Source organism: Scomber scombrus, chromosome 16 (assembly GCF_963691925.1).
Source record: "Scomber scombrus chromosome 16, fScoSco1.1, whole genome shotgun sequence".
Classification (NCBI taxonomy): domain Eukaryota; kingdom Metazoa; phylum Chordata; class Actinopteri; order Scombriformes; family Scombridae; genus Scomber; species Scomber scombrus.
The window spans coordinates 19,172,077-19,316,255 of record NC_084985.1 but is presented as its reverse complement, the minus strand read 5'-3'; the positions used below and the strand labels follow the sequence as shown (position 1 = coordinate 19,316,255).

At 40.6% G+C, this 144,179-nt stretch overlaps 3 protein-coding genes and 1 long non-coding RNA gene across 4 annotated transcripts; 2 read left to right on the top strand and 2 right to left on the bottom strand.

Moving 5' to 3' along the window:
* Nucleotides 1-13,182: 13,182 nt before the first annotated feature.
* On the top strand, nucleotides 13,183-15,191 carry LOC133995937 (E3 SUMO-protein ligase ZBED1-like). Its single transcript, XM_062435448.1, has 2 exons — nucleotides 13,183-14,292; nucleotides 14,457-15,191. Exons 1-2 carry the CDS (start codon nucleotides 13,183-13,185, stop codon nucleotides 15,189-15,191), a joined length of 1,845 nt encoding a protein of 614 aa, XP_062291432.1.
* A 74,105-nt stretch (nucleotides 15,192-89,296) lies between these two features.
* LOC133996104 (uncharacterized) lies at nucleotides 89,297-91,756 on the top strand. The gene is made up of 2 exons (XR_009927193.1): nucleotides 89,297-91,153; nucleotides 91,237-91,756. It is a non-coding gene; the product is annotated as an uncharacterized LOC133996104 (long non-coding RNA).
* A 178-nt stretch (nucleotides 91,757-91,934) lies between these two features.
* Nucleotides 91,935-113,293, bottom strand: ptp4a2b (protein tyrosine phosphatase 4A2b). The gene is made up of 7 exons (XM_062435661.1): nucleotides 113,191-113,293; nucleotides 96,393-96,700; nucleotides 95,944-96,052; nucleotides 95,769-95,861; nucleotides 95,537-95,667; nucleotides 92,876-92,950; nucleotides 91,935-92,208 (listed from the first exon to the last, which is right to left on the bottom strand). The coding sequence occupies exons 2-7, from the start codon at nucleotides 96,395-96,397 to the stop codon at nucleotides 92,097-92,099; spliced, it is 525 nt and encodes a 174-aa protein (XP_062291645.1). The 5' UTR covers nucleotides 96,398-96,700; nucleotides 113,191-113,293; the 3' UTR covers nucleotides 91,935-92,096.
* Nucleotides 113,294-117,921: 4,628 nt separating this feature from the next.
* On the bottom strand, nucleotides 117,922-124,869 carry col8a2 (collagen, type VIII, alpha 2). Its single transcript, XM_062436024.1, has 2 exons — nucleotides 124,707-124,869; nucleotides 117,922-120,071 (listed from the first exon to the last, which is right to left on the bottom strand). Exons 1-2 carry the CDS (start codon nucleotides 124,867-124,869, stop codon nucleotides 118,168-118,170), a joined length of 2,067 nt encoding a protein of 688 aa, XP_062292008.1. The 3' UTR covers nucleotides 117,922-118,167.
* Between the last annotated feature and the right edge of the window lie 19,310 nt (nucleotides 124,870-144,179).

Sequence of the window (144,179 nt, the reverse complement as noted above, 5' to 3'; positions counted from 1 at the left end):
CTTCGCTTAATCTGCACCTCGTTCGTCGTTTGTCGTGTCACCTGATTCTCCGGGGGGCCTTTTCGCTGACAGCCAAGAACATGAATGTCACAATACACTAAAGTCACTCATTTCTCTCCCGAGCTGTCACTTAGCACCTCCCTGAGCTCTGCCTTTGTGCCTACCTGTCGGTTTTGCTGTCTGCTTGGATGTCTGTCTCTCTGTGTCGCTGTCGAAACTTTGTTTTCCAGCAGCCATCACAGCCTTTATCCTGCTCAGTGTCACGCCTGCCGCTGCTGGGGTGTGCTAATATGTGAAGTTGTGTGAGGTCTGAATAGGTGAGTTTACTGTGTAGGCTCACGCACACACGCACACACACACACACACACACACACACACGCATATATATTAATCAAGTCTGTTTGTTGGATACTGTATTTCGAGAGTTTTTCGAGGTCACCTCAGTGAATGAGATATGAGCTTCTTTTCAGCTCTTCTTGGTGGCATCGGTTGACACCCAGCTTCAGAGCACTATTATACAGTGGGGTGGAGGGGGAGAGGGGGAGAGTGGGAGAGGGTGGGGCTGAGCAAAACTCGGTAGAGACTCAGCAGCCAGACATTTCTTTGTTCTCTGTTTAGGAGCGGCTGACAATAAAGTGAGAATAGCTGGTCTACCTTGAAGGTCAGTCCAGCTTTAAATGAGCCCTGTCAGGTTAGGCTAACCTATCGTTGCTAACTTCTATGCTAACCACTTTTCCTTTGGGGAAACAACAGACAAGACTTTTCTTTGTCTTTGAGAAGCTGCAGCATTTATTAACTGACACACTGTAGTCTGTACTGTACATTTATTGCCAGACTGACAACTTAATGCAAACCTTCTCCTCTGCTCTGTTCGCATTCACCATCACTCACTCTCGCAGTCACTCAACCACACACTCACATTACACACTGCCCTATTCCTTAAAAAGGAGCTACACTACTCTTATAACCGTACCCTTTACATAGATGTTCTTTTCAGAATGAGGAGTGGCAGGATTTTGGGATTCGATGCACTCGCCGCCCATGACTCAAAATTCCACAACAATGTAGGCTGTTATTGTGCTTGTATGGTGTTTAAGTGAAAATCATTAGTATCCCATTGATGTTAATGATTGTGTCAAAAAGTGTACCTGTGCAGTTAATTGTGACGTTTCAAGCGTATGCTCTTCTTCTTTATCCCCTGTATTTCTTTTCATATTGGAGTCAACGTTTGAATTTGAGGGGTTGGATATGGTAAACTTCTATTTAGAAATAAGGGACATCTTTTTGGAATATAGAGGCGTCTCTATTTGAATCTAACCTTATTAAAAAGGTATGATGGCTTCTGGCTTGAAGTACTTCTATAGTGCTCTGAGGATCCTTTCTAGATGTCTGTATTCCTTTGTATTATATATGTCTATGTATTATATGAATATATTATTATCACGTTTTCTTAGACATGTTTGACACTTGTTACTGTATAAGACAATGTGTTGATATGAGTGATATAATGGGTTTTGCACATATATCATGTGACATGATCTATTTAAGTTGACGAGCATATGTATATATTTCTTACACAATGATAATATACAGATATAAGACTGCACAGGCAAACCATACTTTCTTTTATACTTATGTTCATTTTTTGATCATCCACTTCTATCATCAGCCCCGCCTATACCATAAAGAAAGTAACACCCTGACAGTAATTGGGACATGCGGTTTGATTCTTTCCATCAGATCTAAAAAGTTGTGTGTATTCATGGTCCTGTTTTATAAATCTCAATCATTGTGGAGCTGCAAGAGCACAATTTCCCCTCCGACAATTTGCCATAAATAGATGAAGACAAGCCCTCCTTATCCAATGATTAGTTTGTAGTGCTCATATTGAAACCAGTGTTACAGGGTGAGCCACCAGTAAAGATGAAAAAAGATTAACAGTGAGATGATGCCTCCTATGTATGTTAAATTAGCAGCATGGCAAAACTGATCAAATGCAATATTAAGCTCATAAATGTGTCTTGATTGGCAGAAAAAAATCACACAATCACTGCTATTGATCAAACTAAACAAACATTAACAAATACTGTAGGAGTATACTGACATTTATAATGATATTGATAATGTACTGTTGATGTTTGTTTGTTTGTTTGTTTTTCTGCTCTGTGTGGCATTTTTATAGCAATCCAGGAAACAATTAAGAAACTTAAATCTCCACCTTTAAAAACAGTTTAGTATAAAGCCTCTTTGAGACAGACAGCTTTACACAGGGACACCAACATTTCTGTCATCCAATCAAGCACAATCCTGTGGAAGTATATAAATGGCAAAAGATTAAAGTGAGTAGAAAACAGTCTGCAAGTCAATATTTTAGACTGGCCAGGAATAAATAAGTATAGTAATAGCAGAATTAGGGGCTAAAATAAGACACGCCCACATCTGAATGTTGAGAACGTGTCATTTTAGAAGTTAAAGCGCATGAAGGGTAAACGCTGCTCTTTTTCTCCATCTGATAGTTACAACAACAAAAAAAACACCTCTGCATTCGCTTTTATTTCAAAAGCAGCAGGAAGAAGGGGGTCTAATTGGATGTCCTCTTATTTCGCGGTCAAAATGAAGAGATTTTGCTCTGTTCTCGGTCTGCATTTGTGCTAACCCTAACCTTCTAGCTGTGACTCCCCTTCTTCTTATCTGGTTACATCTCACCCAATCCTCCCAAAACACCCACCCTCCCCCTTCTCCTTCGCCTCCTCTGTATGAGCTACCACCATCCTGTGTGGTGTAATATTTCAGTGACTGACATGAGGCGTAACACTTCAGTTAATGGCTGCTGACTGCTCCTCTGAGCTACGCTTTGGGGGGGAAAGCAAAATTACAGGGTGCTGAGAGTGACAGGCAGCCGAGGCACAGCAGATCCCTTTCCCCCCTGAGCCCATTTTTGGCTATGGAGCTCTTCTCTCAGGCGTATCAGTACTAACACCAAATGAGCAAAGTAAACACAGGTACACGTGTATTGTAAACACTGCCGGGTTGCAATTATGGATATCCATTCATGCGATAAAATGGCCCTATCCATGCATAAAAGCAAGGCGGCAGTTTCTTTCGAGTAAAAGGGTCTTTGCTCTGTTGGTAGGCTACTTAACAACAGTTGCCAAGAATCACAATTTCTGAGAGTTTATTCTAAGAAATGACACAAGAAAGATTAAAAAGCATCACAAAAGGTCCATGTTAAGAGAAGATATGAAATTGAAAGATATTGCCTAAAACTAGGAACGCTAAAGTGCTCACACACAGAGCTCACACTCGTCCTCAAAAGAGAAAACATTTTGTACATGGCAGGTCAGTCTCGCTTTGCTTTTTTTTTTTTCCTCTTGGATATCAAACAGTGAGAAGAAATTGAACAGGCGTGAAGACAAATGTTATTGAACAGTATGAGAGGGAAGGCGAAAAAAGCAAGAACAAGGACAGAGAGCTGTGAGAGAGAAAAGGAGGGCATTATGTGGGTTGTTATGAGCGGGAGGCACGCGGAGAAACGGATGGGAGACCGAGAGAGAGAACAACAGCCAGAGATGGAGAGAAACATGAGAGGACGTCCATCAAAGTGCTGTCTTTCTGCTGTGCACAGCAGCCCGACACGCTGCAAGTAGAGGAGAAGGAGTCAGGAAAGAACAGGCTGCCCATTAAAAAAAAAGGGTGGAGGGGGAGGGAGAAAAGAGATGGGGAGTAGAAGAGGGAAAAACCCACGCTGGCGCTCTCTCTCGGCCCGCCGAGAGGCAATGATCAGACTCTGAGATTTACATCAGCAGGTGATGGGCATCGTGGTCCCTCAACCCTCATCAGCCTTCTCTTCTGCTTCAACACTCTTCATCTCTCTCCACCTCTCCTCTGTTCTCCTGTTCTCCTCTCCCGCAGGCTGCTCCTGTAATTGGCTGTCCAACGGTGCCGGAACTGTGTGTGAGTGTGTGTTTGTGTGCGAGTGTATCGACTTGCACACATTTCTTCATTTGTTTGAGTAATTTTTTTAACTTGTACTTTTCTTTTTTTTTTAATGACTTTTGGATAATGATGAGAAGAGAGGATTTCTAAAATATATTCTGTATTTCTTTCTATTCCTTTTTACACACACACATACACACACAGGCACTCACTCGTTACTTGAAAGTATTATGTTACAGTTACCGACATATAAGGCCACATTCCAGCTAATATCAAAAACATTGGAAGTACTGGATTAAATAATTAAAGGCACACCGAGAAGATTTTTTTTAGTAGAGTTTTCATCCAGTTTTTTTCACCAAAATGCCTGCTGAGTGTCCTTGAGGCTCAGTAACTGCACTGAATGCATTTCCTCCCTCATAAAACATTTGCAGAAACCTGAATTGTGTACAAACATGTTTGCTTGGTAGCAGTCTCCTGCTTCTTCTTCTTCCCTTCCCTTTGTTGACACGTTGCTATATTTCCTGGCACGTTACCGTGGCCAACTGTGCGTGATGCGAGATACAAACTAAATAGAGACCTGCTCCTAAAAAACAATGATCCATAGCAGTGTGAGTGGTCTAAAACTGTCCATAGCACATATAGGAGGAAACAGACAGTTGGAGTAAATAATCAAAGTATAGTAGTAGTGTGCTGATCTGGAAAGTGAGTGTGATATAATTGCTGCATAGAGCATCAACATATGTCAAGGCTGGGAAATAGGACAGTGGTATACGCCGATGTGTTGACACAATGAGTCACAATGACAAAATAAAAATTGTTTCTGTTCAGGAAAAACGTGTACTGGTGTACTTGATGTAGTTTCCTTTGATTGAAAATATCCACGTGGAAACAGAAAGTAATTTAAGTTTTAACATATTTGATCTGGCTTTGACTCTACTGCGGAATTGATTTACAGCTGCAGTCTCACTCAAGTTATTTCACACAAGGAGTCAGATTTTCTGGAAGTGCATGAATTCAGGGTTGAGTAAATCCTGCTCAAGTACCATGTTCTGTTAATATATTAACATGTACTCTCCCACTCACATTTTCATAACCTGTTGAAATTACACTGAGTCAGATCAGTGATCTTTTGTTCATGCATGACAGATGCAAAGAGGTCAGAGCTGCCATACAGCACTTTTTTTTTTTTTTTTACATTTCTTTATTTATAGCTCTAAGCCCAAGGATAAAAAAAAAACTCCTCTGCCTCTCTGTCCGAGCTGTGTGCCTGCTGAAGCATCTGCCAGACTTCAGCATTGTAAACAGTCCGTTACTGAGGTGAGAAGAGTCCTAGGCAATATTCTCAGTCCTAGCCAGTACTGTCTGATGTGTATGTGCTGCAGAGTGGAGAGAGAGAGGGTCTTTGTGATACGCTATGCAGTGCCAACCACCCTGTGGAGGGCTTTGGAGGTCCTGAGAGGAGCAGCTGCTGTAACGGAGCAGAGATGCTCCCAGACATGAAGCTCTGGATGGCCACAGCATGAGAGGCTTTTAGAATGGCTGGAGATACTTTAAGTTTTCTAAGTTGTTACTATTGCCTGAGTGTGCTGGCTCAACATGAACTCCTCAGTGAGGTGAACACAGTGAGGTGTATTTATAGAAGCTCCATCTCTACACTGATAGTACTGTAATCCACCACCATCTCCATGCTCTTAGTAGTGTTGAGAGAGACCAGGCATACAGGTTTTCCACCTCATCCAGGTAAGGCCTTCTCAATATTATTTGACATAAGACCCAACACCACTGTGTCATCAGCCAGCTCTATAATGGTGGTGGGGCTATGAGTAGCTGGGCTGTCATGTGTCTGGAGAAAGTATAGCAAGGAGCTGTAGATGCAGCCTTTGGTATTGAGGGTCAGGCTGCCTGAGGTGATGTTGTCCATATTCACCACCTGGGAGCAGCCAGTCAGGAAGTCCAGGAAACCAGCTGCAGATGGGGGGAGTTTCCACTGCCAGAGTAAGTGTGTGAGGGTGGAGTGGATGACCTGGGTGATGGCATCATCTGTGCATCTATCGGTACGGTATGTGAATTGGAGGGGGTTGAGGGATGCAGGGAGAGAGGAGCAGATGAAGTCATTTATGGGTCTCTCAAGGTACTTGGGTAATGGGATAGGGCTAGATGACAGTAATTATTGAAGCAGGGACTTGGGACAGGAACTATGGTGGACTTCTTTAAGCATGAGGGGATCACAAATGAGGTGAAGGACATCTTAAATATGGTCAGTATGGGGATGAGCTGGTATACACAGAACTTCAGCAGGCATCCAGATATGCCATCTGGGCCAGCTTACTCCCTGTTGTTGGCTCGTCTCAAATAGTGTCTCCTGCAACTACATGATCCAGCTGGCTACTGCTAGCACCATTAGCCTCGAAGCACACGTGGACAGCTCTGGGATTTTTGGCTAGCGAGGAGTCAGCGCTCACCACAGCTGATGTTTTCTGGGGTCAAACAGCTGGAATTACAACTGCAAACAGTCCCTGTATCATGAGTTGAACATCAGGTGACCGCTAAGATATGTTTTATTTTAAGCCAGATACAAATTCTGTCCACTCTGATCAGTATTTGTTTGGTATTTGTGTCTAAAGTTACAGCTGCTGTATCTTCATTAGAACTTCTAACACGCCGCCATAAATCATACCAAATTAGCTAAATTTGCTCTGATAATTCATTAGCACAATTTGTATGTGCCAGAAAAAGAAATCCATAAAAATCCAAAATTATCCTCCTGAGCTTTAACTGAACTGTTGATGCTTGTTACCAAATAAAGTGAAAAATGCAGAGAGACCAGACATCTCAGGCAGAGTAATTCAGAGCTGATTACATAGCACCTCATACTTAGTCAGCGGCACTAATAAGAGGCTAAACCTCTCCAAAATGATGATGGAAATATGATGCTGAAGCTTTTTTGTGTGTTACTTGTCTTGCTGATTGTTATTCGGATGCAACAGCTGACAGGTGAGACAGAGACAGAAGCCTCTACTTACTGATTATAATGACCAACACAAGCAGTGCTCCAACCGTTTCCTAAATTTGTTTTGCCCGTCTATGTATTTTAGTGCCAGGCGCAGCACACACAGCGCACAGGTGGGAGGAGAGGAACACACAGGTGTGTGTGTGTGTGTGGGGTGGGGGGTGTTCAGATGAAGCAGTGCAAAGACAGTTGTTGGCGTTGGTGTGCTGAGTAGATGTCTCAGAACCACGTCTGTTTCAATATCACTCTGCCGCCACTTCACTGATTTTAATCAACAAGAGCGACAAGAGCTTAAACTATAAATAAAGTACATTTAATCAAACACTCCCCAGCCAATAAATGTGTTAAAATCGGCATAAAAATATTACATTTAATATGGTTAAAGCTGGGTTTCCCACAGGTTGAGAATTGACTTGTGGTGGTGGGTGGTGGGCTCGTTCAGGATAAACTAGCCAAACAAAGCCTTATGAATTATTCTATTTATTGCTTTCTGAGATGATCAGATTTTGTTTCCCCAACAGCCCACTGTCTGACATTTTCATTGTTAGAAGAGTTTGCATCCTGTCTGTGATGCTCTTTGGCTCTCCATCTTCTTAGTGCTTAGGGCTGGGAATCTTTGGGAATTTCGTTATTTAATTTGGATTCAGAATTGATTCTTGATTCAAAGCCAATTCTTGATTGAATAAAAGAGCGGGTACTATTTACAGTGTCATGCTCCAGTATACTAGGTGCCAAACCATTCACTGCTGTACTCAGTCTACTGAAATACAATATGACACATAGGTGGCAGAGAAGATAAACAGTCTGCAGCCTTTTTATTTTAAAACATTAACTGCATAAATTAATGAATTAATTCATGTGAAAGCATCTTGTGGTCTCTTGGCTTTATGAAAATAACTAAATGAGGGTGTGATGGGGTCAGGCGCAGACTTTACCACTAGGCCAGCAACTGCTATAGATTAATCATGATGTTTAGATATGGAAAACATTGAATTGTGTTACTATTTTAACTCACTGTAACTGAAAAATAACTTACAAAAGGCCATTAAAGCATGTTGTGTCCTTCACCACTACATTTACCTGACAGATAAATGTAACTGGTTACACTGCAGACTCAAGATTTTACTCACAAAAATGTAACTAATACAATATGATGGATTCTTATTCATTAAACTATCCAGCTTTATATAAGAATTAGCTCCACTTCGAACGCAAGTTAAGTACATGTAAGTAAACTGTGCTCATAATATCTCTGTTTTACTGTGTCGCATACTTTTACTTCAGTGACTGGGGCGGCTGGGGCTCAGGAGGTAGAGCGGTCATCCACCAATGGGAAGATTGGCGGTTCGATTCCGGGCTCCTCCAGTCCACATGTAGATGTGTCCTTGGGCAAGATACTTAACCCCAAATTGCTCTTGTTATTGCGCCAACTGTGTATGAATGTGTATGAATGGTTAGTTTCCTCCCGATGAGCAGGTTGGTACCCTGCGTGGTAGCCCCTGCCATCAGTGTATGAATGTGGGTTAAAGGAGACATGTAATGTAAAAGCACTTTGAGTGGTCATAACGACTGGAAAAGCGCGATATAAGTACAGTCCATTTACCATTTACTTCTTGCTCAGTTAGAGAGGGTGAAAATAAAGCGAGACAGAGTTTGCCCCCAAATCACTAAATCCGCCGCTGGGCAGAGTGCTGCGTGTCATTAACATCATGTCTCCAGCGGTGGAGAGCAGCCTCTTTGCTGCTACCGTTAGCTTCAGGGACAGACATCACTGTCCAACACGCTGAGAGGGCACAGGGTCATTGAGGTGAAACGGACCTCAGAGTTGGTTAAAGTTGTTAAATGCTGCAGTGTGTGTTGGTTCAGCCGGTCTCGTTCGTTAATGCTGATTACTGCTCTGCTCAGCTTATGTTAGTCTCTGATGATGGCAGAGAAAGTTCACAAGTAATCAAATCAAAATATGTTTGTTACTGCTGCTTTTTTGCAGATGAACTAAAAGATGCATGTATGTGACAAGATAACGCGTGTGCACTGTGGACTGTCTGGGTGCTGCACTGCCCACACAGTTGAGTCAATTGTTGACATTTGTAGGAGGTTAGAATCAAGATGCTAATGTGGGCTGATGGTCTTCTGTTCTGTGTGCATTATAAAATGACGGCCGTGCTATCATAAATGGGATTGTATGTACCTGGGCTGGCTGTCTATGTATGGGAAACACTGGTGAAAGCAGTATTCTGCATTGATTTATACATGAATAAGATGGATTCTGACAACATCTGTTGTCCACAGCTGTTTTATACTGTATCAGGTCATTAAATCCCTGCAGCCATATGAAGGCAGCAGAACATAATGTTAATTAACCAGCAGCCTCTTTACACTTCAGACTGGTCAGTTAGGACTCAGCATTCTGTCTGTTATGTGGGAGGTATCAGATTAAGCAAGCTCTTTAGTCCTGTGCATCATGAAAACTACTTCCAACTTTGTCTGCAGTTTACAATGCTAATACTGTTGTGCCACATTTACTGTTGCATCACATTTAGTGATATGATGTGACAATTTACAAGAGAGAGTAGAAAAAGCATTAGATCGATGCAATTATAAATGGCTTCATCAAGGCATTTTTTACATTATTTCTGTCTTTAATTATTATAATGTGTTGTGTGTGCTCACATGCTACCCCAACACCCTCTTCCCACCTCCCACTGCTGACCTTTAGTTTCTCCATGCATGCTGTTCTGGCACCGCCTGTGACCTCGACTATTCCCATCCTTACTGTGTCCCCATATTACCTCTGAAATGTTCTCAAGCATCACGACATTAATATCAGCTCTCTGTGAGCTCTCTGCTTAAGTGCTGCTTTCTTCTGCCACTTTAACTAAGATTAAAAGCACAAGTGAACAAAACCTCCCTGCTCTCCCGTCTCAGTTTGTGCAGTTTCCCCCTTTTACTCCTGCATCTGAACGTTCCCCCAACTCCACTTTGACGCCCATCATTGTGTAATGACTGTCCTCAGCTGGGGGGGGGGCCATGAGCATAAAAGAGAGGAGCGCCCTGTGTGTTTGCGCTCCCTCATGCATACACATATCCGCACCGTGAGCGCGGAGACTCCACATAGAGTAAAAAGTCTTATTGAGAGTGATGTCACATTCTCTCTCCCTCCCTGCGCCTGTGAACAACAAATCACCTTCTCCCCATCTATAATACATATCCCCATCCACCCCTGGAGGCTTTATCAGCTAAACACCCTTCAGTTGGAGATCCTAGGCATAAGCCCATGTGTAAATTTGCTCTGCAGCTCCGCAGACACGTTGCACCGGGAGACAGCCGATAAAAGCTACCATTAAAGCAGCATCTGGGGCCTTTACTTTGCAATGAAGTTGGGAGGAAAGTGCGGCGCTGACAGTGTCGGTAGATCAACAAACCTGTGCTCGTTATGAGCATGAAGCGGCAGGGATGTTGGTGTCAGGGAAGACCAAAGAAAATAAAACGTGTGCATGCATTTGTGCACATATAGTATGAGTCTATGCGTTGATGTAAAGCGAATTTCGCTTGGCGTCCTTGTTGTCAGCACGTGTATCCAACTGTACATGCAGCTGCAGCAGTTTCAGGTGGAAGCTGCCTTGCAGTGGAGAGGAATGTATATCTATTTCATTAATTCACAGTAGTGACCTCCTGGGCTGCTCGCTGGTGTTCATCAGGCCTGCTGCTGAATCCTAATATCACTCTCCACAGTTACCTTCGCTGCCAGCATGAGCGGTGGGGGAGAGAGAGCGAGGCTGTGAGGGAATATAGAGGTTGGAGGGTCATTTTAGGAATGCCTCTGCTTGTGTCTGTCGATGTGTTTGTGTTTGTTTGTGTGTGTGTGTGTGTGTGTGTGTGTGTGTGTGTGTGTGTGTGTGTGTGTGTGTGTGTGTGTGTGTGTGTGTGTGTGTGTGTGTGTGTGTGTGCAGTCACTTTTTTTTTACTCAGTGCATTGGGAACTAAAGCAAAGTGGCTCCCTGTTCCTTTGTCAGATGAGTTTCAGCTGAAGGAGACGGGTGGATGAGCCAACAGAGGTGATGGGTTATTAAGAGCCGAGGTGAAAAGGTGAGGTCGGGATCAAGACGCAGAGGAAGCCGAAAAGGGAATCGCGGGTCGCTTTATGCTGCCCGGAAGATTGCTTTGGAATGTATTGAAGCAGCTCTCAAGTTAATACACACAGGTGTGTGTGTGTGTGTGTGTGTGTGTGTGTGTGTGTGTGTGTGTGTGTGTGTGTGTGTGTGTGTGTGTGTGTGTGTGTGTGTGTGTGTGTGTGTGTGTGTGTGAGGGAGTCATTAGTATGGAATAAAAAGTGACAACTCCAACTTGCACTTTGGAAAACAGAATTTTCTTGTCAGCAGGCACTTGTCGCATAGCAGTAAAAAAAACAATGTGCCGGCAGTGAAGCGAGCACAGGAAAAAAGTGACATTATTTCATCTCCACTGTGGTTCACATCCTGGTTACAGTTGTTTTCACAAGCCCCTTTTAAGTGATTAGATATTTAAAGGCACTTCTGTTAACCTAACCTCAAGTGTCCCTGCATGCATGTACCCAAAAGCAGACCAAAATTTGTGCCTGTCGTGTGTGTGTTTTCCTGCCAGTGATTTAACATGCTGAGTAGGCCCGGCTACAACAGCTACAATACCTACAACACTGAGGTTGCACAGATTTGAAAACTCAAAAAACATGTTGACTTTACGTGTCACTGCAGATGAGCAACGTTACCCCAAGCTGATTTGTTCTTTTTTTTTTGTTGTTACTATAGGAGCAATAATTATAAAAGTGAGACCCCAGTAGTAAACAAAACAGATTGTTCCCATATATTAGTGTTTCCATAACAACACTGGGACTCTAAAAGACTAAAAAGGAAACATTACTGACAAACTAAGCGCTATTTAATAATGTGCACGCTTGCTCTAACATGAAAAACTACTACATTAATACAGATAAGGGGAACTATTGTTATTGCGCTGCAGTCTTTACTTATCTTTTCTTTGCCTTGTTGTCACATTTAAGGCTGCTTACGATGAGAAAAAATGCTGACTTTAGTGCATTAAAGTTTTCACCACTAATAAAATTTAAAAAACTAGTAGCGCTACAGCTCAGATGGGGGGGGGGGGGGGGGGGGGGTTTAACCTTGAATCTGTACGCAAACACTTTCCCATTTAAGGTTGGAAAATGGCTTTGGATGGTATTTCATGAGCAGTGGGCAGGTGCTATCACTGGGATGGATGGCCTAAAGGAGAGCTGCAGTGATAGAGAGATAGAGGAACAACTGTGAGCTGGTCTCAGCTATAACAGGGAGATGAAATCGGCGTGGAGCTTGACAGGGGTAGGATGGGATGTTAAAAAGTGGGAGTGGGAGAGGTCAGGGGGTTGAGGAGAACGGCAGCGGCAGGGGGGAGGCGGGGGTGTAGAGCGGGCAGAGTGCCCTGCTGGCCACTGATAAGAATGGGTACCTGTGGGTGGTGGCGCTGGTGGGTTGTTTACCTCATGAAACACTCTATCTCTCCACTAGAAAGATGAAATACAAGGGGAAAGAGTGGAAATTTTATTCTTTGTTCAATGATTATTTTTTTGTTTGTTTGTGGTAAATTGTGAAAATATGTGTCATCTATGGCACTTTCACAACTTAAAGACGATAATTTTTTGAGTTGCAAGGTCACCTGCCAGAGAAGAAAGCACTGTATCTTATGAAGCAGTGTTTTATTCAGCTGCTTCTGTTCTTCAATCACTTTGAAATCTCAATGTAGTGAGAGACCGAGCTGCTGCACTCAAGAGTTCACAGGCTAGAAGTTTGGCCGTCGATTCAGAAAACCTGCACACAGGTTAGATTGTTGGGTCAATTCAATTATATGCAGGCCTGGCATAGTTATCGATGATCATTATCATGGGCCAATGATGTCAAGCGTTCACAGTAGGGCTGTTGGAACGATTTTCGGGAGTCGAATATAATTCGACTATTAAAAAAATCAATACTCTTCGAATGCAGGAATTACTAGTCGAATTTTGTATTATTATTATTATTATTAATATTATTATTATTATTATTACACTACATAGCCTAATAACGAATCTTGCCCTTCTTGTATTAGCTTTTGTCACATCTTATGAATATAAAGTTTTCTTAGTCTGGCTGAATCAAAATCTCACGTTAAGTTGAGTTATCACGTCACTTCAATACGCTAGTACGGTAACCTACACAGTATCGGAGATGGCGGGTAAGGAGGATTCACCGGCAGGGATTACCACTCCTGGGCATTATAGAAGCTCGGTGTGGAAGTATTTTGGATTTCCATCAGAAAAGGGAAAAATTACAAACAGAGAGACAGTAATATGCAGACTGTGCAAGGCTCAAATGAAGTATCATACTACGATGAATAACATGCGGGCACACCTGGTGACACTACACCCTGGCAAGCTAGCCGAGCTAACTTCGGAGGCTGATGCACCACAGCCAAAGCAGGCACGAATCACCTCATTCCTGCCTGCCTCATCATCACGGGGCTTATCAGCTGAACGCCAAAGCAGGATAACAGATAAACTGACACGATTTATCTGCAAAGATATGAGGCCGATAAACATCTCGCAGGGGTCTGGGTTTAAAGATTTTGTCCACGAGCTAGAGCCAAGGTACGCTGTTCCTTGCCGTGCAACCATCAGTGACAGAGTTGTGAAACTTTATGATACAACAAAAGATGACATCAGGAAAATGATACGCGGAAAAAACCTTGCCCTGACCACAGATGGGTGGACCTCAATAGCCACCGAGGCATATGTGACAGTCACCGCACATTTTATAAATGAGGACTGGGAACTGAAGGATATTATTCTTAAAACAGCCGAAGCTCAGAAAACCCACACTGCTGAAAACGTTGCAGAGTGCATCACCAACATACTCGGAGAGTATAACGTGAGTCGCCAGTCAGTGCTCTCCATCACCACAGACAACGCGGCTAATTATGTTAACGCCGTCGAGAGGCACCTGCAGGTAGCCAATGTCCCATGCATGGCCCACACTATAAACTTAGCTGTGAGAAAAGGGCTGACAGTGCGAGCTATCGAAAATCCTATCAGCAGACTCAAGGCCACAGCGCTGCATTTCAACAAGTCAACTACTGACAGCTACCTCCTGGAATCTAAACAGAAGCTGCTCGGAGTGAAACCTGCGAAGCTGATCAATGACTGCGCTACCCGGTGGAACAGCACTTATGATATGGTGTGTCGGGCAGCCGAACAACAAGCTCCGGTGGCAGCGGTCATTATGGAGAAAAAACTCGGTCATCTTGAGTTGAGCACCAACGAGTGGACCCTTATGGAGCAGGTGAGTCACAGAAATTAAAATAACCCAGCAATTGTGACTTACATTCCTGCATTTAATAAACCAATAATTATTAATAGAGACGCGAGAAAGTTTCAGCGTGATCGAGGTGCGGAGTGTTAGGCCCATATAGTCATCAAGTATGCTTATTTATGTTTTTTCTGTAGGTGAGAGCAGTGCTAAAGCCTTTCAAAGTGGCCACTGAGGCGTTATCAACTGATCGATTCCCAACCGCATCAGCCGTTCTCCCCCTTAAGTATGTGCTTATGTCACATCTTCAGCCATCTACCGGCGATCTGCAAGCACTCAATGACATGAAAACAAAGATCTCCGCCGACCTCGAGAAGCGCTATAGTCCTATCAAAGATGCCTTCATGCTGCTCAATACTGCTAGCTACCTCGACCCGCGTTTCCATCGGCTGATTCATTTGGCCCGAGACCAACAGCAGGAGGTACGTGATAAAGTACACAGAGAGATGAGTTCGATTGCGGAGGATGAAGAACATGTGGAGGATGAAGAGGGAGCAGGCACAGCTACGGAGACACAGCACTCAGAGAAAACCGCTCTCAGTGCTATGGGGTCCCTTTTTGGGGATGTTTATCGCCAAAATGCTGGCCCAGTTGGTACTTTGGATATTGGAGCTGTGCTACTGCAAGAAATGCAGATGTACGAGACTGAGACCCCATTACCCACCGACAGCAACCCATTGAGGTGGTGGAAGATGTCAAGAGCCAAGTACCCCCACCTCGCCCAGCTGGCACGGCGCTACTTGAGCATCCCCGGCACCTCAGTTAGAGCAGAAAGGGTTTTTTCCACGGCTGGGATGATAGTAAATAAAAAACGCTCTGCACTAGACCCTGGAAATGTGGATCGCCTGGTGTTTTTGGCTAACAATCTTTAGAGATAAAAAACTTATTTGTGATGTTTGAAATGTTAAGGCCTATTATTATACTGTTATTTTTGTATACAATTATTTCACCCAAGTTTTAATGGGATTACTATTCTGAATAAAATATCTTTCAAGTGCGAAGGATAAGCCAGGGGATGTGTGGGGAAGTTTTTGTTTTTGGGCAAAGTTGCCAATAAAGAGCACTGTGAACAGATAAGCTGTGTAAATAATGTCTTTGCTTAATTCATTGTTAGAAGCTGGGAGAAAAAATGAGATGACTGTGTTGCTCAAAATGCTCATTCACATTGTTTAAAAACTCACAATTTAACTTTATTCATTTTGTGCATGAGCATAATTATTATTTACCTAGTAAGAAAAATGTCACCTGACTTTTGGTATAAAATGTTTACTGGTTACATCGCAACGCCCTCTACTGGCCAAAACGTATAACAACCACATGCTCTACACTGTATAGGTAACCTACATAGTAATACATAATAGGCTAAATATTAACATTAAAAATTCGAATATTATTCGAATTTTAAAAAAAAAATAAGGAATGAAATTCGAATGGGATTGAAGAGGAAGGTTGACAGCCCTAGTTCACAGGTTGAATAAGTCTCAAAAGGCAAAACAGCTTGATGTAAAAGTTGAAACAGTGATGGTGCTCAGCCGACCACGAGAGACTTTCTTAACTTCTATATTCATTAGACTTTTACCAAAAGTGCTTCAACACTAACAAAGTGAGCAAGTTGGAAAATGGTGTTTGACTCTATGTCCACAAGTATTCAACACAGGGCAAATGTCTGTCAGTGTTCCAGCATCCCCAGCACATTTAAAATTTGTATAGTGACATTGCAGTTAATATCTCCCAGAATATATCCTTTTAGTACTTACAAAATTATGGAGTTATTATTAAGGGAACCTACAAGTATAAGTACTGATAACAATAAACAGCCTAACTATAACAATAATTATATAAGTATTGGATCTTTTCCAACCAGCTAAAAACTACACAAATATAATCCTGATGCACTCTGCCCGATATCTGAGCTTCGGTTATCAGCCGATACTGAGTACCAATGTTGAATTGATAAACTGTATGCCTCACTGTGTGGAAGACTTTGTAAAACAAAATGTATCCAATAAATACATAGATGACATCTGATAGACCTGGTACTAGCTCCATGGTAATGGAACTTGAGTGCATTCTCATTCCTGTGCTATTTGAACTTGCTACTGTACAAATACACTGATAAAATAATGTTGTCACAGGCTGTTTGAACTAGTGATGAGGTTTATTGTGACATTATAAATACAAAAACCTATTTAAACTTACTCATATTTTTGAATTGTAAGCACACATGTAAATCAAATATAACTAGAAATACCTCCCTGCATTTGTATGCCTCCACCAACTGCAGTTATAATGTAGCTAGTTGGGGGATTTTCTTAAGTTTTATGTTGCACTGGATTTAATTAGTGGAAGTTTTTTACTGTTATATTTTAGATTAGCAACAGATTAACCGGTCATATTGAGGCTACACCAGCTGCTTGGGGCAGCTGATATTTACTGAAGATAACATACAAAATTATGCACATGAAATTCCCAGTGCTCAAACAACAGTAGTAACCCAGCTCCAGTGGGATAAAGGCAACACACTTCTGCCTTTCCAGGTAACAGATCGACCAAGATCCAGCTATTGATTCAGTATCGTTTCGATATCCAATACCAGTATCAAATCAGTGCATCCCTACTTTAAGGTCTTTATCATATGAGTAGAATCTGTATTCAGACGTGTTGACTTTAGTTCCTTTATCTCCCTTTTACCACAATGTCTGGCTCCGATCATTCAGACCTGCATTAACCTTTCTTCTTCCATGACATACACTTTATCTGTGCATGAAAGTGCAGAAAAAGCAGAAAGAGTTAAGATAGAGCACAGAGAGAAACAGTGCAGAGGACACTGAGGTGGTTGGGTGGGTGGGTGAGTGAACGAGCGAGCAGGCAAAAAGAGAGCCACTTTAACTGTTTGGGATTAGAAATAAAATATATTATCCTCAAAAAATGAAGCACATTATTGAACGGGCTCATGCATTCACAGATGAGAACTCCACAAGCCCACACAAGCACCATGAAATATGTATCAGTCTGTGATATGGTTTTCTCTCAGAATAATAATCAACGCTGTGGACAGCGTAGAGCAGTAAAGACAAAATCAAATTCCACAGCCACCCGCAGTCACAAAGTAAGCTCGTTGCATTGCAGCCAAGAGCAGCATCATCCCGGGGGGAATCTAAATTATGTTCCAGGGGCACGAAGTTCACGCAGGCTAGACAAAGTTGTCATTGTAACGCCAACTGTGCCTGTGAGTCTCCAGTGGCTTCATGCTAGTTTAGCTGTCAGAATATCTGTGTTTCTGCATAAAGAGCACTGTGACAAATGTTTCAGGGACGATTTGCTCGGAAATGTCAAAGGTTTTATTCTGTCTCTATCTGTGGGTGGCCCTGCACTGTGTATTTTACACATCAATATATGTGTCTGTGTGTGTGTGTGTGTGTGTGTGTGTGTGTGTGTGTGTGTGTGTGTGTGTGTGTGTGTGTGTGTGTGTGTGTGTGTGTGTGTGTGTTTACAAGACTTGAAAATATTGCCACCTTGTGATAGAATCCTCAACAGTGGTATTCTTGTCTTTTTTCAGGTATTTGCATATCCCCTGAAATACCAGCATTTTACACATTACTTTAAAAGGATGCTTTACCAGCCAACACTCTGTAGTGTTTACACCATCAGTTTTTCCACTGTTGGTATTTTGTCCAAAAGTCCCAATGGAAATGGTTTTCTTTCTATAGGACCAGCCCTATAACCCTGGATGTCTGTCACTGACTCACTGAGTGATGAAGTTCCCCATTGGTTAGACTTTCAAAGCTAATCAACACAAGCAGTTTCTATTAAGTCCTTGTTGTGTTTACAGCTTCTTCAGTAACTGACCTTCCAGTGAAGACACAGCATAATAACGCACTTGGAAAATAAACTAGAATGATAATAGGTGAAATAAAGCTCCACTGAGCAACATATTGAGACAAACAATGAGATGAATGAGTCTCTGTGATGTGATATGTTTTAGTAGAAATGTTGACCCTCACTGACAACCAGCCTCCCAGTCTGCAAGCTGCCTGAAGTTTTTAACTACTTTCAGATAATCAGTTTTGGTTTGACAGACTGGTTGAGTCCCGATGGTGAAATATCTTCACATCTACAAAGATGGACTGGCACAAATTTTGGTACAGACGTTCATGTTCCCAGAGGATGACCCATAATGACTTGGTGAAAATGTTTGGACAACTGTTGGATGAATTCCCATGCAATCTGGTGTGAGACAAGTGTGGTCTTTGTAGACTTTGGCAATTTCCTGACTTTTCACTTGGCGTCTGACAATATTTCATTTTTGTCCAATGTTGGATGGGTCCAACTTTTTTTTTTTTTTTTTCTTGCTGACGATCACACCAGCCACTTGTGTCTATCTGCACAGCATGAAATGGCAGAGGAAACGAGTGCTAAACAGAGTTGCATATCTTTTGGAGTTTGTTGATCACAAAACATCAGTGACTCTGCTTGGATGTAAAAGTAGGCCATTATTGGTACATAAATACCACAAGTCCCTCATAGACACTGCAGTATAATCATGGCTTGTTATTATTAAGTTGTTGTTAAGCTCATTTTGGAGTCTTACGTCCTCCTGGTGCTCACAGATCACTTTGTGCTGCTTTAATAAGGAGCAAAATCATCAAGAATACAGTTACATGCACTCAAAGGATGACAGTTACAGAAAATCTACAAAGATCTCATTAGCGTGGGATCAAAGCCCACCTGAGTGCAATCTCTGTAGTTTATGCCTCGTCTGTCCTGGAAAAACAGCAGTTTATGAGAAACACAAAGAAGTGAAACAACCCTCCATCTTAGGAATTCAATTGCTTTTGACATTTCAGCGGGCTGTAGCAGTCACAGATAAAGTTAATAGCATTGGGAACTGGGAATTGTGTCTTCTTTCACATCCTGACAATAGAGAAAGAAGAAGAATCAATGTCGAGGCATGTCTGTGCTACAGCAGTTATTTACATTTGATCTTTAAAGCTCTGTATTCCTGTTGACAGGAAAGAGATGTGGCTACATCGCTGTTGTCCTCAGTTCTTGGCATTTTGGCTCTCAGAAGACTGACAGCTCTCTTTGCACCAAGACGCGAAGTATCTGGATATATAAATCATGCCTAATGTCTTTCATAATATTCAGTGTTTCCCCTAGGTTGACTGGTTTGGGGTTGCTGTTCATGGGCTCTGCTCCGTGTGTGTGTGTGTGTGTGTGTGTGTGTGTGTGTGTGTGTGTGTGTGTGTGTGTGTGTGTGTGTGTGTGTGTGTGTGTGTGTGTGTGTGTGTGTGTGTGGTGGGCAGCTGATAAGTGAGACTAGTTAGATTAGGCTAACTCATTGTTGCCAACTGTTGCTAAACCCCTTCACTTTAATCAGCAGCAGGACAGAGGAGCTTGGCTTGGATCTTGAGGAGTTGTAGCATTTATTCACAACTGTACTGCACTGCTATGTTCAAAGCTATACTGCTAACGTCAGACTCTCTTACCATCACACACACCCAGTCTCTCCCTCTCCCTCTAAAATGACAGCAAAACACAGTAGAAATGAAATGAGTACACATTAATTAGGTAAACACCATAAACAAACAGATTTTGTTTGTTTTAAATGGGGCGGGCTGCCCATCAGAGGCGATAGGGGAAACACTGATATTCCTCTTAGTATTTCCTGACATGCTGAATGGTTCATGCTGCATGTTCACTGTCACTTCACATTCCCCCTTCAAAGACAGGGTGCTTGCTCAGGTTCGTTGACAGTGGCGCAGGCTAATTCACTGCAGTATTCACTGATGTGCAATCCTATTTGGACAGGGACACCTCTTTGATTATTTCATTCTTTGCCTTTATTATTTTGACTGTTTAATCACAATGGAGCTATGAGGTTAATGTACCGAAAGCTTCACCCCCATTTTCATAAGATGAATAGTTAAGAATATGACAACACCGCAATTGCAGTGTTCCTGATATCAGTTGTGACGGATTATTCACTTATAGTGTTTTATTAAAAACTCAACTTCCAATAACTTTTGCTAACAACCCAGAAACATCACTGGTGTTTTGACATTTTATTTTCAGATCCCTCTTCATTTTCTCACTATCCCTTTGAGAATTTTGATAACATTAAAGTCATGACAGCATGAAGCGAATAGGAAGGTAAATGGAAGCTTAATGAAAGCAAGTCCCAAACCGGCACGTCCCTTCCAGAGATATTTTTTATTAAATTAAGTCAAGACAATTATCAGGTAAATAAGGGTCTGAGAAGCCACAAATCTTTGTTTATAGGGAATTAGATTACCTCAAATTTGTTATTAGAAGTCTTAAAACAACTGTGCCAATTTAAAAAAAATTCATGCAACAAGGCAAGATGAGAGTTGATTTTTCAGCAAGGACTGAAAGAGGTTTTTAAATAACATGACTTTTTTCATACCTGCACTGCCCTTTCATTAAAAAGGTGCAATTATCTCACCCCCTGGATCTTTTGAAATTAGTCTTTATGAAATCACGGGATATTTTTAGTCAAATTTTCGACCTGTTATAAGCCATGCTGCTATGCAGACTTCTGAATGAGATCATTTACCGAATCATTTTCTCTACCATTAACCAGAACAATTTCTGGCCACATTTTAAAAAGGGGCTTATTCATCCTGAAAAAACAAGCAAATTAAAAAAATACAGCTTCTTATAAAGTCTCCTAACTTCTTTAAAAAAAAAAGACCATTCTTGACCCAACACAATGGCTTGTGCATTATCAGGAGCCTCATTTATAAAACAGTGGGTGCACACACACGAATTCATGCATTTTTCCCTTTACAAATCACAATCAACTTGAAACTGTCTGCATATAGATAACCCTCATATCCCACAATTAACCATAAATGGTCAGTGCAAAAGCCTGCATGAATATTGATGTTGTTCCTGTGAAGAACGGCAGCAATAACAGGAGAAAGTGGGAGAGGCTGATGGCTGCAGCAGCAGTTAATGCGAAACGGTCAGTGCAACAGACCAAATATACCCCGAAATTAAACAAAGTCACCATCATCATAGTCATTTTATTTATTTAACAACACTCAATTTCAATGGTGCAGAGGTAGAGAGAAACAATAACTGCAGACATAACTAAAATCATGATGCATACATGGCTAAAATCAAGATAAAATGTTAACATTTTTGGTACAGGGTGAACCTTGTCTCTGAGCGGGTAGAGTGGCAACCAGCATTCCAAGACAACAGGACTGAGAGATGGGGGGTGGGGTGCACTTTTGTTAAAATAGCTTTATAAATAAATAAAGACAAATGCTGAGCCCTCCTCACTAAAAGAGCACGCAGCCCAGTTTTTTTGATATAGCAGGAAATGGCGTGTCCTATAACTATCTCTGGTAATGAATCTTAATGCGGAGTGATATACTGCATCTAAAAGTTTGAGAGGTGAACCAGCTGCCCATAAATAACATCCCCAGAGTCCAATACAAAGGAAAACTGCTTCAACAATTATTTTACTCTTTAATAAAGGAAAACAAGATTTAGTTTGAAAAAGAAAGCCCAATTTCAATCTTAGCTTTGAAAAACATGTCAATATGGACTTTAAAGTTAAGTTTTTCATCGACCCAAATGCCTAGATATTTATGGTATTGCACTCTCTCTATAAGGGAATTCATTTGGAAACTAACATATTCAATATTTCTTCCATTCAAAAACAATGTTTGTACAGTTTTGGAACAGTCTAAACTCATGAAGATGTTGAAGGAGGTTAAATGATAGCTGTTGATATTGAATGGCAGAATCTGCACAGGAATACAGGACGGTGTCATCTGCATATAGATGAAGTTACACTTGTACAATGAAGAGGAAATACTGTTTAAATAAATAGTGAACAAACAAACTGGTCCAAGAACAGAACCTTGGAGAGCTCCCTTTATAATGGGCATAAAAAAGGACTGAATATTACCTAACTTGACACACTGAAACCTATCAGTGAGATAATTCTGAAACCACAGACAGCTGGCAATGACACGGACCCAAAGAGGACAGTTGTTGTAAAATCAGTGTGTCAAAAAGATAAAATAAAATTGCAAAAGAAAACAAGCAGTACAGTGTTTTTGTTATCTAATGCTGACATTATAGTGTTAATTACTAAAGAAGCAGCAGAAATAGTGCTATGCTAAGCCTGAAGCCAGGCTGAAATACAGTTAGTATGGAAATACATAAAAATGATTTCAACTGTTCATTAACAAGTGACTCAAGTGTTTTTGCTAGACAATATAGCTGTGAGATTGAATGATAATTATTTCATTCATATTTGCTAGAACCTTTATGGAGAGGAACATAGCCAGTCTTCTAAACCGTAGGAATGATGCCATAAGTAATGGTAAGATAGACAAAAATATGAGTTATATATTCAGAAATTAGCTGTGCTGAGGATTGCAAAGGAAATGGTTCCAGTTTGTCATCTCCCGTTGATTTTCATGCATCAATATTGCATAAGGCATCAGCTACCATCCTACTAGACACAGGAGGTAAGCTAAAGGAGTGGTTTACCTCAGCAGTGGTATTAAGTAAGGATGACCTATGTTCTTCCACACAACCAATGGGACCAACAAAATAACTGACAAATTGCAGCAAAACAATTGTTGAAAGCACTGCGTGGCTATCAGTTATCTACGTTAGGCCATTAACAACATAAGCAGGTAGAGGAGTGCTGGAATTGTCAGTTGTAAATTTGACATTTTCCATAATTTACTGAGGTTATAAGAATTTTTTTTAAAAGAGTGCAGATAATAGTCAGTTTTGGCTTTTCTAACAGGAACAGTGCATTTATTCCTCAAGGCAAGCTAGTGCCAAGGGTCTTTGGTGTCCATAGCCAGAGCCCATGCTTAGTCTCCCGAATAAAATAATGTAGAAAGGTCAGCAGTGAACAAAGGAGTGTGGCTACATTTTGTTCTTCGCTTTTTAAAAAGGTGTATGTCTCTAAAGAAGGTTAAAAACATTGGTAAGATAACTTAAAGCTAAGTCAAGATCGGGGATTTTGAGAGTACCAGCTATTGGTCTGGAGTAAAGGTCATGTAGAAAGGCCTGGTTAAAAAGTGAGTGTCCTCTGACAACTATGTATGAATTAGTTTTCCTCTGGTTCACATTTCCAATGCAACGGTCACTAACACCAAGGTAAAAAACACTACAGGCAGGATAATTCTATGGTATGTTGGTTTCTATTTAAGCTTGACTTGGAGGAATCCTTCAGGATGGGGCCAGTGGGATGTGAAGCAAGCTGTATAAAATTAAGCATGCAAAAAAAGTTCTTTAAGATTATTAGACGTCAAGTTAAGTCAGCCTAAATTGAGATCACCAAGGATAATCACCTCATGATCAATCAGTGGTGTAATTAACTAATTTTTTAAGGGCTTCTGAACAGGCAGAAGGAAGTGTGTAGACCCCAAATTACTATTAATTACTTTGCCTAAAATCAATTTTTAAGAAAATAAATATTTAGTAATTGAGACTGAAGTCAGCTCAAGTACAGAGAGAGATGATTTTACATATATTGCTACAAAACTAAAATACCAGCTCTATCTGCTCTGAAAATATTAAAACCAGTACAGGTAACAGTTTGATTGCTTCGGTGCTGGAGCTGAACAGTCAAGGGAGTGAGTCATGCGGGTAATGATTCACATAATACGCTCTATTTAAGGACAACTACAGAAGTCTGAAAGACGCTTATAAAACTGTCTCCTATTAAAAAATACAATTAAGTATACTATCTTTGTTGATGGGGTTTTTTTTTTAATTTTTTGTAGTAATATTACTAGTACTTCATATGACCCCTGTATCACAATACATTCTAGAAAAACTCCATTCCTGTGTCTTTCTATCACATGGTGTTAATTCAACGCTTTTCACCACACATGGGATTTATGTTGGATTGACTTGGTACATTTAGCACAGTAATTTCAAATGTCTGCGAAATAGAGTGGAAATGATGCATCTCCTGAAAAAAGACGTGTGCACGTTTGAGTCAGCGAGTGTGTATTGTACACACATCGCAATGCTTCTCCCTCTGCCGCAATCAATCCCTTTAATTACTCTGTCGTCGCTGCAACCAAAGCCTTCATCAAAGCCCAGAACATGGCAGTCCTAACACAGTAGGAGAAAGACAGGGAGAAAGACACAAGGCGAAAAAAGAGAAAGAACGGAGGCTGCTATTAAAGATATTTAAGCTATATCTCACCTGTCACAAGAGTGGCTACTATCATTTCCATTCCTGACAGTGTTGGATATATATAATATTTCAATGAGGAGATCTGACAACTTTTATAGCATTTGTCTGTCTGCAGTCTGCATCACTACACATCTATGAATCTGTCATTCATGTAAATTAGTTGACTGTATTAGCATGCATTAGCCATTAATAATTGAACACCATTTCCAAATTAGTGTGCATCAATTGTTAGGAGAGATAATACTTCCAAATTAGAAAGATCTGAGAAAAGTAAACTGATGTTATTGGAAGATAACTTTTCTGAGTTCTGCGTTAACGCCAGACTTCCCAGTTGTTCACATTGGGTGTGGTATTCTTGATGTGATTGTGCTTACTTCCACTGTGCGTGTTTGAGTAATTCACTACACCCTGGTACACCGGCAGTTGTCGACCTTTTATTGCTTGTGATCCTTTAGTACGAGGCAATGTCTCCTTATGACCCCTTGTTATAGGTTGCATGTCTATAATTAGCAAGCTGTTCAGTCACTTATTTTCTCTTTTTGGATTGCTTCATTTGAATAAGTGAAGTAAAACAATACTGACAAGAAAAAAGCAACAACAAAAAAGCAGAATTATACACAGCAGAATAATTGTGGGTGAGCATCTTATGACCTCTTGGATTCATCTTGTGACCACTTGTGTGAGTCCCAACCCCAACCTTTGCTCTAGAAAGCTACATACAGTACAAGCGGTGAATGTAATCCACGTAGTCTCTTTTCAACTGTTGGCTAGGCAATCCCAACTAAAACTGATCTGAAATAACATCATGTTTAGCTGTGGAGTTTATAGCTAAGCTGGTCCACCCATCACAGCTCATTATCTTTAACAAGCCTTCTGCACTGCCTAAATATTAACGCCTACAAACAAGCCCATAGTCTGCATTTGGAATTTGTTTCTTGTACTTGAGTAGTATTATGTTCAGTAAATCGATATCACTTCATTTCACGGCTGCGAATTTCTCATTGCAGCAAAACTCTTCAATCCTTCCCTGCTTTATATTTGGAGGCAGGAGGCCATAGAGTTCTGTACTCTGGTTGACTTGCTGAGAGTGCAGTACTCTGCTAGCCTCTAGGCAGTGTTCAGAGGCTCGCCCGGGGGTGTTACTTTGCTTTTCATCATTCTCAACCTTTAGAATGTGCCCATAGGAGGTGACAATGCTGTGGCTGGGAAATGGTGTTGTTATTGTTGTTCACCTCTGCTGCACTTTGTTCTTTTTGTCCTGGCAGCTCGTTGCTGCTCCGGTCTAATGAGATCACACAGAAAATACCATAGAAAAATGATTCACACCAAGAGATGTGTTTGGAAGAAAGAGTTTAGTTTTGATGCAGTAGGAGGAGAAAATCACACACGCACACACATACTTTCATACATATCACAGCAGACTACTGCGTCAGGTCTGGAGTTTCTGCCTCAGTAAGCAATACTTCCTTGGCTGGCTGATAGACTGACTGTTGAAGTACTGCCTGATGGAAAAGGGAAACAACACAAGAAAAAGTTTCATCAAGCCATCACAAGCTAATATTCTTCCCTTCCCTCAGTCTGCATCATGTGTCAGAAAAGAAAACTTCTCAGAGGTGGCAATGAAACAATCATTGCTGAGGGTGTTGTGCTACTTTCGTAGCTGTGAGTAATATACTGCTTCTGACTGAATGTGGTAAACGATATGTAGAGGTGAAACGCAACTCAATACATTTGCTCATTTGCTTTAGTTTAGTGCCAACTCTGAGATGCTGCCACTTTATCTTACTGCATATACTGGAGCTCCATATATGGAGTATATCATGCTTTTTAATCCACTAGATTCTGATATCACCTTTTTTGGAAATTTGAAAGCAGCCTTGTTTCAGCACAATGAAACAACATTTTAGCTACAAAGAACCTACTCAACAATACTTTCTTATTGCCCTGCTTCGTTTAACATTCTTGCTCTTTTTTCCTCTTCTTTCCCTCCCTAGTTACTTTGAAAGCATTAAAATTCCTAAAATGGGAGATAAAAAGATTTCCCCTTCTTTTTTCTTTTCATAATTCAAGTTCATGTTACTGGTATAAACCAGTTCACTGAAGTAAATGTTTAAACACAGGACATGTTGCTTGTAATATCATAGTGTGAAAGTAACCCACTTTTTCACAGCTTGGCTCCTCCACCACTGGTAATATGAAATTGACCCAACAACATATTACAAGTATTTTAGTACTGCATCTTTCCTCTTTACTGGCAACAAGATGCAGCAGCATAACAAGTGCAACCTTTGTAATCTATACTGTCCATTTCATTTTTCACACTCACACATGGGTGCAGCGATTATGTCTTCATAGGAGATAGTGTATCTTGAATGCAAAGAAAATGGCACATCAATACTTAAGTGCTGCCCATATGTAACTTCAGGATTTTGACCTTGATACCCTTCAAAGTAAGTACACTGCTTTAAAGTAGCCATTTTATTCTTCAAAAGCACATTTGTCTTGAAGAAAATGTTTTGTAAACTGTGAGCTTGGAGACTGAAAGTACGTAAGTCTCTCTTTGTTTGATTGCTGTGTTTGTGCACCCGAGACTCCGACTGTATCCCGCTTGTGAATGATGTTTGATTTGTGGGGTCAATATGTGTCTGTGATTATCCGTCCATAATGAGGCGACAGTATTTGTCCTTCTTATTAACCTCAATCGCATCAGCATCAATCAACCTAAATCCTCACTGTGTCAGCAGTAATCTGTGGCCATCAATGTGTCCTTTACAAGAGCTTCTTTTTTTTCTCCTCACAATCAATTCAGCTTTATTTACATAGCACCAAATCACAACAGAAGTTATGTGAAGGAGGGAGCAGGTCTAGACTGTACTTTTTAATTTACAGAGACCCCACATCCCCCCATTAGTGAGCACTTGGCAACAGCAGCGAGGAAATGAGTCCACAATCATAATCTTGGCATCTCTTTGTTTCGCCTGTGACACTGCTGCTTTGTTTTTACTGACAAAAGTTTCACAGAAATAAATTATTAATACCTTGTTGGCATTTGTAATGTTGCATTCCTTACACAGTACATTCACATTATCAATGTGTTTCCTCTCAAGGAGCTGATATTAAGTGTTACATCAACTCTTTGACTACGGGCGTGAACATTCTCAATTCTAAGATGTACAGTAAGTACACGTGGAGTTATCTTTCGGTTCATTAAAAAAAAAGAAAAGGAACTTTCTATGCCGTCACTCAGAAACTAACATTAACTGAGCAGAGCGGTGAACTCCAGCAGTTCCAAATGAGACCAGCTGACTGACACACACTGTAGGACTCAAAACATCTGAAACCAACTCTGAGATGAAGAAAATAACTTGTGCACTTTACAGCAAAACAAACAACAAAAGCCCAGATAATGGAGTCAATGGGTAAAACTAGTTGAGTAGCCATTACATGTGTGTGCTTTTGTAATGCTTTTACCGAGTCGGATCATACAAACACAAGTATTTGAAAAGATGCAGCTTTTTATATGATAGACTGATTTTTAAAAGCACTTTCTAAATAACAAGGGGGTCCAGATGTATCTGACGGCTTGTAATCGTTGATGAAATAGTATGACTGAGCAAATAACTGTGTAAACAAGTGTTGATTTCAGCTACGTTTTACTGTGCGTGTACCCCTCTTCTCTCCTGACCCGACACTTCCACCTAAATTTGTATCAACCTGCCCTGTGTTATCCCAGGGCCACCTTGCTCATCTCAAATGTAGCTCAATGATACAGCAAGACCTTCACTGAGCTTTGATTTCTTCGTCCCTGCCTTCGTTTTTCTCTGGTGATTTTTTCTCCTCCTGGCTTGTTCGGGCCGTGTTTGCTGCAATCTGTCCTTGTGCCTGTTACCTGGCACTGAGCAGCCGAGTTAGAGCGAGCAGAAAAATTGCAAGAAATTGACTCTCTCATACACTCATGGTCTGACATCATTTCCATACGGACATCTGGGGCCAATCAAGAATCTGAATTGAAGCAGGGGAAGCTCAGGTGCTTTGAAGGTCTTCCATAATAAAGAAAGAAACTAGCATGCAGGCAATACGAGATACAAAAGAATGCAGAGATGGGGAAGGCTGTGCACGAGTGCAAGCACAGTTGTTAATGACTCACATAAGTCTTGCCAACCCTCTCCTTATGTTGTCTCTTTCTCACACAAATCTACAGTAAAATGCTCCCTGACCCAGAAGTGCCAAGGAATGAAACTCCATTTAACTGTTGTGGTGTATAATGCACTTTGATCACGTCTGATCAGAATTTGTGACACTTCCCAGCTCTCTCTATTTTGCCTGTTGGGGATTTGAATAATAAAAGGATCAATCTCTTAAAAGTGCTTTTTTTTTTACGTTTTCTCTATTTTATATTTCAGTGAGAGGCACGTCTCCATCTTTTGGCTCCCTAAATTCATTTGAAGTAGGCGAGGCTTGAGGGGTTTCCAATCTGGGTGAGTCGTTCAAGGTGAGGTTACATCAGGAACTGAGACTTAATCCTTAGCTTTTATTGTATATGTGGATGTGTAATTGAAATAAGGGCTTTTTCTTTCTCCTCGTGTTCCTTGCATCTCTGCATTTTCTTCTGTCCCTCCTTTGATCCCAAATGACTGTGTCTGCCAATCAACTGTGCCGAGATGAAAACTTAGGACAGATGAGAAGCTACGGCCACTCAGGCAGTCGTAATGAATCCAATTCCTTTGAAAGTCTGAGTCAGTAAAAATATAACCTTTACAGGGAGCTGATATGAAGACAATCAGCCCACCTTTACCTCTGTGCCTTCTCTTTTCTTTTTTGCTATTTCTTCCTTTCTGACTGAAAGAAACACACACTGAAAAATAAGGGAAACATACACACATACGTCTTCTGTGTGTTCAACACAAAAGTGAGCAAGTAGAATTACTGTGTATGACTGGGTGCCAAAGAGAGAAAGTTGACACCTTAATATTTCAGAACCGTTGTGGTCTGATCTGGACTCATGAACTTCTGTACACTGCACCTCTGACCTAGAGGCCCTGCCATCACCTGCTGCCCCTACTCTGCAAGACTGCACAGATGAAGCAGCTCTGAAAACCACAGGACACTGCTGTGTCACTGTGGTGAATTCTGGGTGGGTGGGGGGGGCGTCAGGTAACAATAGGTCCTACGTCCCTGGAGCTCAGAAGCATAAACAGGAAAAGTCGAGCTCTGGGTAGCAGAGAAGTGTACCATATATATAGCTTATTGGCCCGCATATAAGAACATGTTTTATTCCAAAAATGACATTTAAAAAAGTGGGGGTCTTTGAGGATTAGACAGTCACAAGACCAAAAGATCCTTCAGAGAGTTATAGGTTCTTTGTAGCCTTAATATTGCTAGGCTAGTAAGTGTCTCTCCAAGCTGCTTTACTTGTCTGTTCTTGTGTGAGTCTGCACTAGAAGCGTGTCACTCACTTTAACCAAGAGGAGTTTCTTATGGCTCACGTAACGTGTTTTTATGCCACGACAAGGAAATGAATGCTGACGAGTGAAAACGGGTTCGACATTTTTATTGCTGAATTGGACTGTGGACCGATCTGTCAAACAGCCGCGAATTACCGCTGTCACAAATGATGAGGAGCTCAAAGCTATGTGAAACGCGGTATGTGTCGGAGAACTTCAACGTTTCCAACAGCCTGACAGGAAAGAGTGTGAGCATGCGACTCATAGACGAGCTACACAAATGTCCGATTCACATTCTGCTTTAATGGATATTACTTTTATGAGAGAAAAGGCTACACAGTATCTTGAGGAAAAAGTCCCAAAATGACGAGTGTGGAAGTGTGTTTTTATCTTATTTGAGGCTGCATTAAGACTGAAAAATGCTCCAAATTGGGTCTTCATTCACTCTTTCCGACTTCAACCAATTATTACTTATGTTTGATGAATGCTTTCATTGGATGATGATTGCTGATTGATCTGTATCATTTACTGATGTGCCAGATGTTTTACGCTTTGACTTAGTCAGTTTTGCTTCATTGACTGGATTGCTGATTGAAGTTTACTCAGATTTATATTGATTGCTTTTAATTGGCTGACACTGATTGATTTAAAATGTAATTGTTTCGGACTATTTTATTGAGATGTTGATTGATTTAGCACTTGATTTTAATTATCAAAGTATTTTTTCAACACATGATTGATTGAATATTGAACCAACAAAACTAAAATGCCAGTGCTACTTTCCTCTTTCATCTTTTGGCTTAAAGCTTTTCTTTTAATGTTAATTTCCACACTGTAAAGATGGTAAAACTGGATGATTCAAATAAAATGAAATTTGTTTTCATTATCTTGAAAGTAAAATCAACCACTTGATCTGATGACAAAAGTGGTGGTATTTTCATGAATCTGCATTGTGTGAGACTCTTAGTTCAATCGGTCTTAGGTGTCCTCCCATCTGATTATCAAGTTTGGAGAGCTGTGTCTGTTTTTAATCACCTTTACAAAACCAAATCTGCATGAAACAAAGTGTAAGGAATGGATTAAACAGTGTATTTATCCATTATGTCATAAGCTGCAAATGTTTCTGTGTCAAGTTAACCAACTTACTATCTACATATGTTACTTTCAAAGCAAATAAGCACTGTATTAGCAAACTGCATTTTTTTGTGTTTTTTGTTGTGTTACAGGTGACTTTGTAATTCTCTGTTCTTGGCTTGGGCAGCATCTATTTTTTCATACCGTACTAACATTTCACTGCCAGGGTATACAGTATAATGGTTTTATTGTATTAAAAGCATGTATGACATTATCTAGCCTACAATGCTGTGCGCCTAATATGCAATTAGTCTACTTAGACAAGTCTTGCTGGGTTTATGGCCCATAGAATAATGAATAGATAGGAAATAAGCACCCTTCTTCTATACTTTCTAAAGGACCTGATGACACTAGGTGTTGCTGTCCACTGAAACCAACACATCAGTGGGTGGAATGGCTAAATAACTACTTTTGAAAATATCTCAATATTTTCATGATTCCACAGAGCACTGTCATGGTGAAGGAATTTCCCCTGCAGTGGTTTAGGGTGGCTCAACATGGCTTAAAGTTTTGGTGCAGAACCATTTAAAGTCTTGAAGGTTAAGTATTGTGATCAAATCATCCAACATTTGTATTGAACTAGAATGGCTGCTGTGTCCCCAATTTAAAATGAATTACAAGTTCAGGTTAGAGCATGAAATAGTAAAGAATGTCATTCAAAGTGACTACTTTTAAGAGCAGTCACACAACTTTTGTTACACAGGAGTTTATGCAGACTACGAAAGACACACACACACACACACACACACACACACACACACACACACACACACACACACACACACACACACACACACACACACACACACACACACACACACACACACACACACACACACACACACACACACACACACACACACACACACACACACACACACACACACACACACACACACACACACAACCCTGGCCTAATCTTTACCCCTCTAATTAAGCCCTGGTGAATAATGCTTCCAATCTGCTGAGGGTTTCCACGCCGACAACACACCACTGTTGCTAAGAGATTGCTAGCCCCCCAAAGAAACACAGATACTTAGTGTCATTAACACAAAGATTCTTCTTCATTTACCTAAACTGTTGTTTGGATTGCTTCTTCTGTTATTTTATTTTACTTTTATTCAGTGAATAAACTAGACCTTAAAAAAGGCCTACAGATCAAAGAGAGAAAAACCAAGAGTATTAGCTTGTGCATTTTCTTTTTTTGTTTTTTGGACAGCAAGTGCATGGTAGTAGTCAACATCAAACACATTGCAAAATAACCAATGGATGTAGGGCTGTGCGATATGACAATATATATTGTGTGTGACGACAGAAAAAACGTTTATGATTCATTGTTTATTTTGTTGCATTGCAAATCACACTCTTTACATTTGGAGTCTGTTCATCTTCTGTGCAGGTCACACTAATAAATTACTCTTTTGGGCTTTTCACTCATGAAGCTTATAATATAATATATAAGTGTAGTTGACATCAACTCTCCATCGCTGTCTGTATCTCCTCCACTCTGCTGAGCTCTGTGTGTGGAGGGGCTGAGTCTCGCCCGTGGTGAAACAGAGCAGAGGAGAGCAGATGAGAAGCTAACACAACCTATAAATGACCGCAAAATGCAATAGACCATGTTTATTTATGTAATTTACCTCATTTATGTGCACTTGTTTCATTTCAGCTCTGTGTGAGAGTCTGTACTGCGTTTTGCTGTATATACCATATATGGTCATGCTACTCTCCTCTGTTCTTACTGGTTCACCACCAGCTGGGCTCATTCCTTCATGTTTGTTGCACACACGGCACAGCAGAGGAGACAGTGAACCAGGTGAAAGTACTCGAGCTAACACAAGTACATTCATTACTTTCCTAAAAATGCGATAAAAGCTTTGCGAGTAGAAACCCAAGGAGAGCAATTTAATCCCTCACAAAAGATGGAGAGACAAGGTGTTTTAGACATAAAATCTCCATCCAAGGTTTACAAATTCGATTCAAGGCAGGTTGAAGAGGTAAATTTCCTTCTGAAGTTCACAGTTGGTTTCCTGGGTGCCAGGCAATTGTCCAGTAAATGCTGTGTTCTAGGTGCTGAAAGCGCAGCCATTTTGATGGCTGGAAGTGAGGGCAATCTTAACCTGAATTGAAGGCCATATTCCATGATGAATTTGATAATGGTGATGCCATTTCTGTCCTCTTTAACCCAACATGGGGCTCGATGTGAATTGTCATTGGATTATCCCTCTGCTGTGAAAACTGGACGAGGAGTCTCTCTCTCACACAGTTCAGATGAGTTCATGTGGGGAAGACAAGATGGTAAAGGTAGTGTGTTTATGTGCATCCTTTTGCTGGAAATGCATTTTCATGTCTATATGTGGTTGCTCATGTGTGCCCATGCTCTTCATAAGTGCTGTCATTCAGCCACCAAGACATCCAGGAAATATGTTTGGCCCATTATGAAATCACATTTAGGCAACCAAAGTTAAATTGCAGTTATTAAAATGATTGCCACGGTCTATAATAACTTAAATTACTCCCTTTCCAAACACTCTCAATGTCCATGTCTGTCCAACTAAATATTACAAAAAATATATAACCTTTCTCTCCTCATGATTTGGGTATGCTTTATTCATTACGTCAGGGCTGCAGCTAACAATCTTTTTCATCATTGATAAATCTCTCTTATGAATGAATCATTTAGCCTATCAAATGCCAGAAATTAGAGAAAAATGCCTATTACAAGCTCCCAGAAGTGAAGCTGCTTGTCTGTTTTGTCTAACAACAGTTCAAAAGATAATAAATTAGATGGAATTCAAATGCTTACATTATTATGTGTTGCTGAACATGTAACTAACTTTGCAGTCTGAGCCATAACACACTGCTACACCTAATTTTACTATTAATGTATTTATTTTGTTGAGGAAAAAGTACTGAAAAAGGATTTCACTTAATTTTACTCTTTGATGTTGAGCAAAGATTGGATCAATATAATTGTTTTGAATGTTCTTCCTGAGTTTTGTGAAATGTTCCTCTGTTTGGAAAATGTTTGTCATGTTCTGACCACAAAGAATAGTTTGAAACCACAATTAATCATCTGGTTTATTCAATTTTCACTCACAAGCAAAAATAATTAAAAAAATAATGATTTGACATTTACTCTGATAATTATAAATACCTACTGATATGAAAATTATAATCACGATAACATTTTTTGCCATATCACACAGCCCGACTCAGATGTCAGCAAGACACTGTGCTGCTCTCTAAAAAAAAAACTGGGCTTCATGTGCCTGTGATAATTATCACCTTTTCCAAAGCATAAATTCAATCTTCATACTGCTCTTTAAGATGAAGTCACCTTTTAACTCTCTCAACTGCCAAGACCTTTTATTTAGCCTTGAGCACACTGCTTTAATACTGATGCAACAGCATCTTCATTGCCACACAGTCATTTTATACTGTGCATGTAAGCAGGTGGCTACAGCTCTGAAAGTGAAGCCAATGAAGAAGTGACTTACACCTGTATTCTCTCTAACTCTCAGCAGGGGGCGACTCCAGTGGCTTCAAAAAAGGTTAGCATATATGGAAGATTTCACATGATTGATTACCTCAGTAAACAGTTACCTAATGAGTTTATGGTTTATATTGCTATTGTTTCCAATGCCAAACTCGGCGCTGCAAAATAGGAGTCCACAAACCAATGAGTGACATCACAGTGGCTATTTATTTATTTTTTAGTCTATGTGTTGGTCCAATGCTGAATCAATAATACTCCAACCATGGTGAGTCTGAGCTGCATTTGATTTCCATTTTTCCTTTGCTTTTCCCCCCAAAAGACATGTCTTGCTTCTGACTATTCATGTTGTGTGACTAAGTGAGCACTTCATCTCAACCTTTCCAGAAACAAACATGACACTGCCTCTGTGGCTCTACAAGTATACACAGTTTCTTGAATGAATGACGCATCTCAGCCGACCCCTCACCCTCCCCGGCACAGACGGAGAAAATATCGAGGAGGAAATATACGACCTTTAGCTAGAAATGCCCGGCCGAGCTTGATACAACTTTTTGCTGACTGCAGATCCAACAGTTCTTTCCTTGTCTCGTCAGACTGAGAGAAAGCACAAGTCCAGTCAGGAAAGAATAAAGGATTATAGACAAAGCAAGCAGGGCTTCACCAATTGAGAACTGTCGATTCAGTCACTTAAGGTATTATTTCGCCTTATCAGAAGGAGTAGAAGCTTTTGCTCTGTGCACCTTTTGGGAAAATCTCCCTTTTGAACCAAACTAACACATTCAACCTTTTTTTTTTTTTTTTTACCAATTTTGCAGTTTCTTGCTAAATAATGCTGCTGGATGACAAATCTCATGCCTTCACAAAGCTTCTCGTTTTCTTTTTAGAGTGACTGTTTAGCAATTGACAGTGTTATACAGCATGCACTGTGTGGAGGACCTGCCTCAGCTGTGTTCTTTCAGGACCATAAACAGACGACTGCTTGAGAAGAAAGCAATCATATCCTTTTCAAAGAATGATTACCTAAATAAAGAGCACAGTAGACCAGCACCATTACATGTGATGGGACATGGAACGGCAAACAGGTCGATGGTGTGCTATGCAGCCATTGGAAAAGCTAAGACTAAATGAGCCGGAGAAAAAGAACAAAAACATATCGTGTTTCTGGCATTGAGTGTTCCATTTATTTTGTTGTCTATGTTGGTGTGCAGTGTGTCTTATTCAGCTGCAGTGGTGTGTTATGCAATCTAAGCTGCCTTAATCACACAAAACTAAAGTGTTATAATGATGTGTAATGGGCCGATAAATGCGCTGACCCTTGCATTGATGATGAAAGATACAGCGCAAGTACACATATATTTCAAAAAGATCAAAGACAAATCCAAGTGATGTTGACTGAGTCATTAGCTGCCCATATTAACTCATGTAATTTGCACCCAGTTATATGCATGTACGATCACACTGTCTTACACGCTGAAACACTCGATTTTAAAAAACTCTGTATACTGAATTCAGAAATTCATAAGATGTGTGCAGGCTGATTTTCCCTCTCTGTCAGTGTCCATATGTGAGATGCCTCCTCCTCGCACGTTACAGGAATGGGAGCAGTTGGAGTTGTGCAAAAATGTCCATTTTAAGAAACAGTTGGCTGATAGAAGGAAAAAAGCTGTGACAGATTTTCAAGGGTTTACAAGGGGTTTTTTTTTTTTTTTAATCAAACCCCAATTATATATCCAGCACATAAGTATACATCATTTATAAGCTATGTGTCATTTGTGAGGCCTGCCCAGTTGTACGAGGATGCAGTTGCAGGAGATCACAGGAAACAGATGATGGTGTTGAGGGCACTGCACAGAGTAGTGGTGCAATATGAGGAATGAAAGAATTAAATATTTATCACACCCCAATGATGGTTGCATTTCATAGCCTCGCTTCCTAGTTGGACCCTGTTGATCAAAGGTGTCGGCTATCCAACTGGGCTCTATTGGTTTCCAGTAAATTGATGTGGCAACTCTCCCCTGGAGTTCACGTTTCTCTTGCTGAGCTCATCATGCAGGTTCATCACTCAGGAAGAGATCTATGAATATTGACACGGTGAGCTTCCTTCGCAGAGGTATTCCATGTTGAGGGGGTTAGGCTATAAAATGTGGGGAAATTTTAACGAGCCACTGTTTCTGACCACAGGAGTCCATCTGGGGCCAGGATCATATTTTGTGCATTCAGATACAGAAAACTCAACAGAATAACCACATGAGGCTTGAATAATCAATCAGTAAATCATCAGAAAACATACCGCAACTATTTTGATGATCGATACATTTTTTGATAATGGGATATTTGGCATTTTTTCTAGTCTAAATGCCAAACATGCTCTAGTTTCTTTATCTCATATGTTATTTAAGATTTCGTGGAAATTGTGACGGGGGTTATTTGTTTTCCAAACCAAACAACTGATAATTAACCTGTAATCAATTGTTGCAATCCTGCCTTTTTTTCCTCCAGTTGATAGTAAGCCATAAACTTGCCATTTTTGACTACACTGGTCAGTGTGAAAATTTGGTCCATCCTGTGGAGGAGGCCACAAAAGTGACAGTTTTTTAAGTAGAATACTCCCAGTTTCAGCATCATATTACTCTGGGTGCCATGTCCAATTACCTTAACAAGGTTGAAGGTACTACAGATAACCTAAACAGTGAGTGGTTTATTTTCCTTTCCTATTTTTACCTAAACTTAATTTTCTAAAAGTCCAAAGAAAGAATACATTAAATCAACATCAATCCCTTACTGATAGATCTGTTTCTTTTTGTAGTTTAATAGATATTTAGAGAAGCACAATAAAATAATAAGATAATGGCACATTTCAAAATGAGCCCAACTTTGACAACAGTAAAAAGTACATTTGGTCCATTACATAATAAATAGTTATTATGTGTTCTTTGCCTTGCCTTTACTAAGTGACTGAGAACGACAATGAGAGGAAACAAACACTTTTCTAATTATGATGTGATCTTACAGTATACTGTATATTCAAAGATAAGCTAATCACAGCTATTAGTGTTTGATATCCTGAGTAATGGAGAAGCTGCATGTCCCAAAGAGACATTCATATGACATATATATATATATATATATATATATGTCATATACACACACGCGCATATGTATATGTAACATGCAAATTATGTCTGTGTGAGCTTGCTGAATGCTCTGGTACCAGTTGGTAATTACTGTACACAAGGTGATTAGCATATATCTTTCCAACACCTGTGTAGCAAATGAAAAATCTAGGACAGACATGCATTTACATGTATGAGTTGCTCATGTCCACACACACACACACACACACACACACACACACACACACACACACACACACACACACACACACACACACACACACACACACACACACACACACACACACACACACACACACACACACACACACACACACACACACACACACACACCAGAGAAAGTGACAGTTCCATCAACACTTGTCACACGTGGGCTTAGATTGCCATCACGCCCTGAAAGATAGTCGATTTCAGATGTTGCTTTGACCGAGTGGAAATATTCAAGTGGGGAAAAGTTTACTTTTACCTAACAGTTTGAAATAAGAGATTGTTGCCTGTTAGAATAACTTCTGAATGATGATTAGACTGTGAATAGCAGTTCATGACATGCTCTGCTCTGTTATTGTTAATATTCTGTCTCGACATTTACACTTCCAGTTGGACTGGATGGTTTTCTCCCCTCTGACTATAGACTTTGTCATCTTCACACTTTTTTTTGTATTTCCATTCCTAAGTTCATACATTGTCAACCCCACAAAGTGCAACGGTAGATATTTGACAATGTGATAATTAGTTTCATTTGGAGCAAACACAGCTCAGGTTAAGTTTTGTCCAATCAGATTATTTCTGAATTAATTATATAAATATAAAAGAAACATATCAACACCTTGTCACGGCCATATGAGGACACTGATAAGTCTTCTTGTTCTTAATGACTACAGTTGAGAACATACAATTGAAATACACTCACCTTACTGTCATCCAACTGTGTGTGTGTTATAGGAATGAAATGAAATGTATCCTTAAATGGACCAAAGTGTGATGACATGTTCTCTACTTCTTCCCTCTCTGCTGTGATTTGTGGACAACAGCAAGCCAGCTAGAGTTCCAGTTCCCTTTGTTTAAAGTACCTTCAACAAATATACCATTATATTTTAATTAAAGGGCATGCTAACATTAGACAGGAAAACCATAATTTTAACCTACTGACCAAAATCAGACATCTAGATCTGGATTGCTGATGATTTCACGGTCACTATGCCCTTTATAACAGATATTGTTGAAGCAAAAGGAAAAAAAGGGGGAGGGGGGATGATAGCTGTGCTGTATAAAGGCTGAGAAAATGTCAAAACTATCTGATGAGTTTAATGGAGAGTGTCAGTCACAGTAACAATGTTCATTTCAGTGCAGCTGTCTTTAAAAGTCAGGTCAACATGTCAGTGTATGAAATCCTGCTCTCATTTACTATCCCATACATAACAGACACTCTGTAGTGAGCTAGAAATCAAGATTTTGAACATACATCTGCTGATATTCATTTTAGATACATGAATACATATTTCTATAAGATCTATACTATTCTATTTCCAGAAGTCATGATCTTTAATGACCTGATCTGTTTTTTCTAAATGAAGATCAGAGATACATCATGGTTAAATAAAGACTTGAAAACATGTTAGGTTTGACTTCAAATTAATGCTGTCTGCCAATGGATTATTCAGTATATCTCAAGGATGACTAGCAAGCACCATCCACAAGACAAGAACATATTGACAGGAACGCAGTCAATAATTTTGATTAAAATTGGTTACCAAGACTGTTTTCAGATTGAAAATGCAGTGATGTTCATTTCATTGCTCTGGAACAGCCTTGAAACCCACTGCTACAAAAGAGCTTGGTCTGTACACCATTTTCTTCAAGTACTGATCAATTGTTTTTGGACACACATTTAATTTTTAATTTTTTTTGACCATATTACTGTTACAAAACTTAGATCCAGACAAAACCTAACATCTTTTTTAAAAATAATTATTTTGAGTGCAAAATCTGGAATAAAGAGAATAAACAAAACCAAGGTAGGTTTATTACAATACAACCTTGATTATAGATTAAAATCAGAAACAAATAAGAAAAATACACATGCATACTCGCTCGCTCAAGTACACGCAAGCAAAATTCTGGTTGGCCTGTGAGTGTGTAGATCACCGTTTTTGACAGGTATTCTATGAAGCAGAGATGAGTAAAAGCCTCTCCAGTGACATCTGTGAAGGAGCATATTGATATTCATGTTCGCCTGATCTCTGGGACACAACAAGAGATGAGTTGCTTTGCTATTGATTGTGTGATGAAAGTGCAACATTGCCTTAGTGGTGAAAACCTGGTTAATAAATAAATAAAATGCCTAAGCAAAAAGCAAGAAATTATGTTTTTTTTTTTTTTCTTTTTGGTAAATCATTGCAGTATTCACTCACATTCACATGCTCGAGTGCCATGTTATTCCTGCTGTGAGTGACTAACATTTTTCTGAGAAGTGCTTGCTTTTATTACCATATTAGTCTACATTATGATGAAAGAGCGTGTGTGCATATCGCAGAATGTGTTAGCCTGACTCGCTACAGACTGCCTGCTGCAATCTCATCGTAATACAGGAAATGCATGCTGCCTCACACCCTGATAAAGCTCACACACACATACACACACAGGCATCTGTCCAAGCACCTGTAGAGGTTTTTAAGCTTTGCCAGCTGCCTGGCCAGTCCAAGATCACAGTGCCAGTGCCTGTCATAATCTGCAATTCTGCCTCGCAGAGACACATTTAAAAGCTGATCTAATGCATGGGTGTGTGTGTGTGTGTGTGTGTGTGTGTGTGTGTGTGTATGTGTGTATGTGTATGTGTATGTGTATGTGTGTATGTATGTATGTATGTATGTATGTGTGTGTGTGTGTGTGTGTGTGTGTGTGTGTGTATGTGTGTATGTATGTACGTATGTGTGTATGTATGTGTGTGTGTGTGTGTGTGTGTGTGTGTGTGTGTGTGTGTGTGTGTGTGTGTGTGTGTGTGTGTGTGTGTGCGCGCGTGTCTGTGTTTGTGAATATGTACACAAGAACAGTTTCATAATAATAGCTACATACTTGTGATTTGGAAAATCCTGTTCATTATGCAGCCCTCCTTTGAGGTAGAAGGCGAGTAATTACTTTTTCTTTAAAAAGCGGGGATTGAATCTTGCTATAGAAGCTAAGAGTAAACACTTAATCTGAGCGGCTTTGGTGAGCGAGGAGAAGAGAAAAAAAAGTTATTCCCGTAACTCTTCTTTGAAAAGGAGTCTATCCTTTTGCTTCCGCTCGCGCACTGGCACCCCCTTGCTTTTACTCTGTTATCACAAAAAGACACAGACGGTGGTGGATCCTGTTTGTATTCTCAATCTTTTCCTGCCACTTCTCTCGCGCCCCCTCCCCTCCGCACCTCGCTATCTGCGCCTCTTTATTTTTCCTTGTTCTGTCCTCCTCTCACTTCAGTCCACAAACTTTTCTCATCTGTTTGAGCCCCACCTCCTATTCTTTCTCCTGTTTCTCTTTCATCTCTCAATGCGTCTCTACTTTTCTCTGCCTCGGTGTTTGGTGCTTTGTCCAAGCAATGCTTCCATTTTAATGTTTTTATTCTCTCCCTGTGTTCTTTTTAATTATCTCTCTCTGTTCCAATTTCCCCATGGAGAAACCAGAAAGTCTTCATCTGAAATTCAGCATATTTAATCTCTATTTTGGATGTCTATTTAATTATACACATTAGTTTAAGTAAAACTGATACATGGTGACACAGTAAAAAAACAAGCTTTTTTTGTACTTTTGATAGAATTTCAGTTAGTATGTCACTTTATATTTTCCTCAAAGCTGCTCTTAAATGAAGCGCACATTCATCTATTTTAGTAGAGAAATTCTTGTCAGGTTTTGATGGCTGAGGGGAAAAATATACAAACCTAAAGGTGAAATAATGATCAAAAGTTGGAGTTATGATATTGGATTTGAAAGGAAAACAAAAAAATACAGTTACACAATCAACCCATGAGATAAGGATTATGTTTACTTTTACACATGTTGTTTTTTATATTTCAGAAACGCATGTTAGTGAGGATTCAGTAAATGGTTAAATTAAATAAGTTATTTTTAATGATGGTTGCAGGGGGAAAATAAATACCCTGTAGGCTGTACCAATACACACAGTAATATCTACTTAATCGGACTGATTCTGATGTAGACTTTAACTCATAAATCCAAAGGCTGCTGTTATCAGCTGTAACGACTTAATTTCTCAGCTCTAAAATCTCCTGCTTCCTTAGTTTACACTAGTTACACTGCAGGTCTAGATCTATAGTATAAACAGATGATTTTGTTTTGTTCTTCTGTTTTACATAATTCTAACTTTTTTTCAGATGAGTACTGACTGGGACTTTTTACATTAGAGAAAAAAAATCTCTCAAGTGCTCTCTGATGGTTGAACTAATGAATGTCACTCTGTTTTCAAATGACCTCAAATATGTCTATTTATCAGCAGACATACGCTGATGTTGACGAGCCCAATCTGAATGCATTTCCACATGTACTTCCTAAGTCTAGTTAGCAGTGAGCTCATTTCATTACATTTATAAATATATGTATGCTCTATTTTTAAATTTCAGAGAACAGACGGGAGTGCGTCTTTTTTTAAAAGGCAGCTTTGATCGTCCAATGCTAAATGCTACTGACATTGACATGCAGGGTACATTTACTAAAACAGCAGCCAAGAATGTCACTTTGTAATGGTCAGCGGTCAACTGATGGAGTTAATTAGCTAATAAAAAGAAGTGAAAGTTGTCATCTCAGCCAACAAAGTCAAAGTTGCCTTTTTGTGTTTCAACCTTTTTTCTTCCTCTTCTCTTCCTCTCTCCTCCAAACAGTCATGACTGCATGTCCTCCAATGACTCCATTGCAAGTACTCACCCCTGCCTTGCTGTGAACAGCATCATTCACACTTTCCCGAAGATTAATATATTCACTTCTCCACCACCATCCTGCCTTTCCTCATCATCCCTCTATTATTTCCTCGCCACCCCCCTACCCATTCTTCACCTCCTCGTCTCTACGCTTTTTTTTTTTTAACTCCTCCATCCACCGCTGCGTCACCATGCTGCCTAGCAAAGCAGGCTTCCAGCAGAGCGGGCCTCATGATTGGGGCAGGGAGCTCGCCAAGAGCACTGGCCCAGGACCAGAGCAGGGATCCTAGGCGGCCCATGCTCAGATTAGCCCCTCCTCAGAGTGGCGCTGGAGCTCCCCTGCTCCCTGGGCTCCAGCTGGAGGAGAGGAGATTAGAGCGAGAGGGAGGAGCAGATTGAGACACTAGAGATTCCAAGAGCCGTTTTTAGACTGCCTGTGAAATTGGATAACAGATTACTCTCAAATGTCCTCCTAACACTTTATATTAAGTAGAACTAATAACATTAATCTAATAAATTGCCAAATACTTCAGTGTTACTCTGAGGGGAGAGCAGGAACTGGGTGTGTTCTTTTTCCTGTCACCAGGCAACAACACATACAGCTGGTGTCGGTGGTGTTGTGGTTTGGAGTAGCTTGTGGTTAGATGTGGTTGCTGTGGACGTGGTTTTTGTTGGGGTTGTTGATGCCATCTTTCATCTAAAGCTGCACAATAGTTTATATTAACAGCTGATCAAATGTGTCATGTGAAAAGAGTCACCTGTTGAATATCCCCATCAGCTTTACAGAGCTTTTAAGCCCATTTTAGCTCACTATTTTGGTGTTATGGACTCAACTCTTAAATGTACACTCTCTTCCTAACAACAAAGGGTAAATAGAAACAAAGCAACTACCTGGTGAACATAGGCAATCATTGCAAGAGGTGTAGAGCACAACAAAAACCACAGCATCAAATGTTGCTCCCCCTGCGAGATTGTTTGGGCCAAAAATCATGTAATGCTTCTCAGTCTTCACTCAGACATATTTACAAAGTGATTCAATACCAGGACAACTAAAAGCCATAAGACAAAATGGAAAATACACTACACTGAAATAGATATTCAATTACAACTAATTTAAACAATTTAAAAGGTGAGAGAATGTGTGTCATGTCAGTAAAAGCACTTTCTGGCCTGAAGCTATTTCTCAGGCTTACCTGAGAAATGAGTGCACACATAGCACATTGAATCATCTCAGTTTTCTGTATTTAATGGCTCCTCTGCTTTTTGCTGTTATTGTTGTTGATTTCAAACTATCAAAAGAATTAGTCCACAAGATGAGACAGAAAAAAAAACAAAATAAATAATGTGTGATGGGTAAAAGCAGCAATAAATTCTGCAACAAATAGCAAACAGCAACTCTCTGTAGAGATTTTGAACCAGTGATAACCTAATATCACCAAGCATTTAATCTCCTGCTGCATTTAGATACAGCGAGCACGCTCACAGGCTGTTCTGTTAATGGTGATAGGTGACATTAAAAAGCAAACGCTGCTAGCATGAGATACCAAGCTTTTCTGCCCTTCCACTGTATTTATTTATCCATCTATTTATTTCTGTCACAGTTCCACAGTGGGGTACATGTTGCATCAGGCCAAGAAAAGTAAGAGTGACACACATGAGCATAGGAAAGCACTCACACCATCAATGTCAGGCCCGAAACACATGCTTGCACCACAAGCACGTCTCGCCCTCCCACGGGAGCGTCGTGACCTCATCCTTAGACATTTCCCCCTTCTGGGGAAAAAAAAAAAACAAAAGCTAATGGGAGATGTCGGAAGGAACGCCCACTCATTTTCTGGGGTTAATAATAACATGCTAGAGAGATCGTGTCATGCTGTAAAATTGGATTCTGCTTGTTTGTGTGTGTGCGTGACGCATCCCTGGCTCTGTTTGCGGTAAAGTCACTGATTCAGTGGGGTCCGACGAGCAGAAATCGATCCAGATTCTTTGGTGGTGGGAAGAAGAAGCAAAGGTTAACCTGCCTCAGAGTGCATGATGGCTCTCTGCAAGTATCCAGTCCCCCCTTAACCTTTAGCATGACATCATTCACGGGTGTGCCCCTATTTAAACAATTGCAGAAGCCTGTCCTTTGAGGTGTAACTAACAGCTAGATTTGACTAGCCACTAACAGTATCATCTCCCATCTGACACACATTTCAACATCCTTATTTCTAAAAATTTGCCAATATTGCTCACCTAATTTTTTACTGTTATTGCATTACCAGGGCTGTGCAGCTCATACTGTTCATTTCTGATAATATTGGCAATGTAGGAAATAAACTGTTGCACTAGCTCAGCTGTGATAAGAGCATCAGATAAATGTGAAATCTAAAAGCCTGAATAGTCTTGATGGATCTTGTAATGTGGACAATTATTTAACACCATTCATCAGAAACTGAGATCACGAAACAAAAAACAATAATCCTACTTTTGTTACAACATAAAAGGAGTGATGCACTTCTCATAACTCCGGCAGATACTTGACGTTCTCGGGGTATTTATGGAGACACTGCGAAGAGACTCGTTAAGTGCAAAGAAATGGATTAAACTGATCTTGACACTGTCTTGTCAATATTTGTGGCAGCACTGAAGCTGGTTAGTGACCTGTCTTGATTTCTCTAGTCTTCAATGATTTGTATGTGCAAGTGACCGGTAACAGGTTATTATTTACACCTACCCATACATACCTTCTTCACTGTCACCATGAAGACTTAGGCAATAATGGAATTGAATATACAGTACCAGTTACCAGTTTTGCCCACAGCTTCCCATTCATTTCATTCAAAATGGAAAATGGGTCCAAACTTTTGATTGGTAGTGTATTTCTAGCCCCTGTTAGTGCCTCTTAGGTAACAGTTGTTGGTAGGGATGTCTGATATTATCGGCCCTCCGATATTATCGGCCGATATTTACTTAAAAATGTAATATCGGGAAGTATCTGTATCGGGTTTTTATAACCAATGTTTATTCTGTAGGCTTCAGCATTTCCGAGCCTGCATGAACACAGCATGGGACGTTTACCGGCGCGCGCTTGATGACGTATAACAACAACAACACGCTGGACTTGTGGGTCACTTCTCGCTAACTGTGGCTAAAAAGTTCATAGCGTCCACCGCCATGTACATGAACACACAAACCAGAAACGAGGTTTACCTCCTCGATGTCATTTTCTCTGTTATGCTTTCGGCGAGTCGCCTCTGTGACATCACCGTCAGAGTCCAGTGGGTCCTATTTGGGTCCTACTGTGCTATGAGCCCCGTTTCCACTGCAGGAGAGACAACAGCTGAGAGGACCGAGTGAGAGGACGTTCCTGTAAAGGTCCCGCCTCCAGAAACGGGGCTTATGTCTGTGGTTTGGAACTATTTCACTTAAGTTGAAGTGTTTACATTTGGAAAGCCATGTTGCATTTATGTATGCATTCAGTGGGGCATCACAATAAAATTAGGCATAATGTGTTAATTCCACAATAGGAGATATGTTATGTTGTTACTTAACAGTTTTGGTGTAAAAAGTGTGCATATATCGGTATCGGGTGATATTGGTATCGGAAATTAGGAGTTGGACAATATCGGATATCGGATATCGGCAGAAAAGTCAATATCGAGCATCCCTAGTTGTTGGTACATGAGACTTTCACGTTGATGATTGTGTTGGAGTCTCACAAATAAGCCACTGATTTCTAAACGAGACACACTAGCAGCTTTGTGAGACTGTACTCTGGCACAGTAGTGCTCTGAGCTAAATGCTAAAATCAGCATGCTCACATGCTCCTATTAAGCAGTTTTAATGTTTATCATACCACTGTAGCATAGTACAGCTGAGGCAGGTATTTGGTCATAAGTCAAAGATTAATATTCAAGTGTTCATCAGAGTTATTACAGTTCATTCAGAGGGGGACATGAACATTTCCTGAAAATAAAATAAAAAGCCACTTGGATGTTATAGAGGAAAAGTCAGAAGATCACCGAAGTCAACATAATTCATCCTCTGAGGAAATGTCCACATCTAGATTTTCATGGTTATCTACGCTATAGTTATTGAGATATCCCACTAAAAAACAAAAAGTGTCAACTTGCCGGCAGCACTATAAATAGAAAGAAAGTAGATTACCAAAGTCAGTAGGGTTCAACCTCTAGAAAGCCATGAATGTCAATTTATTTAGTAGTTATTCATCTGGACCAACACTGACACAGCTTGTTTCAAGCTATACGTATTTTTCAATGTTTTTATGCTATTGTAGCATTTTTCAAATAGAAGATTTTTTTTTTCTTGTTTTACTTTTTTAAATACGACCACAGGATGGCTCCAAGATCAAATCCTTTACATTAACTTTTGTTGAAGTTAAGGTCAACATGGTGAACGTCTGAAAATGTAGTTTTCAGAAAATGTAGTTTCAGTAGTACTACAGCAGAGGAAGGCATAACTTTGCAAAGAGAGTAAAAAGAACCATCTGGCAACTCCATATAAGTTTCCCATTTCAGGGGCTCTATCCTCCAAAAGGACATGGCTGTTGTGTCAGCATGAGAGCAGCATCATATTCAATCTGTGTCAGTTTAGCCTCTCAGACATCAAAGCTAATGGTGTATTTGGGTGGTCCAGATACTGGAGGTCCAAAAACTTGCAGACTCTGAATTGCCCATAGGTGAAATAGTTGTATGTCTATATGTGTAAGAGTTGTGATGGACTGTTGATCTGTCCAGGATGTACCCCGCCTCTCACTTAATGCTAGGTGGGGGAGGTCTCTCATGACCCAGCAAAGGATAAGAGGGTACACAGATGATACTTTAAGCTGCAAGAACGCATCCTTTGTGGGGGAAGTCAAGTAAATTAATCCAAGCATTACATTTCCACCAAAATAAATTTATGCTAATACATGTGAATGTAATTCTAGGGAGCAAAGCTGGGATAAAAACACAATGATGTAGAACGCGACGCTGATCTAAAGTCCAGTCTGAGAGTTGAGGAAAGCTTTGTTTTGCTTTCAAAAGGAGCAGATTGTTGCAGCCGTAACAAAAACCTGAGGCAGTAATACAAAGATCTAAAGCACAAAATAATGAATCTATGACCTGCTGTTAAAAACTTTTATGATCAATATATTTAGTTTGTTTGGCTATTATAAATTTGATTCTTGCTTGGCCTTACTGTCAATTGTCTCACCTGAATAATGCAGTTGAAATGAAGGCAGCAGTCTGGTATAACTCACTACATGCACTCATACTTGTTACAACACATCACTACACATAACTGGAGCTAAATAAGTGCTTTTATATTCATGGCAGACATGTTTCCACTGAATAATAGCTATGGGAACATGATGAGTATTAGTAGCAGCAGCAATGACTACAGTAGGTATGTGAGGATTGCATCGATTTCTGTCTATCTGTGGATCTATCCATCTGCTGCAGCACTTTCCATTTTCTAGCCGTGAGTGTCATAAGGTTTGCAGAGCACATACGGGAACACTACATTCCCAAAGTCAGGGCACTTTATTCCTATCAGATAGGTTATTTTTGCTTGAAATGGCAGCCAAAGACTGTCTCCTGTGTCAGACTGGCTTTGAGTGACTTTAAATTCAAAAGTGACTTCAGACATCCCCACAAAAAAAATCACAAATTTGATCATCCACTTATCACAGATTTTTTGCTCTTTTTTGAATGTTTGAACGTCACCCCTGCACTTTCTTTTCGGTGCGCCAAATCAAATCTTTCAAGTGACAATAGACGTTTCTGTTTCTTTTAATTTAATTTGCTCGTGATGCGAATGAACACACACACACACACACACACACACACACACACACACACACACACACACACACACACACACACACACACACACACACACACACACACACACACACACACACACACACACACACACACACACACACACACACACACACACACACACAATTCAGTGCCAATGCAGTAGCTACCCAGCTTGCATGGTTGCCTCCATATTTCATAATGCTTCATGTACCAGTGTGAGATATGGTGCCTGATTTCATTTATGTGGAGCAACGGTGGCTTCTCTTATCTTTTCCTGGAGTGAAATAGCTGTGGATCAATGTCGTTAATATGTCCATCTGTTTCATGAAACTCAAGGACCTGCTCTGTGTGTTAAATTCATTTTGCATCCGATGTTTTGCCACAGAAGATTAAAAAAATATAAAACAGAGGCAAGGACGAGAACTGTGATGTCTTAATCAAAGGCAGCTGGAAAAGCACATTTGCCTGAATATTTCTCTAGTGATCCAAGGATAAACAAGACAAAGACATGTTTTTTTTCTATTGTTTGGAAGGCACGAGCAGAATCTGGCTGTCAAGGTCAGAAAAAGAATAATGGAAAAAAAAAAGTAGACATTTAAGGAGGTGTGCTGCGTGCGCACAATTCTTGACTCACAGCTCAAGTTTCACTGATGCTATTGATGATTCTGAGTTTTCAGCTGGAAAGTTGACGTAGTTAACAGCCTTTAAAAAGACATAGCGCAATATGTTAAAGCCTTCCCCTGACTTCTGAACAGACAGTTATTCAACTATGTGGGCCTGATTGTGTAGGTGACAGAAAGAGAGACAGAGAAAGGTGGAGAGAAAAAGAGAGAGACATAGGGATGGGGTGGGGTAAAGAATATGAGTAGTAAAGCACCAAAAAAAAAAAGCAGCTCCAACCATGCAATCACAGAAAATGACACATGGCATTTCAAACTCACTTTGTTCCATACAGCAATCCTCGCTGTAAATTACCAAACCAATCACCCATGACTACCTTCTCTCTCACTCCTCCTTCCCTCTCCGTGGGCGACACGTGCAGGTAAAGTGACAAACCTTCTCAGCGTGACCTATCTGTAAAATTGGTTACATATTTCAAGGGCAAATGCCACATGTGACCTTGGGATGCGCTCCGTGCACGAGAGGTGAAATTAAATCAATGGGTTGCGGGCTAATGGAGCTGCTAAGATGATTCCAGAGAAGTGGCGTTAATACAGCTGGCCTTTCGTTTGACACCTTTTATCTCCGGCGGTGCTTTTCTCCGTTTATTTCTGGCAACATCTACCCGTTTTTTTAACCGAGCTTCCAAGAGATTCAATTAAATTCTTAAGTTAACTCAAGAAAGAAATTGTGTCAACCCACAATCTTTAATGCCTCAGCTAGACTGAATGAAATCTGTTGCATAACCTCCCAAAACGACATGCAACATCTAGATCGAAAATTTGCGTAAGGCATGATGATATGAATGACTTATGATAAAGATTTAGATGTTCCGATCATGTTTTTGTGTTGTTGTATTTGGACACGACCAACAAAATCCTTCAAAAAAGTAATTAATACCGTAGGTGTGAAAAATCACCAAGGCCTAAATCATTCAAACCAGATCTGCAATGTTGCTTTATACCATAGGATCTAAAATGTCTTATCTGAACCCAAATGTGCTGGTTAAGATTGATACTTTTCTCTATATGGTGATATCAAAGTGAGAGTCATGCTTTGCCCCGTCCTTGATCTCCTTTTGCCTCTTGGATTGAGTCATCTCTTATGTCACTTAAGAGACTATAAATGTTGGGACGAGGCATCTCTCTGTCAATATTTAATGGCTGTGTCCATTTAGTGCGAGAGTGAGAAGATGTTGTAACCCCCCTTTCATCTGTCTTGTTTGCTCTTTCCATATCCCTCTCACTCTTTCTTTAAAATTAAAATAAAAAAAGAGGGGTCAGATTTTGTTAGAAAAATTAACTGAAAAGTGAAAGGAGAGTCCTGAATGGAGCCCGAAAGCAACGTGACTGACAGCACAACTCAATATTTAACACCTGGCCAGCCATCTGAGGGGTCGATCACATCAAACTGGAGATAAAACGGGAGAGTGACAACAAAAAGAATGACGTAAAACAACAAAGCTGAGAGCAGACACTTTGTCTGTTGGGACTTTAAAAGCAGAGCTGCTAATGAACGTAGCCCAGACGGTGGAAACAACATGAACTTGCATGTTTGAGGCAAGGATGTGATAGCAGAGTGATCGCATGAAAGTCGGCTAAAGTTGACAGCGCTGTGCTGGTGCGTGGCGACCGCTGGGCGTTCAGACGACTACTGTACATTGCGGCGTTGCTGATGTATGTAAGGGACGTGGACCTGCGATGAAGCCAGCCATGAAATTGATCTGAACAGAGCCCTTAAGAGCTCTTTACACACACACACACACACACAGCAAATACTCAAACATGCATTTACACTCACAAAAGCAGCTGAAGAGACAGAGAGAGAAGTGGGGGGGGGGGGGGGGGGGGGGGGGGGGGGGCGCAAGAGAATGCCTTAGAAGATGAAAAGAGGACCTGAGGATATTAGTAAAGCAATGAGAGCTGACCTTCCACGCTCAGGAAAGCAATATCCAACTGACACAGAGCAGAATGTAAATCCACAGCCTCTCAGTAATAACTAGGCAGCTTCAGCCGTTGTGGCGTTTAGCTAACACTGACGTTCCCATCTATTCAAAACGTCTATTATACAACTGATTTGGACGCACTTTACTGCTGCCTGCGTGAGGCTGATGGCTGCCAGACACATTTGGGAGCTAATGAAAGCGCAATATATCCACTGATTGTCCACGTGTTTGGATTAGCTGATAATATGAGTGCTATATACAGTCGTTATGGTCCTATTCTCCAGAGATCTCTACCACATGAAATAATCTGCTACAATAGTGTCTTCTTAAAAATCTGACTGTGATGTTTTTATCTCACCTTGTATGATTTTATACACTTCTTGTGTTTTTGACATGTATGATCCCATTTTCTTATATATTTTGCTTCTTTTTTTTTTTTAATCTTGTAACACATTCAGTCTATGTGTGTTGTATGAAATGTGATTTCTAAATAAACTTGACTTGACTGTACGGTGCATATTTGCAGTAGATTTTCTGTGTTGTATATTTCTGTCTTCTTCCCCTCAGTTGATAAGCATTCTGCCCTCCTCTAGTCCGCATCAGTGCCCATCCAAGCCTCCCGCCCAGAATAACACGGCAAATTTGCAAGAATACATTATTAATTTCACGTCAGAAATGGCAGCCGCCTCAGATGACAAGTGCTCCTCGCATTTCTTTTTCCCCCCCTTTTTCATTTTCATTTTTCATTTCCTGTAGTGCACCTGAGACAGCGGCCACACTGACATGTCAACCACACACACACACACACAGACACACACACACAAACACAGTATATGCAGAGTCACACATACAAACATGGACTCAGTATGATACTGTGTAATACTGTCTTCTGAATATATAGAAAAGCAGAAAACACACAGAAGAACACAAAAAGAAATACATCCTAAACTACTGCAATGACAATCCTATCTGACACAGAGGCATTCTGAGATTGAGATGTGCTAGTCATCTAGCCTGCAGACCACAAAAAAGGAAAAAAAAGGAAAAAAAGCCTTTTTTCCCCCCTCTCTCCCTCCTTTCTTCTCTCTTCAATCCTAAGCCCCCCGTCGCTTTCAGCTCTATATCTGAGAGGCTGTTTTCAGGTCTTGAATCCCTGCTCCTTCCAGGTACACTCAGGGCTTTGTGTGATTCTTGTGATAAAGAGGTAGCATTGACAAAGGTCCCCAAACACACCCAGTGATATAGAAACTAGGTACACTGCACCCCATTTACTAAATGACCTTCAGATATATTTGAGTGCAGCCATTTCTTTCTGTGGTTTTTCTTTCCCTTTTTCACCAATGATGCATTTGTGAAAAAGGCTGGCAAACGGTGCTACTTGCTCAACTTGTCCAACTCCCAGGATAGCTTTCCTTTTTGTCAAACATCCCTGATTATCAGCCTCAACATCCGTGGGTAGTATTAGTCTCAGAGATAACTTTATGCTTGTGCCTGGTGACCCTGCAGGTACAGCCAATGTCTCTTTTTCTGACCGTGAAGCCAGGTCCTTCAGTAATGCTAATGCTATTGTGGCTAAGTCAGCTATCCCAGCGACTGCTAATCACCAGCTTCCACCCAAACTCTCCATTTTATAGTTCTGGTTCCAGGCAAGTTAATTATCAGATGTGTGGAACTACCTGGTACCGTAACATACTGCCTTTCTGCATCTTATCCCCTTACATCCAAATTGGAAGGAAACCAGGAAACTGATGTCAAATTTATTCTAATACATAGCTTTTATCTCTTTGTGACCCACATCCCAGCATGACTATTACCTTACCGGGTCTCTAAACACATCCAATACTACTAAAGAGGGTCCTGCTGTTTTAAATGATAAAATCCCATATGATAGCTGCCAAGTCCCTGAATGGCCACATACTATTGCTGACCACATACTCCACAACTATAGTTATATCCCTGTCATAATCAATGATAGCAGGGATGTTAAACGTAAGAACCACAACTTTCAAAATCAGAACATTATCCACATCATCCACTGGTTCTTCTCAATATGAGATCACTTGTTGACAAAACCTTTTTATGCAGTGATTTTATTCAGAGCCTTGGCTGTCACCAAATGATCATGTTCCCCCTACTTGAAGCCTGCCTACCTGTTAACTGTGGGATGACCCTTTTTTTTTTTTTTTTAATTGTTACAAATGTTCCAGCATTGATTTGGGGCCGTTAAGCACCTTTGAAGGCTTTCCTTTCCTGATAAAAGGAAATTATCCTCGTCTGTGCTCAGTAATATAGAGACCACCTAGACATGATCCCAGCTTTATCTATGAATTGGCAGAATTGCTGTCATCAGTTCTGTTGGCAACTTTCTGATCCTTGGACACTTTAATGTCTCTGAGACTTTAGTTCAGTGAGTTGCCCTGATGACCACCTGAGCACGGAGCTCTTAAACCATATTGAGTCTTTTAACCTAATCACATGCTCTGACAGGACCCACTCATTCAAAAGGTTACACTCTGGATCTAGTCCAATCACATGCTATAATGATTTCTGATCTTGACTGTGTGGATGCCTGTAACTCTGACCATCAGTGCCTCTTGTTTAACATGGTGTTGCCTTGTGTTGCCTGCCATCACAGTCCCAAAAACTGACGTAGATGGAGACTTTTTTTAGAAAAATCTAGTCGCCTCTCGATGCTTTGGATAAATGAAAATATTTGGAAACAAAAATGCTTCAAGGTGGAGCATCTGTGGAAATCATCTAAACTCACAGTTCACCTGGAACATCTGAGGTCTCTTAAGACTTTTAATGCAGATGTTAAAAAGCAGAGGTTAAAAATCTGTTTACTGTGCTACACTGTAAACAATTGCTGTAAATTTACAGCCAATTTTCAACACTACAATACTGTTTTCATGTTTAACAGTTTAGTACTGTAGTTAGCAATGCATTGTGGGCTTCTTAACTCGGAGCAACAGGACAGAGGCCGTAAACAGTATGCTGCTGTTTTAAATTACAGGACAATACAGTATTTTTGGGAAAATTTCCAGAAGAGGACGGCAGGACGCACAATTTAGCGGACGTGCTACATATGATCAGTCTTCATCACCATCATTCTGGCCTTACATCTACAAAATTAAACAGTACGTTAATTAAAATCGTATTTTCTTTGCCTGTGGGTGGGCTATCTTATTGATATTGCCAAGAATGTTTGATATAACGCTCAGGAGTTTGTCTCGCTATATGTATCAGTGATGCCTAGTCTAGCTGAAACAATTTTAGGCTACTTTGGGGTTTTTTGTTGTTGTTTAATCTTGGTTAATCTTAAACTAGCAGGAAAATAGCATTAGGCTACTGGAATAATTATATCTTGCCCGATGTCATAACTGCCACAATATGGCATACGTAAGGCACATGAGGATTCATAAAAATACACCTAACTTAACTTTTAAGTGTGTTTTGCCAGATTGCAGTCGGACTTTCCAAAACTTTTTCATTGTAATTGATGATGACGATGACAGGCTTGATACTGGAAAAATCAAAGTGGTTCTCGTTCATAAGGATTCAGCAGTATATTTTATTGCTAAAAAGTATCATGCCCTGTGTATTCCTGACATGGGTGTTTACAGCCTCACACTGATGCAGATAAGCTACTGTATTAATCAGGAGAATCTGCTAGATTACTATCCCTTGAGTACACTGTCCATGGCACACCACTGATAATTCTTCAACATTCTTTCCCTCTGTTCCAGAATGATGGCGAACTTTAGTGAAGAAATCAAAGAGATCATCTGCAAGACCTTGCCAAATATTTCTGAAGAGACCCAGTGGCAAATAATATTGAAACTTCAGAGCTCCAGCTTGGAGTCAAAAGAAGACTTAAAATATGTACAACAGGAAGACATTGCTGATCTGCTACCTGTTATCCAGTGCCGAAAACTCCTGGATGCATTCAAATTAGGTAATGTATGGCTAGTTTAGTGTGGCATTCAATTGGGGATGCACTACTTAAACAAATCAGGTATCAGGCTGATACCATAGTAACATAGGGTACAGGTATAGGGAATGACCATAATTAATCCATAAACAGTGGGAGCCACATGTAACATAACAGAAACCATACTGAGTTTATTTAGTAAATTTTCATAAACATTTTAAAATGGCGTTCACCTCATATTTTATCATATTCAAATCAAATTGATGCTTTGTATTGGGCAATTTTTTTTACATTGAACTGTCACTCAGAATGCTTCATTGCTTCCTCTCACTCTCTTACCTGACGCATGATCTATTTCTAGGTTAAGGGTGCACAATGTCGTTTTGGGCAAGACATTTTAATGAAAAGAAAAAATCTGTCCTGTTTGTTATTTTTTGACAGTGGCAACACTGGAATAATGCTGCAGCGGAACAGCTGGTCATCTCTCCTGGATCCACAAGATTTGAATCAAGGCCGTTCACACCCACCCAGACTCCCAACGGAACTAAGAAGTAAAAACACAAATGCTGTTCAGCATTGTGAGCAGTGTCATTGATCTTCCCCCCCCGGATACTAGATCCCACCTCTGAGAAATCCAACCAATTTCCTTCCTTCTTTACCCAGAAGGTCTCCATTTTTAGAAGTTGTATTTCTCCCCCTGATTCTCCAACTGAGAGGCCCTGTGCAGTTTCCCTTTGCTCATTCAATCCAATTTTTTCCATCCTCTCTGACTGCTATGATAATGAAAATGAACCCCTCAAATTGTCCCTTAGATATTCTTCCTGTCAAATCTCGGTTTTAGTACAGTTCCTCTGTTCTGCAAATTTTAAACTGCTTGCTGTTGACAGCTTCTGTTCCTGAATTTTTTTAAACTGCACTTGTTCAACCACTTAAAAAATGTGTCATGACCCTTCTGATCTTAACAATTTGAGGCCTATTTTTAGCTAAGGTTTTAGAGGAGATTGTAGCACATGATTTGTTTGCTTTAATTCATGAAAATTAATTTTTTCAGAAATTCCAATCTGGTTTTAGAAAACAGTACATAGTACTAAATAAGCTCTTCTTAAAGTCATTCATGACTTATTGCTGTTGGCTAATGCTACATCCATACTCCTGGACCTGCGCGCAACATTTGGAACCATCGACAATGATATTCTCTTGGACCATCTTGAAAACTGCGATAGTATCTGTGGCACTGCTCTGAAATGTTTCAGGTCCTACTTAAAAGACACACGCTTCTGCATTAGTATCGCAGATTCTGGTTCAGCTTTTTTTGGTTTGGGGTTTTGTTTTGACTGCGGGGGGCTCCAAGGATCAATGCTAGGTCCAATCCTTGTGGCCATTTACATGCTCCCTTTCGGCTACCTCATTCACAGACGATACTTAGATCTATTTAAACTGTGACCCTGAAAACAACTATCAGAACAATGCCAACATGCTAAACTGTCTGAATGACATCCACACGAGGATGTCACAAAATTTCCTGCAGCTGAACTGCAGGAAATTGGATTACTATCTCATTCAATAACTTTGCATTATAGAAATCTTGGTGTCATTTTTTATCAAAACCTCACCTTCAAATACATGTGTTGATTCAATGGTTTAATCCTGTTTTTATCTTCTCAGAAACATTTCAAAGATTAGAACATTTTTCTTTCTGCCAAAAATCTTGAAACTATCATGGACACTTTCATAACCAGTCAGTTGGACCACTGTAATTCCCTGCTCTCTGGCATCAGCAAAAAAAATAAAAACCTTCTCCTGCCTCCAGCTCATCCAAAACTGCTGCCAGGATTTTAACTCAGTCTAGGAAACATGATCACATTTCACCGATCCACGCCTCCCTTCAATGGCTACCTGTTGCTTTTGGAATAGATTTTAAGGTTTTATTGATTACTTAGCCCTGAGAGGCCTTGCCCCAAGCTATCTATCTATGTCCCCTTCCCGCTCCCTGAGATCATTGGATGTGTCGCTTCTTGTTGTTCAGAGGTCCACGTTAATACAAGAAGGGGATAGAGCCTTTGCAGTCAGGGCTCCTAGACTTTTAAACAACCTGCCTGAGGAGATCAGGGCTGCCAACTCTGTCTCGTCTTAAATCACTGTTAAAAACCCACTGGTTTAAAATTACCTTTCTATCACCTTATTATATTTTCTGGCATTGTAGTTTATTTTACTTTACAATAAAAACAACACGTTTAAGAAGCAAAAGCAAACTAAAAGACTAAGCACATTGTAAAGTACTTTGTAACTATTTTGAAAAGTGCTATAGCATGAAGGTTATTATGAAACATATCAAATATGAAAAAAACCTCCATCATCTGACAACAAATTAGATTTATTTCACAAGTGTACCTACACAAAATGTACCTAGAGTTTCAGCAACATCATGATTGTCAACATTATGGTTAAAGCTGACGGTTGACTTTATTTAATCTGTTAATCACGCTGCTGTTGCTTAACAAAGAGCAGAAAATATACAGAGACAGTGTTATGTCTTTTATTTATTATGTATTTTATATATTTTTCTGTACAGCACTTTGGTCCACTGTGGTTGCTTTAAAGTGCTTTACAAATAAAGTTGGATTGGATTGGATACCTCCACTGAAAAGGTAAAAATCCATAACTATATTGGACTAGTGACACACACAAAAAAATATCAGTGTTGGGAAGTTTGGCCATTTGCTCACCTTGCCTAAGATCAAAGGCTAACATCTCAGTGTACGGAACAATATTAAGAAACTTCTGATTCTTTGCACTGGATATTAAGATGTTTGATTGAGACACTTAACATTGAGATCCTGACCTTTGTCCATTTAAGCAGTGTCACAAATTAGTGTAAGAACTGGCTCAAAGTCAATCAGACTACAGTGCAGCAGGGATGCATCAAACTGAGTCCAATACTGACCTCATTAAGTGGATTAGGTATCAGCCATGGCATGACAAATCAGCATTAAATCCACTTTCTCTGTCAATATCACTATAACATTCTGTGGTTACACTATCAATTCATGCAGTGGCAGCAGGTTACAGATAATTTGGAGGCAACAAACCCTACAATCGTGTTACTTTACATAAAAATGATTCCAATGAGGTGAAGAGTGAAGTACAGATTTTAGATTTGCAATGCATCCCCACTCGAGTGTAGTAGATGGAGTATTTCTTTTTTTATATATATATATACGCACAGTAGGGACCAAAAGTCTGAGACCACATCTCCATTAAAGTGAATGGGAAAGTGGTCTCAGACGTTTGGTCCCTACTGGGTATGAAGCTAGATATTTTAAATAATTTCTATTTATCCTTACCCAACAGATCAAGGAACATTTTCAGCATCCAGAACATGCTTCATCATTTGTCCTAGTTTTGTTAAAATAGTAGCCATGATGAAACTGCATTGCACAACATTACCAAAGCAAACGAGACAACATGACACAAAACAATACAAAGCCACAAGAACAAACTACAGCACAAACATTAACATTAATGATAAGGTTGAAAATGTACTAAACAGAAAAAGCTTACAATATTTTTTTTATTCTCAAACTCATGGTTTAAACATTTAAATTGACATAATACATATATTCTCCTAAATGTCATTGAGTTTTGTATAACAACGATGTGAACAGCTTCTGTTTATCTTTTTAGCTAAATAAAAGTGTCTATAACATATGTATTACATCATAAAGACATGACATGAACCACATCTATTTCTGTGGGATCATTTGCGGCAAATGAGTTGTCACAACTCGTTTATAGTTCTAAAGGCAGCACGTCATTTCTCTCTCATGTGTCTCTGCCCTAACTTCGGAACATGACTGAAGTAGAAATTAGATTTAGCCGTCTGTTTGCTCATTAGCATTGTGGCTGTGTGATGGGTGATTAATCGGGGGGGCGTCACCGGTCCTGCACACTGCAGCAAAAAAAAAAAAAAATTTAAAAATAATTCTGTGAAAGTTATTATTAACTCTGTTAATATTAATTGCCATAACCCACGGTTTCCCTTCAACCCACAGTTTCCCTTCAATCAAATTAGCCCTGATTATTCAATTGTTAAAAAGTATTTTTTTTTCCCCCACAGAAGGATCTTTTTAATGCATTTATATTAATTCATTATTTCTATCTCATTCAATTATTGTGTCACTGGCCCCAGTGGCACTGTTGTGGCAAATTGAAGGCAGTTTGCAAAAAGACACACACACACACACTTTCTCAACGTTGACAACAGTGACAGATCTTCATTAAAATAATAACGCGCTGTTTATTCACCGACTCATTGACATGCACACATGCTCCGTTTATCAGAGAGTGTCTTTGATTATTTGCAAGTGTAATGCAGCACTGAATGCGATGTGGCGAAGGGGGAGTAGGAAAACGGTAGGAGGATGAGGTGGTGGTGTTGGTGGTGGGCGGGGGTGTGTTTGCATCATGCTGTTAGAAAAGAAGGGATAAAAAGGACGAGAGTAAAGTACTGATTGGATAATTGAGCATTTTTGTTTTTGGAGCAACGCCATAACAATAACTGTTCAAACACTACGCAGGGTCCAATCCTCCTGAGGGACGGGACAATGATTGTTTACGGGCGATTAGGCAAATTACTAACTAAAAATATGTGTGTTTAGGAACAAACACAAAGTGAAAGAAGGCTAATGGAGTTGTTAGGGCACACTTTCCAATTGAAAGTTCCCATTAACAATCCTAAGAGTACTAAATGGCCCTGAAGACAATCATTTTAAAGATAACGGGTCAGACCACAACTCTGGCTGCCCCAACCTTCTTGCCAGCATTTACTTAATGATGAGGTTAGCATTATTTTAAAAAACAAAGTTCAGATGAGGTCCTCTTTATGGCCTAAAGGATGTTCTAGTGGAAAAAAGCAGCTTATATTTCACTGGCTAAAGGATGTGTGATTGAGTCTCGTGGTAATTTTCATTGGCCAGTCATCACTACTAAAAGGTCTTCACCTACGCATAGAAGGTCAACACATTCAGTACTGCTGAAATGTATGTGCTTCTTAAGTAAATTCGTTGAAACTCTTTTTTTAAGTTTTAATGCTTAACACATAACTATAGTCTTAAAGCAGTAACAGTCAAACGCATCTCAGTCATGATGATGATCTTAGATTTCTGTCAGATATCTTGTCAGTGTGATTTTATTTGTATTAGTATAATTAAGGTGTAGAAAAAAGGCATTTTGGTAACAATGTTAAACCATCTCAGGAGGTGTGAGGACCCATATTTTAGTCATGATGTTAGGCTAAAATATTCTGCAATGAATGGGAAGCTATTTGTAGAGATCCAAAATCCTACAGTGATGAAATGGAAACTGAGAAAGTTTGAAAAAAAGTTTTTAACAAAAACCTGGAGAGCAGTTAGCATATTAATCATGTCGGGTCGTCCAGTTTGCATAGGTGAATTCCTCATTGGGAAATCTAATGTCAGGGCTGCTAGCATTCCAGGGAATTGGGTAGGAACTTGTTACGGCCACTAATGCAACTGATTGGATAGGTCATTTGCATATATTTACAACGGCTATCTTTAAATCTTCTGCTCTTACTGAAATGAAAAGGGTTGGGAGCAGATAAGCGATGTATTTTTTGAAGAAGGCACCCTCCAGCTTCAGTGTTTTTCCCTCTTCAGCCTGCGAGTCATGTTTGATAATACTTTAAACAAATGTCAGTGAAAAATAAAAGGCACCTCAAGCCTAGAGATGATGTCTAGGAATAGTCCCTATGATCATGGAAATCAAAGGACAAGCTGAAGGCTTGAGAATATGTAGAGGTAATCATTCATATTTTATCAGTATTTTGAAAAAGTAATAGATACGTCCACTTGGGCCACCTTGGGCACTAATCATAGGACGTCATTTTCTCATCCTCAAACCCAGGGTGCAGCAGAGAGATCAAGAGCTCAAAGAATGCAGAGTATTACATTATTGAGGTTGCTTAGACACTATCCAAGAAAGGTAACCTTGAGTGAAAGAGGGGGATAGGTTTCTTGAATATAAAAAAATGGACAGCAGAAGTCGAGGGATACAGTAGCTGAATAATACGTTCTGCAGGTGTTTCTTTCAACATTTTGGGTATATGCTTATTCACTTTCTTACCGAGAATTAGATGAGAGCACTGATCCACTCTCAAGTCTCTATGGTAAATATGAAGCTACAACCAGCTAAGCAAACAGACTGGAAACAGAAGGAATCGGCTCGCCTGGACATGTCCGAAAGCAGTAAAATCCGTCTACCAGCACGGATAAAGCTCGTCAATCGGGGGGGATTATGTGCCAGACTTTTGGCTTGTAGGCATCCAGCAGAGGCTCCGGGAAGTGTGAGGCTCCCTCTTACACAGGAACTGACTGTGCTTAGCCAAAAAAAAAAGGTCCCTCGCATAACTCATCAAAAATAGACAACGTTTTAGTCTGACACATCAGTCGGGCTGATAAAAGCTTTATATTAGCTAACTCGAACTTTGAGTGAAGCAGAGCACCAAATACCAATATATAATAGCACCAATAGTAGCCTAAAACATACATTGCATGCAGAGTAAAGCACAGACACCCACTTACCTCCTATTATCTTATTTGTTTCTGTGTTGGAAAAAATAAGAAAGGGTGCAGCAATTTTTTAAAAGTACACAGTCTGTCTATGCAGGTGTGTTCCAGCTATTCTAAGGGCCAGCCTCTGTATTATCCACAGCATGAGCCTGGGGTAAGATGGGGTAATGTTATAAAAATGCCATGCAACATTAATGGATGTTGGCGACAGGGTTTGTTATATTTGAGGTGGCTGTAGATGATAAGTCAGAGCAGCAGGAGTTTGGGAGCCTTCACGCTGTGATTTTTTTTTTTTTTGTGCCATTAAAGAAAATAAACCCTTTCAGTGACTCCTGAATATGACACAGACAACTCTGTGTAAACATGACACAGACAAACCTACACAGCGTTACTACTCGTGAGGCGGGGGGCGGGGGAGACAGTCAAAATATGCAGACGCAGAAACGTAACCGACTAATCCATGAGCGGTGCAGTCTTGACAGTAATGATGAGGCGCTCAGGTTGGGTGAACACACTCCTATAGGCACACTCAATATTGTGGCATTTTGACAAACAGCCTGCCAGAACTGGTCTGTCCACAAAAAAAGGGGGGATGTGAGCCAGCAGAAAGTGTTCAGAGGCAGTGTCCTCCTATGGGGGTTAAATCTGCTCAACGTCCTGGAAGGCTGCACAGCTTCAAGGACGAGCCTCCTCAGTCTGAGTACAATGGGTACTTTGGCTGCTCCTGTCACACTGGACTTTTGAACACTGTCGTCGACAAATCCGTGACCCGAAATTAGAGTTAGGGTGCGATAAGCTGATGAGGTGGTTATCAGAAAATAGAGGCGAATTAAGGCTTTTTCATCAGAGCTGTAATTTTACATGGACTGCTAATCGCCAATCTGGGAAGGCTGCAGTGTTTTGTGGCGTCTCGTATCCGGTGACTTGAATGTACCGTGCGCCAGTGTGTGTGTGTATTATTATAATTAATGATTATTTGATGTTTTTCTATAATTAGGATAATGTGAGGATATGCCAGTTGCCATGACAAAACAGAACAAAGTCATGATTCAAGATAATGGTGAAAACAAATGTTAGAGATCCAATTTTCAACTTAAAAGAAATGGCAGAAGTTGTGATTCATTACTGTAATAATTGCATTTGTGTAGATTTCAGTCGATTTATCTTCAGCTCTTTTGAGAAACTGTTCATTTTAATTAGTTAAGATATAGATTTTAGATGTAAGATAGGGATAAACGGATGGGGCAACACTCCAACATAAAGCAGGACGACTTTCATGTGAAACTAAAAGTGCCATTCCTATAAAAAAAAGAAAAAAACTGTGAAGTTACTTTGACAACAGCAGTGATTTTCAGGCCTTTGGTGCTCAGTGAAACATCTTAATATTCTTTCTAGTGTCGTAAAAATGAAATATGAATCAAACTGGGGGGGGGGGGTCATTTAAATAGCAAAACAAGTTCTGATTAAACAGGAAAAAGTTGCTTCTTGACAGTAGAAAAGAAAATTTGGTAAACACATTTTTATCCCCATCCCCCCTCTCTCCCCCTTTTCTCAACCGTCGCCGATGCAGATCATTCCTGCTGAGTGCAGATATTTGGGCTTGTTTGTTATGGTTGAAGTGTATCACTCACTCAGGCTCTGCTGCGCTGCATCACATGAATTAATGATGAATGAAAGGGGAGATTGGAGGAGGGGGAAGAGATGGGGGGAGAGACGGGGCTGCAGAGAGATGGACAGGAGAGAGGAACGTGAGTCAGAGATTAGTGAGGGACATTAGAAGAGGCTCATCTTGAGAGACAAAATGAGAAAAAGGATCAGGGAGAGAGAATGAGACATGGTCTTATCTTCTCTGGTTGTTTTGTGGCAGAATAATGATGGAGCTCATTTGATTACAAGTGTCTCATTGAAAAACATGGGTTTTCATAAGTGTGCAGCCAAATGCTTCAATCACAACCGCGTGGCATTTTGTAATGGGGGGGGGTTGTAATGAGGACATCTGGTCTGACGTTGTGAAGGGTGTCCTTACACTTCTAAGTGATGCTCTCATTTGGAGTCAGTTCCAGAAAATGAATCAAACTTTTTGCTTTTTTTAATTTCTTGGTGACACGTGTTGTACACTGCCACACACAAGACAGATCATACTCATTTCATCATTATGATCATTTAACCATGAGGGTCATCATTACGGACATTTCTGACAACTTGCACATGTGCAAGGGGGTCTTGTTTTTATTTGTAATGTACATGGGTCGTATGTAATGCTGGACGATGCAATGACATACTATAATTGATTACATAAATACAGTGATTTTTTTGTTTCGTGTTAGTATTTAAACTAAAGTGGGCCTGACATATCTTATAAACCTCCTGGTGTTTGCTAATGTGGCGAGTGGTTAGAAAAGGGGAGGGTCTTGCAGCAAGTGGACTTAATTTTGGAGGCATATTTTTTCTTCTGGGAACCTGTTTCATTCATTTTCAGTGACAACTAAAATTCTCTGCTTCTGGGTTGAGTTGCCAGGTACCATGAAAATATTCCCACACAAAGACTGGAGAACACCCATTTGTTTTGTGTCACTATGAAATCAGGAGATTAATGGGAGAAATTACCAATTGGGAGCACAGCGGGAGAAAGGGTTAATAACTCCTCCTCCTACATTCCTATGAAATTCGGGAGTGTTGCAGATTTGCTTGAAGCAAGGACAATAAGGATTGACATTTGAAAAAATTCCCTTGATCAATCATCAGGAAAATTAACGATCAATTATCGATTAATCATTATTTTTTCTATCTTAAAAATACCATGGAAAAAATAAATAGTGTGTTTTTCCTCAATTAAATCTTTATTCCGACAATAACAACAATCCTCTTAGACAAGGCAGTTAAAGTTCAACTGTTTAACTTAAACAAAAAAGATATGCAGCGCTCCTAAATGCAGCTGAGCCCGAGGCTCCGAGCCAAACCTCTTCACATATCAATCGCTGCGAACTCTTAAACACAATTAAGCCTCTTTTAGAAACACTTCCAAAAAACAATCAAATCTAAAAACAACAACTTAATCAAAAACAGAATGTTACTCAGGACTGACAGTTTTTGCCAAAACATAACGTTAAACGACTCCAAAATGCACCCAGCTAAGAGAGAAAGAGTGACAGTGAGTGAGAGAGATAGTGTTACTTCACAATTATGCGTATTAAAGCTAGGGTATGTAGTGTTGTAAAGCTAGCAAGAGAGCTAGCAAGATTTGAAAATATCACCTCCTCCTGCCTCCTCTAAGTTCCACCCTGCTGCTCCCCCTCCCGTCAGTGAGTCCGTCCAAGCCACGCCTAACTAACTCTGTGGTTCTGCAGAGTGCTGTTTTTTTCCGGCAACAGCGACAGGTGAAGACTGCACGAGCGAAGTATGCAGGGAGAGAGGGGGGCGGATGCAGAACTAGACATGAAGGCACCTGATTGGTTTTTGCTTTTCGGTGCGAAGAGCATGGATTGGTCGGAGTTTTATCAGTCCTGTGGCTGTCACAGAGGTCTGATTTTTTCCGTTCCTTTTTCTAAAGTCATAATGTATTGATACCTCTGATAATAGAAGGACCATTTCACCCAGTATAACAAAAAGTGCTTCTGAACAACATAACATACCCTACCTTTAAACTAGAGCCTAACCCTAACTTAAAGGCTGCTGCTGTGGTGACTGTCCACTCCTAACAAAGTAAAGTAACTCCAGCCTACTGATTCTTGTTGAGGAAGATTAGCATGTTAGCAGTCCAGCAGCTGGAAACAGCCGCTGTGAGGGGACCGAAGTAGCCAAGATGCAGAGGCATTGTCGCGCTAACTTGGCCTTGACGTCTTCATGTTTACGTTTGATATCTACGGCAGCTCGTAGGTAGCTGAGCTGCTTTCTCTGTCAAATATCGCCCCCCGTTGGTAAGACGTCTCTTTGCTGCCACATAGTGAAATTCACTGCATTGCTTCAAGACTCGCACTACGCAACACAACCTCTATTTGATACCATCGTTTGATCAATACAAATTTCACATGATTGACAAAATTCTTAATGATCAATTATCAATCATCGATTGATCATACCCATCCCTAAAGGACAAGAGTATGTAACGTTTGACTGAACTAGACAAAGTATTTTAGAATATGGGGAGCGCCCTGGTAGTACAGTGGTTAGAGCACATGCCACATAATTGCAGCATCCCTGGTTCGAATACGGCCAGGGACTTATGCTGCAGGTCACTCCCCTCTCTCTCTTTCGCTCTCTCTCTCTCTCTCCTTGTTTCATGTCAGTCTCTCTGCCAGTTACTGTATAAATAAAGGCAAAAAAAAGCCCAAAATACATTTTTAAAAAAAGAATATTGGTCTGATAGCTAACATGTCTGCCTCTTTTCACAAATTGCTATTTTAATCTGTTCATAGGAAGAAACACAAACCATAACATGTGCACACAGTCAAAAAGTACACTACAATGTTTGTTACACAACACAAACAATATTTTTTATTAATCTAAAACTAAATCTGAGTATCCTGTGCTCACTTTAGTGAAATGTGACTACTCTCCTCATTACCATGGCAGCTTCTGAGAGACGTGAAGATTTCCAGTTGTTTTGCACAAAAGTTAAAACATTAACTGTAACTGAGTCACTGTTCTATGACGTAAATGTGCCAGATTTGGCCAACTGCTTTTACCAAGCAGGACAATGTTGAAAATTTAAGATAATATTCCACTCTGAAAGATTAAGAGGAAAAAAGGTTACTTAAATCTAGTTGGAGCTGACTCCAGTAGTTGCTATGTCATGCACCACTATTAGACTTAAATCCATTATAAAAACCTTTATGATATTATGAAGCAATGTGTGTTAAATAGCTAAATGCAGTTTATTATTATAATCATGGTAATATCTTTAAACCAGGGCTCGAGATTAACAGTGTCCCGTTGTTGTGGGGACAGTAGAAAATGTGTTTGGGGTTGAAAATTGGGGACGAAAGGGATTTAAATTTTTTATTTTGGCCTATTTATTTATTTTAAACTGTTACTTAGCAAATGACAAACTTCACTAAGCAAGAGCAGGGAGATGGACCTTGAGTTAACAGTAGGGCTTCAACTAACAATTACTTTTTATGAAACACAAACATTTACAAAAAGATAAAGACATGCAGACATTGTCTTAAAGGACAGGTTCACAATTTTTCAAGTTGATCTTAAAACATTAGTCAGGTGCACATATGAACATTGAAACACTGGTTTTGTTGGCTGTAATCATGAATTATAAGATCACCTCCAAATGCACTTACAATGTAAGTGGACAAAATCCACATTCCTGCTTTTGAGAAAAGAAGTTATTTTTCTAAAGATAAGATGGATAAGAAATAAGAGTCCAGAGTAACAGTATTTAATAAAAAAAGAAAAAATCCCTTTGTGTCTCGACAATGTTTTCCTATTCAGCTGCAGTACAAAGATAGTAACACAAAGAGATAATCTGCCACTAAAAAGACAGTAAAAATGAAAGATACTGAATTGATTTGACTAGGCGGGCTGTGGATTTTGTCCCCCAACACTTACATTGAAAGAGCTCTATGAAAGAATCTATCACTGGCAAGAAAACACATGCATCAGTGTTCATTTAGACACCTGACTGTCGTTTTCAGACTTTGAAAATTGTGAATCTATATTTTAGGTTGCAGTGCACCGAACTCATTCTCGACCACAGTAGAAAAATGTCCATCACAAAGTCTAAGCTGACATAAAAAAATATTCAATTTACTACAAAAACTAAGAAAATCCTCAAAATGAAAAAGCTGAAACTTGGTTACAGACACCATATTTTCTGGCAAAATAGATGCGATTTATCAATTATTAAAATAGTTGCTGATTAATTTTGGCCAAATTAACTGTTTAATCGCCTTATCATTTTGGCTTTGGTTAAGATTTTCTTGATACAAAAAAAGATTTTTTTAAATCTTTACTTAGCGAAAATATATCAAATACAGTATTGTTCAAAGAATGAAATGCTGTGTCTGATCAACCTGCAATGTAAGAGAGCAGATCCAACAATGAAACATGAGAAAAAATGTTACAATATGAATTCTTATCCTGCGATGAGGTGAGCTTCAAGGACAGAAAATGTTCTCCCTCTTCAGTCAGTAGCATCTTTAGAAGCTCTTTTTAAATAGTTGTTGCATTGATGTTGCTGTATGTAAGTTTGAGTGAGTGGATTACTGTGAATGCTGCCATAAGGCCACTAATCATTGCAGCAGGGATCTACAAATGCAAAGCTTGCTGGGAAAAAAAACATTCTGCTCAAGACGCACTGCTCATCTGCCCGCATATTTTACTCTCTCCCACTAGAGATGTCTCATAAGATGAAAATGAAATATGAGAGTAATCAATATCAAAGTGTTTTTTTTCCCCCCTGTCTCATGAAGAGTAATTACCATAGGCACATCTAGAGGAGAGTGTGATTTTTATTACCAGGGAAACATGCTGTAGTCGTTAATGTCTCTATTCACTGTCAAACTTACCTATAAAAAACTTTTTATATCTCAATATTGGAGCAAATTAAAAGGGTATTTGATTCCAACTTGCTGCTGTGAACATGTGTGTTTTTTCCCCTGAAGGATGCTGCTGTGGCTCATGACAAAGTATTAAACTAAGTGCTGTAATGTTCATGAAGGATTTCTGTGCTCTCATGTCTTGCAACAAAATCTGCTGCTCCTCTTCTGGCTTTATCCTTCCTCAAGGGAGGGAAAAACTCTCTACTTACAACCAAAGGCTTTTAAAAAAAATCATTTTAGAGAAAAAAAGAATTGACTGAAAATTAAATCAATCATTTAAGTAATTTTCAGAAGACAGATTTTTCCTTTGTTTTAGCAACCATCATATCTGTGCTGTTGGTCAGATAAAATGAGTGATCTGAGGACGTCATCTTGGGCTTTAATAAAATGTGATGAGTCGTTACTCACTATATCTGACACATTGTGGACCAAATGATTCAATAATTAAATCAAGAAAATACGACAGACTATTTCTTGGCAAGGCACAGTAACTTCCTGGTGTCTTGTTTTCGCTGTGAGGTTGCCAGGCAACCATTTTCTGACCAAGAAATCGTATATGTACTGAATACCTTTGGGTGTTCAACTGTTGGTTGCACAAAACAAGCAATTTAAAAGGCATCACCCTGGGTGTTTGCTATCTTATCTGCAGCCAGATACATAGTTTACAGCATGCAGGCACACAAAACTCAAAAAAAAGAAAGCTTACATGAAAAAAAATTACCACCAGAATCACCATGCCCGGCCATGATAATAGGCAACCACTTGGCGCGAGATGTTCTGCAGTGCTCTTGCAGGATCCTAACCATTTACTTTTGTACCATTTCAATTTAAAAAAGCCTTTTGAGAATTTCAAGGCCATTGCAGATTAATCCAATACCAAATTAGCACTCAATACATCACAACACATAATACATGTTTCTGAACTTGTGATATGCTAGGTCTTTCTTCAGCTGTGCCTCAACGTGACTCCCTGTTAGTACATTTCTGTAAGTCAACTGTCTGTAACTTCATCCAATAACAACTTTAACAGGTTCATACTTTCTTTGGTCTTCTCGTCTCACCGTCTGCCTTCTAAAGAAGTAATCCTTTTAAAAGCCTGTACCAGAAATATGCACAGCCGGTACAGCAGGGATGATTAACCACTGTCTGTGTGTCAGTGTTTGTAGTAATATGTGCTTGTGTGTGTGTCCACGTTCCCCTCGTGTCCCTGATCCTGAGCATTAAATTCTTCCTCAGCTCCACTAGACATCGCCAAGTCCCCTCTCTCCACCACCTTTGTACATCCTCTTTCCTTCACTCCGCCGCCGAGTAAGAGTGGAAGAGCACAAGCAATGTCGGATGCACTGAGAAATGCTTACCCGTTGCAAAGTAATGAAGAGAAAGACAATGAGTGCAAGCGGGCAACAGAAGAAAACACACAAGGCCTCAGGCAACGTTAGGAACTCTCAACATAATCACAACTGACAGCCCAACACCAGCATTATGGATATTTGATCATGGCCGGAGATGCAATATGCACATGCTCACAGGAAAACACACACACGTGTCAACAAACACATATAGGAACACACACACACGCACTTAACTTTTCTGCAATACACTTCAAAAAGTGTTGATTTACCATAAATTCTATTTCCAGCGTTCTGTATCTAGAGCACCACCCACCCCCCCAAAAAAAAAGTGAGAATGGAGATAAAAATAAAATAAACTGCAGGCGCATTTTGAAACATTTTGATACACATTTTTACATCGTGTCAGCAGTATTCTATCTCCCTCTAATCAAAATGTGTCAAACTTAACTTTCCCTCCATGCTCTGTTGCAGCACAAGAAGCCTGGAGTTGTACTCTTCCTCCTGGAAATCAGCAACAAGAAGAAAAAAAAATCTATGACATTTTCTCCTGTATGCCATCGAGCCTTTTGTTGGCCTAAAAATAACACAGAGAATTCACCAGCGGCGGCAAAGCACATTTTTTCCTCCCTTTTCTACTAACCAGGAAAAGAACCTGAAAAGAAAATTCAATATGGTCGCCCGTGCCAGCGTCAAAATCAGAGGGGGGAGGTAATGCTGGCTATACATCATCATTACACAATCCCCGAAAAAAGGGGGAAAAAAAGTTCAAATAAGGAAACTTCTTTTTTTTTCCTTTTTTGCAATGGAAAAGCTTATTATAAATCACACCACAGCTCATCACAGGATCACTCATTTCTCTCCCCCCTACTCTAATTCTCTCCTACTCTCTGGAGAGTGAAGAAAGAGTAATATATATATGAAATCCAATAGATGCCAAAGGTGTTGTTTTGACAGTGTGAGGGAACAGGAGAGAAGAAGGGGGAGAAAGGGGGGGGGGGGTCCTGACATGGGATGATAAATGTATGGCAGAGGTGGAAATGGCTTCCACCTGATTTGATATGGAACGCGCTGTCTGTCCCTCTTAATCTCACAGACTCGGTAACATATTCATTGGCGCTGTCAGACATGCTGCTTTATGGACTAAAGGTGGGAAGTGTTGCCACGTGTGCTTATCTGTAGAAAGCCATGTGCAACTTCTGGCATTTTCATACGCCGCTGTATAGGCTGTTCATACGGGGTCACGCCAGGAGTTGATGTATCATTCGTATATTCAAACAACATTGATGTTTTTCTCAGAGCCGACTGAGATGCGATCACACGTCGGGGTTGTGTTTTAAGTTTGTGTGAGTGTGGTGACCAAACACTGTAGCTAATTAAACCATCTGGCTGCAGGCATAAACAGAATCTCATCAATCTCCATCTTTCTTTTTATATCTTGCCCTGTCTTTATTTCGGTCTCTCTACCACACACACACACACACACACACACACACACACACACACACACACACACACACACACACACACACACACACACACACACACACACACACACACACACACACACACACACACACACACACACACACACACACACACACACACACACACACACACACACACACACACACACACACACACACCTTGGTAAAGCTGCTGCTGGTGATATAGAGAGGCTGCAAAGGCCCCAGCTGACCTGGGCTCTGCTGCGCTATGAATCTTTTATCACATCACCTCTGCAACCACTGCTCTCCACTCAGCCCCCCCACCACAACCCCCTCCCTTCCTCCCTCCATTCTCTTCCTCTTCTTCATCGTCACATAAAAAAATATGTTGCAACATGATAAAACATTTTTACATGAATATATCATTATCATATTAATAAAGAGGCATTACTGTCATTTCTATAAACAAACAAGACCACTGCCAAGAAAACAGTTAACCTCGATTTACTTATTTTTTAAAATATATATATTGTCTGCTAGGTTGTCTTTTAATAGAAATGTGCTTTATAACTTTATGGCAAAAAACAGCATATTCCTTAATCAGATGGAAACACTGAGATGAAGCTATGGAAACATTCAAATCTCATCTTCGTCTACAAAACACAACAAGCACTGGACTTCATGATAGAGATGCAAATCCTGACATTTTATAGCCACTAATCGCAATCTTGGTCCTTTGATATTAAGTATTTGTAGATACCATGTTCAATCCAATATTTATAGTTCTGCTTATTTTTTTCCTAATAATACAGCTGCACCCTCAGTGTAAAACACGCCTCCATCACAGTGAGTAAAGCTCAGACACAGAGCGGGATGACGATAAATTAGTGAAGACATTTAAATATCCTGGATTAAGAAATCACAGCTTTCCTTTTCCTTGAATATTTTGTTTTAGTGTTTTGTATAATATCCAAAGAGAACGGTGTTGACATGTTCTGATGGGAACAAATCGGAAAGGCTCTCAAAAATGAGATCCCACAAATTAACACTTTGTTGGATTACATGTGCAAATCACCGATTCATTTTCAAAGAGTAGCATCCTAATGAACGTATAAAACGTGAGGAATAGTGAATAAGTGTACAATGAAGTGTGATTTTAGAGACAGATGCTTCCCGTTAAGACTGCTCATGCAGCCAGTTACATGAAAAACAGTTACATTTCATTAGGTGAAAATACTGACTAATCCAATTTCCCACTACCTTAAAGCTTTAAATTCTTTACATATTTATCCCCCCAAAAATCCATGATTGCACCAAGCAAGTTTTTTGCATCGCCTATGAAATATCATGAAATGAGTTATTTGAGCCATTTGACAGTATCATTTAATCTGTGCACGAGCGTTAGGATGATGTACTAGGAAGACGTAATGATGGTCATTGGCATTTTTCATGAACACTGACTTCTAATAAAATAAGCCTATTTGTAACATGGTGATTAATGAATGGCTTGAAGGTATGGTACATAATTTCAGAATATGAAAAAGACATTCATTAATGATTTTTTATTATTCACTATAATAGAGCAGTTTGTGTGTGTAGGTATAGATCCATGGAACGGTGCATGTGAAACTGTAAAATTCCCATCTGTCATGATTAGGTGGAGGATATTAATAAAAAAGTGTAGCTCTTGCTTCACAGGGTGTGTACGCTACAATCACTGAAACAGCTGATGTGCAGCACGTAATTGGAGAAAAAAACACAGCTCAGAGACGAAAAAATTATGAAGAAATTGGTGCAACCCTGATGACATAATATATAGCTGTTGTGAGCATTTAGTACTGCTTCAAAATGATCTTCAATATGAGAATAGATGGGTTGGTTAGATACTGGATATATATGACCTATATGACGGCCTTGTGGTTTGAGCTTAATGCAGATCAAGAGGCACTGCACTTAAGAAGAAAAAAGAAGAAATAGAGTGAATTTGCTCATGTGTGCATTTGTATATTCTCAGTTAAAGAAGAAGGATCAAAACTCCCCTTCCTGTTTTGGTTTGCCTCTATTAGTCGGGATGGATGAATAGAAGAGGAGGAAGATGAGAGAGATTTTAAGAAGATGACAAGCAGGATACAGAGACCCCCCGAGCCCATGTGGCACAGTGTAAACACTTTGCGAGCTGTATTCAAATTCAAATGCCTCTCTTCTTAACCTCCGATCACTCTTGACACCACCGTCAGTCCCATCGCGTGGCAGTCCGGAGAGAGAGAGGTGTGCTGTTCAATTATCCCTCTCTTTACAGGACGAGCGCGTTGACCTTGGCCACCCCCACCGGCTTAACTTTAAATGAATAACAGAGGGGGATTTTTATGTGAAATGTGAAACAGTCCGGCACATGACAGGCAATTACTCTTAGTGATGTCAGTCTGTCAAGGGGTCACTGGTGCCGCCATTGTTGTTATGTGGCTGCTCCTCCCATTCGCCGCGACTCTTGATAGACGTTTCTTTAGAGTTTAGGCCGAGCGTTGCTGGCAGTTTGTGGCTGCACCTGGACAGAAACTCAATAGTAGCCTGCGCTGGTATGAATGAACTTGGAAAAAAGAGACAGAAGGGAGGAGGGAAGAATGCGACAGAGGGTAAAAAAAAAAAAAAAAACGCTTTAAAAGTGACACTGAAGGAGAGGTGGATTTTTTAAAATCAACTCTACACGAGGTCTTGAGGAATAAACTTTGTTGTGCGGTTGCAGTAGAACCCAAGCCGTCGTTTATTCATGGAAACGTCTTTTAATTTCTATTTACACGCATTACATTAGTCCACAGTCCTCCGAGACATCTGCATGATGAGATCTTGAGTGACAGTGGCTGATTTCAAAAGCGCTGCATCTCTTCTTTTTTTTTTTGGAAAGATAGTGAGAAAGCCCTGCTGTTTTGCAAACGCATAACACAAACAGGCGTCTTATTAAACGTGCACAGTGGCATACGTTAATTTTTGTCACGTAAACTCATCCCATCTCCTATTGGGCATTGGATTGCTGCTCATCTCCTCCATAAAGAGCAGAATAAAATCCATGAATTTGCACAAAAATAAATAAATAAATAAAAAGTTTTTTAAAAAAGGGAAGGAGCTCTTTTCCCCTGGGCCCCAATTAAAACTTCCTTTGGCAAAGTGGCAGCTTTTTATCCCCCCTCGCTTTCCCGATGTTTTTTCCGCCACATTTCTTAACAAACTGCAGCAAAGACGGAGTGAATGCAGGCTATTAGAAACTAAGAGCCAAGTGAGGGAGGAAGGAGGGGACGAGATAGGCTAGACGACGGAAAGAGCAAGAAAGCTATTAGTCACGCATTAGTCAGAAATTATGGAATAATTTCAAATGTTAAAACTCCATATCTGCTATTCAGAGTCATTATTATACGGTTTGCTTGAACCTTGGGGAATGAGTGGACTGCTTATGTAGAACAAGAGACACAACTAGTGAAAGGAGTGGAGTTTGTAATGCCCAAAAAAAAAAAAAAAAAACAAGGAGTGGCTGCGAGAGGTCTTTTAAGTTGAGCTATTATGGAGCATGATGAGTACACTGTCTGTGTGAAGCAGGAGTGATTCTGAGCTCAACGTGCACACTGATAGTTTGTCATACTTCAAACACGGTGAGGGGAAGATTTTGATCCAGTTGTGAGATTAGTGTCAGATCCTGACAGATAGCACATGCCCAGATGTTTATATTCAAAGCATGACGCTCAAGCTGGAAGTGAAATTTCAGCTGATTGATTTAGTGCGGGCGTATGCAGGCGCTGGTCTATATTTGGGCGTGCACATTGATGCTTTCACATCTCGCGGAGTGCGCTTCAAGTACAGTCAACTTAAAAATCCCTACATGTTTCTGGCTGCTTTGATGAGAGGCAGTAAGCTGGGCGATGATTAGATATGCTTGTGGGGTTGGGATGGTTGGTTAGATGTCTTTCTGGGCCTTTCTTTCTCTCTATCGCTGTAAGCCAACGGCTCAGCTTGTTGTTCCCGAGAATCTGGACTAGACCATCAGATTCAATTACTGAGCACAAAGCCCAAAGCAGCACAAAACCCCACAGCATCAATAACAGCTGGAAGTAAATAATATGATTCTGTAAAAATAAAATAAAAATTTAAAAAAAAGAAAAGAAAGATAGTTGAATTGGCTCTTGTGGGATTTTGATTAAAAAGTATCCACTGATTGCTTTCTGTCTCCTGTTTCATTTTTGTGTGATTTGTCTCAAGATGTGAAAGAATACAAACAAGCTCTTGTTGAATGTGTTGGAATTGGACATCAGATTATACAAATAAATCATAAATAGAGTTGAAAAGGACTTGAAAAAAGTTGTCAACAGTCTTTGTTTATGGTTTAATCTAAAAAGAAAACAGGAATTTGTTAAAACATTCCAACACATTTCAAAAGATGAGCTTCACAAACTAAATAAAAAAGGCTGCAATCAAAACTTTTTGTGAAAAATGTTTTCATGTTTTCATTGCAGTGATATCTGAAAGGCAAAGTGTCATCCTCATACTTTCACTCATAATTGCACTGATACTGGAGTAAACATTTTCTCTAAATTCAGTGTGATTCAGATGATCAACCTTTGCCTCGGTGCCTCGCTTTTAGCACGTATTTGAAAACACAAACTGAAACAACAAAACAACGCTGACTGCTTGAGCATGATGCAAATGAGCTTCCGTAAAAGACGTTGCCCTTAAATCATTTGCTGATTAAATCCTCTAGAATAATCACTAGATCTTGAACTGGGTGTGGAAAAGAAAAAAAGAAAATCAAACTTGAAGTCATTATCGACATGTAAAACACAAGAAACACCTACATTTATCTGAACTTTCCTTTATCGCTACGGCTCTCTGCGGCATGAAAACACTCCATCAGTGTGTGAGATGGACATATTAACGACATTGATCCACAGCTATTTCACTCCAGGAAAAGATAAGAGAAGCCACCGTTGCTCCACATAAATGAAATCAGGCACCATATCTCACACTGGTACATGAAGCATTATGAAATATGGAGGCAACCATGCAAGCTGGGTAGCTACTGCATTGGCACTGAATTGTGTGTGTGTGTGTGTGTGTGTGTGTGTGTGTGTGTGTGTGTGTGTGTGTGTGTGTGTGTGTGTGTGTGTGTGTGTGTGTGTGTGTGTGTGTGTGTGTGTGTGTGTGTGTGTGTGTGTGTGTGTGTGTGTGTGTGTGTCTTGCAGGAGATGTGACAGCAGGGATCAGATAGCGGTGAATGCATCCCAGACTGGATTTAGAGAGCGTCTGATGGAAGCATGGAGAAGGGAGACCGTCTCAGATATTTATTGACTGCAGCTCTCGTGGAAGCGGTGGTGGTGGCGCTGCACGCAGGAAGGGAAACTTTTTATCCTTTGTGTTTCCACCGTTCTAAACTAGTATTGGACTTGGGTTGTTTTTTTCCCCCCACACATACACAGCTTGATGAAACAAAGATAGCACTCATGTGATGCTCTGCTACACAATAGCGGTATCGAATCTTGTTAAAAAAAAAGTAATTCTTTACATTTCGAACTTGAATTGAACATTCTCCTCAAAAGTCCCTTGAAGCCACTGTTTTGCAACTTGTCAGTGGATAATTACAGTTGTCAGAGCAACACTCGATCAAGTCAACATCCACGCTACTTCTCCCCTTCATGAAGGTTCTGCGCGGGGCATTTCGGGACATACGGTAAGGCTTCTGACTCCTGCCACTTGAGATTAATCCGTGCCACTCCAGCTTCGCTCGTCATGGGGGCGAAAGAATAAACAGCATGCCTCGGGGAGAAAGGAGGCGGGTAAAGTGGATGGAGACTCTCTTTAGTCTTTCTAGTGAGGCAAAGGTCGATAAAAAGACAAAGGTAGTGTGAGGAAAAAGAAAAACGTACTCTGGTTATACTGTTATACCTTTTCTGCATGAGCGAGTGTGCTGCGTGCCAGCACATCCACTTGCCTAGGGTAACCGTGCTAAGTTTGTCACTGAGAGTTTATGCCCTAACAAGTCTTTGACTGTAGTCAGATTGAGGCGGAAGGCGGAGAGAGAAGGAGAGAGAGAGTCTGATTAGCTACAAGAGGCCAAGCCCTCGGCAGACCTTTCCCAAGACCTTTCCCTGTCTTTTCCTCCTCTCACTACTGGTGACAGCTGAAGAGAGAGCCTTAGGTACCATGACCCGAATGCAGAGTAGTCATTTACTGTGGGACTATGCAGCTTTATTTAGCAAGGACACTGCATCATGTTTTATATATATGTATGCATTCAAACATCCCCCAGGCATGCATTTCCTCATTCGCCCTCCCTCCTCAGTTTGTTTCTTACATCCTGTCTTTTGTTCACCGTGAAAATTGCCTCCGAGACTTTCATGGCCTGTGCGTATTACCGTCAAGGTGGTGCTCCGTGCATTTGAGGAAACACACACTGAACGTTGCACTTGTGCATTTGCATGAGGACGAGTTCATCAGCTCCTCAACCTCCCGTCCCCCTGATTTCCTCCCCTGGTCTCTTCCTGTTACCTCCACCGACAGGAAACCCGTTATACACCTTGACAGTGGTGGGTGTTTGCCTGTGTGCCAGTGCAGTAAATGGTTCGAATACTAAATAGGTTTATACTGTGTTTCTATACAGGCTCTGCTGCAGAAACACGGTTGAATTATACATGCATTTGAAATTACTGTGAATATGTGCGTGCTGAGGGAAAGAGGGAGAGGAAGAAAAAAAAAAAAAAAAGGGACGAAGGTCTGTTATGTAGAATCAGCTGTCAGTTACCATGCCCTCCTATTCACCCGCTGCTCTCCCTGCTGCTGGTGCCCTCTGTCAAACTGCACTTGTTGAATTTGGATGAATTATTGTTTGTTCCCTTCCACCACCCTCGCTCGCTCCCTCTGATTGCAATCGGAGTTCCAGCCTTCCGCCATTAAGTATGCAAGCCCTGCTGCATGCCGTGCATTCGCTATCAGCAATCAGCAATCGCCACCATCTCTAGACTTATTCCTGCAGACGGGATAAAAATAAATACATAAAAAGCAATCCTACACATGCAAACAGAAAGAAAACTGAACTCTGACGGAGGGGAGGGGGGAATAATGGCAAGAGATGAATTTAAAGCAATGCAAACATGGAGGCGCGCAATCACATGTGTGCGCATCTGCCATTGTGCCACTCAGGTGCTTAAATGATATCAATACATAGCCTTGAAACTGTATCTTGGGAACGTGGGAGGCCTTATTTTAAAACTTTACTCACAATACAACAATTAGGCTTCTACTTCTTAAAGTTACAGGTAGTCTAATGTCTCATGAGCATTATATTTTCTTAGACCAAACCATCTTTCGTTAAACAGTTATTAAAAGTGCTTAATTATTTTAAAATAACAGCTTTTTGTCTATTGTCTTACATAATTACACAAAAATAATCAGGAGGTGCGTTTGTTGACAGGTTCACAAGGTTGCTGTCTAATCCTCTTTTGCGGAAGCGTACCTAGAGAGAGATTCTGGTGGTTTGCAGAGATTAAAGGGATTTCTTTTTTTTCTTTTTTTTTTATGTAGAGACAGATGCATGTTGTCTGTCACTTAATGAAAACATCAGCGCCTGCACTTTTATCTCCAGAACAGGCAGACGTCACTAATGATCACAGCCAGCTCGAGAAGCTGTGCGGCACCTACAGATGCTTCAATCTCACACGCTGATGAGCTCCATGTGCACCTCCAACCGTGACAGCTACAGCCAAGCCTGCATTTAAATAACTTTGCTTCGACGTTGCACAGCCGAGTAGGTTCGTGTACTTTGTTCTTTAAGTGGTTCGTTCGCTGCGTGTTACTTTTAGCGTGCGGAGGAACTGTTTCCTCGCAGACGTGGGTGACTTAATTCCTTAATTGGCAGCTGACTACCTGCACAGGTGGATCCTCTGAATTTTAGAAATACTGAAAAATGTAATTCTGATGGTGCACAGTTATTTCAAAAGCTGGGAAAGTATGGTTTTATAGGTGTAGCTCAACATAGGAAAATAATAAACACTTTATATCTCATTGAGCAAATGAGCATATTTCCAAAAATGTTGAACTATCCTTTGAAAAAGAACAGCTTTGTACATATTGCTGATACTCTGCAGTAATAATGTTTGTGTAGATTGTTCAGGGCCTGATTAGTCCTTTTGAATTTCCATTTTTGACTATTTGGGCCAACAACCTTTCATCCGTTAATGGAGGAGCTTTCATACTACATTTGAGTATCCTTCTCCACAGCAGCGTGGCATACACATATCCAGAGGCCTAGCATAAACACCACTTTGATCTGCCCACAATAGCAGAGTAGCTTAGGGATAATGCTGAGATCACCTCTTCAACCCCCCCCCCAACCCCCTTTCATCCACTCCCCGGAACATCACTCTGGCAGGAGTCAATGCACAAAGCATTGTACTAAGAGTCAATAGTGGAAAACGCTGAAAAGAAAGCATCGTCGCGTCAATGATCTGACTATTACTGTGAGATTAGCGTTACTTGAATTGCATGGTTCGATGCCACATCGAAGCGAGGGTTTTCCTGAGGATGCGCTCTTGTGAGGCAAGTTTTGTAAGTCAGCGGGAGGACCATTTGTTGTGATGCGATGACGCCTTTGTTTTGATTAGCAGTTTGAGCTCGGAAATGGACTTGGCTTGCCTGTTGTCAGTGAGAGACTGGAGGGGAGCGTTGGCATTCAAACCCCATTTCCTTGGCAGCCGTTTCACTCAGGAGGGATCAGCTGTCTGCCAGAACAGATTACACCAGGGATACTGACGCCTGTCTCTGGAGTGTTTTGACAGCTGACCCTGAAAAGGTGATCTCTTATGGAAACACCAGATTACCACAGAGGAGGAGGGTTAATACATATTAGGTTACTCTCTGCAGTATCTATTGATGCATCTAATAGGAACCTAACCTTGAGTCAATCTAAACAGGAGCTTCAAAGAGTTTGTGGCAATGGACAGTTCTGTTATCACTAATAATCATTTAAAAGTATATTATCTATTTATTTCATGTAGCCTAACCAGCCAAAAAGAGTTGGTAAAGTAAGATAATGTTATGCCCTCCATCACATGCCTGTAAACAATCTGCACTGGGCATGTAAATGAATGTGGGTTGAAGATGGAGGTAAACAAGCCTCCATCAGCACAGTGGCAGGTCATTTGAAAGAACAAAAAGATGCCCAGGAGATCCTGTAGAATATTTTCATTAAAACATACTTCTCAAATGCCTTTCAAACAAAGGTTACGGTCTAAAAAACACAAAGTCCACAAGCTTCTGCTTCATAAAATGTATTCATTTTCACTAAGTTCTCTGCTCTGTATTCTGAGTGGCGTGCCAGCCACAGACCAGTGTTACCAATTAACCTATGATCGGACTAACTGGAGGCGATTGCCTTTAGTTGTTTGCGGTTGTGTGCGTGACTTGATACCACTCACTTAGAAAAACAATTAGTTTGACTTCTACATCTCAGTAATGTTGACAAGACATAAATCAACCAGTGAATTTATCCATACCTTCAATTTACTGCCCCTGGTTATATTTTTTATATGCGAGTACACACTTAATGTATTTCAAGGAGTCAGACTTGGTTTGTCCCTGTCTTTTGATTCTTCACAGGTGGTAAAAGAACAACGAATGGTTGCTAATTACATAGCACATGTAGAGTGTGTGTGTGTGTGGCCACATGACGCTCACTGCTTGTTTCCAAAGCTAATCAGATACGTGCTGAAGTGGAGGACATGCTCAGGCAGCAGAGGAAACCTCCCACTACTTAAAGCCAGAGACGTAGTAAGACAGGGAGAAAGAGACATACTGTAGCGAGATAGACAAAGATTAAAAACAAAGAGAGGCACACACCTGTCTGCTGGAAAGGTCCCCGACTGCTAATGGATAAAGAGCTCAAACACAGCCAATTAAGAGCGGTGCTTGTTAAAGCGGCAACATACGGCATTCTGTGTCAGGATAGATTGGCCTTTCATGGCTGCTTTGGGGCTATTGATACAGCTGCTGACAAATGCATTAAAAAGAGTAACCGAGCCCAATTCTGTTCTGTGAAACTCGGCTCTGGATAACTAAGTCATTTTCATTTGGGCAAACGAATGAAGGTCAGCCAGCTAAACGGCGACTACAACTCACACAACTGCTGTTTAATCTCTGCTTCAGTTTTGTCTTTTACCAGCTTGGAGGGAGAGGGGAAAGAAGGATCGGGGGGAGGGCAGAGATGCTGCTTGAGGGAGAGAAATGGAGGAGCGAATGAGAGTTATAGAGGGTTAGAGGGCGAAGCTGTGAGGCACTGCAGAGCAGCAAATCCACAGGAAAATGGGAAGATGGAAAGTAGCAGCTGGAGTTGAAGATGAGAGCTGCGCCGATAAGCAAACAGGTGAGGAAAGACGGGAGGGAGAGGAGAAGAAGGGAGAGGAGAACCTAGAAGAAACGACAAGCGGGAATTAATTGTGTAGACAAACTAGAGAGGCAGAAAAGGGCAGGGGAGGACTTGGCACAGTAGAAAGCAAAAGGAGGCAGCACTGTGGTGAGACGCCACATGGGAGGATGACACATATCTTATCCCCTGGAGAGTGAAGGAGAGGGGGCCAGACACCCCTGCTGATTGACTGGCAGTGTCTCGGCCTGTCATTCACCATCCACTCACACTCATCAACACTGGCTGGGCTCCCTGCATGCGATGGAGCCAAGGGCATTAAGCAGCACGGCACAATACGATTCATCCACATGAAGCTATTCTACCGCAAATGACTGCACTGCATAAAAAAAGCAGCTTTTTAAAATATGCGATTCCTCGTCCTCAGCTCTTTCTCAGTAAGCATCCGTGTTATTCTGGCAGGACATCTGAGAGCTGTGTCAACTGTTTCAGGTATAAAACAAACATTTGAATTAGTAATCATCTCAGGGAAGGAGTTTACAAAAAGCATACTGCAGTAAGTTGTTAAAAAAATAAAATATTTCCACAGGTAATCAGCTTCTACTGTTGTGAAAAACCTTTTTTTCTTGTTGCATTCATTCTCTCCGAGTTAAGTAAGAGTGAGTCTTTACTTGTTCCATAATCAATAAATGTGCACTTATTAATTACTGGACAGTCTCTGTTGCTAAATCCAAGTATCCTGAATACAGTGGCAGTATGACTCACCAGATTGGCGCTGTCCAAGGTGCTGCCAGAGAGAATACATTACATTTCTCAACAATGCAGCCCACCGGTGGCATCTGGGTGACTGGTGTATTAGTACTGCTCTCTAGTGGTCACTACATGTACTACTGTGCTGCTCATATAGGTCTCTAGCACCATCTGTTGGAGCAAGGGAAAAAAAATATTTGCCCTTGTGTGCTTGACTGCCTAAACAGAGAGGTGATGCCTCTCTATGACCACTGACACTTCGATGATGATGAAGGAGGCAAAACAGTGTCTTCTGGGCCCAAGGTATTCAAGAAGTGAATTCATAATTTTCACAATCTTCAGCTGCCTATTATCAGTTGATTTAAAGCCTTTCCATGTCTGCAATATGGAGCATTAATCGCTGAATTCCAGTAGAACAATAGACAGCAATAAAATGAAACTAGCAAAGGCTGAATTTTCTGCTATAAATTTGCAGTTGAACCTTTTGAAATACTGAAAGAGTTGAAAATGTGGTCAAAGTGGAAACCAAAATACAAACACTGAAGGAAGTCGAATTTGCAAATCCTGGTGTAGAAAGGAGTTGTGTGTTGGTGGTAAACTGAATTGAGATGGAAGTGAAAGTATGAGTTCTAGTTATAAACCGAAAGAGGACATCAGTTCAAAGTGTCAGCTCAAGCGTTGGGCAGTTAGAGTAAATTAACAATGAACAAATTACTGGCGTGCAACTGCTTCAATGTGTTTGCAGTCTGCATGTACCTTTAAAGAACAGCTACCAAACCCCAACCCCCAAAAGACAATACTATGTTGGATTTTTTAATCTTAGTAATTAAACTGATCAGTTATATTTCCTGTATACATTTCTCCCACAATATGTTATTGTAGAATTTAAACTCTCCCTGGTTGCAAAATTCCCAAAAATCAGAAACAAAGCTGAGGCCAGCACCTCAGCAGTACATATGTCACTGGTTGTGAGCCTTCAAGGCAAAATCAGTTCTCAGTTGTCAGTTGCTATTTGCCTTGCCACATAATTTGCTGATCCCTATTCATTCATCCTTCAAGCGACACTTTGTAATGTGACAAAACATCCCATTTTACAAATTTGCCTCATTGAAAATTGAAAATTGATAATTTCTGTGAGTGTGCATAGTCTTAAAAATGCTAAATCCCACTTTGAAAATTAAATGGTTTTGCTCTGAAGCACCAGAGAATGATATGCACCAGTGTAGCCTGTGGGGAGTTACTGTGCGGAAATACTCAGTCTGCATTAGACAGAGACAATTGATCAAAACAGACTAATTAATGTATGTGTTTTACATATATTCATTTCCGTATCAAATATTAATGGAAATAAACGTATTTGTTTTTCAAATGAGCACAAGGCTATCAAATATTTCAGACACACCTCATTAAAGATACAGAGCCAAGAGCAAACATGCATTTTTAAAGGGCCCACGATTCACAATGGCAACGCAGAGTTGGGCTGCTCAGTAGTGTGGCCTAGATCAGCTATGCAGACGGCTGAGTGTTGCAGGAGATCAAGGTCTTCTTGTAAAATCTAAAACTCTTTGGCCTTTCTCCTTTACATTCTTTATGGCAAACATAAAAGTCGCCCTCAGTCCCTCGATGTCCAGTTAAAAATAATTCACGTAGCCCTTAAAATGAACTAAGAAAAGCTTTGCCCAAATCCCTTTAGTACAGGGAAGCTTTAGACAAAATACACAACACCACTACAATTACCAATGATATTTGTGAAGTCCACTTTGCTATTAATGCAGTCTAATACATTTAGTGTTTGTAGAAGAGTGTTTCTAATATGTTGTCTATCATCTTTCTATCAATAACATGAGACAAATTTCAGAAACTCCTGTCAATATAATCCAATTAAAACAGCAGCACAAACACAGCCACAATTTAAGGATTTGTAATTATTTGCTGGGTGCAACTTTTAAATGTTTTATATGTGTCAGTTTTCTTAGTCTTGTGACATTAAACTGAATCTTTTTTGTTTTTTGATCTGAATTAAGTTGTGATGGGCACTGTGTAGACATTTGTAAAATATTTGACATGTTGAAACCAAAGCCTTTCTATTAATTAATGAATTAAGAAAATAATTAGCAGATTGATTGATAAAGCAAATAATAATTAGATGCAATATTGAACTTGCAGAATTCAAAGCAGGACTACTGTATCAGGCTGCATTAGCGGTGTACCTAATATCCTGGGCGACTGTGTAGACATGCATAGCTATCAAGCATTAGTGTTGGATAACAGAGGGAACAGATTTCTCAATGCTTCAGGCCGAACAAACAACCACCAACAACTCAGATGTTCAGCCGGCTAAACAAACTCAATTCACAATGTGTCAGCTCAACAGCCTCTGAGCAGCAGACACTTCAAACCCAACTATAAGAGACACAAGTTTAAACAACCATCAACAGCTATAAGCAGGCACGGCGGCCAACACACCACAGCAGAAACACAGCAGCACTGCATATAAAAAAGGGATGTCCTCCGTGTGTTCAAAATGAAAACGTCTTCTGGTTACAATATCCGACTTTCATCCTTACCTTGGAGTTGTTGTCCAGCTGCCGTGAATAGTTTGTCCATATTTCGACCTGTCTCTGCAGCTAGCTCATGTTAAATGCTCTTTAAATGTCCGGTTTGACACAGCTGTAGGTCCACCATCATCAAAATGTTAGCTTCACCTTTAAAAAATCAAGTCCATAGCTTATTTGTTTTGTTTGGTTAAATTAACCGGTAGCCATTATCACCACCTGACCCGCTAAATCGTTACATACAACTGAAGTCCGCGGTTTTGCCGCCATTAGATTTTCCCAAGATGGCGGCCGGAAGTGACGTCCTTCATTTTATTTATTTATTTATTGTGATAAAAAAAATGACAGGGGGTTGACTAGCTACACATACGAAATAAATAGAAAATTACACATAAAGACAATTATATGAAGGAATAAAAAATAATGAATAAAAAATAAATACATGAAATGAATAAAAATAACAGAATAGTTACAAAAATACACAGTTTTACAGCCTTCTTATAAGTGCAAAATGTAATTATCTGTAAGCAGCATACTGCTCACAGTATATGAAAAAACTAAGAGGAGAGTTTTTTTTGTTGGTCAGCTTACAATTATGCATATGAAACTTAGCTAAGATAAGACATAAGATTGATTATGTCAGCTTGTTCCTCATTCTTTCTGTTGTAACTTAGAAACAAACAAACAGTACATGGTTATAGACTACAATATACTTTTACAACATACTTACCTTGTATGGTAAGTCCAAGAAGTCAAGCTTTTCTACCATTATGATTTATTCATATTAATCTAATTTTCTATTCACACACACTCCAGTAAGGTGTATGAACTGCACAAAAAGAACACAACTTGGAAAATGTGTATCTTCTATATCATGCAGCAAGACAGGATCGTTTTGGTTGCAGTTGGATTGGAGTCTTTCTGGAATTTGGAAGCATATTCAAAATAGTGTTGTTTATCAACCTTACTCAACTAAAGTGGCATCATACTTTTCACATGCCCCCTGTATTAGATCATCAAAAATAGTAGACAGAACAGATTATATACAATGGCCTTTATTTTTTAATTAGTGTGGCACTTGTAACCCATCTTTCCATTTACACACACGTATATACATATATACAGTATATATATATATATATATATATATATATATATATATATATATATATATATATATATATATATATATATAATTAGGGCCCGAGCACTGACAAGTCAGTGAGGGACCTATTGTTATTGCCAGGATTTTTCTCTTTTATTAGGGCCCGAGCACTGACAAGTCAGTGAGGGACCTATTGCTTTTGCCAGGATTCTTATTATTATTTTTCACGCTCTTGTGCCGCCACTTTAGGCGCATTTTTGGCGGCCTGAACATACATGAAAACTCATGAAATTCTGCACACACACGTCGCAGCTGGTGAAAATGTATTTAATTTAACGTGATTGGACGCAAGCGTGGTAAGGGGACTCGCTAGCGCCCCCACACGTCGGGTCACGTAACCACAAATATTCTCGGATCTGCATGAAATTTACACATGTCATAGGTCTCATCGGATCATGGGGAAATTAATTTTGTGGAATTTTTTTACCAAACAGGAAGTCGCCCACGCAGCGTGGCGTGCACCGATTTTCATTTTTCGAACACCGCTTTGAGGACTTTATGATGTTCACAGAATCATGAAACCTGCCACGTAGGTTTCAAATCATGAGCTCTTTCATCTGATACCACATTTGCCCAACATTTTGCCCCAACAGCTCAGTAGCGCCCCCTAATGCGTTTTCCCACCTAGGATGTACTGACAAACTCTATAACTCACCAAATCTGACACACTCGTCAAGACTCACGAATATTATTTTTTGGTATAACCGCAACCTTTTAAGTGCCAAAATGACTCTACAGCGCCCCCTAGAACATTAAAAGTTGCAGCCCCGCCTTCTACATGCACGTACATGAACGAAATTTCGGATTCATATATATCATGACCAGACGCACAAAAAAGCCTCTTGGACCCATACCCTAAGTCCAACAGGAAGTCGGCCATTTTGGATCACAGGTGCATTTTTTCCGCCATTATCCCCATTTCCAGGCCTCGTACTTTAACAAATTCCTCCTGCAGTTTTGACTCCATAGACTTAAGATTGGAACTGTATCATCCTCAGACCTTGATGATGTAAACTTGATAACAGATTTTGCCTACGTTATACCAGGTGGGCGTGGCAGTCGTTTGTTTGTATAAACAAACAACTCCTTATAACTCCTCAATACATTGTCGGATGTTTATACATGCAGCACGTGAAATGTCACACCTGGTGAAGCCGTTTCAATTTCAACATCATTAGGGGTGGGTGTGGCAAGGGGTCTCCATAGCGCCCCCTAACAGCAGGTCATGTGACCACAAACTTTGTCTGACCTTTGTGAAATTTACAGGACTCATAGCACTCATGGGTAAACCCCCAAATTAATTTTTTCAAAATTTTCGCTCTAACAGGAAGTCGGTTATTGTTCATTTCCTGCGTCAATTTACCATTTTTCCAACAGCATTTAGAGGACTTTTCCGTCTTCACAGAATCACCAAACTGACCACATAGGTTCACACTCAGGAGTACTTTAATTTGAGACCATAACTGCCCCTGGGCGTGGCACAACAGCTCAATAGCGCCCCCTAATGCCTTTATCCATTTTGTACATTATCACAAACTCCTACACTCACCAAATTGTACACATACGTCAACAGTCACACATATTGACTACTGACAAAGTTTGGGATTTTTAAGTGAGAAGATGACTCCACAGCGCCCCCTGGAAGATTTCAAAGTTTAAGCCCCGCCTTCCACATTGACATAGAGAAATGAAATCGACAAGGCCTATGTATTATGTCCAGACGCACAAAAAAGCCTCTTGGACCCATACCCTAAGTCCAACAGGAAGTCGGCCATCCAGGCAAACATTTTCAATCTGGATGATTTTTATTATTATTATAGTTTTACGCCTTTTTGACAGCCTAAACATGCCCCAAAACTCAACAAAACTTGCAATCATGTCCGATCCGGCCCAAATTTGCTATTTTAAATATCGCAGAAATGGCTGACGCAAAAATGGATTAATAGCGCCCCCTAGAAAATTTAAAAAATCAAACCCCTCGACTCAGATTGACGTAGACAAACAAAATACGGGAAACACATGTACCGTGTAAAGACGCACTAAAAAGCCTCTTGGACCCATACCCTAAGTCAAACAGGAAGTCGGCCATCCAGGCAAACATGCTCAATGTTGATGATTTTTTGGCCCTTCACCCACATTCCTTTGTGCTGAGAAGTCACCCAGACTCATTTGTGGTCTTAGTTTGCCATCTAGTGGAGACATTAACCGCTGCACACAATGTTCACTTAAAGGTACAGGAGCAAAGACATCCACATGCCAGTTTTGACAGCCCTGCGACTGCCGCACACACCGACGTGCACGTACGGCGTTACAGTTGGGGGGAAACCGGGGGGGTGCGAGGGCCCTTCGACACTGCTTGCAGTTTTAATTATAATTGCAATTGTCAGACCTCAGATGGTAATGATTCTAGCAGATAGACCTTTATGACCTGAACTCCAATATAATGCAAAGATGTTGGACATTCTGAGGCGGAAATACAAGGTGAGAGTGTTCTTGACCTGTTGGGAGAGACACAGCAGGCTGCTGTATTTTGCCCATCACATAATAGTCCTGTGGCGTTGATCATTCACTTACCTCATAATGGCAGGTATGTCATTCCAATACTATCCTCAATATTGTAGCTCATAGCTCTCATCAGTGACACCTGTTGGTGGATAGCATGGCACACAGTGACAGCCTGCCGTAGACTAAGTCCATTAGTGGTCCTTATGTGTCAGTAAACACATCTTTCAATGCTTACAGAAATGGTTGTCTATACATGAACTAGCTGGCACAACATTCTCATTTTGTAACATAATGTCACCATTAGAAAAATATTTGATAATTGTAATATCCATTTGTTAATCTTATTGTTTTCCAGTGAATACTTTAACTGGGTGGATTCTTTTTATCTATCAATTATTTAATAAATGGTTTTGATACTAGAAACAAAAAAGCTGGTTAGATATGTTGTAAATGTATACCATACCTTTGACTGCAGACACCAAAGTATACCTTATTGGCAGTTTCATACAAATAGTGACAATTCCTTACTTGCTTTTGTGATGACAGGCTTTGAGCAGCAGGGGGGGCCCTTTCAATTGGTTCAGGTATTGGCTGGAGTCCTTCTTAACAGCTCAGGCAGAGAGTAATTTTTTCAGTATGACGTGTCCTGTGCCTTCCATGTGGTGCTGAGTCACACTATACTGTTGAGAGGACATGTAAGGCTGACTTTAACTGACATGCCTGATGATCACACCGTGTCTGGGTAACACTGAGCATCTTTATCACCAAGTGGAAGGTGACAGAATTGTTGCTCAGATTCAAAAATAGAATGAAAAGCACACTTTGAGAGGCAAAGGTTCATAGTTATATAACCTGCAGCATTAAGTAATGCTGATTTGTTTTACTTGCCTACCTGACATAAATTAAGGAACAAACTACTGTACATCCACACCTGTCAGCAGAAACCCCACCCATAAAAATGTGTGTAATGAGGCAAAGAAAAGACACATATTTATGCTTTTTATTTCAATTTATTTATCTTTAAAGAACCAATACGAATTGGGGATGTTTTCAAAATGGGTACGACAATAAAAAACTGACCATTTTCATTCTTCTCCACCTTACCTTTCAGATTGGATCTCAGGCTGTGTACAGTGGATTAAAAAAAAGTTTGCACACCCTCATGAAATTGCAGGTTTTTTGAAATGTAAAGATAGAAATTGCAACATAAACGTCAGACGTGCCATTTTTAATGTGATCTTCCAGCAAACAAAAATCCAGAGGAAAAAAACCCTGCTAATTAGGAACAAAATACAACACCCAAATTTGCGCAAGCCTACACACCCTGCCCCAGGTGGAAGTCCCTTATTACAGCAGCAAGTCTTTGTGAATAAGTCTGTACTGACTTTGCACATCTAGACTTTGGAATTTTATCCCACTCCTCTTTGTAAAAAAAAAGTTCAAGTTCCTTCAAATTGCGAGGGGATCTCCTGTGTACAGCTTTCTCTGGGTCATTCCACATTTCGATGGGACTGAGGTCTGGGCTCTGACTGGGCCATTCCATGACTTTGATTTTCCTTTTCTGAAGCCATGCCTCGGTCAACTTGGATGTGTGCTTTGGGTCACTGTCATGTGAAATTCCTCTTTATCTTCAGCTTTCTGACAGAGGCCAGCAGGTTTTGTGCCAAAATATCTTGATATCTGGAACTATTTGTTACCCGTATATCTTGACAAAAGCCCCTGACCCAGCTGAAGAGAAGCAGCCCCAAAGAATTCAGTCAGTATGGTGTTCCTTGGATGATGTGCTTGATTGGCTTTACATCAAACATATCTTTTACAATTAAGGCTAAAAAGTTCTTGACCATAACACATTTACCCACATGGTTTGGGCTGACTGAAAGCATCTTTTGGCATAATTCAGACATGCTTGGATAATCCTTTTTGGAAGGGTTTCTGTCTTGCTACCTTACCCCATATCTCAGACATGTGCAGAATACTGGAGATGGTGGTCACGCGCAAAGAGTGACCAGCACCTGCCAGAAATTCCTGTAGTTCCTACAGTGCTGTTGGCCTTTTGGTGGCGTCCCTGATAAGTTTTCTCGCCGTCCTCCCATCACCTTTGGAGGGTCTTCCTTATCTTCTTTGCCATGTCTCTGTGGTGCCACATTTTCTCCCTTACTCATGATGGTTTTGACAGTGCTCCATAGTACATCCAATGCCTTCAATATTCTTTTATATCCATCTCCTGATTGGTACTTTTCAACAATTAGATCTGTTTCTTTGGTAGCTCTTAACAGACCATGGCTCCCCTAGTACGATGCAACCACAAATAAATCCTACAGTAACAGCTGAGTTTAATCTGGTTTTAATCAGAACCACTTTCATTGATGGCGGGTGAATACTATTTACCTAAAGGCATTATTCTGAGTGTGATTGGTTAACACAGCTGGACACAGCTAGAGCCCCCATTATGAAAGGGTGTGAAAACATATGCAATCATGGTGTTGTAGTTTTTTTAATCTTAAATATTCCTAGTAATTGTTTTTCTCATAATTTTAAATTTGTTGGAAGAGCACATTAAAGACGGAACAAGTCTGACATTTACATTGTTATTTCTGTTTTTGCATTTCAAATACCTGCAATTTCATAAGGGTGTGTAAACTTTTTATTTCCACTGTGTATAAGTTTAAATACACATAATTAGGGAAGTCCTATTGTTGCCCTGTAGAGGAGAATGAATGAAAGCAGAAGTACCTATCACAGAGGTTGCCAAGTTTTTCCTGTTTTACTGCCCGGATGTGAATCTGAAGTGTCTGTGCGCATGTGTTTGTGTGTTTGTGTTTGTGTTTGTGTGTGTTTGTGTTTGTGTTGTGTGTGTGTGTGTGTGTGTGTGTGTGTGTGTGTGTGTGTGTGTGTGTGTGTGTGTGTGTGTGTGTGTGTGTGTGTGTGTGTGTGAGATAGATGTCAGCAGGGTTTGGTGGGCTTTTCAGAGGTGGACTGATTATTGCACTCCAACAAGGTAATAAAAAAAGAAAAAGAAAAAAAAAGACATGGCTCTCAGAGGATTTAAAAAAAAGAAAACAAAACTATTGGAAAACAAAGTGTCCTTGCCCCTGCCAAACTCATAACGGCCACACATATCATCTTGTGAATAAATATTGCAGACATATTCAAACTCAGTGAACCCCTAAACTGAAAGTGACTTTAAGCAAGTGAAGGGTAAAAGGAAAACATTACTGCATTTTCAGGTGAACCTTTTAGTTTTTGTGCAAAAAAAAAAACACCCCAATACCAAAATGGACAGTCACAATGTGTTCAAAGTTTAAAAATGTTTTAAAAAGATACATTATTCTGGCCCAATCTTATTATATCAATAATTTGTGGAAATAAAAATTAAGAATATGCTTTAACATTTCATCACCACTGTTTGTGTAAAAAAAAAAAAAAAAAAAAAAAAAAAAAAAATCACAAAATGGAAAAATGTTATCCCATGATTACAACTGAAACAAAAAAAGGAAAAGAAACAGGATGGACTCAAGTTGAACAAATTCTGGCCCGTGGTTGACAGTATAACCGGGAAGCGGGCCTATCTGTGTGCTTTGACCTTCCATTCATTGGTTCAGCTGGTGGATCCCCAGATCTGGATTCATTCATTCGATCACTTGCTTGCTTTTCTGATCAATTAACCATGACTCAGTGTTAACAAATCATCACAATAATTACTGATAGCACTCTCTTCATTTTTTTTTTTTTTTTTTTTATATCTCCCCTGGTCGGAAGATTCCCCACTAAGCGCATAGAAAGATGCACTGACAGGTAGCCTACTGCACGCAGCAGTTGTGGCCGTTGGTATCCTTGAACCGCAGACGCATTTTGGGTCTGTATTTCTCGAGGTAAAGAAGCTGTTTGGAGTTGAAGGCTCCACGTCTCTTCCTATGAAATGCAGAGAGAGAAAAAAAGGAGGGCAGGGATTTAAAAAAAAAAATGATATGAAGAACGGAGAGCAAAGAGCACAGTGTGCTCATCACACTACAGCATTACTGTCTAAATCAACATCGGGCATCCTGCAGGGTGAAGCTTTGTTTCTAGCGGTACAACCAGACTCTGCAATTTAGTTATAATTTCAATTTTAGTATTTTAAAAATGCAAAAAATACACTTCTTTCACATGCAACCTGTTTTTATGCACACACATTTCCCCATTTTACTGACTTAAGAGTACCCTGTGGAGTTTCTGTCCTCTAGTAGCGCAATGGAGCAGTTTTTACGAGTTGGTTCCCATTTTGTCTGCCTCATGCTTGTATGTGCCAGCAGGTAAACATGTTACAAAGGTCTGCCAATGGTTTCACATTATTCCACTGATATACAGGAAGCAGGAAAGAGGAAGCCTGTAAACTAATAAACATGGATGTAAACGAAGCAGGATTTTAAAGTCTGCTTTGAAAATGTTCAAGGAAAGAAACTAATTTGAAACTTTTGTCAGACCTCAATGTTGTTTGATGAGCAACTTTTGTTCGTTTGACAGAAAACTCCACAAAGCACTTAAAAGACTATCTTTATTCAACCTGTAAAGTAACAAAATAAAGAGGGAGGGTACTTACTGCCTTATGAACTGCACAGCATCCTCATACTTCATCCCGCTCTCAATAAGGGCTAAGGCCACCAAGACTGGAGCTCTGAGAGGGAAAGAAATCCAGTAGACCAGTTCAAGGACACAGTTGAGAGAATCAAAGGAGGAAAAAAGGAGAACAGAAGATTAAATGCCATGGTTCACATGGTTCCATAGTAATATGGTGGTGGAGGAGGAGGAAGGGGGGGTCTAAACCTGGGAAACAGCCCTGGGAAATCAACAGGGGTGCACAAGTTCAATGTTAACCTGCTGGGGCACTATGCTCACACCCTCAGCCACACACACACAAGTTACAGTGATAAGTTACAGTAAGACAACCTTCTCATTTCTCACCAGAAAGAGATAGAGTGAGGAAAAATAAATAAATGTTTAAAAAAAAAAAAACTTTCTAGACCGCTTGGCAGGTCAGATCTCAATGCTGACAGGGCGTTTCATTGAGATGTTTTTCTCTCACACAAAATTGACGAGGGAGAGCATGTGAGAGAGGAAAGATAGAAAGAAAACAAGAAGGAAAAAACAGTGCAATAGTGTGACAGGAGGGGTGAGAATATTGCTAAAGAAAGGACAAACAACAACAAAAGCGAATAGCTGCAGCCTACACACGGAGGGCCTTAAAAGAAAGCTGGCTGTTGTAAAGCAGATCAGGCTGGAGCACTGTGGAAAATCCAGCTGACTGCAGTAAACAGAGGACAGGGAAGAAGGAAAGATGAATTCTGAAAATGCCAGTCTAACCAATAGTGGGAATTATAAAACCACTGGAATGCTGCAGCAATGCAAAACGCTGCAAGCCATTGAGAACTGATTGGCTTGTTGTGCCTTTGTGGCCAGGAAAGACATTTTCACACTAGCTCGCCCAAGTCATGTGCTCCTGCCTTCTTTGTTTTCACACTTTTGCTGTTATTCAGCATTACTTGTTTGTAATTCACAGCCACAATGCTCGGTGAATATGACTGTGCAGATATGCACATCGCCTGTGCAACCTCATGACCAACACAGAGATCACATGCAAATGGTGTTGCTTTTCCTTTTTAAGACTGCAGAGGCAATGACAACAAACTGCTATCAGTACTGATAGACAACCTAACCAGCTGATTGTCTATTTACAGAGCCCCTCGCGCTAAGAAGAGAGGACAACATTCAAGATACTGAATGAATCACCGGTGTGTATTTAGAGTGAGAAACTGGGCAGATAAGACACCGGTACAGTGCAGCATGTTCCATTTAACCCCCAGGCCAAGACAGCCAGAAGCCTGAGAGAAGGAGCAAGAAGTGGTAAAGCTAGTAGGGGGTTGAGATGAGGGCTAGAAAATAGATTCAAAGATTGATGTAAACACACATCAGATTTAATGAATACAAGTGATCCATGGACCCAACAGTAAAAGACTGTTAGTGGAGCCTAATTACTCTAGACCCACATCTCTCTGGAGTCACTTTGAGGCAAGATAAATGAAATGGACACTGGTCTAAGCACACCCCAACAGCAGCATCACAGTAACCAGTTAATACGAACAGGAAGCAGAACAGAGGGTGAGATATTAAGTCGAATGAACTACATTATACAGTAAACAGCCATAACTATGGAAGACCCTGTGGGTACTACTGATGTGTTGGTGCCTCCCAGTTGGTGTTTCTGACCTCAAAGTATAATTAGACCAAATATGGCTACCATGTATCATTGTAGATGTTTGATTTGTTTATTGACAAAGTAGCCAGTTAAAGGAAAGGTTCACAATTTTTCAAGTCTGTCTTGCAACAATAGACCATATGCCCATATGTACATAGAAAGATGCTTGCTGTAATTATTCAGGGATCTTCTACTGGTCTATGTACATTTATGTAAGTGATGGGACTACAAAATCCACAATCCTCATTTTAAGCAAAAATGTATTTAATGTTTTTTTCTGAAGAAAATATGAGACTTCAGTGGTCTAGTCTAGTAGACTGTTTTCCTGTTCAGCTGCAGTGGAAAGATGGTAAGGGAAATAGTTCATTTGGCACTGAGCAGACTAACTTTGAAAGATGTCAACTTGATTTGACTAATTTCAGCTGATGCATCATATTAGCTTCAAATCAACTTTTCAATACATTTTGCACAGAAGGAGGGCTGTGGATTTTTTTCCTCCATCACTTACATTGAAAGTCCATTATAAATTGATCTGTTAATTGCCAGTATTAACAATGATTACAGCAAGAAAAACATATCTTAATGTGACTCCTGTTTTAAGTCAGACTAGAAAAAATGCAAACCTATCCTTTAAGGTGGTTCATGCAGTTCCTGGAAACCACCCTGCGGAGGTATGTCAAACAACTGGAGGAATTCCTTGGACGGGGAATGCCTTGGGTTGCCCCAGGAGTAGGTCAAGGTAGTGGCTGGGAAGAAAGGCGTCTGGGCTAGCTGGCTTAGCCTGCTGCTATCGTGACTTGGATTCAGATAAGGAGTGGAAAATGGATGAATGGAAAAAATCTGTCGATAAAAACGTCCACACACCTGCCTTTCTTCAAACTGACATATCTGGATATGTGGATTTGTTGTATTGGAAGGAGGGAGTTTTAGACCATACAACAAATTAAACAGTCTGCCTCATGAGCTGTTGTCACATCTCTAGACAAACCAGCACAGCTAGCAACTCACCGGCCAAGCCCTGCCACACAGTGCACAGCGACGCAGCAGCCGGGTTCCTCTCGAAACTTGTTGTTGAGCAGCTTGAGCCAGTCGTCCACAATCTGGGTGGGAGGAGGGGCGCCATCATCGAAAGGCCAGTCCTGCAGACAGAATGCACACACGGAAAAAGACAATGTGTGTGAGTGTTTAAGTAAGAATGAGTAGATGTACACTATTTGTGCGTGTGTGTCTGAACTCTTACCAGGACTTGTATCCCCTCCTTCTCTACTGGAGCCTTATCATAGGTGGCATCACAAACTCTCACCAGCGTGTTCACCTCAAACTTTTTCAGTTCCTGGCGGGCACAGAAAGGCTTTTAGACAGATAACTTACAAGTGGAGGCACACAGATATCAAAACAGACAGCTGAGGGCATACCTCTGTGAATTTGTTGAGCGTGGCGTTGGTGGGGTTGTGGGTGATGAGGAACCTCATGCACTCGTAGGTGATCTCGACTGCAGCGGGGCGGTTCATGTTGGCGAGACGGCTTAAAAAACAATTACAATACAATACTCTTACAAAACAAAAGCGACTTTTTGGCTCAGAAGTCAGCAAAGACTGCTAGGATTTATGTATTGAGGAAAGGGTTAAATAAATAAAAATGACAACACGTGTAGAAGGATGGTCAGGAGGACAACAGGTGTTCAACTATGGGGGGATGATGTACACAGAGAAGGGTAACAAAAAGGAATAAACTAGTCCACAGTACTCCGGGATGTAAAAAAAAAAAAAAAAAAGAAATGATACCAAATCAAAAAAATTTAAAACAATAAAAAAAGGAAAAAAAAAGATGGAGAGACTATCAAGGAGTCATCCAATCAGTTTACCCCATTCAGGAGAGCTGTTTGTGATTGGCTGTTCGAGGAGAAAGTGGAAAGCAAAGGTCTTTCGTATTGGTTGGGACACGGCAGGGCAGTCGGGCCAAGGACTACGCAATATCCCGGGGGGGTAGGGAGGGGGAGGCCTTTGGAAGAGTCAGCAGTTCCTAGTGTGCTGGCAGTCAGGGGGGTTTCTGGGTAGCGTAGTCCCTCGGGGGGCGGCCGATTCACTTCTCCACAGAGGTGAGGTGCTGTGCCTGGCAAAATTCTCCGCTCACACACGCCATATAGGTACGGCTCAAGTCAACACTGAAACCCTGCAGAGAGAGGAGAAAGAGGGGAGAGGAGAGTGAGGTTGGGTGATAATAATTGCAATTAAATGACAAACATCTATTGCTGAACAATTTATTGTTTTTAACCGCTCAATTAAAAGCTGTGGGAAGAGAAAGTTTAAACCAGCAGCCGTTGAATGAACCAGCTATATTGACAACTGTCTCCTTTAAAATTTTACTCAGCTGGAGTTCTTGTCCAGTGATTGTGTGAGATAGCAAATAAAGCAATTTTGGCTGTTGCTTTTTGTACATAAACATCTCGGTGATCACCACAGACCAACACAAGCCTGAGGTTTAACTTGCATAAAATAATTTCAATTGCAATATTGGTCAGAAAAAAACAGGAAAAAGTATTCCCCAAATCATTCCACCCTACTCACACCTACTACAACTTTATCTTCATTTCCACAACTCTTTTCCTAACCTGTATTTACAACAGTCTTCTTGATTAACTGTAACACAATCTGCAGCATGCTCAAAGTTGTGGTCACACTGGGAGAAGAGAGTTACATCCTAAACTTAAAATTTAATTAGCCCTGTGAATCCTCTCAAGTTTCTGCTTCCTGGACTTTTATCTCTCTAATCCAGTGTCCAAAAACTCCACCGCCATAACTGCCTCTTCCTTACAGCCTCAGTTATGAGTCTGCTGTGAACTGACTTCACCTTTGGGTTACATCACTGTTATTTCACCACCTGTAACAAAAATGGAAACTAATAATATGAGCAGTATGAATACACACACACACACTTCACACAAGTGTCTTACAGAACAGGTAATGTCTGGTCTGTAACTAGCCAGAGAGCAGTCGGTCAAACTGTGCCAAGTCCAGGTCAGTCTAAACCCAGCCGCCACAAACTGGCTGGAACCGTCTCAGAGCAACATGGGAGGGAGTGAGAGAGCGAGAGAATGGGCGAGAGAGGGGGCGGTGGAGGAAAAAGTGGATGAAGAGAGATGGATATCACTACACACACACACACACACACACACACACACACACACACACACACACACACACACACACACACACACACACACACACACACACACACACACACACACACACACACACACACACACACACACACACACACACACACACACACACACACACACACACACACACACACACACACACACACACAAGGTGGTAGGAGGGAAACTGAAAGAAAGGGCTTGGACTTTAGCACCGTGTCACAGGCAGTAGTCACAAGGTGAGGATTACAGTGTGGGCAAAGCTTCAAACGGGCCGAGCATTTCAGTCCCACGCTCCCTGTTTTCACCTCCTTGAGACTGACACAAGACTCTGTGCTCTCCTTGTATCTCTCCATTTCTATTTCACCCTGTCACAATTTACACAGGAGACTTACCTTTAATGCAGAAAGGTATACCACCATTTTTTATTTTGTCTCTCCTCCCCATCTGCTTCTCTTTTAGTATAGCTAAAATAATAATAATGATTTTTTTTAAGCGCCAGCTAAAACTCTCCAAAGCCACTCTTCCACATCCACAAAACCTCTCTCCTCTTGTCTTGCTCCCACCCACAACCCCACTGTCACTTATCCTCTCAATTAACTGCCAACCATAGATCCTCTGTCAAAGGGAAGCATCAACCCACTTTTCTCTCTTAATTTCTACTCTTTGCTTTGCCCTGCCTGCTTTTCTCCCCTCCATCTTTTATACTTGGCAACAGCTAAAAGGGCAATAAAAACAGACTTGTTTTTTTATTTTTTTTTGATAGTCACTATCCTTCTGTGACACCTTTAATTACCACCTCTGAGTAGTACTGAACATAATGTGGCATTGCTGTATGCAGACAAAGGGGTAAGTCGGCTCCTGAGGATTGTTTAAAATATATTCCAGAAAAGAAAAGGATGGACAGTTAGTTAACTGTGGAGAAAGTTCAGGAGGCATAAGTGGGTGTCCAGACCTACAAAATCACAGCCCTCCCATTCATTCTAATGGGGACCGTATGTTAACGCAGTGAGGGTGCTGGCAAAACGTTGAACCAGACTCAACTTTTTGATGATCATCTGGCAAGGTGATGATCACAGGCCAATCATAAACATGCTGGATTACTTTGTAAAGTGAATGCCACATACGACTGTTTACCTTGCGATCACTGTCATAGAAGGTTGCAGGAGTGGTCAAATCCTGTCTGAGTATTACAGACCATCTTGCAGCGTTTGGCACCTAAGAGGCCAAAAAAAAAATATCTAAATCTGTAGCTCTAACTCGACTTCCTGGATCATATTTAATTGGGTCAACACAGCTTAACCTGCACAAACTCAGAGTGTTAATAGAGACACACTTGAGGGAAACGCTGAAGAAGAAAAGAACCACCAGACACACCAAGGACACCACAATGACAGACTGTGCTTAGAGATGAAACTAGGTTGCGGATGGTGGCCCGGATGCACCAAGTAAGTTCACAGGGTCCATGTAGGGACTAGCAGGGCTACAAAAAAAATCCAAATGGCAGCGAGGAACAGAACACAGAACACAGTATCAATGTTAACAGTGTAAGACATTTTCAAGCCTTCATATACTCTAAACATAAGCAGACTCACTGAGGTCATGTGATGGAGACATTTACTGTACACCGCTTAACAACCACACGTCTGTCTTGAGTGAGCTTGTCAATAAGGAAGTGAATAAAGTGGCAGCACCAGGCCTGCCGGGCAGCCTGCAATCATCACAACACTGTCGGGTACATATGCAAATCACTGAAATTTGCAAAATGATCCTGCGGTCACACACTGCACAGATGCAGGGAGAACACAATACACATACACACCAGACCTGTTTGTAGTAGCGAAACAATGTTTAACCACACAGGAAACAAGCAGCGCAGTATACTAAAAAAGACTTGAATGCTGCAGACAAGACAGTAACCTTTGTATTAACTTTATTTTAACAATAAATACAATTTAAAAACATGCATTTTTGTATTCAATCACCAACACTTTTTTTTTTTTTTTGTATATTCAATCACCAACACCCGCTCCAATGACCCATTCCCACCACATAAACCAAAGGGCCCTGTCACCATCACTAATGCAGCGCTAAATACCCAAAGCCCAATTTTGGAAATCCTTGTACAGCATCCTGTCTCCCCAAATGTCACAGTGGAGTTCAGGTTAATCAAAGAGAGTTGCAGTGGCAGATGCCCGTAAGCCCAGATTAAAGTTTAAGGCTGCTACTAACCATTATTTTCCCAAGTGACTCCCCACTGACTTTGTGAGTGACTTTCTCAATAAATGTTACAATTTTGAAATGTTTAAAATGGCAGCAAACTGTGAAAAATACAGATAACAGCTCCTCAAAGCACATGGTGGAGTCTTCAATTGTCTTGTTTTATCCCAACAATAGTTACAAACCCAAAAAAAATCCAGTTTACTATCATATGAGACTAAAGAAGATAGAACATGTTTGAGAGACATTTAAGAAAAAGAAGAAAAAAAAGTCTTAATTAGTTGTTTATCAAAATTGTTGCAGATGAGTTTTCTGAGGATAAAACAGTCAGTTAACCAGCTGTTCATTGCAGTAATAACCAGGCTGAACACAGGCCTTTTCTTGAGGTGGAATCAGTTTCACCGCTGTGGCAGGTACACCTCAACTAAACGATGTCTCTGTTTTAATTTGATGTATTTTGGTTACATCCAGCCTATAGTGAATGTGAGTCTTTGTAAAAAATATATATGTAAAACTGGGAGAAAGGTCACTAAGTAACAGCAGAGGCCCACGCAGCAGCCCAGAGAAAGCTCCCTTGGTGCCCTGTTCCTCATCAAATGCTTTGCTGTTGGAGTTGTGCTGCAAGAGGAGGGAGGGGAAACGAGTGAGGAGGGGAACTAGCTGAGAGTTGATAGGGAGAACTTCCCAAAATCAGCTGGTCTGTCCCACAAAACTCAGCCCCTTCCACACATGCACTGCGCCCCTAAGTTATCCAGATATTACCCAGAAGAGCTGTATGTGAGAACGCAAATGTCCGAATCAGTTAAACCGGACTTTACCCTGCCAGCTCCTTAGTACAATGTCCATGTAATGTCCGACTGAGTCAATGTGTGAATACTGCAGGTCATTTTCCCGAGAATTCACAGCAAGCAAGTGGGCGTGTTGATGACCTTTCTATCATGCGACTGACGCAAAAACCTGAGGAATAAAAACATCAGAGGGTGAGGAAGAAGGGTCATTTACACGCAGACACCAAAGAAAAGTGAGTGCCAACGCCAAAATAGTCAGACAAATAGGAGCAACGGCAGGTTGTTAATGACCAAATTACAAACCTGCTTACATGACCACATGTAGCTTTTGAGTCATTTCCCCAGGTTCCAACCCTCAACTAAGCCAAACAGAGTATTTTCTAGTAGGTGAAAACATGTCACAGATCATCTCCTGGTGTGTGCCACACATCTGAAAAGGGGGACTCGAGGCAATGTCTAGACCTGATTCTCTGGACATTTTCTCCGGAGTTCACATGAGAAAAAAATCACACTAACTCTCGGACAAAAAAGAAAGAATGAAAAGAGAGGGAGAAAGTAAAATGGTAAGTGTGAGAGAGTGCGGAGTAGCAGTACCAGCTGATAAGGGTCACTGTATCTCAGTACAGAAAAGGACACGCAAACCTAAACAGGTGATAAAGTCACAAAAGAATGGGAACCAGGGCATGGGTATCCTGCAAGGGCTAACTCATCACTTCAGGATGACTCATGAGTCCGCCTCACAAAGTTTAAAGACGAATAAGAATATTATTACTGTAGTGTGATTTATATTTTTATATAGTAGTAGCTTGTATGTTTTAATATTTTCCTCTAAAAATATAAGCAGTAGATTAAGTTTTGTAAACTCATCACAGATATGGTGCATGAAAACAGTAAACAGTTACAGTCGAAGTACAGATTGAAAACTTTTCACTGTGTCAGGAATTTCACCGCCATGATGAGTCTCCATAATTGTAAACCTAAGGCCGTGGGAAGGTCTGATGGACACCTGATAGCTGGCAGGTGGCATATCTCTGGCACTCTCCCACCACTAGCATATACATACGCTATGTACACAATGTACATAGTCGTGATCGGACTGGGGCAATGTGTTTGCCACAAGGTTGAGGGGGGTTGTTCTATAATTAGAAAGAAAAACACCATACACACTTGAGCAAATGAGCCCAAATGTCTGGATGTGGAATATTCAAACTGGCACAGAGGCAAAACGTCAGACTTTTTACACACAAAATGTGCAATGTCTCAGTCCATCTTCCTCTCTTGTGAAAGATGTTAGTATTACATGCAACCCTGTCTAGTGGTCTGAGGTTGTGCCTGAGTCTCGTTCGTGTTTTGTCTGGATCCAGACTGGGCATGACCAGACTGTACTGCCTTGAAGCAGCTGGAGGGCTAATTTGCTGTGTGGGAGCCGAGTCGATGAGGAAGGGGGAGCGCTTGTCATCCGTGGCAGGATGGACAGTGAGGAGAGAGGGAGCGGAGGAGAGAGGGAGGGTAGGAGCGAGGAAGTCCTGTTCTCATTGAAGTGGGTGCAGCATGGACGGCACGATAAAGATAAAAACCCTGACACCCATGTCACACAGAGACACCTGTTTGCTACACCCGGTGCTCACACTTCTGTTTTTAGAGTCTCACCCAAACTACACGCTTCTATAAACAAATACACACTTACATGAATAGCAGGTGACAGATTTAGCTGCCACTGATCGGAGATTCACTGACGAGAATCAGTGGGGCACCAACGACATATGCAGCCACAAATGAACACACACACAGTGAATCCAGAGTGTAAAGAAATGAGGCCAAGTGTCACTGAGGTGTGTTTTCATTCCTGTGGCCTCTGTGAGTGTTAAATAAAAAATAAATGATATGCTTGAAAAAGTCAAGGAGGACAAGGGTAAAAAAGAAAAAAAACATATGGTGGTGAGATGTAAATAAAATGTATAATGTGGACATAAACACCAATGGATGAGCAACGTTAAAAAAAAAGGGTAGAATGAAAGCCAAAAGTAATAAACACCAGTAAAAGATTGAAGAAAGGATCTGAGAGTTTGGCAGTAACTATGGCTGAGATAAAGCAGAGGATCACACCTGCCCGATGGTCCAGCTGGTTGCCTGCGGTGACGTCAATGCTGTTAAGTCTGAGTGGGCGGATCAGTGTGGGTGGATCTCACCTCAAATTGGAGCGGTCCTCAACTTAACCGTTTGCTCGCACCGACAGCGCAGAAGCAACTACTGCAACTCATTCATTTCAAGTAGAGAGGGAAAAAACAACAACAACAACAACAACAACAACAACAACAGCGGCTGGTTGTCTCAAGTCTCAGTGACTGCTTTATATGAACAGACCTACTTACTGACACACACACATACACGCATCGTTTTAGGGCATCTTTCACATGTGAGCCAATTGGAGAGGTGGTGTGGACCCAAAAGGTATTTTTTCTGAACTTGACTCACTACTTAAACCTTATTGATTTAAAATATCCCACTCAAAACTACAGTGCCTGTTTAACTACAGTGCCTGTTTCAGAATTTGTATTGCACTTTTGTATACTGAAAATAAAATAAACCTTGTTTAAAAAAAAAAAAAAATATCCCACTCAAGTCCTTCGTCATTGCGCACAGTGTGAATACAGTATGAGTCTGACTGCTCTTCAGTGGCTGAGCGAGTTCGTTTTCATGGTGTGAACACATGCATTAAACCACAGCACAAAACACACACACACAGAGTGAAAGCCTTTACTGTTATGGAAAATAAGAAATTGGCCTGGTGTGAAGGTGCTGTATCACCCAGGGATTTTCACCATTTGCATGTTAACAGGACCCCAGTAACAGTATTACAAAAGCATTTTCAGTGTTTACAAATGTGACGTAGCGGGCATGCTCTGTTGCCATGGATGCCTGTTGCACAATCAACCCACTGGTCAGGAGTTTTGTGTATGAAAGCAAAAAAAAAAAAACATCGAAAACTCTCAAACAAATTTATTTAGGCCAAGTCTGAGAAAGTACTCAATGAAACATTCGGAGCATTTAGTGGGTCACAAGGTAAGAGAATTAACTTCATGCTTAATAAAGACGAAAAGCTTGCTATGGAGTCCCGGGACACAGTCCAAGATTAAAAAGGGGGTCTGTCGATGCGGGGTATGGTGACAGGTCACAGCAGCATTCAGCAAACACTGCACACATAAAGGAAGTGGTGTGCACAACTCTCCCTTACCATCAGTCATGCTTCAACACACGCTAAGACAAAGAAACAGCCTCACAAGAAAGCAAACACACACATACAAAACTACAATAAGCTACATTAGTTAAGCTTTTATTCTTTCTGAGCCTGACCAGTTTATCTAGTGTAACAAGCAAGATGCTAAAATCCCCAGGCATGCCTGGACAAGACAGCATTGTGAGATAGAGGCTTTAAATGCAAAAGTGAACTCCAACAGAGATCCTAAACTGTTGCTGTGCCTCCCTGTGAGCCTGCGCGCTCCTCAGATCTGAAAACAGGAGCGCCGGGCTGAAAGTGATACTTGAAGTCAGTAGATTCTTTGTGGCCTCGTGCTTTGTTGACTGATTACAGATAATGTGCCTGCCGATGGCTTTCTTAGAATGTAGTCATGGATGCGGGACAAGCTGCTATGCCTTTATTCAAAGCATTTCCAGGAACAGTGCATTTAAGTCACCTGACATGATGGTGGGAAGGGTTGGTGTTACAATGCTTAATCATAGCTGTGAGGGGCGCATTGCTGCTACTACCAGCACTTCTTTTTGGGGTGTTTCCCCTTCATTTGAGTGCTTTGGTGGTGGGGTGGGAGGCATCTCAGATGACATTAAAATGAGAATAGCTGGTCCACCTTCAAGTTCAGTCCACCTTAAGTGAGCCTGGTCAGGTTAGGCTAATCCATTGTCGCTAACTTTGGGGCTAACCACTTTTCCAGCAGTTAGGGGAAAAAAAACAAAATACTTTTTTGTGTCTTTATCACCTGACACACTGTAGTCTGTACTGTACATTTACTGCCAGAATGACAACTTGCTGAAAACCTTCTCCTCTGCTCCGCTCACATTCACTGTCACTTCACTTAACACACAGACACACAACAAAAACACAGGTTATACCGTTCTGATTAAGGGTTTTTTGCTAGGGTGGCCAAATGATCTAAAAGGTCAAAAAGTAGCAGACTTGTGAATTGTTTATTTATTTTGACAGTTTCTTTATCACCGTTATGTGGCACAATTTAGTGCACTCCAGAGGTGCATGGTTACTGCATTACCACGGTAACACAAACACGTCACGCCCACCGCAGGCTCAAGTGATAGGACATGAGTTATTCCCAGGCTTGACATAAATAAGTCGGCCTCTTGATGACAACATTGGAATAAACAGACATTTAGACTGCAGGAATAAAAAAGTTTACCACACTGGTCCAAATATAAGACTAGAAGGTTTCTTTTTCCTGGAAATACATCTGAAAAAATGGGGTCATCTTATACTCTGGGTCAAGACAATTTTGTCTTCATACCATCAGATAAAGTACTGGTGTAAAACTCACTCCTTCACAGAGTGTTGCATTACGGGTTGTTTGTAGCCTTAATGTTGGGTTGGCTAGCAACTAGCGAATGTCTTAAAGTGTGTTTGTGGTGAGTGTGTTAGAGTTTGAAGGTTTCTTAGCTCGGGGCTGAGAAGGTTTTAAGCATGCTCACGAATGCAGTGTGAAAAGTTTTGAAGTGTTTGTTAGTCCAGTTTAACCTGCAAGACCATCTGAAGACTCATAACTCAAAGTAAATAAATTCACGATGAGTCCAAAGTGTCATCCAGCGTCTCTTCTGCAGAAACGGAATATGCGAAGCTGCCGTTGTCACAAATGAGCTCAAAAAGACAAACAGGCTGTTGTTGATAACTGCAGGAGAAAATCATTTTTGACCATTTCCAAGAGCCTGGTAGGAGAATGTGAGTTATATTCAAAATAGTTTTCATTAAACTCTTATAATCAGGGTCGCATTATATTTTGGGCCAATACGGTATTTAGGAACCAATTAATAACCTTTTGTTGCTACTGGGTTGAATTTAGTAACATTTCAAAGCCAAACTGAGTTATTTATGTCCAGGTCCAAAAGGGTATACAGTAATGTAGTTGCACAACAGCTCTAAATTGGAAATGTTGTGTGTTTTCTTGATAAAGCACATATGTTGTGTATGAACATGCATGAATTATTAGTGAATATGAGCTAAATATTTTGTTACCTGCCTTTCCGGTCTGGTCAGCTAATCAGAGCCATGTAATTGCGACATGAGTCACAACTGGTCATGTCTGCGTTTACCTGCGTAACTGTCTGACTCAAGCTTGTGGCTGTCTCGGTTCGAAATATAATAAACCTGTGTTTTTCACAGGGCTATTACCGCAGGCCTGTAAGATATACACACTCCCCACTTCGGGCAGTAGCACTTTGAAATGGACCCAAAAACAGACCACAGGGCAAGTCTTGTCCTCGGAGGAAGACAGAGCACAAGACTCTCAATCCAAAACTCAAATGTGGCAATTGAGCTACAATAATTTTACAGTGTACTCAGGATATGTAAGAGTACCTTTAAAAATATGTAAACCAAATGGTTTGGTGTCGGTCTTTGACAGTTAATACCACAAAGATCTTGCATCGTTGACAAAATGTGAGCCGCAAAGAGTATACTGTATAAAAACCATCATAAAAGACTGACTTTCCTTTTTACAGTTGCTTGTAAAGAGAAAAAGAAAAAAAAAAGAGAGAAAAAGAAACATCCCTCCTCTTGCAGCATGTATGTGGGTGGACTGTGTTTGATCAAGCCTAGAAATAGGTTGGGGGTAAAGAATGACCCTCTATAAATGCAACACTCCCTCCCAGCAGACTCAAAAAAAGCCACAAGGCTGCCTACAAGTTAGATTCCTGCAGCCATACTAGACCTTTAAAATTGTTTATAGATTCACCACGACATGTCACCTAGCCTCACTCACACACTTTTAATCTGCTCTAAGTGATAACGAAAGTCTGTCGGGAGGGCGTGCAATAAAGTGAGGAAACATCAAAGCCAGCTGCACTGGCAAATGGCTTAGCATCCGAATGTCCACTGACATGACAGGAATGCTATACTGAGGTGCAGGTGAGTCTTTTAATAAGAATGATCTAGAAGAGCAAAAATCATGCTGTATTTCCCACATGTATTAGCGCTCTTATTTCCATTTTAAAAGCATTTTGGCTTGGACTAAACCTCAAAGAAAGCAGGAAGCTCATTTAAGTGTAAAAGAGCACATATTTTAAATTAAATCCAACTGGTTTAAATAAATGTTAAGCTGTTTAAAAAACAGTATGATAACATGAGGCTTCATGTTAGCACTGAACTCTGAGATACCAATATAGAGCTTTTGAGTTGACAAGCTTAAAATATGAATATGCTTTAAAAGACTTGCAGTAGCTTAACTTCTAGATTGTTTCCCTCAAAGACGCATGACTCTGTTGGCATGCCTGAACCATAAAAGGACAGTCAACCAGCTTTCAAATTAAATATCAGAAACTGTACACATTGATAATTTCTCTAGAAACCATCTGGTCAAGCACAGATAAACATTTTTGCGTCATCTCTCCTATGTTGTAAAACATGCTATTTGCATATTACACACATCTCTGTTGGGTGGTTTGTCACAGTAAAAGCATGTCTACATGATCGAGGCTGTGTCACACTTTTGTATGTGCGCTTTTTTTTTTTTTTTTTTTTACAGCTTTGCGATTCCGCTTATCAGTTACTGTATTCCTCGTCTACAGTAACTCAGTATGTAAGTTGTTGTCAGTGGGTGTGCACCTGAACAGTATATTATATTTGCTGTGTTATTGGCTTTTACAGCTTGCGATGCACTGCCATGGCTATATTTATTGTGTAATTAGACTAGAAAAACATTAATAATTGCTTTGAAAATGTCATAAGCTCATCATGATTTTTAAAAATATATGAAGGTAGTTGTTTTGTTCATTGGCTAAATGTTGCTGACATTCTGGTAAATGGATATCTTCATACCAGCAGCTATTCAGCACAACAGGTTACCTCTGTCTGCCCCAGAGGACAGGAGATAATCATCCTGTGAAGCAGCTTGTTGTTCTGGCTTCTTGTGTCCATGTAAACGGGGGCTGTAGGAGAGGTGAGAGAATATGCAAACCCCCACCCTTATTTCCATGAACAGACGAACACCCCCCCACACACATGGCAAAGCCCACTTATCACACCGCTTTGCAGCCTCTGAGTGAGCACAGATAACCAGTGTGACGATCAAAGGCCTCTGATAGCGCTCAGGGGGAGGGCGAGGGGGGACAAGGACTGATCCGTCTCTGGAAAGGACTGAAAGAGACCAGGGCTTGCTACCTTAGAAATGGGAATGAAAAGAGGAAAATATATCCAAACAAAGGCCCATTCTGTCCCCTCTGTGGCCTAGTTGCACTCTTAATCAGACTTTACCCAAAATTAAAAACACCAGCACCTGAACAATTGCGTTTGAAAGAGAAACAAAGTCAGACATGACACTGACATTTGACTATCATTTGAATGATAGTCAGGAGTGCGAACACAAAGAAAAACAGATTCTCTGCTGACAAAAGGAGCCTCAGGCAAGGACTCTCAGCACTGACAAATGCCGGCTTTAACATGAGCTGGGAAAAATATCAAATACTGGCTATGTGACACAGTTTGTTCAAGATACAAAATACAGCAGCAGTGTAAGAACAGTTATCGCAGGGAGAGACGCAGGAGAGGACAAAAAGTTCTCATAAAAGTTTGCTTTCTGCGTATAACACTGATGTGGAGGAGGATATTTTTTATGCCAATCCTCTCAAATTTAACAAGTAAAAAAAAGACTATTTGTACAATTTAGTTTAGATATTAAAAAAAGAAACTATGACAACCCTAGTAAGAGCTCAAATGACTGGAACACCTGTTTGAGTTCAAGGCGTTTGAATATTTTCATAAAAGTTTCAATGGATCACTAAATGACTGTTGCAACTCGTCCTCTCAGAATAACCACAGATATCAAGACAGTGTATTTGTTCAGTATCGCCTTTCATCTTTATCAGTGAGCTTCAATGTTGCAAGGAAATGGTTTATATTAATGTTATGTGTATGACAGGATGGTAGGACACTTTCTAAAATTCCTCTCTTGGTCTTGAATATGGGTTGAGGGACTATCCCCATCACTCTCTGAGCTCTTTTAATATGACATAATCTCATGTCACAATCCTAAATCGGCTCTGGGAAGACATCTCACAGCCTGGCCAGACATGTGCGGTACACTGTGATGGGCAAGCTCCACCTTTACCTGCGTGCCCATGCGTCAAATGAGCGTGGCCTATCTGCACTGAAACAGATGTTGCAAGAAGAAATTAGAAGGGCAAAGCAAAGATGTGCACAGATATGCTGCCGGTCACGATACAAAGCACTCCGTCCACATTCCTGTTTAAAGTTAACACTGCTCTGGCAAATAACTGACAGACACCTACTCTAAAGCTTAACTAGTTTCATAGAGACAGCTCTTGTACTATGTAGATGTGTGCGGACTGTGGGTTGAACCAATTATTCAGATGTCTGGAATATGTACAGTCAATTTAATATTTAAAATGACTGAAACCAACTTAATATTTCAATTTAAAAGAAAAATAAGTCTGAGCGCAGGAGACGCTCAGCAACCGAAAGACTCAGGAGAATGTCTGCTCACATTTTTTTTTGCCAAGGGGTGCTGAGTACCACCGCAACATCAATTCTTCTGACATTTGGAGACCAACTTGGCCCTCTGACAGCAGCATCGGGGGATGCCTGTTGCCATACCAACAATTATCTCAGCGGTAGCAACAAGTGCTCCTGTAGGGAATTTAGGTGTCCCTTGTGAAGAGATCATAGAAGAGCAATGGTGCTCTCTAAACATTCACAGAGCAAAAACTGAAAAAGCAGCTGGGGGTGCAGCAGTGAGGAGGGTCAGAGCCCATACGCACTGATCTGGGAACTTCTTAAAAAAGATTCAATCCAACTTGCTTACCAGAAGCAGAAAGTATACCCTGTGATCTTAGATCAGCTGCTGGTAGTAAATCCATCTTTTTTTAGATTATGGCCACAATAAACAACTTGAGGTCATGTTGTGGAAGTAGTCACACAGTTTTATTTGTTTAATAAGCTGCTTAGAGAGATGAAGAAATGCTACAGTGAGAAACAAAACAGTGCCTAGGCAATAGGAAAACACAGCTTGTTCATGTGCAATAACCCAGCATTTTCTAAACCATAGCTGCTTCAAAACAAGAACACTTTCTGGATCAGTGAAGGTGAACAGTTGCACACGCCTACAAACAACAGCTCTAATAACAATAACAACACCTTTTACCATAGCATGTTTTGGCAGAGGACTGTTTTCAGCTGGTACTGCAGCTCTGGCAGCTGTAGCTAGACAAGGTAGCTAAAAACACTATGAACAAAAGGAAGATCCTATTCCTACCTGTTGCTATAGTTTCAGTCGGCAGCCTTGCAGCAGCATCTAGAAGAGTTGTCAATCTGTCCGACAATGCCAGTGCAACAGAGCCTGTGCCTTTGCTTTATTCCAGTGCTGTGGCAACAACAGTAAACGAACACTGTGTCGACCAGGGCATGATTCATTAACCAACACACAGCACAAGAAACACACAAGGTGCCCATGGCCACTAATGCATAATTATATATGGCTTTTCATTTAAAGGTTTGAAAGAAGAACAAAAAGTGTGGGCATCTAATCCTACCTTTCCACTTTGGGCTCATTTCAATACAACAAAATTGTTTTGGAGCCAGGGGTCTTAGCAAGCTAACACATAGTAAAACCAGAGCTTATGTTCCATTCTAACCAGAGCCAGAGACCCAGGGGCAAAACTAGATTTTAAATTGGCCAAATCTGTTAAGCCAGTCACTGTGGAACAGACCTCATCAACCCGACCTTTCAACACTCAGAGCAACCCTGTGGCTAGATGGGCTGAATGCCAGCGGGCTACAACATAGGTGTTCTTCTCCCCCAGTAACCCTCCTTAATACACTGGCGTCATGTTACTGTACACTGGGTTCACCTTTCACAGTTACGGTAACCAAGGCTGAGAACTTCCCTTCTTGTCACTCCGCCTTTCTTCATGCCACTGGTACACAGAGGAACAACACTTTTGTTGGTGTGAAATATCATGTTAGATTTAGGCTCACCATTTAACACTTCAGTCTTAACACACATTTAATCATATGCAGAGGCCACCAATGCAAATCCAGCTGATGCCATCAATCAAATCTTTAAGGAGGGGCCTTGTACAGCTTTTTGCAAGCAGAAAACATATGTTCCCAAAATGTGAAGTGTGGATTCAGGTTTAATTATGACTTCCCTCAAACACAAATACTAAATTATACATATATTTATATAGAGAGACAGGTGTTACAGGCAGATACGAATGTTTCACATAAGTCCAACACAGAACAATAGGCCTTGCAAATTCATAGTTCGCAAGCATGCACAAAAATAAATAAACACAACACAAAGACTGGAAACACAGGTACAGCAATAGTAGTCTGACTTGCTGTGTGCTATTTCATGAATGAGAGCCTCCTACTGTAAAGGTCTGCCTTTAGCCTGCGGGCTGCGCACTGCTTTAAGTGGACTGAGTGGAGCTATGCTATTTCTAGATTGGGCTGTGCATCATGTGTCAATTAGCTATAATATAAAGCAGATCACCAGTATGCGTGACCTACTTCCACAATAAAATGTGAATAAGCCATAAAGACTCAAAGTGCTCACGTGTAAGAGTTGTGAAATGCTACTCTTTCAACAACTGTGTCTTGCTATTATCTAAAGTGGATTAATAGTGACACATATAAGCTTGAATTACCTGAAGTGGTACATTCTTTGATTTACGCAAGGCTCATAAGTATATATTCTGTTATTTCTACTATAAATCGTCCAGCCTTTGGTTTGTTTTGATAACTAATTGCAATAACAAGTATCATCATCTAACCCTTGCGCAGGTAAATTAGGTCACCTTGCAGTGACTCATAAGCGGGAATGTGTAATAAGCTTACCTGTTACACCGGTTACTCATTGACTCATCCGCCCATTTTAGTAGGAGTTTCCAAAGCCATTCATTTGTATTAGCTACACACTAGAAATTATTACCAGAGGGGAGACTCAAACCATTTTAAGGTCATAAATTGAAAACTGAGAGGCATGGGAATGTGCTGCGGCCTTTAGTGTCACAGCTGCTCTAGTCAACTTCCTCCCCAAGTGCATTTCCTCATTTCACTTCAGCCCACATGTCTAAATGGCTGGGCGCTTTCTGTTTTTAGGAAACCAGACAAGGCTAAATTATAGGCCCACCTAACCCCAGTGTTGGCTGCATCTCTACATGGAAGCCTGGCGACTTTACCGAGTAAAACCTGCTAGTTAACAATAGACACTTTTAGAATGCAAACGGACACCCGTGTCAGCATAACAGACAGGAAATATCGGGTTATGAACCACTTGGCTTTCTTATTCAAGTGTTACCGCGGCATATGGCTTAAAAGAAGTGGGTCAACCATGCTCTGGGTCAAGATTTGTCACAAAGGGCGGAAGGCAGTTAGCTCAGTCGCTATCTACCAAGCTTTTCGCAGCTACCGACGTCTGTCGAGACCATTGCTACACACCAACATAAGCTCGAAATATTGTAAAACACAACCACTGGTTATATTTCAAACCTTCAAATGGTTGCGTCGTGAACGTCAGCCAACACCACAGTTAAAACATCAACCAAAGCCTCGGTTAACGTTAAGCTAGATGTTGTCCATGAGAAATGCTACCTACACTGATTAACCAAGAGCTTCATTGTAAAGCTAAGGGTAACGTTAGCTCTCATTTTGTGAAATTGAGAACGACGTTCAAGTTTGGACAATAACATAGAGACACAACATCTAATGTGCTGTGTTTTAAAACATAAATAAAAGCGGATAAGAGAGGCCGTAAGGGTAGTCCGATTTTTTTTCTTCTTTTGCTTCTTCTAGGAAATAGCCTCAGTCCTACCAGCAGAGCTAACGTAGCTCAGCTAGCAGGCTCAGCTAGAAGCGGTTAGTGACCAGTTCACAGTCAACGTTAACACTCGCCACGTTAAAGTTAACCCACAAAGGGTTGTCAAATATTAAAGGTAGACAACAGTATAGGTTAACACAGTTTTAATCAGATTTGAGGTTGCCGACGTTGTAGCCGTCTAGCCTTGCTCTGAGAGCTGCAGTTAACCAGCGTGCGGCTACACACCGCTTCATCTACTCAAGACAACCACTCGTAGGCTACAACTAACTTTAGCTCACTTTTGTTGTGCTTATCAACCCACAATATGAACTATCTTTTTACCCCGGCTCTGCCGGATATACGGTGTTTGCAATTGTACACGATCACATCAGACAAGTTACAAGAGGTCCGTTCTAGTTAGTAAAGTTATTTGGTACTTACAAAGAGCAGGCTGAACATTGAAATCCCGTGACTACCCCGGAGAAAGTGGAGGGAGTGCAGAAACCGCTGTCAGGTCGCCTTTTTTGTTCCTCTTCAATGTGGCAGCTTGGATTCTCGTCGGACGTCGGGGACTGTTGTTGGGGAGGAGCCTTCTCAGTTTGACGACACTATCAGCACTGTCGGAAATATCAGCCACGAAAGCAACGCGAGTTCATGGCACGTCAACACCATCAAATACATCTGGAAAAATCAGTTGTTTTTTTCTGTACATGCCCTGTCTAATTCTTAGCCTACTTTGAGAACAAGCACCAACCTATTTAATGAATTAGTATAGCGTAGTCTACATCCTGCTGTATCAATGCGTACTTTGTCTCACTGCTGTGGTCCTTTGTGGCTCAGTTTCACTTAATTTATTAGTTTTAAAAGAAAAAATAGATCAATTGAAAAAGCAGCTGTTGTTGTTGTTCTGTAATCTACACGTATTACTATTGTCAAAATCAAGTTTGCGAGGATGTCGTTTGGATGTCCGAGATCTACCGGGGTTCCGCAAATGCAGCGCGAAGTGTCTGGCGTCAGTACGACGTAAGAAGAATCCGGGTCCGTGATGACAGCTCACCATGGTGACGACAGTTCCAGAAAATGACCACACATAGATTGTTGTGCTAGAAATATGATTGGATGAAAACATTATGTAAAATGTATGTTGTAAATAGTCATATGAGTTATGCACATTGTTGCCCATAGCCATAGGATAACCTATACGGCCTACATCATGGCGTTTTAATTGAAAGTGATCTATTTATCACTATCATTCCCTACGTCAGAGTGTCTCTGGGTTTATGTAGGCTATATTAGATGGAGTCAAGTGTTGTAGTGAAACTTTAAGGACCCAGTGTATGCAGCCCATCAAACACAAGACACCCGTGTAAAGCAGGAGAGAAAATGAAATATATGTGGACACACAAGTCTCTCTGTTCCTTAAGTTGCCCTAAAGTTATTTGCTTTTCAGAGCCTTTGAGGATGGCATCTAAGTACAGGGTAAACTAACACAAAGATTCATATTGTTTATATTTTCCTTTCAAGCCAATTCTTGTTATCTGTGATCAGAGGACATTACAAGTGACTGACAAACACAAATTTGTTAGGAAGTAATCTGAACTGACAAGTAATGGCTTATCAATGCAGCTCTGAGCATAATGACAGATCAGACAAGCGTCGTTTTATATGAAACTGCGGTCTGAAGTACTGATTTCATTATAATTGTATATCTCCCTCTAGTGTCCACTCCTTTACCTGCAACAACCTTCTAAACCAAAAGTGCCATTAAGAAATCCTTGAATGAGAAATACTAATACTACTCGGAGATTACAACCACTACCACTAATAAAAACAAACATTATCAAAGAATGGGCAGTGTTTTATATGTATTCCAGTGCAGAGAAATGGAAGTCTGACACAAACATACAAGAAGGTTTTTATTGATGTGGTATCAATACAATCAAGTACTGTAGATTTTGTATAAGCAGACAAACATTTTCAATCAAAAAGAGTGCATTTTATACCCAAATTCTATTGCATAGAGTGCACGCAATAGCCTTGTATGACAAAAATCCTATAAGTAGATACATTGTACATTACACAAATAGAAAATAAAAGTCCACAAATAATCCTTCACAAACAACGCTAGAATGCTAACTACATGTTGTAAATGCTCTTAACTCATCAATGCTGTTAAATACCATTTATACGTTCTAGGCTTCGGTGGTCAGTTTTGGCATCCCTATTAAATTATCATAAATGTATAAATACATCTTCATTAATTCCATGTGCAAATGGGAATGGCCGTTTGTATTTACTGAAACTAAAACAAACAAATATCCCTTAAGAACCGAAGCAAGACTTTTTAAAAACTTTTTTTTGTTGTTTTTATAAAGAAAAAAACAGAAAACAGTTCAAAGCAATTTGTGATAGAGACGGTACATGGATCTTACTGACACTTGTTAAATGATTTGCACACAGGGCAAACTTCGCAAGCGACATTGTCTTTAAAAACAAACATAAGGACAGAGAGTAATAGCCACATGTAAGTCACATCACCATTTCATATGTCCAAAAAAAAGAAGAAGACAAAAAAGGCAACATACAGTACAGCCTTGGACTGTCTTTTAGACTCATGTGATAATGATACATCGCAGCTGTGGGTGTGTTCATGTTATGAGACAAATAGGGTAGGAACAAGTGCATTGTTTGCATTACATAGATGTAAAATACTGATTAGGCCTTATCCTAGCACTGCTTTTTCAGAGCAACTTGAATAGTCACGGTTTAGTGACACTGCATAGTTGATGGTTTATAAAAATGAATGTTAATCAGTGAAAGAGTATACATTCATTCTGATTGCAAAGTTTAATATTTGGCACAGTCTTTCTATACATTGACATTCCTCCATCATGGTGTAAGGTAGTCCTTAATTCAGTGTAATGATTTGGGGCGGCAGAAGTTACATTGGTATCTTTTTCTGAGCTGAGGCATTTAAAGGCACGTAGAAGGTAATGTAAGCACCAAATTTTTCATTGTGAAATAACATCCGACAATTTTGCCCACACCTTTTTTTCTCTCCTGTCTTCGGTAATTGCAACAATCGATAAAATATCTTGTACACTTCACAGAATGTATTTTCTTTTTTGTTCATGACTTGTACAACACAGATTTATTGCACACTATTATTCCACTCATTGGACTAATATGCAAAATAGTCTGTTCAGTGTTAACCAGTGACTCATGTCTAAAAATGTTCTTGTCTCAGTGTGTCAGTTTAATTTCTGTTTTCTCCCATAATCTGTTTTTTACATTCATCAATCACTTATTTCATAACGTGTTCCCTTAATTTGCAAAGGCACCATTAGAGTGTCGTAACGTAAACCTATGTGGGATTTTCTTAAAAACCCGACAGGGGTCAATGTATTTAAGTAAAATTTATTGTGGAACATTGACAGATCTGTGAGCTCTTCCAAATGTTTTGTAACTTTACTCAAGTTTACTATTATCTTTGCTGAAGTGTTCAGGACCTGAATGCCAGGGGGACAATGTGACACAACTACACACATACACACACCCATTCACCCACCCACCCACCCACCCACACACACACACACACACACACACACACACACACACATATTGACACAGTGACAGGCAGTTAGGTACACATACTGGAACATACAAGCACATGCATACACATACAGCATGTAACTTTAATGTTTCATCCAACAGCAATGAGCAAATACACAGCTCTCACCCTTGGCCTACCACCTCTCCAAGAAATCTGGCAGGGGTTTGTTAAATGTTACACAACCTGTATTTCACAACCTGTGGGCCTCAGTCAGTCCCTTTACTTATTCATGGAGTAAATGCAGATCAATTCTCATTTCCAGCCATATAGTTTGACAATATTCCACTCTGAAACATCCTGTGCTTGTTGACAGGGATCCTTCCATTAATGTGAACTAATTCAGCTATTTTTGACACTAACGTGGTTTGGGAATTATTGAAAATATTTTTATTGAAAACTAAATCATTTGCCCAGCAACTAGTCACATGCAAACCAGCACTGAAGGAGAAAATTGATTCAATATATTTGTCATCCATTTACCTCATTGTTTTCTTAAGTTGACAGCATCTTCAAAATTCTGCAGAATGTTAGTCTGGACTTTTATTGTATGGCAGTACAGACTGTTCACTTTGATTTATTAATCAGGAGTATACCATTAGAAAGCAGTGATGTCATTGTCAGAGCATGCGAAGAGGATGACTGCAACATGATGATGGGATTTGCAGTGCGTATGGGAAAAGGGAAAAACCATCAGATCGATACAAGGAAACAGGCCATCGATCCAGCTATAGTTGTGCCCTTACTGTCCATTTGCAGTTGCTCTCAGTATCTATTCTATGGCATGTAAACATTGACTGTATGCATACATATCGTCCTCAATTAATATTGTCCTGAAAGTTTAAAAAAGGCATTGTCCTTGCATGATGTTGTTGATGCTTTTAAAAAGGCCCAATCTAATTTAATAATTCTAATACTGTGAGGTCATACTATTTTTGGACTGTATTTCTAAATTGCATTTCTGGATATTTCAATAAATTATATGAAATACAAAGACCCATAGAAATGTGAACCAGAAATGGTTGGCTAATAAGTTCAGACGGAAGCAGAAACAGCCAACTAACTGTAAAAATATGTATCTCACTCTAAAAACAACTATTTAATCCCAATAATAATTGTAATGAAGCAACTGTTTAGAGTACCAAAAAGGTCAAACAAAAGGAAAGTGAAAATAATTATCTTATAGCACCAAATGTCTATTGTTTGTCTATATTTCTAAGTTATATGTTGTACTGTTGCTCTTTATGTCAGTATTGTCATTCACTGTTTAAGTAGGAACACAAGGAGGGCGTGGCTGCAGCCAGACGAACCAATCACCCCCCCCCCATGGTCTGGTGATGTCGTCCTTATGATGTCAGAGCATGTGGGCAGGATGTGCAGTCACATGGGAAGGTCTGTTACTAGCACATTACAAAGTAAGGCACTTAATAGTCTGAATCCAATAAACAACAACAACAACAATGATGACAAGGACCAAATAATAACAATAAAATTATGACAATATAATAATTAAAATAATATAAGCTAAAAACACCAACATAAAATACAACCCAAAACACACATTTGAAGGACACTGAAACACAGAACACAGTATGATATTACTTCCCCTGCCTTTTAAATCTTTCCATATTTCATTCAAAAAAGTTTTTTTTCTTTCACTGATATTGTTGAAGGTGAGAGATAAAGATGATGGGAATAGTATTGAGAATTTCATGGGTTTTGTGTTTCTATTATGGCTGCAGGTATTTTAGGTTTAGGGCTGCTCTGAGGTGCCAATATAGGAACGTGTTGGGAATAAAAGGACAGGGTTATGTGGGACAGAGCAGGAATCCTGAGAAGGAGGAGTGGATGTACTCGGTGGAATAGAGGCCATTTGCCTGATCCGAAGGCATCTGGACCCATACCTGGTCACCCTCCTTGAGCTCTAGGACAGCACTTCCCGACGCCTGGTCCATGTAGCCTTTCTTGTATTCATCATAGGTGTAAGTGGCTGGTACATTGTTCTTGTACAGTGCCACCCACAGGCTAGTTCCCTTTACATGCATGTGGTAAGCAAAGTAGTAGACACCAGATATAGGAGCAGTGAACATGCCAGTAGCCGCACTGTAGGCATTTTGCCCGTTGTACAGGGTCCTGTCAAATTTGATTGGCATGCCAGAGGGAGGGAAAGGTGTGCTGAGGATGGCTGTGAAGGCTGGTGCTACAGTGGCAGAGAGTGGAACTTGACTGTATGCTGGCCCCTTCCTGTCCCCTGTTACTTCATCCCCTTCCAACTCTGAATCTGTTGGACCTGCAACAACTGTTTGGCCATTTCCTGGAGGACCTGGAGGCCCTGGTGGCCCAGGAAGGCCAGGGTTACCATTAAGTCCAGCAGTGCCTGGTTTCCCTGGAGGACCTTGGGGACCAATCGCTCCCTTGTCTCCAAACTTACCCAGTCCTGGAGACCCTGGAAGTCCAGTTTCACCCTTCAGGCCAGGGACACCTTGTGGCCCCATGGGACCCATGGGGCCTTGAAGACCAGGAATACCTGACTGACCCCTGGGACCTGTTGTCCCCATAAACCCTGTCTCACCTTTAGACCCAGGAGAACCTGTCAGCCCAGGATTACCAGGTAGGCCAATATGCCCTGCTTCACCTTTGGGTCCAGGTTTTCCGATAGGACCATGCAGCCCAGGGATACCTTTGTCCCCAGGGATACCAGGTTTTCCAGAGATCCCAGTCGGGCCTTGGTCACCTCTGAGGCCAGGCAGTCCTGGAGGACCCTGGGGCCCCAGCTCTCCCTTCAGTCCTGGCATTCCATGTTTTCCTGGGAGTCCCATTGGGCCTTGAAGTCCTTGTGGTCCTGGTTGCCCATCAAGGCCTGACTCCCCAATTGGGCCCACCATTCCTTGATCTCCTTTGTCCCCTGGGAAACCAGGCAAACCAATATTGCCCTTTTCTCCTTTTGGCCCACCCAGACCAGGTTTTCCATAGCCCGGAGTCCCAGGAAATCCAGGAGCACCTCTGAGCCCTGGCTCACCTTTCGGGCCTAGTGGACCTGGTACTCCTGGCAGTCCATCTAGTCCAGGCTTCCCTAACCCAATTGGCCCTGGCAAACCTTGTAGACCTGGAGACCCAGCCTCTCCTGGTTCTCCTCGATCTCCCGGGAGTCCTTGATCACCTTTAAGACCAGGTGCTCCAGGCAAACCTTTTGCTCCAGGCTTGCCTACACCTGGAAGACCAGTTTGTCCTGCATTGCCTTTTAGCCCAGGTGGACCCCTTATACCAGGAAGTCCTGGCTTCCCATTTCCATTCTCACCCTTAAACCCACGGTCACCTGGTGGGCCAGCAAGGCCCTTTAATCCTGGTTCTCCCCGTGATCCAGCAGGGCCTCTGACACCTGGAAGCCCAGGTTTTCCATTTAGAGACAGGCCAGCTGGGCCAGGGAGGCCGGGATGCCCTGGAGGACCTCTAGGACCTGGTTCACCACGGGGACCAACCTCGCCATTAAGCCCTGGCATCCCCTTTAGTCCAATCTTTCCTGGAAGACCTGGAAGTCCAGGTTTGCCAATTCCTGGAAAGCCAGGAGGCCCCTGAGGGCCTGGCTGGCCATTAAGACCTGGCTTCCCCAGTCCAGGTTTTCCTGGAAGTCCTGCTGGCCCAGGGGGGCCTCTTGGTCCAGGTTTCCCTTGGGGTCCTGGTTCCCCCTTCACTTCCATCATAGGTGGCATATCTAGAAAAAGAATGGTGATCATGTTGTTAGCATAATAATGTATTTCTAAACAAAAAAGAAACAGAAACTGGAAAGTGGGCATTTTGATTTAAAAAATAAAATAAAATTGCTGTAGATGAAAGAGGTTAAAAAAGTAAGAGTATGCAATTCCTATCTACACTGCAGCAAACATCATTCCACAGCTGCTGCACCACTTGACGTAAATTCTTCAAACAACCCTTTCTTTAAATACTACCTAGACGGCAACATTGCTTCATCCTAATGTAAAAATGAAAGATGGCTGGAAATTTGTGCTTTACACATTACCGCCACTAAGAGGTAAGGGTGTCAGACTTTTAAAAGCAGAAAAAAAGAGAAGAAGAAAAAGAAAAGAAAGAAAAGGAAAAAGAAAACAGACAGATTTTTTCTCCAGTAATGCCTTATTTTCCTTATTTGCAAATGTTTTTATTGAGGTCATAAAGCACATATCTCAGTATGCAGTGGGCATGGATAGATAAAATTCATACGGAGCCTTTACGTGTTGGTGCACACAAAAAAACAGTTATTCATGCCTACACATGTTATAGAAGATCATCTGACACAAAACACTGCATCTGGTACAGAAAGTGTATCCATTCTGTTCTGTAGATACACAGAACACAGCACTGTCATTGTTGTGAATGCTGATAACCATTCACACTTTTTTCTTCAAATCTTTATTGTTATTCTTTTGTACGTCTGTATGTTTTATGAAATATTCAGCCCTTTTCAGATTTTTACATTAGTGTGTATGACGCGGAAAGTTCAGGCCTTCAATCTTATCAAAAAGTTTCAACACATTATTATGTTACTTCCACAACAACCGCACTACACGCACAATTTATACATCAAAATGTTAAATGCATCCAATGTTACTTCCATTAAAACAGGACCCAAAGTTTTTCTAATAAATAACCCAAAAGGGCAGAGAGGGCTATTTAACATTCTCTGTCTCATTCACTCCAATGTTATCTGAACTCTCAATCTCCTTGTCCAAAAAGGAAATGATGGTGACGTATAAAAAAACGGTCCTTGTTTTAAATTTTATTGACACGTCATCTACCAGTATAGCCAATGAAGTTGCTAACTTTTTTTCTCCAATGTGGCTTTTAGTTTTTGAGTTACTGTACAAGAAGTTGTTTGGTGACTAAATGTTTACTTTTGGGCATTGTTTATGAATGTGGGTGCTTGTCTCACTTTTGACACAGGGGTACACTGTCACCATAGCAAACTGGGTGTTGTAATGAGTGTATATTACAGTTTAGCTTCCAGCTTTTTAGCAGTGCATTTCAGCTCATAGAGTGTCTTCAGATAAAGCAGTTCAGATTCCAGTTCAATTCATTTGACATTTCAGATTCCAGGTTTTTCAGCAGTGCACGGCAATGCATTTGAGCTTTCAGCTTTTTCAAGTAAAATTACTTTCTGGTTTCTGCATGATCAGTAATGTGTTGCAATTTTTTTCCCCAGATGTCAGCATTTACATACATTTTCGGCAGGAAATGAATTTTGTACTTTTACTTCAACTTCCTTGATTTCTTAGCTTGTAATACTTAAAAGGTTAGTATCATACCTGCTACCTCAGAGTTCTCTTAATGAGCTGAATGAGTTTGCACACAAATTACTCATTTTGCTCACAAACAGTAACTTTTAAATAAATCAGTCCATAAAAAGTTAATCTGTAAAAAGTAATATGCCTTGGTCAATGAAGTTGATTAATTCCTAAACATGTAGATAGAGACAGTGAACGTTGCAACTACCAAGGCACTGAAGTGAGAAGAAGTAACCTGGTGTCCATATACATGTCCACTGCAAAGGAAAATCACTATGACTATACAAAAAACATCTGACATCACAACACATCTGGGTAATGAAAATTCAAACTATCATGTCAAATTATAACCTGGAAACTTGGACATCTTGCAGTAATGTCATAAGACATTTAGACTGTTGGAAATCTAAAAACAGAAAAAGAAGACAGAATATTGTAATCTTTTGTAATGTAGTTGTACTTTAGTTATGTAAAAATGGATGGAAGTTGCATAACATAACCTTGTATGGGTTCAGGGATGGAGGTGTCTTTTCCTGACTCTACTGAATTCACTTTTATACAGTATTTTTTCCTTACTTGATGACCTTTCCTGTTACGTTCATAGTGATTATTTGACTGTTTGGACCATTTATACAACCATCCATCTGGACAAGTTAACTTTTATACTTTCCATCTGACTGACTTATTGGTCTAATTGTGGGATAATTGAGTTTGAATGAGTCACTAAAATGCAAATTTCTTGATTGTGTTACAAAGAGGAAACCAGATTGAAGATGCCATACATCATGCATTCATTACTTTTTCCAAGTACAGTGGAGCAGAACACAGCCAGGTCAGATAGAGCAGAAACACAAACTTGATCTGCAGAATATTACAATCACCACTTAATCACCACCAATGCCACAATTCAGCTGATTTGTCAGTCCACTGTATCAGCTCAGCAACACTGTCATGTTTGAAAATAAAATAAAATTGCAGTGTACTGTGGAACAACCAGTGCTTGAATCCAAACTAGTTTATTCCTTTAGCTTTATCAGTTATTTCACTTGGTCTATTATTTAACCATATCCAAAGAAAATGTTATGTGGTGCATCAATACAACTTAAGTATGTATTATTGATCACTTAACTCAGGTGTGTCAGTAGCACTAAATTTGAAAACCATACTTTTCCCCTTTCTTTGCAACAATCTTGAAAGAAAATGTAAACTGGGAATGTTCCCTTTATACTATTCTGACTGTGACCATAGGCCACTACTTCCCTGTACTGGCAGTTAATGAGACATACAGCCTTTTCAAGATTAATAATTGAAATTCAAAACAATTTAGTGAGAAGCTTAATGGCATGTTTTAACACATGTAAAAAATACTTGGCTTGGAATAATAATTTGTATTTACAGATTTTTCCACGTTAAGTCCAATTTACCTCATTAGAAAATTCTTAAAATGACATCTAATCCTTCTTCCATATTGAAAAATTCAGAATTATGAATATGCACTTATTATTCATTTCAAACATATAACGGCTGGACACCGAATGTCTCCCACTTAAATGAAAAGACCATTCTCAGTGTATGTGCACTGGAAGCTTTAAGTTTCCATGTCATACATGTGTAAATTGTACTCTAGACCACAAATGGTTGTCAAACTAGCTGAGGTCACAAATCATGCTTGTATATACATGTGTTGAACTCAGATTTAAAGTGAGAACTGAGAAACTCAAACAGAGTGAGAAAATCAGGCAAGTTGTAAACAACCCCACAGTTTTATGTGTGGCATTTTTCATGAGCTTACAGTTCTACCTCGAAAAAATGATTTAGATAATATGTGTAGATACTGGGATAGCATGGTTAAATGGTTAATTTTACTTCATCTTAAACAACTGCTGAGTTTAGTCTTGTTTCCTGGGATGTAGCTCCACTGTATGCTACCCATCATATCATTTGGAGAAGAGAATATGGTGATTACACTTCAAATGTTGGAATGGCCTCCTTAATAGTTGTTGCAATGTGTTAAATTACAAGTGTGTAGGATTTAGTGGCATCTAGTGGTAAGGTTGCAGATTGCAACAAAATGGATACTGCATACATTTGGAAAAACTTAGCAGGAAAGGTATTTTCATATTGCCACATTCTCCTAACTGACCTCAACATAGATATCTTATTACTTATTACACTCAGAAAAGTCCTATATGTGGGACATTTAACATACAAATAATAGGTACCATTAGACATGCTACAATTCAAGCATTTATTATTTAAGGAGTGATGTAATGTAGAGACATAACCACCAAGAGGCAGTAAAAGCATTGTATTAACTTGAGCAACAGGCTGTATTAGTTCCACTCCTCCAAATCCAAATCCCGTTTGTGCCACACAATTTGCAATCCCATTTTTTAGAAAGCATAACTTTTGATTGTGTAAAATTCGTCTGGCAAATCGTGTTTGATGTTTCTGTGAGTGATTTAGATTATACATTTTAACCATAAATTTGCTCTCAATATAAGTCTTTCTTTGTCAAACATAATTTTATGGTACTGAAATGAAAATGTGTACCCCATTTGCTTTGAAAGTTGCTTTGAAAAGGGGGCCTCTAATAATACAAGGCACATTCCACATGATCCAGAACTCGAATTTGTAGTTGGAGTCAAATTTGATAATGACAGCAATGACAGCATGAACATTTTCTCAGGATCATTATTGCACCCTCCCTTTACCAGCCCCCCTGTCTGAGCTTTTATTTCTTCTATATTTATTTCCTTCACACCCTCCGTCCCACAACTGAAGAATATGTGATAAACAGTGGGGTAACAGCATCCAGATGGCGGGAGGAACAACTGGCCCAGAGGAGCTCAGCAAACAGTGGGCAATCAGGCCTCCATTAGGCCTCATCTGAGGACCCACAGGATAGGGAGACACATATTCCAGTAAGCCCTTTAATGACATCTTGGACTGGGACACTGGAGACTTGTTTTGTTTGTAGGAAGTTTTTTTTTTGTATATGTCTGTAGTTTTGGAGTTATTGTGCATAAATGATGAGATGACACACTACACCAACATGCATTACTCACCAATGTAATGTCCCTTGCCCTCTCGGAACGGGGGTCCAATAGGCCCTTTCATCATGGGCTGCATGTACTTCATGTGGGCTACGGGGGGATAGCCTCCGGCAAGAGCACGCCCCCCCAGCATCAGTAGCATACAGGCAACAGACAACAGCATGGTCACCAGCATCCCAGGCTTCAGATGTCACACACAAAGAACTGCAGGCATAAACAGAAGAGGGACATTGGTTTAGAAGAGGACATCAGGGGATATTTGTTAATGTGGTTCCAATGGACTGAGAACACGCAGTGTGTTCACCAACCTGTGAAATTATTGGCAGTCACCAGCATAAGAGTATAACAGGATGAAGCAGAGGCTGCATTTACACTTACACTGATAATAAGTTATGAACCCATAATAGTGTAATACCAAACATCATATAATACAATACATTTGTTGAAAAACACTTGAAATGTTTCAAAAACTTGAAGGTCGCATGGCATGGAAAACATGCATTTACTTTTTATTGGCTGAAAAGGCTGAATTACTCTACTACCGCCACTGATGCACTGACATTAAATCTCTTCTTCTGTAAAGGAGATTTGGCTTTACATTATTTCTATCTCCGCTACAAGCCAGCCACAGACAATATGGCCAAAGGAAACCAACAAAGCCAAGGAAGCATGTTTCTTGCATGAAAGCCTGGAAGATATTCATCCTCAAATATAAATGGACAAAAGCTGGCTGACATCTATTAAACCAAACCTTATATTGCTTTACTATGTCCACATTCTACAGCACCGTTGAGGGATAAGCAGAACGGTCCCTTAAGTTTAATATGTGCAAACAAGTATATAACATATTTATGTCCCTGCTGTCATCTGCTGCATAGGTACTTTATGTGGTAAGTACTTGGCTGGGTTAGTGTTTGGCCTAGATGGCCCTCAGAAACTGCGACAGGCAGATCTGTTGACTTTAATTTACTTCAGGAAGAAATGACCACATCGTCCTCTGCCAAATATTTTCACAACCGTGGTCAGGTGTGAAAAGGAAACCACCAGAGGACAGTTAGTGTGTTTGTGTATCATGAGTGTGCAACTGTGGGTGTCCAGGACTGGCTTGAACTAGTGAAATGGTGTGTGAAAATGGCATCAATTTCCACTCTCCACCTCCGCTGAGTTCTTTTCATCAGCTCTATTTGGACTGATGACTGTCTGGGGTTATTTTGTGATACTATGCTGTCTCAACCTGCTACCTTTTTAAATGCCAACAATGTCACGCTTATATTAAGCTTGAAATTGTGTAAGGCAGAGAGAGAACGGCCCGTAGCTGTGAAAAACTGTATCCTGTGAGTTCCCTCTAGAACAACTGATTTAACTGACATGCAGTATTTTCATACACTTATAGAATTGTATAGGGGATATGAGGTGTTAAACAAAACAGACTAACAAATGAAATAGACTTGAACATGCTACAGTGGATCTCAAGCTTCAAATATAAATCATATATCACACATGATATGAATATTCGCATGCCAGGCTTGCTTTTCTCTGCACAGATTGACTCAGTGCAGATTTAAGCAGGAAGACGAGCAGCTTATTACGAGGCACAGGAGTTACATGAACATGGGTTGACATTTTCTAATTTGAAAATGATCTGACATTTTTTCTAATTTGAAAATTACTCCAAATTACACACTGCAGTTAATTGGAAGCAGGGGTCGGATGTAAACTGGAAGTTCACAGCAGACTTCAACTCACAAGCACTTAGAAAAAGGTGAGTTCATTGCCACCATGTGTGCTGAGATCAGGTCTGTTTTACAGCTTTGTTCTTGCCCTCGTCTGCGATTGTTTAGCAGCCACATTGCAGGGCAGTCAAATTCTTGTTTTACAGCCATTTACAAAAGAACAAAAGAATTTTTTGTTGTTTTGTCTGTCATAAGTGTGTGTGTCTGCTGTGTCTGTGAATGCTTGTTTGTGTTGCTATGTGTTATAGAATAGACACGAGTCAAAGATCACTTCTTAATTGTTCATGCTACATTGGAACCAAAGCTTAATCATGAAAAATGAAGAAAAACAAAGATGTTAAGAGAAGCAAACAGGAGAAACAGAAAATGCAGTGCTGTTAGAGCAGTGTTTGGTGGTTGGCCGACTTGCTGGCTGGCTGGCAGGGAAGCTCGTCTGGTATGGGGGTCTGTGGTTTTGGTGCAGATGCAATTTAACAGTCGGTTCTGGATGCCCACCATTCTTTTAAGAACCAGTGCGGCACACACTCAAAACACAGAAGCTGCACATGTACAGGGATCAGACACAGACAGGCTGCTCACAGACCTCCACAATCTGTTTATCAAATGTCTCCGTTGAAAAGCTCTGCAGACGTTATTAAAGAAAAAAAAAAATCTCACGCAATACTCTCTGGATGGCCACCGCGAGACCACTGCTGAACTGAGACTCATACATGCTCCTGCACAGGAGAACACCCACGTAAAAAGCACACACATTGTCGGTATGCATGAGAACACAATGCAGCTCTGGTAAGTGGTTACGCAGGGTGTCTCGAAAATACTCAAACTTGTTAATTTCCCACCATTTTCGCATAAAATCAGTCCATTCAAAACAAACCATAACAAAACTCCAGGTCTGAGAGGAGAGAGGAGCTAATGGTGAATCAAAGCCTCCCACAGTCATTAAACATGAGCAGCATCCAAAGTTACAGTGAAAAAGCCTCGTCTGGCAGGCAGAGTGACACTTTATATAAAACAGATTGAACAGAGAGAAAAAAAATCACCACACACGTTACATCAACAGATCCAAAAATACACAAAGCAAGAAAAAGCAGAACAGAACCGAATTTTTTCAGCTTTAATGAGGAAATAAGGGAGAGTGTGATCTTTAGGTCACTGCCAACTCCACCATCATTCTGCTGTTCCTGCTTCCAGACAGCTGTCTCATTGCTGAGTCCTATGACATCAAACGCACAAGATGCATGTTGGCAAATACACTTAATGAACATAGACAGACATCTTTCCCACATGGAGTACACCTTTCAGATCTGTCTCCAAACCACCTGGTAATCTGAGTCACAGAATACAAACCAAACCTCAAGCTTTCAGTCTACTTCAAACATGTGTTGGATGCCATTTTAACAGAGCCGAAACACTAATCTATGAAAGCTTTGCCGCCAAAGCAGACTCTAGAGCTTCCAAACCAAAACTCAGCGGCATCTCAAGTGGCCCACTCAGACAGGCAGAAGAGACACAGACACCATGGCGGAGTGCAGGCCAAGGACTCACTTCCTTAACTGCTCTGTCTGCCCGCTAATGAAATCAACAGCACCGGGGAGGTGAGGTTGAAGGTGCTCTGCCTCCACTTCCCTTAAGCGGCACATCCAGACTGCCAGGCATTTCCTAAACCACGTGCCACAGAGAGATTATAGGTACACCAAATGTGAGGGTTCGGTGTCATGGAGGGATAAGCGGGCGTTTGTTTTTTGCGGTGAACATCTGAGTGGCTCCTTGAGTGGAGGAATCATCACCTGAGCATTGTGTACAATGTAATGCCAGCTTGGGCATTTTACAAAAACACCAAATGGCTCAACGACAACCGAACTCTACGATCATAGTTTGGTTACAACCACATGTCTTGCAGAGAACTCGCACTTAAAACCTGACCGCATATTTTAGCTGATTCATCCAATTCTGACAAACCTTAGCCACAACCATCACCATTCCCGACAGTAACCATCAACCCACACGGGTGGTCAGCTGTTATTCAACCACAGCCATCCTCTTTTACCGAACTCTCATCTTGTAAATTCAGCTAACAAATGTTGGAAACCTTTTAAAGCAAGAATGTGTTTCCAGCTAAACAGAGGAAGAACAATTGTATTTAATAAATTAAATTTATACATCTGCGGTTTATTATTCAAACTGTAGTCTAGACACACAAGTATTAACGGATTTTACAGATTTGTGGGCAAAACAGCACCTGCAAACCTTAAGCAAACTCTTAAAACACAAACAAACAGGCACAAACTCAACTAAGGTGCCACTATCAGACAACAGAGAGCTCCATTGACCATTGATCTGTGTGTACACCTTGTTCTATACATATATGAAAGAGTGAGGGAAAAACAGAGGAGGGAGAAAATGAGCACAGCAGTTATACAACATGTAGGCAACCAGAGCCACACTGCTTTTATTGAATCTGAGGGTGTGTAAGGTGTGTGTGTGTGTATATGTGTGAAGGGTAGATGAAATTGAGCATGTGGGGTTTTATTTAGAGAATCACCTTCTTTTGAATGAGGTAATCCCTCCAGTGGCACTTGGGCCATTACACCTTTCCGGTGTCAGCTCACTGCGTAATATTTGAGTAGTGGTCACAGGTTTTGGTGGCTTTGAACGGACCCTGTATTACTCAACACTGTGTAAATAAGCACTGAGGAAACAGTGCAGCTGTTCACGTAATGTGTCTGTGTATATATAAAAGTGGCCACTGAGCTAATGCATATATGATGAGGCATTAACGTCTGCTATTTCAGTCGCCACCAGCTGGAAAGTGGATTGAAGATTTTGTTTGGTTGCTTTTCAGGAAAGAACTGGCCCTTTTGTGCAGCTTTAATAGAAGCCCTTATGTTCTCCCACATCACTATAAGTAATGTAAATAATTATTTTAAATGTCGAGTCATGACATGTCATGTTTTTACTTCTGCTACAACATGCTGTATGTGTACACCCTTGACACATATGTTTGTGCATTTAGAATTATGTAATGTAATGGAAATGCCCAGCACAAGTTCCTTAATTTTAAGGCAACATCATCAAAATGCTCGTTTTGTCTGACAACTGTCCAAAAAGACATTAAGCTAATCATCAAATAAAACAGTAAATCCTCACACTTTACTGTAACAAGGAAATACTTTTTCCTTGATGAATTTATTAATCAGCAGTTGTAGAGGCTGATGAACTTGATGTTGATTGAGTAATTGAATAATCAGTTTCAGATGTAGCGTCAAACATTCAACAAATAGTGATATTTTAATTGAAAGGCTCTTTCTTTCTCAACATGACAATGCTCCTGTACACAAGTAAGTTCCACAAAGAAAGGGTTTTGGTACGGAGAAATTTGAGTGGTCTGCACAAAGCACTAAACTCAACCCTATCCAACACCTTTAGGATGAACAGGAAAGCTGACAGCGTGCCTCGTGAGTGCTCAATGATTAACCTAATGCTCCTGTATCTGAGATGATGATTGTGAGTCACATAGAGTGTGTTAGGGCAACGTCTCCTCATCAAGCAGAGCTTGTTGTCAGGTAGCCACTGAAAACACAGACTTCAACCATCTTTGTCTCTCCTCTCTCTGGGTAGTTATGATGATGATGATGATGATATATACAGTATCTGCAATGCAAATGACTCCTCAACTTTACACATGCAGTGCTTGCCTGCTCGAACATAAGTGCATGTGCATACAACCCTCATTTTTATCTTGTCATCTGTCTTTCTTGTGTTCCTCTGCTGAAACTGAGGTATTCTCTTACAATAGCATAACTGATTGTATGATCTTGGTTTTCAAATGTATCTCTGTCCTAATGTTTATGTGATAAAAGAAAATAGAAGATGACATGAAGTGAAAAAGGCACTGGAGAGAAGACAGGATTGGGGCCTCACTTTGCTTCAGGAGAGGAAAAAAATAGCAAATCAAACAGAGTAGATTAAGGTAAAGAAAAAAAGTCTCATCAATTCAGAAAATAGTACCTGCTGAGCAGGGGCTGTGTTTTCCTAACATCCCTGAAGTTTGGCGCGGGTGAGAAGAGGGCTGAGAGACGGTCGGAGAGGGGTGAGTTTATGTTGACAGAGTGGTTAAAGAGGGAATGAGTTAAACTGAAAGGAAAGGAAGGTTCAGGGGGAGTTGAGCGTGAAGAGTGAGACAGGTTATAAGGGTGTGAAGAAAACATGATGAGGAGAAAGGAGTGATGAGGTCAGATAGAGGGTTTTGATTTCTTAATGACTTCATTTAGAGGTTTAATACCCCTGGGCATTCATGTAAGTGCAAAAGCAGACCTGCAAATCATAAAATGAGGGGTGATAGACTGTGCATATGAAAGTACATGTGTGTCTACTCAGGGAAAAAGGTTGACAGTCAAATAGAGGCTAATTAGTCGTGGAATTATTAACTTGTAGAACCTCACACATGTACAGTCGCATTTCAGGTGACCCTCGTTTGCGCTTCAGCCACAAGCAGGAATAGTTCAGGCCAGTGAAAGGGCATTAATTACAATATATTAGCCAGACTGACCCCCTGCTGCTTTGCCTATTCATGCTCTATCACCTCATCGTTCTGTGAAGCATTCATGATTAGGATAAAGCCCATGGAGACTGATTGAAAGTCTGCAAAACAGTCGAACTAACCCCTGACCTGCCAAGAAACCAGTTACAGTATAGGAGAGCTGAGAACGTGAGAAAGTGAGAGTCTGCAGGCAGACAGACGGAGCTATACCTTTCCGTCTGACCCGCCGGTGCACCTAACCTCAATATGAGCATCTGATTAGGTAATCAAGTTTAAAAAAGTTTTAAAAAGTAAAAAAGAATAATCTCATAAAGGGCAATCTGCTTCCACCAGTGCAATAAATATTCTGCTTTTCAACACAGCAGGACAGGTCCCTGAAAGCGCATTTCCCCGCTCTCAAAAGACTGACAGTACTGGCTTTGTATCATTTACTCATTATGTGAAAAAGGAAAAAGGAATACAAAGATTCTGAATCAAATAGAGATTTATGGATTGGCACATATAACCGTGGAGGGGACTGAGAGTTAGAGGGCACAGAGTAGCATGACCTCACCCCAGAAGGAAAACTTCGAGGACACCCAGTAATATAATCCCCTGTAAATCAGAATGATCACTCTGTCTGTCCCAGCCTCATAGGTCTCCACTGGCGAACTCAGCTCCTTTCTCTCCCTCTCCGATTCTCCTTATTCTCTCCTCCTTAAGCCTCCCGCTCTCTGCGCCTCTCATTGCCGGTGTGAATACTTTTATTGTGTGCTGCCAAGTCCTAACCAACCGAGGCGTTTTCCCCCAGCAAGTCCATTACTTACATATACTTAATTCTCTGTTATTTTTTATTTCAACATAACAGCAAAGATCTGGAGAAAAGAACAGAAAAGTGCAAAGTAGAGAAACAAGAATGGAGCAGGGACAGCAAAAGTAACTAAAAAAATGAATGCTTCACCCTGCTCCCGTAGCTTTCTTTTCTAGCACGGTACATGTGCAGTTTACAAAGGTAACAATGGCTTATTTGACTCCTGAATTAACCAAAAACAGCTTCTCATTTCCAGTCAACATTCGTGGATTTTGTCACTGGCAGATTTGATCAGCTAGAGCTAGCTAGCGTTATGTCATGCTAAAGCTTCAGCTGACTTGTACTAAGATGAGAACTCTGTCATAGTGTCTTAAATATGCACATATATGAGCTAAAAGGAGGCTAAAGCGACAAAGGCCCTAGACAAAAAGTTCTATAAGCAGCATTGTTCTTATTTTTCAGAGTAGAGCTAGTTAGCTAGTTAGCATTAGTTTTACAGTGTAATAATGAGAATTCAATTAAAACCTCAATCATTCTAACTCAACTCTTGAATAGTTTGGACACTTAATACAGAAAAGCAAATTTAGACAAGAAACACTAGAGATGAGAGTTTTTACGTAAATGGTATTTTTCACTTTTACAAGATAAATTGATTTAAGGTCGAGGAATAACCAATGCAGGTTTGGATGGGATTGTCTAAGTGTTTAGTTCCCCAAACTGAATAGGCTACACAAAGCGCAGGGTAGAACTGTTTGATACTCCAGCATGGTGGATTTTCTAGCTTCTTACTTGGATTTTCCTAATGTAATGTGAAACCTCGCAAAATAATGTAACTAACTGTAGGTAGCAAGCTAGTTACCTGGGCATGCCAATGTTTGCAGGTTATATAAGAGCAGATAAACACACTGTCTTATCCATTCCTTACACTTCTGGTTTTGTAAAGGCAGATGCACACGTGTCAGCATGTGGAAGAATCCAAATTTACCATGCCAAGATACTTTGCTAAGCTACGATTGGACAATTGCTATTCTGAAGCGGAGTTTAGCAAATGGTCAAACAGCTGTGTAGCATGATGTTGTGCAGGATTAGAGATTGGATGCAGCACTCTGTAGAGCTCGGATGTACTGGCTTGGTCTGTGGCATGTCTTCAGTTTTAGTGCCATGTCTCTAGGTAGCTGTTACCTTGTTCCCCAGTCTGGGTGGGTGACTCTGCCTCTCCCCAGATTGCCTCTGAAATGTGCAGCAGACTCAGACACGGGCCAGGGAACACACAGAAAACTGACAAAAGTGAGACAAAGAAAAGAGCCTGACACAAGAATCATAATTTTCTCCATGAAGAGTTTTGCAGTGAGCCTTTTGCGACACAGCTTGGTTATTTCCTGACTGTGTGTCAAAATATTCACGGTGGCAGTTCATCCAAAGGCAAAGCTGGCGGTGGCGAGGAGTCAAGCCCATGTGGAGAGGGAGTGCACAGGTCTATTTAAGAATCAGCGCTCTGAAGGTGAGAAATGTTCTAGGGCACTGAAATAATGGGGGCTAAACCCGGAACAATCACACACCATCAATTGTTCCATTCTTTTTTTGCCAGGACTGGATAAAGTCCCAAGCTGCACGTAGCCGAGGATAACTTCCAGCAGGGAAAAGCCCAGAAAAGTCCTCTAGTAGTCTGTTTTTATCAAAGGATTCCACAGTTTGACACTGCATGAAAACACAAAGCTAATATAGATCACATTGTCAAAAGCGACCACTAAAGTGGTGATGGAGGTAGATGGAAACTCATGTCAAGGAATGTAGAAAGGAGCAAGAAAGAGAGGAAAGCACCTTATGACCATAAACGAGATTGAAGCAACAGGAGAGGAGGAGAGAGACAGAAAGAGAGTGAAAGCAAAAAGCCATGAAGGAGACATGAAGTCATTACGACAGGCAGGGAAAAAAAACAGGGAGATGGAGGAGAGAAATGAAAGGGAACAGAAAGTAAAAGCTTTAGCTCCTGATCTCCCTGTTGACCCACTTCAGATGCGTGCCCCGCCAATCATCTCACTCCTTCCGCTGGCAGCTGAAACAGCTTCACACGTACATGCACGCGTCACGCACACACAAACACACACATCAGTTGGCAGCAAAACAGAGAGGGAGGCCTATTTTTTCTGTCCAAAATGGAGAGAAGGGGAGAAAGAAAGAAAAGTAGAAGGGAGATTATAATTTAATAAGGGGCAGGAAATCTTGGTCAAATCCCCCTGAAGGAGCTGAAATGCCTCCGTGCTGGAGGCTACTGGACTATAGACTGACTGGGCTCAATCTGAATGGACTTCTCTGGCACAGGCAGCAGGGCAGACAACCAAAAAAGCAGACAATAGACCAGGAAGAGAGAAATCCCACTATAGCATAGTTTGTAGTGAAATTACTATATGAAATATCTCACCAATAATTTGTAAATCCGTTGTATCAACAGCATGACTTCTGCTGGATCCACTCTGATCAATTTTGTGGTTAGCATATGAATGCACAAGGCTCAATAGCTGAAGGTTTAAGAAGTATTACTCCACTCCTCCACATATGTCAGGTTTTAAACTCACCATTGCTGATTGACATGACCCAATTGTAATTAAACTAACACCTTATATTTGGCTATTCTTTGAAATATTTTGATACTGGTGTAAATACTATACCTGAGTTTCAGTGTTTATACCAAAATGTACAAGACTTCTTTTTAGATAACCGTACCCCTTTTTTCTAAACCCTGTTTTTGTTCAGCAGTGTTAAATGTTGCCTTAATGCAAGGAGAAAAACATTTGCCAGAGTTATGAATCAAATAATTGTTAAATATCTGTTTAAATCTGCTACAATCAATATTTTTAAAGTAATGATGGCTCAAAAGACAATGCCTAATGTAAAATGGTTCTCAAGATTCTCCTTAGTCAGGATTAGGTGACCTGACCGAGAGAGAGTGGGACGATGAGCATGAAACAACAAACATGTCTCTTGCTGAGGCACGTGACTTTCAAGTCAGCAAACTGACCCAGTAACTTCAGTTACACAGAAATATTAGCATAAGCTACTGGTCATACCAGACCAAGTATGGCTATAGCAGCACAACCCCTGAGTACAGGAGAGAAGGAAAATTATTTTATTTATTTATTTCTAGCTCAACTTCACCTACTTCCAATGTACATGGAGAAGGGGGAAAAAAGTCATCCTGATGGCCCTGATGAAGGCCACAAGATGAAAAGTGTCAATCAAACATTAAAGTTGTTCTATACACTACAGGTGTTGCTGGAGTTTTGACATCTTCAGACTCTTTCAAAAGTCACACAATCTGTCTCACTTTAAAACCACAGCAAAACAATAATTCCTCATATGTCAGTAAATTACATTAAAAAAAACTCTTTCAGGCCAATATGAAGCCTGAAGCTTATGTGAAGATGATACAAGCTCCTCTTGACAGTTTAAAATAAAAGGGATTGGACTAAATGCGTTGTGGGCTTTTAAAAAGAAAGAAGCTACCAGGAAATGAGCTAGCAAGTGAACTGTTATTGCTCGAGGACTCAGACAGTGACACAGAGCCATCAGAGGAGGAGGTGGAGCAGGAGGAGGAGGAGGAGGAGGGACAGGATGACAAAAAGTGATGTGCTGTGAGCTCTTGCATAACATCACAGTTATGCTGCTGTCTTTTCAATAGTGTGTGAGGGAATGGGGTTAGTATGTGTGTGAAATATGCTTGTACTTAGGAGTCTTTATCTAACACCTTTTTTTTTTTTTTTAGGACATCAGATGACACATGTAATACATTGCAGGTAACATGTTAAAATGCATTTTGAATGTAACTGGGATGCTTTTCACCCTCCTCTGTTATTCTTCTGCATCTTCTCTCTTCTTTCTGCTCTCAAGAATTGAAGGAAACCTGCTGAACCCATGTCTGCCCAGAAATCACTTGTTCGCCCTCCCATCGAGCACTATGTTTTTTAAATGGAAATGTATTGAATGGTTTGAACACACACACACACACACACACACACACACACACACACACACACACACACACACACACACACACACACACACACACACACACACACACACACACACACACACACACACACACACACACACATACGTAGGCATATTAACCAGACCACCAGCATACAGTGCTAGTCCCCTCTGACTGTGGTCCTCACTGAAGCCTACCCCACCCATCAGGATCAATGCAAGTTTTTATTAGCTGCTGGCTAAGAGTGCTGGCTGTGTAAGAGGACCCTGCCAGTTCTGGCCTCACACCTCCAAAAATCCACTGCTGGGCTGTATAAACATGGCTCTGTGAATGTGTGTGTATGTGTGTGTGTGTGTGTGTGTGTGTGTGTGTGCGTGCGTGTGTGTGTGTTCTTGTTCGTGTGTGTTTAAGTGTGTGTGTGCGTGCAAGATTCTGTTTGAAAGGATAGCACGAAGCCGTAAGATCAAGACGAAAAAAAGGAAACATTTTAAACACAAGGATCAGGCATGAGTTGAACATACAGATAAATGCATCAGATGAAAAATGAGAGGATATATAAAAAATTTGAGTACAGGACAGGAAGACATTTTTAGTAGGGTTTGTTAAACAACAGTGCAGTGTCAGCGGAACAAGCATGTGATAAGTGGGACTTTTACTGTCGCTACATGTGCACAGTCATAGTCAGTCTGCTTTTCTAGTATGAAACACATAAAATAAGCTATTTGGCTGCTGACTGTGCACCCAGGGGTCCATGTAAAAGCTGTGAGAAAACCAAGACATACGTCCCGTTGGAGTAGTGTACTGTGAGCCCACGCAACGCCTTATGAAGGGTAAAGGAGCCACCAGAGAGCAGCACAGGTCAGACCAGACTGTATTAGGAGCTCTGGGAAATGTCAGACTCTCAGGAGGGGAGGATGACAAGTGGAGACCTGGGATCATGCCCGGTCATATTTCACAGTACATTATCGATGCATTATTGGATGTCTGATACAGTTTGTTATTTCACACTGAGATATGGTCTGAAGTAAATGTGCCAGGGGTACACACTGTACTTTCAATTCACCTTGTACATTTACACAAGCATTTCCATTAACAGATTTAATTCCACTGTATTGATCTGCTAAAGGGAATGAAATGAATCTGGGGGCTCACACTTACACACATTTTCCAGATATCACCATAGAAATGAAATAATGCAACTGTCTATTAGTTTTTGAATCGAAACAGGTCCAACTGAATTCAAATAAACTGCAATTGCAATTAGTTTTTAAGGATTTATTACCCTGATGAACTGCCAAACTGGATTATTTTTTACAACAGGCTGATCTTTTTTACAATAATGGAAAAGATGGAGATATGATCTATAAATACATGTTCATATTCATGTAACTTCACATAAGACGACTGAAGCACACCAACTTCAACGAACTAGTGTAGTGAAAGGTTAAGTAAATGATTCACACTACAGTCTTAAATGATGCAGTATTGTGTATACTTCTATGTATATCACATGGAACAGCAAATAATGAATAGATAAATAAAAAGATGTTAACTATAAGAATGAAATATGACCAAACACATGCTCTTGATGTTGCTGGCATTAACTCAATAACCTCTGAACACTAAAAATGCCAGCAGTAGCTACCTCACAGAGGCAATAAAGATGTTTCCTTGAGGAAGAACACTGTGTTCTCCAGACCAATCAATTAGAAACAGGCTGACATGTAAACTTGGCAACATAATCACAATAAACTTTCCAACAGAAAATTAAAATGCTTGGCTTGCTAAAGCCAGCAACAGCTGGCATATTTATGGTATGAAATCATTTTTGGATTATTTATAGTCATTAGCAGAAATACGACTGATTATAGACAGAAGACAAATTGGGTGTGCTGTTTGCTAATTTGCTTGTGATCCAGGACGGTTTCCGCAGACGTGTTTTGTTCAATATCAAGCAAGGAAGTGAGACAGAGACGTGCTGGTTTGCCAGGAACACTGTGTCTTGTTTCAATAACCACATTGTGTACACTGTAGAGGAGGAAGCAGAAAGTGACTAAATGAGACGCTGCAGATTTGCCGCGTGTACCGCTAATATAATAGCTTCAGTGTTTCAAAAATAAAGTTAGTGTTACAGCTGGCATTGGAAAACACAGGCCATAATGAAGTTTCTTTAGGAATGGCAGTTTGCTTGCTTGTTTCTACCACACAATATTACTCTACACTACAGGCTGTCCATCTCTTCTGTCATGTCCTGTGCATCGTCCTGACCATGTAGAAGTGTACAAGTTGGACCATGAAGTGTGGGCAGGACAACACTTGTGGGAGGTGAGACAGAGCAAGGGAAGGGGAATAAATCTGTCCAAGATGGAGAAGGAGAGGAGGGATAAATCAGTCCAAGCTAGGAGTAGGACAGGCAAAGTGTGCCTTGTAGATATGGGTTAATTCAACATTTCCTCCCTGAAAACTTATAACGCAGATGGGAAGTCGCATATCCTCTTAATCTTTATCTCTCTGTCTCCCTCTCTCTCCCTCTCCCTCTCTGACACTGGTTTCTCCCTCTGACCTCCCCTCCTGTACTGTCAGCAGTCCTCCACTCTCTTGACACTAATGGCGATTGGGGTGACTCCCAGTTCTCCTTTGTGTGATTGATTTCATCAGGGATCCTTCTTATATTAAAACCAGATCTCTACATTCCCCCTCTCTCTTATCTCTACAGTGCAGTCATCAGGAGGTGATCAGAGACACACAATGGAATGTGTTAGTTGCTACGAGACAAGATATAACAATGAAGATCAAAGGCAGCGGGAGTCAACATTGTCAGTCTGGGACAGTTTAGGGGGACCAAAAGCCTGCTGCATAACAGTCCGGCAAATTTATATAATCTGAACATGGCTTTTAAAGTCTTCTGGAATCTTTTTATGGTTTATGATTACTGTATATTCTAATTAAATGTAATGAAATTGAATTATATACACATCTGTTGCTGTAAACACAAAAAAACTGGGTTTTTAAAAGTGCTATAAAAGTGTCTGGTCTGCTCCCCAGAATGTCCAGTTTGACTGCTGTTCATCAGGAAAGAGGAAAAAAAGGAAATACCATTTAATGACAACAAACATTCAGATAATCGTGTAGTGTTGAATGAACTCCATTTCCTTGTTCACCTGCCTCATGGAATTCATGCAGCGCTGCCAAGAACCAATAAAACAGCACATTCAACCTCTGTGAGGCTAGACACAATAATAACCTTCTCATTATACATTATATAGCAAATGGTTGAAATTAAGTGGAAATAAAGAAACACTGAAGACGTTTTTTTGTTTTTTTTTTAATGGTGGGATCTGGGCTCAGTGCTTTAATCAGATCATATCAGTCTACCTAGCATGACGGACCGCAGTTTGTGAAGTTATGATAAGAGTGAGAGGGACTACATCAGTCCACATACATCTAATGGTTCATTAAGGGCTCATTCTCAAGATCAGATATGTGCTTATCTCTGACCTGGCAGTCTGAAGAAGGGGACATTCTTGAGAGTCTGGAGTTAGTTTAGATTGATGGGCCCTCGCTTAGATAATCACCAGACCAAAGGAGTGCTGAAGCAGCTTCTTTGTCTTTGCTTGGCAGCTGTGGGGGACGGGAGGATTGGTGGGAGGAATATGAGAGTTAGAGAGGAATAAAACTTACACCACAGACATGAGAATGAGACACATCCTTGGATACAGCGGAGTAGTGGGGGAGGACAGCGAGGAGCTGAGAGGCGGCAGAGGCCAGGCTCCTTAAACAGAGCCTATCCAGAGCAAATAAATCAAAACAGACAGAGTCTGGTCCTGTTGTCTTTACAGGCAGCACAAGGTGCACATGTTCTTCAAAAATCAGTCTGACCTTTCAAAAATCTGAGTGATGAAGCTGTTCGGTCTGAACTTTACAAGTGTTCCTCTTTAAAGCAGCTATAGTCAGTGTTTCTATATTAACATGGCTAGTTGTATGTGAACTGTGTAGCCTGTATAGTGATGATTTCACTGAGAGTTTTCATCTAACTCTGCATTTCCCCTCAGCTTTATGGAGATTTACAGCTTCTTTCAGTGCACTGTTTTGGTTGTTGTAAAGCTATTGTCAGTGAAAAAGACTCCAAAACTGACTGTACAGTACCTACCCAGCCCAAAACCACAGACAGTCAAAGCATTTAGCAGTTAAAGAGGAAGATATGTCCTTCGTGAGTTAGTGAAGACCAAAAACATAGCTAAAAGGAGACTAAATGTTTGAGGTACATTCATGAGGTGACCAGAAACATGACTCCAAATTAATGCTAACCATTATCTGGATCTGTTTGATGTGTACATAGGGAAGAGATTGCTACCAAGTTCCATATTAACTTAAAAGGTGATCATTTGTCAATGTTGCGTTCATCGCTTGTTTCCACTGCCCCCAAGTGGCCACAAAAAAGCAGTTACCTCAAGTTTAAGTAGTACACTAAAAAAAGGAGTACCAAAAAGCTTAACTATAGTGCATTCATTCTTAAGTACAAGACACCTATTGTACTGTGCAGTATGACACATAAATGTTTTAATATGGAACATTAATAAAGAAGACATAATAACTCCTTACAGTGAACTAAACCTCTCCGAGGGTGGGAGTCTGTGTGATGTTATTACTCCAAACAAACCTAAATTACCAACCCGCCAGAATAAGGCATGACAGGGATGACGATGGGATTAGAGAGAGAAGTGAGTGTTGAGTGGCCCTTTCACCAAGATTGTTTAGAAGTTGTCAGTTGGCAAATAAGTGCAAAGTGGTGTGAGGGGGCACCAGGCCAAGTGCAGCCGCAGTAACATGGGGCGGGAACATTGAGTCAGGTTAACAATCTGGTCTTGCCTTGCCCAAGCAGATGCCTTTGTGCATGTGTGTGAGTGAGATCATGCATGACAAAATGTGTCATTTCCTTTGGGATACACCCTTGTTAATGATCTGTCAAATTTAACACACAGCAGACTTTATGTCTTGTTAAACACCTGATACTTTAACAGCTACAGAAAATAACTCAGTTCATCTGTGATTTCTCAGATGCAGGCTGCTTTCTAGATTCAGTCTTTCTATTCATTTAGAAATAAAAGGCAGCAGTGCAGACCTACATGGCAGACTGGTTTAATAGTGTGCTGTTTTAACTGTCAAGGCAGTAGAAATCATCTGAAGTCTGATTAAGGGTTTGAACAGCTCCCACGGAACCGAGCAAAGTCCTAACTGACTTCCAACAACTGACAAAGCAGCTTGACGGCAAGAACTGGAGAGACAGTAAAGAGAGAGAGCATGAGCAAGAAGGACAGAGAGCCTCTGCTCGAGTTCCTCGGATGACACAGAGCAGTCCGCTGCGGGGAACCTCAGCTCCTTCACTCACTGTGGTCTGAGAACATAAAAAGCACCACACCGTTTGATCTGCAGAGTTGAATACGTCTCACAGCTTCATAAAAAAATAACACAGCTTTGGAAACCATATTCCTCAATTATTCCCCCATTTCTCCCCCTCTTTCTACCTCTCTCCCTCCTTCCCTCCATTCCACCCACATTAGCGATTCTGCCTTTGATATCAAAGTGGGATGAAGATTAAAGTCTGGGTGAGGAGAAGAGTTGTGTGGTATGGGGCAGCCCGGCACTTTGCCACAGCTTTAGATGGGGCTTGAGCCACAGAGTTATTCGCCCTTTGTCTGCCCACTGTGAGCTCTGTTCTAGTGACCGAAGATGGCTGGGAAATGAAGGAAGGCTTTTGTTTCCTCTCATCCAAAGCTGACATACTCATCTCAGAACACAACTTGACAGCCTTACATCGGTTTTCCACTCTGGCTCCATGCAAGACACATCACTCGAGAAAAATCCTCCATTATCCATTCAAACCTCGTGCTCCAACATCTCTGGAAGGATTTAAAAGTCTGTTTCTGGCAGGAATGTGACCCTGTAGCACTGTAAAAGCAAGCAATGGCTAAGCCTCCCTTTGAACCTCTAGCCTGCTCTCCATCTTTACATTTATCAACCGCCATCTGCCCACCAGCTAAGCACCTGTCAGTCAAAAGCCACCTGACCATCACCGCCTGCTCACTTCCAACTGAGCACCCAGTGTGACCCATCATGACCTAGGAAATGTCACCAATTACCAAGCAGTCGGAAGGGTCAGTGGGTCAAATCCCATGTCAGTCACTTTCAAGGACTATGTTGTTACCCTTGTCACTCTTCATTGGTCTATTGAGGTCTTTTACCACACATAGAGACAATGGTCTTTTTACTAGGATATTAAATATTAGTTTTGTCTGACTATGAGGGAAACTGTGATGCTTTCTTTTCTTGGAGTGCCTTCAGAGTGTTGCAAGATCATAACAGCATGCCATTGTTTTTTGATCATTGTTTTTGGCCCTGAAAGAGTAAAGCTCGTTTCCTTTTCATATCATTTGAGAATGGAGTGTCTGTCACTCAAAATGAATGTGGATAGCTTTTCCATTTCTGTTCAGGGTGTGTTTTTAGTGGCCTTAACCTAATTGGAGGCAGGAATTTTAAAAGTGGGCTCATAAATATACCACTCCTTAAAACAAACTGTTAATGTCATATTTCTATGCAGCAAATGTTCAGTTTTCTCACCATTTCTACATATTAATTAAATATAGTGTTCCCTCAATGCCAGGGTTGGATGATGCAAAAATGGGTTAAGAAAACCCAAACAAATGGAGGTAGAAATCCTCTTAACAAGCTTCAAATCATATACAAAATATGGCATTTTGAAACAAGCCTAAGAGTCTACAGTTATTCTAGCAGGTCTGTATGACTGTACTCAGTAACAAGGTTAAGGTGCTGATGTTACGCAGGTATCGTGTTTGGTCAAAAACCATAGTACAAATTTGCCAAATTGAAATTTTGACCTGATAATATTACTAGATAAAATGTTATGGGATCACCAATGTTATTAGAATTCATCCTGAGGTGGATAGGATGATCTGTCAAATTTAGCATCGAGACATTTCACTCAGCACCACAAATTTGACCCTCATGGTGGTGCTAGAGTGAAAAGGTCAGGAAATCGCCATAGTCATTCTTTGGGTACCATGGATATCTGTACCAAATTTCGTGGCCAAAATTGCACACACACACCAAAATTCATCTAATAGTTGTTGAGATATTTCAGTCAGGACCAAAGTTGAGGACTGTCATTAACCAACTGACACAGTTAATTCTAGAACTATGTCATTAGTGTAGTTTAAAAAGATCACTGGCTTCACCAAAATGACAAGATCAAAGAAGGCTTTTTAAAATAAGAAAAACTGCATTTGAAAAACATTGCATCCAATTGCCAGATATTGAGAAAAATGAGTTACAGTTATCAGAAGACATGCATACTTTGAACTGTAAAAGCGCCAGTTCCCAGCTTAACCACTACAACTCACACCCTACTTGCAAAAAGGGACTTGTGAACATTTGTGATTCACCATCACTGACTTCAAAGAAAGAAGCAGGCAGCAACAGGGGGAGTATTTGCATCAGTGGAAAGCCTCAACCAATCCTCTAATGCTACCAGGACCATTTCCATACCGCATTCTGGTTTTCTATCCTCAATGACCTCGTAAAACCTTTGGAAGGATATCACTGTTGTCGGGTGAAAACAGAGAGAAAGTTTGAAAGCCATGCATTTAATTGGCTGTATAAAAGGTTTCACAAACCCTGAGCACACATGTTCCTCAGGGTTTGTGAATGAAAGACATAAACGAGCTATGAACCGTTCAATTTGAGTTAAAATATGCTAATTTTCATTAGAATATCGAGGTTTTTCATCCAGAAGAAACATAGCACTCACATTGAAATAGCCAGCAGAGTTTCCAAAACAAACTACGTACTGTATAGAGTAAGAAAGACATTTTGCTAAGCACTATTTTTAATCAATCTAAATATTAAGCAACTTTGAAATAGCAAAGGCATGCATACACATTGTGTTTTCTTCTGAGAGGTTCTGCAGCACATGGGCCAGACTGTGTGAGAAACAGCGAGAGGAGGAGACGGGGTTCAGGCTGGAGACTCTGCTAGAGCAATTATCTTGTTCCTCAAACCTACCGTTTAATGGAAATCCTAGGCCTTAGCCAAACTACACGCCTGTCTTTAGGTATGAACCTCCGAACTGATCCACGCCCCCTTCTCTCCCTCTCTCATTCCACCAAATATTTTCATAGGACATCTGACTTCAGTGGCTCGCTATTAGTTCCACAGGTGTGGAGAGACAAACTCGATTAAAACACCCTGGGACATTCCACCTCTGCACTTGCCACGGGCCTAATGCATGTCATACTTTATCTCCATCTGTCCCCTTATACAATTCGTAATTTATAATGACTTTTCAATACCCGTCCAGTCTGCCATTCCCCTGAATGTAATCAGTTGCCAGATTTTGAATTTATATCAATTTAATAGT

Excerpts from the sequence above, each read along its gene's own strand:
- col8a2 (XM_062436024.1), bottom strand. The coding sequence starts at position 124,869 with ATGCTGGTGACCATGCTGTTGTCTGTTGCCTGTATGCTACTGATGCTG. Across the intron at positions 120,072-124,706 it reads GGGCAAGGGACATTACATTG|ATATGCCACCTATGATGGAA; the intron begins GTGAGTAATGCA and ends TTCTTTTTCTAG.
- ptp4a2b (XM_062435661.1), bottom strand. Across the intron at positions 95,668-95,768 it reads AGGAGGGGATACAAGTCCTG|GACTGGCCTTTCGATGATGG; the intron begins GTAAGAGTTCAG and ends TTCTGTCTGCAG. Across the intron at positions 92,209-92,875 it reads GCTGTGCAGTTCATAAGGCA|GAAGAGACGTGGAGCCTTCA; the intron begins GTAAGTACCCTC and ends TGCATTTCATAG.
- LOC133995937 (XM_062435448.1), top strand. The coding sequence starts at position 13,183 with ATGGCGGGTAAGGAGGATTCACCGGCAGGGATTACCACTCCTGGGCAT. Across the intron at positions 14,293-14,456 it reads AGTGGACCCTTATGGAGCAG|GTGAGAGCAGTGCTAAAGCC; the intron begins GTGAGTCACAGA and ends TTTTTTCTGTAG.